We start from the raw sequence: 144,179 nt of genomic DNA, 5'->3' as shown, positions 1-144,179 counted from the left end.
TATAGTTTTGATGTTCTGAATAGTTTTTGTTTCATGTTCTCTTTCCTCTCTTACTGCAGTTCTAATTATACACTCAAAACATACAATTTCTTTTGCTGTGATCCAGCTGTTTGACACCTTTATGTACTTTTCTCCATGTTAATGCATCATTTTTTGTTTTCTTCTGACCTGCATTTGAATTTACTAATTCACTCTTCATATTTGTCTAATCCTATGTTAAGCCCATGTGTTGAATTCTTAATTATACTTATTTTATATTTCAATTTTATAATTTCTTTGTAGTTTTTAATATAGCTTTTAGTTCCCTGCCAGAATTCTCTGTCTTGTCATTTAATTCTTGAACTTCTTTAAGTTAAAGTTTGTATCAGCCTTAATTTCTAGACCTCCTGTGGCTCTCTTTGTCTTGTCTGTTTTTTTCTCTTATGTTTTGGTAAAATCTTTTCTTATACACTTTTTTTTGTTTTTGTTTTTGTTTTTTAAAGAGAGCACAAGCAGGGGGAACAACAGGCAGAGGGAGAAGCAGGCTCCCCGCTGGGCAAGGAGCCCGATGCAGGACTTGATCCCAGGACCCTGGGATCACAGCCCGAGCCAAAGGCAGACTCTTAACCGACTAAGCCACCCAGGCACCCACACATGTTATTTTTGATTGCATGGTAGACTTTGCATATGAAGAATGTTACAGATAATTTGAGGACCTGAATGACTTTGTAATTCTTCTAGAGACGACTTTTCCTTCTGACAGGTAGTGGAACTATTGTCAGATCAGTTTGGTCCAGGCAAGAATGCACTGATTGGAAGCTGGGCTTCAGGTTTTGACAGGCTGATTCTTTTTCTGGTCACCTTATGTGTAGGGTATATTTGTAAGGGAGCCATACAGAACTCTAGGGTGTTTAACAGGGACTCTGTTCTTTATTGGGCCCAGAATTCCATTTTTTTTCCTTCCTGCTCTGTGACAGTGATGAAAACATTTCTCAACCTGTAAGTCTTTCACTTTCAGAATCAGTTATTGTTTGTATGAGAAAAGCAGTCCTAGCGCCAGACTCAAATCTTGATTTGTCTCCTCTTTTGAAACTTTGCCCTGCAAATTCTCACTGCTTTGGTAGCTCTTTTATCACCTTCACATTGATTTTTAAAAAGATCTTTTATCCAGCCTTTCCATTTGTCCCAATGGAAGATAGGTTCAAAAAACCTAATCAGCTCTTGCCAGAACAGAACTTTCATCTCTTTTAACCCATTAATTTGTCTTATTTTAATGTTATATTTGATATGTACAAAGGAATATATATTTAACATTTGTGTAACTTGTTTTATAATAATACAATGAACATTTATGAACTGTTAGCTCCTGGTTTATTACTCTCCAAACTTTTCTTTTTGTTTCTTCTCTGCCCAGGTAACTACTGTGTTGAATTGGGATTTATTATTCCCTAACTAGAACAGAACACCACTTTAGCACATATATGTCTCTGAGTAACATACTTGTTTTGTTTTGCTTATTCTTGAGGTTTATGAGTTACACCGTATGTATTCTTGGCTGACTTGCCTTTATCATTACACATTTGTTTCTTAGAATAACGCTCCCTTGTTATTGCATCTAGCTGTGTGCGATTCATTACTCTGTATTATATATCACGTGTGAAATTTCTTATATTTATTCTCTTAGTGGACATTTGGAATATTTCCATTTCTTTCCTCTTTAGAACAGTGCTCCTGAGAAGGTTCTTAGAGAGGCCTTATGATGCAAATGAGCAAGAATTTCTCTAGATTATATTTATACAAGGAAATCGATGAATAACAGTGTCTAGACACATTTAACTTTTCGTTTTATTCCTGAATTACTTGTCAAAATCATTGTTAAAACTTATTTTTTTTATTAGCAGTATATTGTACCCATAAGTGTCAGATCTTCTAATTTTTGCCCGTCTAAAAGTTGGAAAATAGTGTCTCATTATAGTCTTAATTTGCATTTCTGTGGTTACTGATTAAGTTTTTATGTCTAGTCACCATTCATGTTGCCTCTTCATGAAATTCCTTTTGAGGTCTTTTGCCTTTTTTCCCGAGCTTTTTGTCTTTTCTTCATAGGTAATCTTTACACACATTAATACTTTTTCAGGTATATGTTGCAATATCTTCATAAAAGATGCATAAAATCTCATTTATGGTGTGTCTTTTTACTCCTTTTATGGTGTCCTATGAACAAAAGTTATTAATTTTACCGTAGCTAAATTTATCGTTCCTTTCTTTTGTAGTTAGTGCTTTTTACATCCGTAAGAAATCCTTCCCTACTCTAGTGTCATAAAAATAGTCTCCCATATGTTCTAAAAGTTTTAAGATTTTCTTTTCACACTTAAAAAATTTAATCCATCTGGAATTGATTTGTTTGTTTGTATGCTGTAACTTAGGATTTCATTTCTTTTTACTTCCCATAGGACAACCAAATTTTCCATCAAAAGTTATTGAGTAACCTCTCTTTCTTTCAGTCCTCTGCATTGTTACCAGTCATAGGGTGTATAGCCTCTGTTCTTTACCATTGCTTTGTTTGCTCATCTACAAGATGTCTTTCATTAAAATTTTGTAATTTTCTTTGTAAAGAAAATTTAAAAATTTTTCTTGTACAACTTTGCTAGGTACTTCGATTTTTTAAATTACATTTTTATGTTTGTGGTTGATTTAGAGAATTATTTTATAGTTTTGATCTTCTATCCATCTTTCTTGCTAAACTTTTTTCTCCTTATTTTTAATTATTTCTGAAGAATGCCATTTTGGGGACGCCTGGGTGATGCAGTTGGTTGAGTTTCCAACTCTTGGTTTCAGCTCAGGTCATGATCTCTGAGTCGGGGTGTCGTGCCCCACATCGGGCTCTGCACTCAAAGCAGTAGCTGAGTTACCTGAGTTGCTATGCTGTGGTATCGAGCCCCGCATCGGGGAGTCTGCTTGAGACTCTCTCTCCATCTCTCTCTGCCCCTGCCCCCAACACATGCACACACGAGTTCTCTTTCTCTCTCTCTAAAATAAAATAGATCTTTTTAAAAAAAGAATGCCAGTTTTGATTATTTTCTAATCCTTGAATATTTTGTCTCTATATTAATTTCCTTATATTTCTATATGTGCTTCCTCTGCTTACCATTTTTTCATCTCAACTTCGTCTCTCAGTTTTTTTGGAAGTGGTATATTCAAGTCACTGTGGTACTGAAGTTTTCTATCTTTACTCTTTTTTTAATCATTTTTGTTTTGATTAATTTTGATACTCTTCTGCTGGTTGTCCAAATGCTCATGAATTTTATATCTTATTGTGGTGTAAGATTTAAAAAAATACTTCAATATCCTTTTAATTAAATCCATATTCCATTTCATGTTTTTTGTCTTGACTAGTATATTTTTTCATCCTATTATTTTTAGATTTTCTGTCATTGGTTTTGTTGCATCTATTTTGGTTTTATATTATTTTTTGAACCATCTGATAGTCTGTTGGTTTTATTTATAATAACTTTTTCTATTTTGTAATATATGCTGATGGAATTTTTTCTTATGAATTAAATATTTTAGTGGAGTATATCTGTGAATAATTCTTTCAAAATGGCTTATTAATTTGGAAACTTTCTCTCTGTCCTAGCTTGCTAAAAATATTTTTTTTCCTTATTCTTGAGTACTAGAATCCTGTGTTTCAGGGTACTTGGCTGCAGAAAATCCAGAACATTGTTTTTTGGCATCTAGTCTTACAGCTGAGAATCTGAAGTTGATCTGATTCCCGCTTCTTTTCCCCCATGGAATCTTTCAGGATCTTTTTAATATACTTAGTTCAGAAATTTCATCAGAATGTTACTAATGTGATTGCTTTTTCATTATTTCCACTTTTTACTTCGAAGGCATTTCTGAAAGGAAGTGCATCCTAAGTTATATGTGTTTCATGAGTTTGCCTTCCGGATGTTGGGGCTTTCTATCCTGTTGCCAGAGGGTTACCCGATCTGCTATTTGATTTGTTTCCTAGGCTGCCTCTGGAAATCACTCCTGTCAGCTGGCGGTACACTGGATCTTCAGTGTTCCAAGATTGGGTTCAGCTCTTTTGTCACCTTACTTTAATTTCCTGGCTGCCACTGTAAATGTACATCTTGAAATACCTGCACTCTATCATCTCAGGATTATTCTGTGATTGTGCTGAAAAAAAAAATCTAACTTTTTTGGAGGATGTTTCCTTTCTGTGCTTTTTATGGAGATATAAACCTAGCCCTGTTAATATGTTTGCTGTATATTTTGTGTTTTAAAAAATTTTCTAAAGATTCTGGTCTTCTTTTTGGACCTTTTTGTTTTCTAGCCTTCCTGTGTATGTGTGTGTGTATGTGTGTGTGTGTGTGTGTGTTGCCATTTTGGTGGGATTTCGGTAGGAAGATACTAATGCATCTTCTTTCTTACCTACAGTCAACTGCAAACCTTTCTCATTTTTCTTCTGCTCAAGATATTTTGTATATACCCTTTTCCTTGTTTAAGAACTACGCTTTTTGACTGTGTTGATTTTTATCCTACTCCTTGCCAGCCGCCTTAAATAATTGAATCATTATTTTCAAAGGCTAAGTTAGGAAGTATATATAAAGGGTTAAAGTCAGTCCTACCTCACACCTGAAAAGAACCAGCTGCTGATGGATGTGTAAGTGCTTTATGTGGGTGTTAGTGAAGATAAATCTTTGAACCTTTTTGAGAAATAGATGAGATATTTTAGTCATCTGTAATGACTGTCCCTGCAGAAGGTAAAGATTTCATTCATTCACTAAAAATTAATTAAAGATGAACATTCTTATTTATGTTTTAAAGTTCTTCATTTTTGTTTAGCTCCCAGGAAAAAAGACAACTAAGCTTTGGGTTCCAGATGAAGAAGTTTCTCCTGAGACAATGGTCAAAGTGAGTAATATGCATAGATCTATTTATTTTAATATACTCATTAGATTGTATTATCATTAAAGGTGTTAAAATTTCTATTCCTGTTGTAAAGATATGGCTATTAAAATCATCCAAGTTTTATATTTATTGTATGACATCATTCCATGTACTCTGAGAGTATAGGGCAATAATGAGAAACCTGGGGCCCTATGGGCAGTTGCACATAATCTGACTTGGGGAAAAAAAAAAAGTGTTTGAAATTGCCCCATGTTGTTGCTTCTTAGCTATCAACCTTTTAATGGCAAAAGACGTTTCTGATTTTCTTGTGTGCATCTCCTGTTCAGCAAAGATGGCCATCTAGGTTTTAAGACTATTCATCTTTTCCATGGGATTTGATAAAATTTTTTATTTTTATTTTTAAAAAGTTCAACCTGTTATTCCTTGAATTACAAGTAGTACATAAAAGACTGCTTATTGCTAGTGTAGAGAGTATTGATTTACTAAAATGATCTGTAGTCTCTGCCATAGACCTCATTTCAATCCACTGTCCAAGGTGTGTAGGCCAGGAACAAATATATTAAATACTGTTTTTCTAGTTGTAGTTTCATGTAAATCCATTCATATTGTGTATGTATGTGTATACTGGTTTATATTTCATATTAGGAACTACTTTGTCATGCTATTCCAGCTTCAGATTCTAATACTGTTTCTGTAGACCTATAGAGTAGCTGATGGAATGATGCTTGATGCTTCTGAGTTCCAGTATAAACCTGTTTTCTCAGCATTGGTATTAAGCAGCAGTTTTGTGTAGTCAAGCACTGGACTAGAAGGCAGGCTTCCTGCAGTTAAGCTCATGCTTAACAAATGGCCCAGAAAAGGGATCTGAAGAGTGTCTGCCACATGCCATTGTTCAAGACACACTTAGCTCCTTAGCCATAGATCTGTAAAAAGCTAAGATAATATGTGAAAAAGAGTTGTTGGAAATATGAGAGGCAATAACAGGGTTTGAAGTACTTCAGTACTTCGTAATTATGTAGCACAAAAAATGGGAATATAATTTGCAGTTGGGAAATTGTTTTCTGACTAGGGAAGTTAACATGATTTTACTGTGAATTTAAAGAATAGAGTTTATGATGGGGAAACATTAAAAAAACAAAAAGAACCAGTCTTTAGTTAAATCATTCATTTGTCATTTGCCTGGGTGGGAGGGTAAAACATCTTTAAGACATCCAGTTATCTTGATATATGCAGAAAAGAATGATTCTTTTTTCCTTTACTTTTCTTAAAAAGCATTCATTAAAACCATTTCATTTTTTTTAAGGTTGATAACGGAATTTCTTTAAAATGTAGTAATGTTGTATTTGTCAATTTGTCTTTTAAATAGATTCAGGCTATTAAAATGATGGTTCGATGGCTCCTTGGAATGAAAAATAATCACAGTAAATCAGGAACATCTACCTTAAGATTGTTAACTACAATATTGCATAGTGATGGAGACTTGACAGAACAGGGAAAAATTAGGTATGTAATTATTATTTCAGAATTCTTGCACACTATCTCAGTATCTGGTGGTATCTCAGTATCTGGTATAATTGGTATAATAATGGTGCAGTTTCTTTTTAAGAAAGTAGCTAGTTGAACACTACATCAGAAACTAATGATGTGCTATATGTTGGCTATAATTGACCATAATAAAAAAAGTAAAAAATTTAAAATACAAAAAAAGTAGTATTCCTATGTATGTGTGCATATATTTTTATTGTAATGTGCTTTTGTATAGTGGTCATTTCAAAATGGCAGTCATATGTCAGAGGCAGGGTATTGCTATATATTGTAAATATTTTTAAACAACAGTTGTTTACTTTTTTGAATATCTAATATGTGAAAATGGTTAGTAACTTATCAGTAACTAATGTTTTCCATTCTTGTTAATGTCTAAAGGAAAAAGAACACACTAGGTAGAAGACGACGTACTGAATCTATTTCCAGAAGTATAAATATATGCAAACTTAAAAATGTACTAGATGTAAATTATATAAATGCACGCACTTTGTTTTGTTTGAAAGATGTGGTTTAGTATGATGAATGAAAAAGTGGACCCTGGAGCCTGGATTCAAATCCTGACACCACCATTTACCAGCAAATTACTTTAACCTTATGTCTCAGTTTCTTCATTTATAAAATAGAGATAATGATTATACTTATCTTGTCTAGCTATTATAATTAAATTAGTCATTATTTGTGGGCTTATTTAGATCTCATCTCACCTGCTTTTATTCATGTTATTCTTTAATGAAATCAAATGTGTATTTGAATTCTGCAAACATATGTGAATTACATTAGTTCACTTTTAAAACAAGTCTTTATATAGAAATTCAGTCTTCAAAAATTTAGTTGTAAAATATTTAATTTAATTATTTATCTTTATACAAAATAAGCTCCAGTAAGAAAAACAGACTTTCCTTTAGAGGTGGTTGATATAATAGCCACTTGGAATATTGCTGTTGATGCACTGAATAGCACCTCTGGGACATGTAACTCCAGAACCTTATAAATGTTGGCATGCATTCAGTCAGTATTTTTACATGATCCTTAGAAAGTTAAGTGGGGGTTGGGGTGCCTGGGTGGCTCAGTCGTTAACCGTCTGCCTTCGGCTCAGGTCATGATCCCAGCATCCTGGGATCGAGCCCTGCATTGGGCTCCCTGCTCTGAGGGAAGCCTGCTTCTCCCTCTGCCACTCCCCCTGCTTGTGTTCCCTCTCTCGCTGTGTCTCTCTCTGTCAAATAAGTAAATAAAATCTTTAAAAAAAAAAAAAAAAGAAAGTTAGGGGAGGTTCTTAAATCAATTCAATCATTAGATTTTAGAAGACCAAGAGTGTGTCTTTTATGTCACTCTCAGTGCTTGCTGTATATACGGTAGACACATACTTGTTTTATGAATATTGAATCTTTTACTGTGGACGAACATAGGGGGTACTAGTTAAGAAGTTACAACTTTCCCTCCTTTTCAGTCTGAAATCCCTGTAATTTATCTAATATATCACTATATAAGGAAGGATTGTTTAGATGTGTTTTATTAGTTAAGAGTTTACTAATCTTTGAGGTGTGTCCCATTAAGCAGAAGTTTTCTTAAATTAAAAGGAGCTTCTTGGTAATATTTGAAAAGTTGAATTCTAACTAAAAGTTGTGATGTTTTCTACTACACCTGATTTCATTCTTCTTTTGTACTTAGCACATTAGTTTTAGTTGACTTGATTAACAAGTTAGGACATTTTTGTACCTAATCTGTAAGTAAACACATATCCATAAAAAATCCATGGTGGAAGACTTTAGACCCAGTAACTAAACATACAAATAGATTGTTCTAAGCTTGGCTAAAAGCTGTTTTGTGTAGGATGAGGGAATTAAATGACTTTAGTGTAGAGAAGAGTTTTGTAGTATTAGACATCATTTTCCAAGGTTAAGTAAACATAATAGGGTGTTCATTATCACTAAATTGTGTTCCATCCTTCTTTTGGCCACAGAAATTTTTACAAAATTAGGTATAGCAAATAGGAATGTTTTTGTGTAAACATTTAGAACTCTAACTTTCTTTTTTGCTTGCTTATTTTTTAGTAAACCAGATATGTCACGTCTGAGACTTGCTGCTGGGAGTGCTATTGTGAAGCTGGCACAAGAACCTTGTTATCATGAAATCATCACATTAGAACAGTATCAGCTCTGCGCATTAGCTATCAATGTAAGGAAGATGGCCAAATAGAGTATGACTTTATATGGTCTTTGACTTTTAGGAAGAAAAAAGTCCACCATGATGGTAGAGATAGGTCTTGAATTGTCTCCTTTTGGAAAATGTATTCATGAGAAATGTTTCAGAGTTCTAAAACTGTTCTTTGATTTTTGGGTTGCTAACATAGTACATTTGCTTCTTGTTATTTGTAGTAGTTCTGTTCTACAGAGTCACCCCAATCACTGAATTAGCAAATACTGAACCATTGCTTATAAGGAAAATATACGGGTGGTTTCGCCAAGCCTCTGGTCACATTTTTGTCAGCCTGTCAGTACATAATTTAAAGATAAATTATTTAATATATAGTCATGTCATTAACATTGAATTCATGACCAACAGAGCTGTAACTCATGCCTCAATGAAGCTTCACTAACGTATTTTCTTCCTAAGGCACATCACAACCTTCTTGCTTTTAGGAACACTAAACAGCACTATGACTGGGAACTATTTTAAACAACAAAATCACCAACAAATGTACAAAAACACAAAAAATGTGGAACTAAATAGACTCTCAAAAGGACATTTGTTTCTAAATATGAGAGCTGACATAACAGGCAAAGCATTGCTTTGTTCAGCTTCAGCTGGGACATGGGTCAGACAATTCAGATTGTTTGTTGCTCTGTTCATGTACTCACCAGTGACCCTGAAGATGCTTCAAGCTTTGATTTTGGGGTTACAAATAAATTTTAGTGAGTAGGTGAATTCACAGATTTGGAATGTTTGTAAATAATGAGGATTTGAATGTATTTAGTTTTTTTTTTTTTAATGTTATGTTAATCACCATACATTACATCATTAGTTTTTGATGTAGTGTTTCATGATTCATTGTTTGTGTATAACACCCAGTGCTCCATGCAGTATGTACCCTCTTTAATACCCATCACCAGGCTAACCCATCACCCCCCGCTTCTAGAACCCTCAGTTTGTTTCTCAGAGTCCATAGTCTCTCATGGTTCGTCTCCCCCTCTGATTTCCCTGCTTTCATTCTTCCCTTCCTGCTATCTTCTTCTTTTTTCTTTTTTAACATATAATGTATTATTTGTTTCAGAGGTACAGATCTGTGATTCAACAATCTTACACAATTCACAGAGCTCACCATAGCACATACCCTCCCCAGTGTCTATCACCCAACCACCCCATCCTTCCCACCCCCCACCACTCCAGCAACCCTCAGTTTGTTTCCTGAGATTAAGAATTCCTCATATCAGTGATACATGATATCATGTATCAAGACATGATACATGTCTTTCTCTGATTGACTTATTTCACTCAGCATAACACTCTCCAGTTCTATCCACGTCATTGCAAATGGCAAGATTTCATTCCTTTTGATGGCTGCATAATATTCCATTGTGTGCATATGTGTGTGTGTGCGTGTGCGTGTATAATATATATATATATATATATGCACACATACACATACATACCACATCTTCTTTGAGTTGTATATAAAGAGCCCAATGGACATCTTGGCTCTTTCCACAGTTTGACTATTGTGGACATTGCTGCTATAAACATTGGGGTGCATGTACCCCTTCGAATCCCTGCATTTGTATCTTTGGGGTAAATACCCAGTAGTGCAATTGCTGGATCGTATGGTAGCTCTATTTCAATTTTTTGAGGAACCTCCATACTGTTTTCCAGAGTGGCTGCACCAGCTTGCATTCCCACCAACAGTGTAGGAGGGTTCCCCTCTCTCCACATCTCCGCCAACATCTGTCTTTTCCTGACTTGTTAATTTTAGCCATTCTGATTGGTGTGAGGTGGTATTGAGGTTTTGATTTGGATTTCCCTGACGCCGAGCGATGTTGAGCACTTTTTCATGTGTCTGTTGGCCATTGGGATGTCTTCTTTGGAAAAATTTCTGTTCATGTCTTCCTCCCATTTCTTGATTGGATCATTTGTTCTTTGGGTGTTGAGTTTAAAAAGTTATTTATAGATTTTGGATACTAGCCCTCTATCTGATACGTCATTTGCAAATATCTTCTCCCATTCTGTCGGTTGTCTTTTGGTTTTGTGGACTGTTTCTTTTGCTGTGCAAAATCTTTTTCTCTTGATGAAGTCCCAGCAGTTCATTTTTGCCCTTACTTCCCTTGCCTTTGGCGATATTTCTAGGAAGAAGTTGCTGTGGCTGAGGTCGAAGAGGTTGCTGCCTGTGTTTTCCTTTAGGATTTTTATGGACTCCTGTCTCACATTTAGGTCTTTCATCCATTTGGAGTCTCTTTTTGTGTGTGGTGTAAGGAAATGGTCCAGTTTCATTCTTCTGCATGTGGCTGTCCAATTTTCCCAACACCATTTGTTGAAGAGACTGTCTTTTTTCCATTGGACATTCTTTCCTTTGTCGAAGATTAGTTGACCATAGAGTTGAGGGTCCATTTCTGGGCTCTCTATTCTGTTCCATTGATCTATGTGTCTGTTTTTGTGCCAGTACCATACTGTCTTGATGATGACAGCTTTGTAATAGAGCTGGAAGTCCGGAATTGTGATGCCACCGGCTTTGCTTTTCTTTTTCAACATTCCTCTGGCTATTCAGGGTCTTTTCTGGTTCCATACAAATTTTAGGATTATTTGCTCCATTTCTTTGAAAAAAGTGGATGGTATTTTGATAGGGATTGCATTAAATGTGTAGATTGCTCTAGGTAGCATTGACATCTTCACAATATTTGTTCTTCCAATCCATGGGCATGGAATGTTTTTCCCTTCTTTGTGTCTTCCTCAATTTCTTTCATGAGTATTTTATTGTTTTCTGAGTACAGATTCTTTGCCTCTTCGGTTAGATTTATTCCTAGGTATCGTATGGTTTTGGGCGCACTTGTAAATGGGATTGACTCCTTTATTTCTTCTTTTGTCTTGTTGTTGGTGTATAGAAATGCCACAGATTTCTGTGCATTGATTTTATATCCTGCCACTTTACTGAATTCCTATATGAGTTCTAGCAGTTTTGGGGTGGAGTCTTTTGTGTTTTCCACATAAAGTATCATATCATCTGCAAAGAGTGAGAGTTTGACTTCTTCTTTGCCAATTTGGATGCCTTTTATTTCTTTTTGTTGTCTGCTTGCTGTGGCTAGGACTTCTAATACTATGTTGAATAGCAGTGGTGATAGTGGACATCCCTGCTGCGTCCCTGACCTTAGGGGGAAAGCTCTCAGTTTTTCCTCATTGAGAATAATATTCACTGTGGGTTTTTCATAGATGGCTTTTATGATATTGAGGTATGTACCCTCTATGCCTGTACTCTGAAGAGTTTTGATCAAGAAAGGATGCTGTACTTTGTCAAATGCTTTTTCTACATCTATTGAGAGGATCATATGGTTCTTGTTTTTTCTTTTATTAATGTATCACACTGATTGATTTGCGGATATTGAACCAACCTTGCAGCCCAGGGATAAATCCCACTTAGTCGTGGTGAATAATCCTCTTAATGTACTGTTGTATCCTATTGGCTAGTATTTTGGTGAGAATTTTTGCATCCATGTTGATCAAGGATATCGGTCTGTCATTCTCCTTTTTGATGGGGTCTTTGTCTGGTTTGGGGATCAAGGTAATGGTGGCCTCATAAAACAAGTTTGGAAGTTTTCCTTCCATTTCTATTTTTTGGAAAAGTTTCAGAAGAATAGGTATTAATTCTTCTTTAAATGTTCGGTAGAATTTCCTTGGGAAGCCATCTGGCCCTGGGCTTTTGTTTGTTGGGAGATTTTTGATGACTGCTTCAATTTCCTAGGTGGTTATAGGTCTGTTCAGGTTTTCTATTTCTTCCTGGTTCAGTTTTGGTCGTTTATACATCTCTAGGAATACATCCATTTCTTCCAGATTATCTAATTTGCTGGCATATAGTTGCTCATAATATATTTTTATAATTGTTTGTATTTTTTTGGTGTTGGTTGTGAGCTCTCCTCTTTCATTCATGATTTTATTTATTTGGGTCATTTTTCTTTTTGAGAAGTCTTGCCAGAGGGTTATCAATCTTGTTAATTCTTTCAAAGAACCAGCTCCTAGTTTCATTGATCTGTTCTGTTCTTTGGGTCTGTTTCATTGATTTCTCCTCTGATCTTTATTATTTCTCTTTTCCTGCTGGGTTTAGGCTTTATTTGCTGTTCTTTCTCCAGCTCCTTTAGGTGTAGGGTTAGGTTGTGTATTTGAGACCTTTCTTGTTTCTTGAGAAAGGCTTGTATTGCTGTATACTTTCCTCTTAGGACCGCCTTTGCTGCATCCCAAAGATTTTGAACAGTTGTGTGTTCATCTTCATTTGTTTCCATGAATTTTTTAAATTCTTCTTTAATTTCCTGGTTGACCCATTCATTCTTTAGTAGGATGCTCTTTAACCTTCATGTATTTGAGTTCTTTTCGACTTTCTTGTGATTGAGTTCTAGTTTCAGAGCATTGTGATCCAAAAGTATGCAGGGAATGATCCCAGTCTTTTCGTACAAGTTGAGACCTGATTTGTGACCTAGGATGTGATCTATTCTGGAGAATGTTCCATGGGCACTAGAGAAGAATGTGTATTCCGTTGCTTTGGGATGGAATGTTCTGAATATATCTGTGAAGTCTATTTGGTCCAATGTGTCATTTAAAGTCTTTATTTCCTTGTTGATCTTTTGCTTAGATGATCTGTCCATTTCAGTGAGGGGGGTGTTGAAGTTCCCCCACTATTATTGTATTGTTGTCGATGTTTTTCTTTGCTTTTGTTATTAATTGGCTTCCATAATTGGCTGCTCCCATGTCAGGGGCATAGATATTTACAATTGTTAGATCTTCTTGTTGGATACATCCTTTAAGTATGATGTAGTGTCCTTCCTCATCTCTTATTATTGTCTTTGGTTTAAAATCTAATTTGTCTGTCATAAGGATTGCCTCCCCGGCTTTCTTTTGGTGTCCATTAGCGTGGTAAATGGTTTTCCACCCCCTCACTTTCAATGTGGGGGTGTCTTTGGGTCTAAAATGAGTCTCTTGCAGACAACATATCTGTAGGTCTTGTTTTTTTATCCAATCTGATTAGCTTGTATCTTTTGATTGGGGCATTTAGCCCATTTACATTCAGGGTAACTGTTGAAAGATAGGAATTTAGTGCCATTGTATTGTCTTTAAGGTGACTGTTAACTGTATATTGTCTGTGTTCCTTTCTGGTCTCTGTTACTTTTAGGCTCTCTCTTTGCTTAGAGGGCCCCTTTCAGTATTTCTTGTAGGGCTGGTTTTGTGTTTGCAAATTCCTTTAGTTTTTGTTTGTCCTGGAAGCTTTTTATCTCTCCTTCTATTTTCAATGACAGCCTAGCTGGATATAGTGTTCTTGGCTACATATTTTTCTCATTTAGTGCTCTGAATATATCATGCCAGTCCTTTCTGGTCTGCTGGGTCTCTGTGGATAGGTCTGTTGTCAGTCTAACGTTTCTACCATTGTAGGTTACAGATCTTTTCTCCTGAGCTGCTTTCAGGATTTTCTCTTTGTCTCTGAGACTCTGTAAGTTTTACTCTTGGATGTCGGGGTGTTGACCTATCTTTATTGATTTTAAGGGGGGTTTTCTGTGCCTCCTGGATTTCGATACCTGTTTCCTTCCCCAAATTAGGGAGGTTCTCTGCCATAATTTGCTCCAGTATACCTTCTGCCCCCCTCTCTCTTTCTTCTTCTGGGATCCCAATTATTCTAATATTGTTTGGTCTTACAGTATCACTTATCTCTCGAATTCTGCCTTTGTGATCCACTAGTAGTTTATCTTTTCCTCAGCTTCTTTATTTTCCATCATTTGGTCTTCTATATCACTAATTCTTTCTTCTGCCTCATTTATCCTAGCAGTTAGAGCCTCTATTTTTTATTGCATCTCATTAATAGCCTTTTTGATTTCAACTTGGTTAGATTTTAGTTCTTTTATCTCTCCAGAAAGGGCTTCTCTAGTATCTTCCATGCTTTTTTCAAGCCCAGCTAGTATCTTTTAAAATCGTCATTCTGAACTCTAGTTCCAACATCTTATTAATGTCCATATTGATTAGGTCCTTAGCAGTCAGTACTGCCTCTTGTTCTTTTTTTTTGAGGTGATTTTTTCTGTCTTGTCATTTCGTCCAGAGGAGAATAGGTGAATGAGAGAACAAAATGCTAACAGGGTAACAACGTCCCCAGAAAATTTACACTAAACAAATCAGAAGAGACTTGAAACCGGGGGAAAAGAAATGGAAAGAAAGAAAAAAAAAGAAAAAGAAAAAGATGAAAACAAACAAAAAAACAGAATATGATCAAATATAATCAGGCTGGTGCATAGATAAGTGCCACACACTAGATTTTGGGCGTATTTTGGTCTGTTAGAAGAAAGTGCCTCCCAAAATTTTAAAGAAAGAAAAACTTATATATGTACAAAAATAAGGGTTAATATGATGGAGGGGTGGAATATGATTGTAACGTTGAAAAGTATAAAAGATTTTATAAAAGGAATTGATAAGTTGGTTGAAAAAAAAAGAGGATTTAAAAAAAGAGAATGTGATCAGGCAGGAGACTAGAACAAAGCCATACACTAGAGATTTAGGGTATATTTTGGTCTGTTAGAAAAAAACTGTATCCCAATATTTTAAAGAGAGAAAACATATATATACCAAATATAAGGTTAACTACTATGAAGGGATAGAATATGACTATAAAAGTGAAAAATAAAAAAGATTTTTTATAAATGGGATTGATAAGGTGTTGGTGGAAATAGGGAAAAAAATTTGAAAAAAGTAAAAGAAAATGAAAGTTAAAAAATTGAAAGTCTAAAGAATGTGAAAAAAGCCATGAATTCTATGTGCAGTATTCCCCTAGTGCTGGAGTTCTGCCGTTCTCATTGATGGGTAAACTTGGTCTTGGCTGGCTGTTCTTGCTGATCTTCTGGGGGAGGGGCCTGTTGCCGTGGTTCTGAAATGTCTTTGCCGGAGGCGGAATTGCCCCGCCCTTGCCGGGTGGGGGCTAAATAATCTGCTCCGGTTTGCTCTCTGTAGCTTTTGTTCCCTGCAAGCTTTGGAGGACGAGAGTGAAAGTAGCGGCCTCCCAATCTCCGTCCCGGAGGAGCCGAGAACTCGGGGCCCCACTCCTCATTGCGCCCCCAGAGAAAAGCAGTCAATCACTCCTGTCTCCCCGGTCTCTGGCTGCACTCCGTGCTCACCCGGCCTGTGACTGACAGTTTCTGTCTCTGGTATCGGACCCTGTGTGGAGTCTCCAAACCCAGTAGTTCCCTGCGGTGCGCTCCCGCCCCGCTCCTTCCTGGGGAGGAAGGGGAGTCTCCCCGAATCTGCTGCTTGTTGGGTCCCTGCTGAAAGAGCAGTGTGCGGATCACGGTTTATGTCAACCCTGAGCTGAGAGCCCACTCCTCGGCTCCCTCTCTACAGTTGGCTTCCCTGCTCCCCATACCTGGGAGCTCTGCTGCACTCAGGCACCCCGGTCTTTGTTTGACCCGGAGGGTCCTGAGACCACACTGTCCCAGCGAGGGTTCCACCCCCCGCTTAGCCACTGGAGCGACGTCCTTCAGCGGAGCCGACTTCTAAAAGTTCTGATTTTGTGCTCTGTTGCTCTGTTACTTGCCGGTAGTGGCCTATGGAGGCCCCCTCCCCCGCCGTCAATCCTCTGAATATGGTCTCGGATTCACTTTGCACGTCCTACCTTCCAGAAAGTCGTCGCTTTTCTGCTCAGAGAGTTGCTGCTATTCTTTTCTTCCATCTCCTGTTGAATTCGTAGGTGTTCAGAATGGTTTGATCCCTGTCCGGCTGAATTCCTGAGGCCAGACGAAATTTAGGTCTCCCTACTCCTCCACCATCTTGCTTCTCCCCCCGAATGTATTTAGTTCTTAAATGGAAGAAAAAAATATGCAGAAATTTACAGTTTTATAAAGATACCATATAGATTAATTTTAGGTCAGAAGCGTTTTTTATTCAAGCCAGTTAAATTTTCAAATTATTAACAGTGATACTAATGGATTCATTAGTATGGTTTCATACTCCGGTCTTACATATTTCATATTAGAGTAACATAATATTTGAATTGTATCACTTTGGAAGTTTTTAGCGTCATTGAGAAAATTAAAAAGGACTTCCGTAATAGTAAATTTGATATATCAGTATGAGTTTTTAATTCATTATTTGGTCATTTTACACTGAATTTTCCTGTTCTTTTCAAGTAGTCTTATGTATAAGAATTAGGCATTTATTTCAGGGATAATTACAAATTTTCTCTCCACCCTTCCTTCTCTTTATTTAAAAATTAGTGCTTATGTGTATCCCCTAGACATAAACAATCATTTGTCTTTTAATTGTAATCATTTTGTAAGTTTTTGGTGCTTTAGTCTTTAAAATAGCTATTCCAAATCTTGTTTATAATTTGTTTTAGTTTTAGTGTTGTAATTCAGATATGAACACTGACCCATTTGAAAATGGGATTTTGGGGAGTCCATAATTTCCTGGTTTAGTTTTCCTCATTTAATTTTAGAGATAATTTTATTTTGCAAGAAAGTGACAGTTTAAAAAGTATATATTAAATTTCTTAGAAGAAAACCTTTGTAATTTTTTAATTTGTGATTCAACAATTTTTAATTTGTTGATTTATCATGTTCTTGGTCTGATATTTCTAAGGGTGTTGATGCTACCAGTATTGAAGTGCAAATTTTTACAGAAATATGGAAATATGTGAAAGAAATGGGCTTTGTTTGAAACTTACTGTGTATAAGAAGTATGTACAAATTGTAAAATGTCCTCTGTGAAAAGCATCCACACTTAAGAACTTCTAGAGATTTTCTCGAACACTATATGTTATATATTACTATCTTAGTCACCAAATTCCCAAGGTGGAAGTTCAAATTGCCTAAGTTTTAAGATGGTTTTTGAATTCTGTTGACTGTGGAACATATTTTAATTATTAAAAGTTATTTATTAGTATATTCTCACAACTTACAGACATGGAGTTACCCTCTTCTGAACAAAACCTTTCCCTAATTCTGGTGTTCTTGTAAACCACATGCCTAGCTCTTTTTTTTAAACCTCCAAACCTCAAAGAGTAATCCATATCTTTGTCTTACTCTTTTATCTCTCACTCCTCATTACTCATACTTTTGGCTTTTGCCTTCCTTCTTTTTCCAAAAATGCTTTGCTAAAGGCCTCAAATCCAATATCTTGGTCTTCATTATACATGCCCTTTCTGCATTATTTGACAGAGCTCGATGCATCTTTATTCTTGAAATTCTCCTCAGTTTCTATCCTGATTTTTGTCATACTTCTCTGACTACATTTTTTGTTGTTTTTTTTTCCCCCTTTAAATGTATGTTTTCTTTCTTTCTTCAAAGATTTTACTTGAGAGAGAGGGAGACCCAAGAGCATGATTGGGCGGGGGGAAAGGCGGAGGGAGAAGCAGGCTCCCCACTGAGCAGGGAATATCCTGATATGGGGCTTGATCCCAGGACCCCAAGAGCATGACCTGAGCCTGAGCCAAAGGCAGATACTCAGTCAACTGAGCCACCCTGGCACCCCTATAAATATATGTTTTCTATGTGGATGTGCCCATGACTAAATTTTCCACTTACACATTTCTTTTTTGGCCGTCTCATTGTCTATGTAGATGACTCCCGTACTAGCAACATTAGCTTTTTTCAAGTCAGAGTCTGGTCCCACTTCTAAGGTTAAACAGAAATTTCAAACTTTTGTGTTTTGTGAATATGAAGACTAAATTCATAATCTTTCCCAAATCTATTCTTTATTGAGATGTAGAGCCTCAGTAAGTGTTAAATAAATCCAAATGGCATTCTTAGATTGAAAAGCACGATTTATTTTTGACTATTTGGTTGTCCTTGCACCTTGTTGCAAAAGTGCAGATAATCTGTCGTATACGTATTATATCTTTCCATTCGTATCTTCTTAACTATTCTTTACCACCATGATCATCATTAGCTCTGACCTAGACTATTGTGAGACTTTTCTTCTCCACTGTGAGTTAAATTTCCCTATCACAGTTCCAATCATATTATTCCCCCACTCAAAAATATTTAGGACCTTGGGGCGCCTGGGTGACTCAGCCGTTAAGTGTCTGCCTTTGGCTCAGGTCATGATTCCAGGGTCCTGGGGACCCTGCTCAGTGGGAAGCCTGCTTTTCCCTCTCACACTCCCCTTCCTTGTGTTCCCTCTCTTGCTGTTTCTTTCTCTCTGTCAAATAAATAAAATCTTAAAAGAAAATATTTAGGACCTTATACTTGTAAAAAAGAAAAAATTGCATATATTTTACAGGTTGGCCATTCGAGCCCTTCTAATTTGTCGACCCAAATATACATTTTTAACCCACTACCCTTATCTAGCCTCATGTCAGGGAAGCTGAATATTTCTTTTCTTTTATGTGCCTGTAGTTTGCTGCCTCTGACTTTCTTCTCGCCCTCCCATTTCTACACATCCAAATCCGACCCTTTTTGCAAATCAAAGCTTAAACACCAACTTCTCCACAAAACTTGCTCAAATTCTTACAGCTGGTCTCATTTTTATTCCCCACAGATTTTATCTACAGTCCTCTGATACATACATGCCTTGTGCTTTCTTTCTTTATGTACCTGTGGTTTATTTCTCTTACTTGAGTTGAGCTCTTTAGAGGAGTATTGTATCTCAGAGGCCTTTGTTATATATCTGAATAGAAAGTAAACCTGGAGAAATAGAAATTCAATAATATGAATCTTGCTATTATTTAATAATTAGCTGAGTATTTGAGAATTTGAATGCAATTCATGAACTATGTACTGTACGTTGTTCTAGGTTCTGTAAATACAGAGGCCACTAAAAGTGAGTTTACGTAAGATGCAGACTAAAATTAATTTCACAGTAGTGAATAAAAGCTTTTAATTGGAACTCTGTCTTGGAGGAAAATGTTTTGTAGTATTAGACACTATCTTCTTTTTTCCTTATATTGAACCAAATATTGGTTATAACCATAACCATGAAAGTATGAAGTGTTCACTTTTCTGAGAGTATATTTTTTCTGATAAAAATTGTATTACTCTGTTCTGTACTTCACATTTAACTTTTATAACATAGTGAAAAGGGTAATCATCTTTGCAAAAAGCAAAATAAACATTTGAAGACTTCCTCAGTTCCTAGGAACTCATCTTTTAAATCTTTATTCAGATGATTCTATCTGATGTATCTGTTTGTCATCATTCTTGTCAATTTTCTCATCTTTTATTACTGTGTCGGTTGCTTTCAAATGATTTAACAGTTCTTCTCTAACTTCACTTTAATGACTTTTTGGAATCTTACTACCTTTGCCATATTAATTTGCATTGTTAGATCCTGAATGATTTGTGAGAAAGTGACAAACATGGTCTTGTTTGGGAATGTATCTGAATGTGGTGGGGGGAGGGATGTGTTGGGGAGATTAATTTTTTAATGGATGGTATGCTCATTTGTGAATATATTTGTGATATGTTCACTTATACAGTTTGTAATTGGGCATTTTCATGGTAAATAATCAGATAATGAAGATTCCTTTCCCACATGGGAATTTTAATACTGAGGAAGGGATGAGTTAACATTAATTTTATTTTGTTGAGTGTGAGGGTAGATAATAGATAATATTTCTGTGAAAGCTAGAATGCTTTCTAAAAGGTATTTGGTATAACAAACTGAAATTTATATTTTTTATATAATTTTTAAAAAAGATTTTATTTGAGAAGAGAGAGAGAGCACCAGCATAGGGGAGAATGAGAGGGTAGAAGCAGACTCCCTGCTGAGCAGAAAGTCTGACAGACAAGGGGCTTGATCCCAGGACCCCAAGATCATGACCTCAACTGAAGGCAGATGCTTAACTGACTGAACCATCCAGGTGCCCATTATTTTCTTTATATATATATGTATATTTATGTATGTTATATATAAATATAATTTTATGTATAAATATTTTATATATAAATTTACATATACATTCTTATATATAAATATATATATAAATTTTTAAAAAAATTTATTTGGGAGAGAATAAACTGAAGTTTAAATTAAATGAAAGAAGATATACAAAATAAAGATTTAAAAATAAGTGCAAGATGTTATGACTTAGGTTTTGAAGAAAAACAAAATGAACATTATAGATAGTAGAAATAGTATATATCACATTGCAATAATATGAAACATACCACACTTTGTGTTAATTGGTGGAGGGTAAGGTGTAATTATGAAGGTCTTTGTATGTCTGTAGAAGATCTTTGTATGTCTCATATATGACTTAAATATCGAACTTTGTCCTATCGTTTTTTCCACAGATAATCTGTATATCAGATATTGTGCTAAGTTTAGAGGCACAAAGGTAAATAAAGATATAGTTCTTGTCTTTAAGGAATGAGCGGTGATAGGTAAGACCTATAAACCAATATTTTAATACTGTATAGTAAATGCTATGCTGGAAATATACATAGAATGCTAAGAGGGCACAGAGCTGGTTGCCTGATAAAGACTCCACAGTGATTTCTGAAGCTAGAGGAGCCATTGTTAGAGATGAGGAGGAGTTGGTTAGGAGAATGGAGGTGGGTGGTTTAGGAGAGGGAGTAATAGGGAAGCAGGCACAGCGGTAATGAACAGTTGGTTCATTTATAGAACTGAAAGTAATTTGGTGTTTCTGAAATTGATTAGAGTTGTGCATTTTAATCTGAAAATGCAAAATGTATAAAAATCTAAAATATATAAATTGGGCAGAGTTTTATCTTGCTCAGTAACTGAAGTAGCCTAATATGAGATACCGTTTAAACTATTTTTAATACCTTAACTTAGGATGGATTTATATGTACTAGTTTTATCTGTTTTAAAAGTACATTCAGGGCACCTGGGTGACTCAGTCAGTTAAGCATCTGCCTTTGGCTCAGGTCATGATCCCAGGGTTCTGGGATCCAGCCCTACATGTGGCTTCCTGCTCATGGGGCATCTGCTTCTCCCTCTCCCTCTGCCCCTCCCCCTGCTCATGTTTGGGCTCTCCATCTCTTTCTTTTTCTCTCAAATAAGTAAGTAAAATCTTTTTTTAAAAAAGTACATTCATTGGGGTGCCTGGGTGGCTCAGATGGTTAAGTGTCTGCCTTCGGCTTAGGTCATGACCCTGGGGTCCTGGGATCAAGCCCCACATCAGGCTCCTGGCTTAGCAGGGAGCCTGCTTCTTCCTCTCCCTCTGCCTCTCCCCCTGTTCATGCTCTCTCTCTCTCTGTATCTCTGTGTCTCAAATGAATAAAACCTAAAAAAAAAAAAAAGTGCATTCATTATTTTCTAACACATGTAACTGGTAGTTATTAATTAGGGTCCAGGTGAACACTCCAGCCTTGAAATTAACATATCATAACATCTCAGTCTTACGAGCAGAAGCAATGGCTGTGAATACACTTACTCTCCTTTACCCTTCAAATTTTGTATTTGGGGTGTTACTTACTTTTGCTGCCATATGAGTAATCTGTGGAATAATTATGTCTTTACAGGATGAATGCTATCAAGTAAGACAAGTGTTTGCTCAGAAACTTCACAAAGGCCTTTCCCGATTACGGCTTCCACTTGAGTATATGGCAATCTGTGCACTTTGTGCAAAAGATCCTGTAAAAGAGAGAAGAGCTCATGCTAGGCAGTGTCTGGTAAAAAATATAAATGTGAGACGCGAGTATCTGAAGCAGCATGCAGCTGTTAGTGGTAAGCATATATGAAAATGAAAAGTATACTTTTCTATCCAGTTTCAGTTTTATAGAACACAAAATGATGTTATTTATTGTCTAATCGGCAGTCGTTAAATATAAGGTTGTTACTATTTTTCAGTAACTGCTTTCCTTTAAAAAAGGTCATTTTAAAAATATAAATGCATAGGTATGTAAATAGCAACCCATATCTCTTTATATAACTGACTAAATGGCTAAGGAAAATAAGCCCTGACACTGGATATACTTTAAATAAAACAGTAAAATACAGATAATACGTATAAAGATTGTCTTAAGTACTATCTTTTAGATTAAAAAAGTACAGGTCTTCCGTTTTTCATCATTCTCACCTGGAGCTGATGTTAGTATCAGGTGCTTGTGTGCCTGTTTTTAATCTCCTCACTTTATCCCATCTATGTTATTATCAAATAGTATCATTCATCCTGTATTTCTGCAGTATTAACATTGAAAGATGTATCATATTTTTGCTTAGCGGCTTAAGGGAGTCTTAAACATACAGTTGCTCATAATAAGAAAAATGGATCTTATGTTTCTTAATTTCTTAGTCTTGGATAGTTTGTTCTGGTCACTTTTTACCATGTGCATTTGAAAATGAAAATATGTGTCTTTATAGCCTCAACAAATGGTGCATTTAGTAGGCATTTCAATATTGGACGTGGTGGATGAGTAAATAAACTTGTTTTTGATGTTCCTCAACACTAGACATTTCAGTATATTTTTCTTCTAGCTATGTGGGTAAACTATTGGAATGCAGGAAATAGGGTATCAGAGTCAGACAGAAAGAGTAAGATTTGGTTTTCTAACAACCTGGATATTTTTGTTTTGTCTTGTTTCTTTCTTTTTCAGAAAAATTATTGTCTCTTCTACCAGAATATGTTGTTCCATATACAATTCACCTTTTGGCACATGACCCAGATTATGTCAAAGTACAGGATATTGAACAACTTAAAGATGTTAAAGAGTAAGACTTTTTTCATTCCATTTTCATGTTTTCTGAAGTTTTTTCTCTTTGCTACTGATAATGGAATCTCCATTATAATTAGTTTATTAGATTTATTTAATTTCTTAGGAGTTTAAGGTTCTTTCCCTTATTTGTTCTCTTGTTTTTCTTTTTTCATACCATCTCTTCATATTTCATTTCCTATGTGATTTCCCAAAACTGAATTTAGCACAATTACTGTACTACTGTTCTGTTTCTCTACCATTCTGGCATTTCTTTTCTAGGATGCAGTCCATTAAAAGCTTCTGTTCCAGTTCCTGTCTTTTCCTACTTTCTTCTGCAACTCTGGATTTTCATGTGGGCTTTATTCACATAGCACTTTTTCTTTGCAGTAACTGTCTTCTTCTGTAGGAAGAGAGAATGGTCTAATTTAATAATGGGCCAAGTTGGTAACCAGGGAACTATCACACTTACGACTTCATTGGTGATTCTCTATTTCAAATTTATGACACTTGTAATTCTTTCAAAGATTATTGTTGAGAAGCCAGAAAACCATCTATGCCTGTGTGTGGAATAGGAAAATATAATGGTGTTTAGAGAAGTCTTTTTTTTTTTAATTTTTTTTATTGTTATGTTAATCACCATATATTACATCATTAGTTTTTGATGCAGTGTTCCATGATTCATTGTTTGTTTAGAGAAGTCTTTTTAACACCAGCATAGTTCTTTAAGTTTGCAACCCTAGTTCTCTTTCTGCTATAATAAAGGATTACCATTGTGGTTTTGAATAAATGAATTTATTATGCCTTTAGCTTCCTGTTAAAATAACTGCTGGTTTCTTAGTTCATAGAAATATTTTATAGTTAAATATTTGAGGTGCCTTAAGAGAATAAAATCAAATTACTTATAACTTTCTCATGGCAAGGGAAAAGCCGCAGTTTCTGTTTTTTTAAAAACAAGCAATTCTCCCAAAATGAGTTCTGCGTTAGAGTGATTGTAACTAATGAAAACTTTTAACCACTCCACTTTCTCAGAGAACTTTGGTTTTTGAAATACATTTAATATTCTTCGGAACTTACTAAACATTTGGTTTATTTTTAAATTGCCCCAGTACAGCCATGAGTAATCTCCCTATTCTGTCAGAGAGCTACTCCAGGAGAACTTATCCTATACTGAGGTCCTTAAGGTTATTTTTCCCCTTCTAGAATGATACCTTGCTTCACACTTCTCTCTTCTTCCTTACTTTTCTCCTCTGTGCTAAAACCCTGTCCCATTCTGTCTGTAAAGTGATAAAGCACTTTTGGTTTGTTCTAGAATAGAGTTTTATGTAAATAACTTTAGCTAGTGAAACTTCCTTTTAATATTTCCCTCTTTAAGCAAAGACAGTATGTGTAGTTGTCAGCCATCACTTTTTCTTCTCTAACTTATTCATGGAGATTTTTTTTTAAAAAGATTTTATTTATTTATTTGAGAGAGAGAATGAGATAGAGCATGAGAGGGGGGAGGGTCCGAGGGAGAAGCTGACTCACTGCTGATCAGGGAGCCCGATGCGGGACTCAATCCCAGGACTCCAGGATCATGACCTGAGCCGAAGGCAGTCGTTTAACCAGCTGAACCACCCAGGCGCCCATTAATGGAGATTCTTAACTACTGAGTGGGGTAGTTCTATTTTCTTGAAAACTTCCAATCAGGATTGCAGTCAGTCTTGAGTATTTGAGGCTTCATTTTATCCATGGCCCAGTTACTACTTTAGGCAGGCTCTTCCCTCCCAGTCATTGCTAGGAGTTAGGATCACTTCATTCTCTCCACCATTTAAGTTCGTTTTTTACCTACCTCCTTGGGAACATTAGTGAATTTTTGGGAAGGGGTCTTAGGAATTCACACCTACATTGTTGGTAAGTTATGATATGTATGTGTGACGTACCTTTTTTTCTCTATTGATTGATAGCTGGTTTTCTCTTTTTAATTTTTTCCTTTTGTGGAGTTTATTGTATTTATATTTAGAATTATTTTTATCTATATTAAGCAACCAGTTTTTTCCACTTCATTTCTTTTTCTCCCCCCTCCTTTTTTTAGATGTCTTTGGTTCGTTCTAGAGATATTAATGGCTAAAAATGAAAATAACAGTCATGCATTTATCAGAAAGATGGTAGAAAATATTAAACAAACAAAAGATGCCCAAGGACCAGATGATGCAAAAATGAATGAAGTATGTAATTCTTTTTGAATAATTATGATTCCATGTTGATATAAGCATTCTAGTGTAGATATGCTACTTCTGTAGTATGTATAGACATTATCAAGTCTTTTTATTAGTATTTAATAATTAGTATTTCTATTAGTAGTTTGAATTACCGATGTAGAATTACCAATACGGAAGTTAGTAGTAACGCTGTTACAAGGAAATAATGAAAATAGTAGTTTAACATACAGTGTTGTACTGAAAACTGCATGTCGTTATAACCTTAATGTGCTTTGCCGATAATTGCATTGTTTTTACAAGTTGAAGGTTTGTGGCAACCCTGCACTGAGCAAGTCTCGTGGCACCATTTTCGAACAGCATTTGCTTATTTCATGTCTCTGTGTCACATTTTGGTAATTCCTGCAGTATTTCAAACTTTTTCATTGTTACTATTTATGCTATGGTAAACTGAGATCAGTGATCTTTGATGTCACCTATTGTAATTGTTTTGGGGTGCCACAAACTGTACCCACCTAAGATGGCAAACTTAATTGACAGATGTTGTGTGTGTTCTGACTGCTCTATCCAGCAGCCGTGCCCCCATCTTTCTCCCTGTTCTCAGGCTTCCCTGTTCCCTGAGACACAGCAATACTGAAATTAGTCAATTAATAACCCTACAGTGGCCTCTAAGTGTTCATGTGAAAGGAAAAGTCACACGTCTCTTACTTTAAATCAAAAGCTAGAAATGATGAAGTCAAAAGCTAGAAATGATGAAGTTTGGTGAGGAAGGCATGTAGAAACTGAGATAAGCTAAAAGCTAGGTCTGTTTTGCCAAATAGTTAGCCAACTTGTGCATGCAAAGGAAAAGTTTTTGAAGGAAATTAAAAGTGCTACTCCAGTGAAAACCACAAATGACAAGAAAGCAAAACAGCCTTATTACAGAGAAAGTTTGGCCTGAATAGGAGATCAAACCATTGATAACATTCCCTTAAGCCAAAGCCTAATCCAGAGCAAGGCCCTACTCTGTAATTCTGTGAGGGCTGAGAGGTGAGGAAGCTGCAGAAGAAAGCAGAAGCTAACAGAGGTTGGTTCATGAGGTTGAAGGAAAGAAGCCATCTCCATAACATAAAGTACAAGGTGAAGCAGCAGGTGCTGATAAAGAAGCTGCAGCAAGTTACCCAGAAGACCTAGCTAAGGTAATTAATGAAGGTGATTACTCTAAACAGTGGTTTTTCAATGTAGATAAAACAGCCTTCTTTTGGAAGAAGATGCCATTGAGGACTTTCATAGCTAGAGAGAAGTCCGTGCATGGCTTCAAAGGACAGGCTGACTCTCTTGTTAGGGGCTAATGCAGGTGGTGACCTGAAGCTGAAGCCAGTGCTCTTGTACCATTCTGAAAATCCTAGGGCCCTTCTGAATTATGCTAAATTTACTCTGTGCGCTCTGTAAAGAGAACAACAAAGCCTGGATAGCAGCACATCTGTTTACAACATGGTTTACTGAATATTTTAAGCCCATAGTTGAGATCTGCTAAGAAAGAAAGATTCCTTTCAAAATCTTACTTCTCGTTGATAATGCACTGGTTCATCCAAAAGCTCTGACAGAGATATACAGTGAGATTAATGCTGTTTTCATGCCTGCTAACACAGCATCCATTCTGCAACCCATGGATCAAGGAATAATTTCAACTTTTAAGTCTTACTATTTAAGAAGTACATTTTATAAGGGTATAGCTGCCATAGATTGTGGTTCTTCTGATAGGTTTGGGTAAAGTCGATTGAAAATCTGGAAAGGATTCTCCATTCTACATCCATTAAGAACATTTGTGATTCATGGGAAGGAGTCAGATTATCGACATGGAGTGGAGTTTGAAAGAAGTGTATTCCAGCCTTCGTGAATGACTGAGGGGTTCAAGACTTCCATGGCTGCAGTAACTACAGATGTGGTAGAAATAGCAAGAGAACTTAGCATTGGAGTCTAAAGATGTGACTAAATTGCTACAATTTCATGATAAAACCTTAATGAATTAGGAGTTGCCTATGATGGATTAGCAAAGAAAGTGGTTTCTTGAGATGGAAACTACTCCTGGTGAAGATGCTGTGAAGATTGTTGAAATGACAACAAAGGATTTAGTGTATTACACAAACTTAGTTGATAAAACAGGAGTAAGATTTGAGAGGATTGACTCTAATTTTGAACGTTCTGTGGGTAAAATGCTGTCAAACAGCATCACACTACAGAGAAATTGTTCATGAAGGGAAGAGTCAGTCAATGCAGCAAACTTCATTATTGTCTCGTTTTAAGAAATGACCACAGTTCAGCAATCACCACTCTGATCATCAGCAGCCATCAACATTGAGGCAAGACTCCCTACCAGCAAAAACATAGCAAGTCACTGAAAGTTCAGATGATGGTTAGCATTTTCAGCAATAAACTTGTCTAAAATTATTTATTTACCTATCTTTCTATCTGTCTGTCTTTCTATCTATCTATCTATCTATCTATCTAATCTGGGCTCCATGCCCACTATGGAGCTTGGTGTGGTGCTTGAACTCATGATCCTGAGATCAAGACCTGAGCTGAGATCAAGACCTGAGCTGAGATCAAGAGTCGGATACTAAGCTGACTGAGCCACCCAGGCACCCCTGCAATAAAATATTTTTTAATTACTTATACTATAATTACATTGTACATTGTTTTTTAGACATAATGCTATTGCACACTCAGTGGACTATAGTATAGTGTAAACATAACTTTTATATGCACTGGGAAGCCAAAAAATTCATTTGACTCACTTAATTACAACATTTGCTTTATTGTGGTGCTTTAGAGCTGAATCCACAGTATCTCTGAGGTATGCCTGTACTAACTGCATGTTCTAGAATTAATTCCTAATTCACAGAGTCGAGGATGCCACCTTAAGTATCTAATTTTTTTTTAATACCATTGCAGAAACTGTACACTGTGTGTGATGTTGCCATGAATATCATCATGTCAAAGAGCACCACATACAGTTTGGAATCTCCTAAAGACCCAGTACTACCAGCTCGTTTTTTCACCCAACCTGACAAGGTAGTTATTGTAGATTTTGTTTGTATAGATTGAAATAAAATGTATTCTCAGCCCTAGGTTATGGGAAGATTTCAGGATCAAGAGCGTTCTACTAATGTCATGGAAAAGTCACTATGAGTCTTAACCAATGTGGTTCAAGGCTAGAATATGGGCCAAACTAGAGGACACAAATAAGGTTCAGAGATTAATTAAGATAATCTAGAGTTTGCATTCAGAGTTTTATGCCAGTGTGTGAGTTCAGGCAAAAATGTGATCAAAGCATGTAGAGCTGTCGTTATTGGCCATTGATCCAAAATGGGAAGGAGAATGCTGATAGAGACACAGTCTGAAGTTATATAAGCCTTGATTGAGATTCATAACTGGTATGAAGAAACAAGCAGAGAACTGATACAGGAACAAGTTCAAGACCCAGGGAGCATTACAAAAATGTTCCTAAACCACTTTTACAAAACTTAAGATACAATAGGTGTTTTCCAGAATCGTTCTTAGAGATTCATAATGCACCTAAGCCTATTGACTGAGAGTATGGAAACTACCACTACTGTTTTTGTATTTATGTTTGTTTTTAAGTAAAATACTAATTAAAGTTTAACCAATGTATAGTGATTTACAACAGCCTTGTATGTAGGCTCACCCAGTAGCTAAAAGGGACTGTCTGCTTTTACCTTGTTGTGATTAAGATAACAGGAGTATATGTGGTCTCTTCTCTGGAGAGTATTGTTATAGAAGCATGGTTTTCTGATGTGCTTACAGAGCTCTAACATGTTAGAGTACAAATATGTTTTGTTAATATTGGAGTTGGTATGAAATTAGTTTAAACTTATTACAGTATTTATTTATTTATTTTTAGGGGAGGGGAGGGACAGAGGGAGAGGGAGAAAGAGAATCTTTAAGCAGGCTCGCATGACACGGGCTCAATCTCAAAACCCTGAGATCATGACCTGAACTGAAATCAAGAGTCAGATGCTTAACTAGCTGAGCCACCCAGGTGCCCCTTATTACAATATTTAAAATCAGTGACTGAAATTTTGTGTTTGATTATTTAAATATGTATTTGATTATGTACTGTGAAACAAAAGCTGTTGTATGCTTTGTTGGCTTCGAACCACCTCATGTATAGTGTTTCAGTATTCACTGACTGCAACTTTTTCCCTTGCTTGTAGAATTTCAGTAACACCAAAAATTATCTGCCTCCAGAAATGAAATCGTTTTTCACTCCTGGAAAAGTACGTTTTGAGAGTCATTCTAATTTTTATGTGGTAGTTTATTTTAGTATGATTATTGGCATAACTATGTTATTTTGTATTTCTTTAAAATTGATATATCTTAAGATAAAAAATATAATTATTAGGCATCTTCCATTTGCTAGTTAGAAATAATTAATTTTTCTGTATAGATGCAAGCTGAGATACATGAACTTATTTTGTAGCTTATAATAAAGCCCTGGAGACCTTGATCCTTCAATATCTTATCCTGTAATATCAAGAAAAAAGTTTTAAAGTTAAAAACATCTTCTTATGTCCTTCCAGAGCAAGAGTCTGATTATCTGTTTTTGTTGACTGCACATTTTATTTGTTCTCACTTTCTATGTAAGCCTTTTCCTCCAGATAGCTAAAAAACGTAACTGTTATGCCATCTGTATAGTTTTTCACTTGTACAAGTGATATTCAATTCATAATCCTTATTTTGTTTAAGGATAGGCATATTTGTGTGTGTGATTTGTATGTAAACACTTCGACAGATATTTTTTATGGCTCTTTACATGTAAATTTCTTTTGGCTTTAATCAAATAGAAAGAGATATGCATTTTTCATTTCAGCCTAAAACAACCAATGTTCTAGGAGCTGTTAATAAGCCACTTTCATCAGCTGGCAAGCAATCTCAGACAAAGTCATCACGAATGGAAACTGTAAGCAATGCAAGCAGCAGCTCAAATCCAAGCTCTCCTGGAAGAATAAAAGGGAGGTAAGAACCTAATATATTTTACATTTAAGGATTCCAACAAGGCAATGAGATTTAAAATAATGTAACCCAAAACATTTAATGTCAGTGAATGGAAATCAGTGCATACCTGAACATTCCCATTTAACACTGGTAGCCATTTACAAGTTCTTACTTATTTGCTCTCTTATTTTAGATAGGCACTCCATCTTAGCCTTTCATATTTTAGCTTGTTGGTATAGCCTGTGTTGGTAGACATAAGCTAAATGTCTTGCAGTTGTAAAACTGTTATATTATGGTACATCTGTACAATGGAATACATAATCATTAAAAATGAGGTATGAGCTAATATGAATTATTTCGACAATACATTATTGAGTAAAAAGGCAAAGAATAGAACAGTATTATAGTATTTTCAAGTTTTTAGAAAGGATTTGTATTCACATTGGCTTTTATATGCATAGAAAGTTTCTGGAAGACTACACAACGTCTCATGGTAATCTAGTGTAGGAGGGAGATCATTTTATATACGCTTTGGTTTGAATTTCTTTTTCCTGTGTACATGTATAAACTTTTTTGTTTAAAAAATTGTTTTAAAATTGTACTTTCAAATCACGCTCTACAGATTTTTCTTTTTAAGAAAGAAGAAAAGGGAAAATAATTCACATTTTCACTAGTTTTGGCATAGTGCTTTGTACACCGTTTGTTAGCAGCAGAACCTTGTACGGGGCTTAACTGCCACTGTGTATTGATTTTGTTTAGTTTTTAGCAAAGACTGTGCTGTCTTTTGTATTGTTTAGAACCAGTCAATAAAGAAAGGAGACATTCTGAAATTTCTTATCAATTTCCTTGTAATGAATAAATTGTCAAGTGATACATAATATAGTAGAAATTGAACAAAAATTACATTTATAGCTCTTGTTTTAGATTCCTGTATTAATACATATTAGTGGCTGATACATGAGTGTCCCTTCATTTATATCATTCGGACATTTTCTAGTGGATGGCCTCCTACTTAACATTACCAAAACATTTCCAGCAACTCATTTCCTAAATTACTGGTTTTTCTTGTCGAATTTGTGGTTATAATCAGAGATCTAATTCACCTAGTCATTTAGGCTAAGAGCCTCAGTATTGTCTTCGACTCTTCCCCCTACGCTAAGATATTGCTGTGGAGCCTAGTGATCTGATTTGTACTTTTATTAGATTGCCTTGATTGTGGAGAATAGAGGAACTAGAGTTGAGGTAGAAAAACCAGTTAGGAGTCAGCTAATAGTACTTCAGGGAAGGGATAAACTGGGAAGAAGATGGTAAATAGTCAAATTTAGGATTTATTTTGATGGTAGATCCAAATAGTCTTGCTGATGGGTTAGATGTGAATAGTTACAGAAAGGGAATATTTAAGGATGGTACGGGTACCTGGGTGGCTCGGTCAGTTAGGCGTCTGCCTTCCACTCAGGTCATGATCCCAGGGTCCTAGGTTTGATCCCCGCATCGGGCTCCCTGCTTGACAGAGAGCCTGATTCTCCTTCTGCCTCTCTGCCTGCTGCTCTGCCTACTTGTGCTCTCTCTCTCTCTCTGTCAAATAAGTAAATAAAACCTTTCAAAAAAAAAAAGGATGTATCCTAGGTGTTTTGCCTGAGTATTTATATAGGTGGTGGTGCCATTTACTGAGATGTAAAAGCCTTTGAGGAGGAATAGGCAGTGTGTGTGTGTGTGTGTGTGTGTGTGTGTGTGTGTGTGTGTGTGTGTGTATTTTCTGGGGAGATGTGGAAAAGAGGAGTGTCCAAATGACTGTTTTGGCTGTGTTAAAGTTGAGATGCCTATTAGAGATTCAAGTGAGTGGACAATTGGATATGTGAGTCTAGAGCTCAGGGTAGCTTCTGGGTCAGGGATTGAGATTTAGGATTTAACAATGTTTAAATGGTTTTTAAAGCCAGATTAAGGATGTGATCACCTAGGACAGAAGACAGCCTTTATACCAATAAATGAGAGCATGTGCTATTAATTCATTTAGTAAGTATTTATTGAATGCCTACTTTATGCGTGGCACTGGTATAAGTGCTTAGTATAAATTGCTAAGTACAGTTGACCAAAGATCCATGCTTACATTCTAGCAGGGGAAGATTAGTAGAGAATAAACATAATAACTTTATTGTGTTAGAGGGTGTTAAGAGTACAGAGAAGAAAAAGTGGAATGGGGATATGGGAGAGAGAGGGAACAGTGCAGATTGTAGTAATTTAGGCCAGTTCAACTTGCTAACAAGAAAAGTTTTAATTTACTTTATGTACCCACTCCAAAATAGAATTTAGTTTTTAAAAAGACTTAGGAAAAAAACTAAATTTGTGATTTTTAAAGTTTCCCTATTATGTTAAATTAAATGTGATTCATTGCTTGTTGGTTTGTTGCTAAATATGATAGAATAAAATGGATACTTTTTTGAAAAGAATGAAACTTCCTCATAAAGCTATAAGGCTACACTAGGGAACAGAAAAAGCTTTTAAGTTATTTCATTGTAATAATGATTATAAATGTCTATATTAAAAGGCTTGATAGCTCTGAAATGGATCACAGTGAAAATGAAGATTACACAATGTCTTCACCTTTGCCAGGAAAAAAAAGTGACAAGAGAGACGACTCTGATCTTGTAAGGGTGAGATATTTGGTTTGATTTTATAATAATTATAATAATAATGATAAAAATAATTTTACTGTATAAATAATTTTTACACCGAAACCAGTTCATTCTCAAATTCGACATTTGATTTTCTTTTAATGGTTTTAATCACCAATTTGGGTTTATAATTATCCTCTACCATGTAATTTAAACATATTGACTCTCTTGTGTTTCTTGTCATTCTAATAAATGATCTTTATTCTGTAGACCTTTGAAATCAAACATGCCAGTCCCATACTCAGAACTGCTTGGGTTTTTTTTGTTGTTGTTGTTGTTCTTGTTTTTAAAACACAGTAAGCTTAAACTTAGCATTGGAGGGGGGAGGTAGAATAAGGGTCCTTAAAGGTTCCTCCATTTTAGATGATTTCTTGAGCCTTTCATTACTAAATAAGCTTCTAGTAAAGAAATGCTACAGTCTTCATAAAGGCCGCCTTTAGTTTTTAGATTTTAATAACAATGATAACTTGTATGATAGAAACAATTTATAAATGTTATTTAAAGACAGATTTAAGTTTTAGTGCAGATATAAAATACAGTTATATATTCCAGCACCACCTGATAGCCTTAATAATTGGACACATTTTGGCTTTCTAGGTTAGCTTTAAACATTTCTTGAATAATCAGTGAGGCTGTCTGAATCAGTTTCTTTATCTCTAAAATGTGACTCCTTAGCTGGTAAGGTTTATCAGAATAAATGAATTAACCTAAGTTAATTGGTGTTGCTGGTGTTTTATTATTATAAAGATCAATATTTTTGATCAATAATTAAAGTAAAAGTTAATGCATTTGAAACTACTCTCTTAGTAGAGATGGAAGGTTATTAATAAAATACTTTTGCTTTTGCTGAAATATTACTGCCCTTCTTGTCTTCCACTGGTCCAACATTACATATCCCAAAAAGTTTAATAAATTATTTTCAGTTGTTTTCAATTTCTCCAGTAATTTGTTTTACCAGGTTGTTTTTCTTCCACTTAAAAAATTATCATTCTAAAATTCTTACTAAATCCTTACTATTTATACTGTAAATTCTGATTTTTATTGGCTGTTTAAAAATTTTGCCCAAGCAGAGTTAAAAATTGATCGCTTAGCCAGAAAGGAATCCTGTTATCTGGATTTATAGAAGAGAACCTTGATTGGAAAAGGTATTTATGTCTTCTAGTCCTACTTCTCATTTAATGCAGAAATTCCTTCATTAGCATTTATGAGAGTTGGTTAGCACATGCTTGAAAATGCCTTAGGTGGAGAGCTTATAATTTCTCCTGTTTCTTGGAAACACCAGCTAGGCCACCCATACCCACGTGCTGTCTTGCCCCCTTATCCCCACCCCCCCCCGAACTGGGAGACGTGGTTGTGATGAACGCTTAATGTTTTGTTATCCTATAAATTCTATATCTAGTTCTACCTTTTAGAGCAATGAAGAACAAAGTCTCTATATTTCATAGAAAAGTTTTGAAATTCTGAGTTTTTGAGATTGATTTGTATAATTATAATGGAGGCCTTTGGCTTCCTTTTGTGTAACATTGCATCCATTTTCAGAAATACTACAAGAACCTTATTAATAAATATCAACTGAAATATCCTCAAAGAGGTTAGCATTATGAGACAGAAGTTCAATTTAAAGACCAGTAGATTATAGTGAGAGAGTACTGTCTTTGCATATGCTACTACTTTGATGTTAAAATTTCACCACACAGGAATTATTCTCCATATACATTTATATTCAAATACTTAACTTTACAGATAATATATTTTCCGTTTCCTGCTTCAAACCTCAGTTTTATACTCCCTCTGTTCTTAAGACAATGCAGTGCAAAATGAAAAAGAAACTAGAGAAGGTAGTGCTTTAGCAAACTAGATTATTTTATAGTATTCTCAAGAAAGCAGACGTAGAATATCCTATTAACCACCAACCTTTTCCAGGGCATAAAAGAATTCAACTACCTTACACGTTTTTGGACATCAAAATGAATTGTAACATTTTAAATTGGAGGTGGTAATTTTAAATTTAGTTTTAGTTCAATATTTCCCTTATCTATGCATCTCTGAGTAACAACAATTAATTATTAATTTATGTACAAAACTCTAAATAAACATTAACAAATTAAAACCAGTCACAGGTCTATTTTTCCTGGGATGTAAGGATAATTTAATGCTAAGAAATCTTTTAATATAATATGGCAAATCAGTATACCAAATAAGAATATAACAAGATAATCTCAGGTCATGTCAAGAAGACAGAAATACAGTTTCAAATCCACTCTTGATATATATGAACTCTTAATAAACTAATACCAGCGGGATACTTCCTTAACACGCTAAATGTTTTACTGTTTAAATCAGTAGTTATTAATTCAGTTACTCTTAAGTTATTCTTCATAAAGGCAAAATGCTCGAAGCATTTTTATTGAAAATCAGCAAAACAAGCAACCTGTTGTCATCAATATTATTTAAGATTGTTCTAGAATGTTTGACAAATTCAGGAAGACATGAAATAGTCAAAGATATGACAGTGAAAAAGAGACATTCGTTTGAACTCTTAGAAAAATAAGCAATTGAAAAACTAAGAATTTAGCATGGTAGCCATATAAATAGATGTATGTATGTGCATAACTTTATTCTGTTAATTTTTCTTTATATCAAGTATACACTTGGGTGAAAGGTGATTTGCTTCACCACAATAACCACTACAACAACAAAAATATGTAGATAGGTAGACAGACAGACAGACAGACACATCCATCGATCTAAAACTTCCTTAAAAAAGAAGTTGGGGGAAACTATGTGGAGATGTCCAAATTGAGAGACATACAAGATTTGAAGAGAAAGAAGGCATACCATGTTCTGTAATGGGAAAAATGAATAAGAAAAGATAACCATTCTTTCTAAATGAATCTACATGTAATTATAAAATTCCAGTGTGATTTTAAGTCCATGTAGAAGGATAAATATAAAAAGGAGTAATAATAAGATCAGCCCAGCCAGACACAAATGTATTTATTTATAATTAGTAAAATATTATGCTGCTGTTACAATAGCTCAGAAACCTTATTAATTTTTAAAACATAATACAAAATAAAAGAAGCATTATAAGTCTGGTTTCTTTTTAAATGATTGGAATACTCTGGGGGGTAGATAGGAAAAAGAGTTTAAACCTTCATCTCAAATCCTATTAAGATACAATAATGTCTTAGTCTGCTCAGGCTGCCATAAAAAATACCATAGACTGGGTGACTTAAACAACAGAAATTAATTTTCTCACCATTTGGAAGGTTGGGAATTCCAAGTTCAAAGTGCTGGCCAATTTGCTTCTTGGTGAGAGCTCTCTTCCTGGTTTGCAGATGGCCACCTTCTCACTGTGGACCCACATGGTGGAGAGAGACAGAGAGATTTCTCTGGTGTCTCTTCCCATAAGGAACTAATTCTATAATGAGGGCCCCACCTACCCTCATGTCCTCATCTCAACTGAAGTATCTCCCCAAAGACCTTTTCTTCAAATACCATAACATTAGGGGTTATAGCTTCAACATGTGAATTTTGTGTGGGCACAATTCAGTCCATAACAAATAGAACTAAAATTTATATATACACAAGAATGTAGATTAAAATACTAAGATTCCAGTATGCAAATGGGCAAAGAACATAATACCAGCAGCATAATTAGGGAGTTTGTAGACAGGAAACAAAATGACTATTAAACTAATTTTTGTTGTTTTTCTACCACTGATTTTTAAGAATGTAAATTGGCGTAAACTTTTTGGAAATAAAATTTACATTTATTTATGGGTTTTATACATGTATGTGTATGGAGAAGCTATAAGGGTTCATGCCGTTCTTGATTTCTTTGGAGAATTTCCTCAGTTTGCATCTTCTGCTCAGTGCCTAAATTCTCTGAATGTAGACTAGGCTTTTAAATTTGAGTTACCAATTAAATAATTTAAATTGTTTTTTTTTTGTTTTTAATTAGTTGTTCATGAAAAGAAGCAGTATCAGGTTCAGAAGTGTTTTCAAAATTTTTAATAAGTGATGAATATGTTTAACTTTTTGTATCTTGCAACCTCTGTTTATAAAATAAAAGTTTTTTATGGTGTCTAAACGTGATATATAGCATAGTTGATATTTTATGTTGTAAACACTGTGTAGTAAAATTAGAATTACTTAAATTGACTATCAAAGGAGATCCATTATACTTTAGTATAGTTATCCATTGTTCATGCAAGGAATTTAGAAATTTTTTAAATGAAATAAATAGTAGCTCTTCATTAAAATGTATAATTTAATAAAATACTGATCTTGAAAGGTTTCCATTTGAGGCTCTCTAGCTTAAGTAAAAATAAAAATTTATCCTCTTACTCTGGATAATTTTTTTAGTTAAAATACAAGTAGTTATGGTTCTGATGGGCTTAAGAACTCTACACTTTATTTAAGCACATTTTTATGACAAAGTGGATAGCATATTTTTTGTTTTATTTTTCAAAATATGCACACTTACAATTTATGTTTGAAATTGTGGTTTTTATTCCTAGTCTGAATTGGACAAACCTAGAAGCCGGAAAAAAACACCTGTTACAGATTCAGAAGAAAAATTAGGTATGGATGACCTCACCAAGTTGGTACAGGAGCAGAAACCTAAAGGTAGTCAGCGTGGACGGAAGAGAGGCCATACGGCTTCAGAATCAGATGAACAGCAGTGGCCTGAAGAAAAGAGGCTCAAAGAAGATATATTAGAAAATGAAGATGAACAGAACAGTCCACCAAAGAAAGGTAAAAGAGGCCGACCGCCGAAACCTCTTGGTGGAGGTACAGCAAAGGAAGAGCCAACAATGAAAACGTCTAAAAAAGGAACCAAAAAAAAATCTGGACCTTCAGCACCAGAAGAAGAGGAAGAAGAAGAAAGACAAAGTGGAAATACAGAACAGAAGTCAAAGAGCAAACAACACCGAACATCAAGGAGAACACAACAGAGGTAAGTACGTGCAACTCTAAACTGCATATGTTTCGTAACTATGTCATAAATCATAATTTGATGCTATGCACATTTGGGTCTTCTCCAAAGCAGAGCAGAATCTCCTGAAACTAGTGCAGTTGAATCCATACAATCCACACCACAGAAAGGACGAGGAAGACCATCAAAAACGCCATCACCATCACAACCAAAAAAAAATGTGTAAGTTGTAAATAATATTAAATTTCAAACCAGTTTCAAATTATTTTGCAAAAGTTCAAAAATTTTTAAATATACATAGGGCTATATTTAAAATCTCATATATTTACTCCCATTACACTAGGTAAGATAAAATTTTTATAAACTTACCTAGGTGATTGATATCCCAATTAACTCTCTGATAATATTTGTACATTTCTTAACAGGTTTTAGGCAAATATTTTTAAATGAGTAACATATAGTTTATTATTTCCAATACCGACTTTATAGTACCTAAAGAGATGAGAAGGTATTTTTAAATAATCACATCTTACTGACCAGGTTGCCTTGTCATTGCACACTACAGTTTTTCTTGATGTCTTTCCTCAGCAACTTAAAAAAAAAAAAAAAAGTTTTTACATTTTTGCTTTTATTCTTTGAATTGTGTAGGAAAGTAACAGGCATTATTTTTCTTTAAATTATATCCACAGAAATTATCACATGTAGATCTGAAGTTTTTGATGTTTTGAATTTGTTTCTTTTCTAATCAAATTAACACATCCATATCTACATATAAATAGTTTTAGAAGTTCACACAAACATATGTTTATAAGAAGTTACAATAACAAATCTGTACCTAAGGTTATTAAAGTAGCAGGAACATCAGTACTGTAATTTGTATATTTTGCCCTTTTTTCTCAGTTATTTAAGTGGAACTAAAATAGCATGTCTTCCTTCCATTAGTCAGAAATTCTGCACTTTTCCTGAGAGTAATCCCATTACATAATTACATCAGTGCGTTGGCTTTTCAGACTTGCCAGCAGCGCGCCTTGGCCAAATACTTACCTTAGAAGTCTTTCCCGTTCCTGTGTATTCCACAGGAAGAGGAAAAGTTGCCTGAGTGTCTAGCTACTTCATGCCCTCTTCCATTTAACTTTTTCCTTGGGTAAAAAAGTAAAGGTAAGTATATTTTTGTGATAGCTTTGTAAATGTGTTTGGATTCAATTACGGAAAATAACTGTTTTTTAAACAAATTCTTAAGGAATATTAAATTTCCAGAATTAATTTTATAATGAGGAAATAACAAAAATATCTTTCAGGCTCATAACTGTAATTTGTTTATATTTGGGCATCAAAAAATTAAGGACTTAAATGATTATCATGTCATTTCCTCATACGAATGTTCTAAACCAAACAAGTATTTCTTTTAAAAATCAGTGCAAAAAAAAGATTCTATATTCTGTCTTAACGGTGTATCTTCCCTTCACGGGGAACCTCTTTTTTTAGAACTAGTAGAATAACATATGTTATGATCTGCCTGTTTTTCTTGTTCTGACCTCAGTGGAATTGAGAAAAACTGAATCAAGTAAAAAAAATTACTTGGTTTGAGTGTGGATTAAACAATACTTTGGATTACCTAAGAGAAGTGATAAACTGTATTCTTAATTTTTAAAAAAAGTTACCATACAGAGAATAAGGTGATGGTTGCCAGAAGGTAGTGGGGGTGGGAGTATGAGCAAAATGGGTGAAGGGGAATAGGGGAAATGGGCTTCTAGTTTGGGAATGAATGAGTCACGGGAATAAAAGAGCACGGTGTAGGGAATATGGTCAGTGATACTGTAGTAGCACTGCATGGTGATAGATGGTAGCTACACTTGTGAGCGTAGCATAATGTATAAATAAGTTGAATCACTACACCTGAAACTAAGGTAACGTGTGTCAACTGTACTCAAATAAAAAAAAGTTTTTAATGAAAGAATATATATGCAGATAGAAAATATCAAGAGGGAAACATTTGATTAAATGGTGGTATCTATTACATATATTTCATTGCCTCCTGTGTTTCAGAGAGTATGAGGTGCTGGGGGATATGGTGGCACAGAGTAGACCTGATTCTTGTCCTTATGGGATTTACCATCTAAATGGGCATGTAGTCATTGCATAATCACACTGAAATACGGAATTCTAAATTGTGATATGTGCCCTGATGAAAATTTAGGGTACTGTAAGAGAAAGTAATGGAAGGGCTAGGGAATTGGGAAGTTTTCTCTTTGGAAAGTGACAGTTGATTTCTTGAGAATAGTAGGAATTAGGCTGATGGAGAACAGGAAGAAGAACACAATTGGGGGGAATATTGGATTTGAAGGTTCCAAAGTAGGAAAAATCTTGGCCAATTCAGAGAGTTGAAGGAAGGCAAGAATTTGCCAGTGTAGTTGTGAGGAATTGGGGAGTAGAAAGGGAGGAGAATGGACAGGTACCCCAGGACTGTCTGCAGGGCCTTATATACTATATTAAGGAGATTTATGGAATTTCTCTCAGTATAGCAGGGAATTGTTGAGGGGGAATGAGTGACATCAGCTGTTTTTACATTTTTAGAGAGGAAGTAAAGAGATAAGAATTGGCTTGGGAATGTGTAGAAGCAATAGAGGTGGAGAGAAGTGAATAGGATTTGAGATTTCTTTGTAAGAATTATGGGACTAGATGAAGAGTGGTACAGTAGTAATGAAGAGTGGTACAGTAGTAAGAAGGACTCCAAATTTTCTGTTTTGAGAAGCTCAGGAGATACAGATGCCATTTACTGAGTTGGGAAAGATAAAAGGAAGAGCAGACTTTGGTTTATGTTTTAAAATCTTTTATGGTATTGGTCTCAGTCACACATGTTTTTGTTACTTGGTCAGTGTTTGTAGGTGAGATTCTAGGATTAAACACTGGTTTAGGGTTTAGAATAAGAAAAATATTTCTTGTTTTGTAAGGTAATGAAGGATAAAAATGATAAATGAGAATTTATGAAATATTTAAAGCATTTTACTACTTCAAGATCAGAATGTTCATTTTATTTTACATCTGTTTTACTCTAGCCGTGTAGGACGCTCCAAACAAGCAGCTACTAAAGAAAATGATTCAAGTGAAGAAGTAGATGTGTTTCAGGGTAGCTCTCCTGTCAATGATGATATTCCACAGGAAGAAACAGAGGAAGAGGAAGTTTCTACAGTAAATGTATGTGTTTATTAAAGTACCATGTGTGATAGTATAGAATATAGAATAGAGTTGGTAAATATTTGGTAAGATACATATACTTGCTCTTACATATAAGTCTAAGTGCTTTTCTTCATTAGTTTGTAGAGTTGTTTCATCTACCAGCTTGAATAATTAGAGAGCATCCGTTATGGAATACTGAGACTCTGAGAATAATAGCTGTAGCCTCGTGAAAATGTAAATATCAAGTTGAAAGCTGAATGTAGAGAAGAACAAGTAGCTGTCTGATATTGACACTTCAGGCATTTAAGTTGTACCTTGATTTTAGAGCACTGTTATATGTTAAATAGACTGTGGTTTATGTTTCTTGACTTTTTTCTTTGAGTTTCACAGTAGAAACTAGAAGTTAACCATATAGGATAAAATCACGTCTTTGAAATTTATAAAATTGGTAATAGACCTTTCTTTTACAAAAGTAGGAATGTGATTCTTCCTGAGATAATTTTTTTTTAAGAATGGCTTTGTCAGTTAACACATCTTGAGTATTTCTTGTTGGAGGAAGTATAGTTAACACATTTAAGTAAGATCTGTTCTCTTGATGATACACTGATGCTCAGTCTTTGAATCACTACAGCCAGCCATCTTTGTTTGAGAAACCTGTGTTATGAGATGTAGTCCCAGAGTTGACCCCCACCCCTCTGTGCTATTTAACATAATCAGCACTTATGTCTGGGCCCGGGTTGTGAAGGGGTTATGACCACAGAAAAATATCTGAACTGTGTGGTCTCAAACTTGTTGTTGGGCTTGTTTCTTAAAGTATTTGTTTATTGTTTTGAATATAAAAATAAGGCTGAAGAGTACATTGTGATTAGTGTCTTCATCAAAACAAAACAAAACAAAAACTGCACCATAAATTAATTTAATTAAAATCCTGTTCTGTTTATATTCCTCTTTATACTGGTCTTTTTTGAACTAAAGTGTTATTATGCTTTCATTAGTACTTGCCAGTAAATTATAATATGTCTGAATTTCAGATTATTTCTGTGTATTTAATGATTGTTATGATCCACATTCAATAACTGTTTTCCCAGAAAGACAACTGTAAGCCTAAGTTCATAATGATCAAATGTTTTCTTTTACCACAAAAACATAAGTGGAAAAATATTTGCAATTGTTTTTCTTGCTGTTGACACTTCTGTTCATTTCTGTTTAAAATTATTAAATAGAAAAGTGAAATAGTTTTTTCTTTCTCTGTTGTGGGAAAAGCTATCTGCTATGTCTAGTATTTTTATTAAGCATCTGGTAATTTTTCTTTTAAGGTACGGCGGCGAAGTTCTAAAAGAGAAAGGCGATGAACAAATGTAATTAATAACTTTCTATGTGAAAGCTTTGAGAAGAAGCATTTTTTTGTCAAGCTTGAGGCTAAGTAAAGCCTTTGAGATGCACAAAGCGGGACTGCCAGAGAGTGGACAGTTGGAACTTCCTTTGATGACCTCATGTGTTTTGTGGTCACAGCGCTTTAGCCATACGCGTGGTGATAACATTGACTATGGAGTCTTGTGGAAGTGTGATGTCCGATGGCTATGTAGACATAAACTAAAGAAGAAACTTGTAAATATATTTTTTCTCTTTTTACTTTCTCTTTCTTTGTTTTTCTTTGTTTCTTTGTTTCTTTCTCTCTCTCTTTCTTTTTTTCTTTCTTTCTTTTCTTTCTTTCTTTCTTTCTTTCTTTCTTTCTTTCTTTCTTTCTTTTTTCTTCTTTCTTTCTTTAATGTTTCTGACTTCTAAAGTGCTTGTATAGCTTTTATCTGCGGCTTTAAACTGACAGTACCCAACTGTTTATTGGATCTATTGATTTGGAAAGAGTTTGTTAGGATAGATCTTAAGCAGTAGTCTGTCAGTGTTAGTATTTGTATTCTCTGCAATTTTACTGTGAAAAATTTTTTTCAACAAATGGTGTCATTTTCTTGATGTCATTGTTTGTTGGAGAGTTAAATCGTCTCTTTCCCTTGTGTATCTTACCTAGTGTTTACTCCTAGGCACCCTTAATCTTCAGAGGTGCTATACTGTCTGCCATTACACCTGAATGGTGCCTCCGGTGGGAGGACACCATGCAAATTGTGAAATAATCCTGAAGTTTGATTATTTTACACCTCAGTATTGGTCTCAGAATTTTCTGGCCTTTCATGGCAATGAAAATTTTAAGAAAAGAGAGATTTAAAATATTTTAATTTTAAAGAGTGTGTTATAAAATAATGTACTGAATTCTTTATCCCATTTTATCATCATCCCTTTTCAGTTTTTATTAATCTACTGTATCAATAAAATTCTGTAATTTGAATTAGTTTTTAATAGTCTAGAATGTTATTGTGTATAGATATTTCCTCTTGAACATTATGTTCAGAAGATGCAAATTATTACACTATAATATAAAATCTGATATATACACATAGAAGAGTTCCAGTTCTCCATAACAGTGTAAAGTTAATCAGAAAGAAAAAATTTTATTGATGCAGTGTGTCTTTATAAAGCTGTTCTTGAAAGCAAGTGTTTTGTATTTTATAGTGAGTTGCATGTTTATGAAAAAGTGCTGAAAATGGGATGTGCTCTTTTCTGTAAATTCATATTTAGCCATAGTATATGATAGATTGCCCCATAACATAGTTTTTCATCAAGAGTTTATTATTGTACTTTATTTTGGAGCCAAAAACTTGTTCTTGGGCAGGGGGGACAGGGTGGGAGTGATATATCCAACTATCTGAGCTACTTACTGTAGGTATCACAATCTTATAAATTTTGAATGAAATTCCACTTCATCTAGATTGGGAAAAGTGGAAGTTTATTTGGATTTAGAGCAGTTCTTTTTTTTTTTCATCATCGTAATCTGCAAAATATAAAACAAATTACTTAAGTCAGTATCCTTTATACAGTTTTGGAAACTGTATTTTGAACCAAAACATAAAAGTTACTTAATGCTTGCCTAAATTCATTGTAGTATTTCAGGTGCTGTTCTTTTGTTTTTTCCACAGTTAACATCGGAAAAGAAAATCATATCCTAACTTATTAAATTTATCACATTGAATAATGGAGCATTTTCATATAATACACCATTATGTTTAAGGTATATTTCCAAGATTGGTTATAATAGATGGGGGATATAATAAAGAAACTATTTTGGAAAATGACATTTTACTATTTTCCAATGTATATCACAATTGATGTGATTATTTTTCTTTTAAATATTTCTTCATGTTTATGAAACGGCCTTTTATTTTTAAAAAAAGTGTTTTGAATTGTGTCTTAATCTCTCAATATTTAACTATTCTTCATTTCCAACAGTACTGACACCAGTGATTATGGGAGGCTGCTGTATACAAGGCAGCTAATGTTAGACCAAGATGCATTGGTTTTTAACTGTTCCATGAGCTCAGTTCTCCCAAACACGCTATTTGTATCTCAGCAGTACAAAGGCATGTTTTTAAATCTATAAAATAAAGAATAAGGGATAGCTTTGTATTTTTGTCGTTGACTAAATTGCACCGGAAATGTTTATGGAAGTATATCTTTAAGACCATTTTATAAAACATAATGAAAACATGATTGTGGAGGATTTTTATTTGCATGATCATAATTAACCAAATTTCATTGCACATTAATTCTGTACATCAGTTCACAAAAAAATGTTCATTGTAGATTTTGTTTAATGCCAATAAGTCTGTGATTTAACAACTTGTCTGTTCACTTTTTGGGAGGATTATGATGTAAATTTTCCATTTTTCTGTAGAAAAATAGGTGCAATAATGATCAAAGTTTTGATGTCCTGAGTCTTCATCGTAGGGGATTATTTTATTATGTTTAAACTTAACATTTCATATGCTAACATTTGGAGAGCCACATACTATATAACTAAAGTAAAATTAAGTATGTATACAACAGTAATTGCTAACAGTGGTTAGCAAAGTCTTCAGTGATAATGTTCGTTTTGAAAAATATGTACTGTATAAAATTAAGGAAATATTTAACTCACTGTAACAAGTTCCATTATGAAAATCTTATGAGTCTTCAGTGAGGTTATCTTGCTGCACTCTGTAGCAAGTTCATTTAATCTACATTATAATAAGATTTCTTGCTGCAGTGCAACAGGAAGCTTTTTTTCAGTGATCTCCACTGTATATGTAAATTACAAATGTGGCTGTAAAACTTGTTCCAGGTATTAAAGGTTACATTACTTTCTGTATCTTCGTACAACTTGTAAGTTTGATTTTTCAGATTTCCTTTTGCCCACTTGAAGATTGTCAGGAATTTAAGAATTTGTTTAACTTAGGTATATCTCCCCTACCACATAGTATTATGTCACCATAATGAACAATTGGTATTTAGATAGATAACCAATTTCAGACACATTTTTGGATTTTCTGTGAAGTTGAATAAACATGAAAGCTAATATGTAATTGTATTATTTTATTTATGTGAATTAATATATATATATTTAAATATGTTTACTAAATGAAGAAAGGCACGTTTTGATGATTTTTGATTTTGGAGCCTTTGTTGCATGAAAAGGAAATGTATTTCCCAGTAACATTTTTTCAAGCTTTTTGTTTAAACTTATGTAAAATTTTGGCTAACAGAGATTGCTAAGTACTATTTAAGTTAAAGGATTGCATAAACTGAAGAAAATAAATGTATCCTATAAACTTTAAAAGTAAGCACTGAGAATATAAGTTGCTAGTGGCACTTTTATTCATTTGTTCAGCAAATATTTATTGAGTGCTTACTATGTGTTAGGCTAGTTACAGAGAATAAAGTGTGATCGAGATAGGTAAGTCCCTGCCCTTGCAGAGCTTACGTTCTCCACAAGGGGGTGGGGGAATAAGGAAACAATAATTAAATATATAATATAAATGTCAGATTGTGAGAAGTGTGGTGAAAAGAAAAGGAAAAGCAAGATAGACAGTAGAAATGATTGGAGGAGAAACTATTTTGTATATTTTGGAGCTGTGTTACTTAGCACATAAACTATCAGGTTATTATCCTGTTATTATAAAAGTTACACTTTTATAATTATAAAACGTCACTTGATATCTGTACAAATACTTCATGCCTACTTTGTCTGATATTAATATAGGCATACTGGTTTTGTTTTGTTTGCATGACAAACCTTTTTCTGTCCTTTTATTTTCAACCTATTTATATATATCCTTATATTTTAAGTGTATGTTATGTTAACATTTTATACTTTCATCTTGCTCTTTTATCTAGTCTTAGAATCTTTGTTCTTTAGAGTGTTTAGACTGTTTACTTTTGGTATAATTACTGATGTAGTAGGTTTTAAATCTTGCTATCTTTTTTGCCAGTCTTTTCTTTATTCCTTTATTTCCTCCTTTTCCTACCTTCTTTTGACTCAGTCAGGTACTGTTGACCTTTGAACAATGTGGGGATTAAGGGTGCCAACCCCCACACAGTTGAAAATCCACATAGAACTTTTGAGTCCCCAAAAACTTAACTACTGATAGCGTACTGTTGACTGAGAGCCTTACCAATAACATAGTTGATTAACCCATATTTTGTATGTTGTATGTATTAGATACTGTATTCTTAAAGTAAGCTAGAGAAAAGAAAGTGTTATTAAGAAAATCATAGAAAAGAGTAAGTACTTTTACACCACTGTACTGTATCAAAAAAGAATCCAGCTCAAACTCCTGTTGTTCAAGGGTCATCTGTACTTACTATTATTCTATCTCTTCTATTCGCTTTTTAGTTGTGCTTGGTTGTATTATTTTTCTGTGGTTACCCTACAGATTATAGTATCTGTGTTTGGCTTATTATAGTCTGTGTTATATTAATGCTTTTACTACCTTCTGAACAGTTCAAGAACTTTAAATTGGTTCAACTCCATTTGTTGCCTCCCCACTCTTTGTGCTATAGTTTTCATATATTTCGTGGTTATAAATCCCACAATATCATTACCTTAAATAGTGTTCTTTCTTAGTTACATATACATTTTCTCTTCTCTTTGCTATTTTCTTTTTTTTTTGATAGTTTTGTGCTGTCATCTTAATTCCTTTTCTGTCAGCCCGAGGAACTTCTTTTAGTATTGCTTATAGTGCAGGTCTTGTGGCAGTTAACTCAGCATTTGTTTGAAAGGTCTTTATCACACCTTCATTTTTAAAGAGTATTTTCTTTGGATACAGAATTCTAGATTGGCATTTTTATTTATTTGGCAGTTTGAAACTTTTCATTCTGTTTTCTTCTAGTTTTCACGTTTTCTGTTTGCAAAACAGCTGAAAACCTTTGCTCCTTGTAGGTCCTGTGTCTTTTTCCTGGCTTTTAGGATTTCCTCTTTATCTTTGTTTTCAGCAGTTTGCTGTGGTGAGCCTGCTTATGGTTTTCGTTTTATTTATCTTGCTTGGGGTTAACTGAGCTCTGGAATCTGCAAGTTGATATATTCTATCAGTTTTAAAAAATTCTTGGTCATTATCCCTTCACATATTACTTCTACTCTATTATTGCTTCTTTCTTTCTGACACTCCAGTTATAAATATGTTGTACTGCTTGTGTCCCATGTGCTCTTTATTTTCTTCCCTTTCTTTCTACTCTTGTTTTCTCTCTGTGCTTCAGTTTGGGTATTTCCAATTGATGCATCTTCAGATTTGCCAATCTTGTGTTCTGCCTTGTGCAGTCTTCCATTTAGCCCATCCAATTAGTTAATTTTGAATAGTGAATTTTTTAGTTTTAGAATGTCCAGTTAATTGTATTTTATAGATTTCATTTCTCTATTGAAAGTCTCTTCACTCATTTCTTTTTTTTTTCTTCTTAACAGTGCTGGCAGAGATTTGAATTCTGTAACTAACTCCAACATCTAAATCATCTGTGGGTCATAATCTATTACCTGATTTTTCTTTCTTGATTATTAGTCACATTTTTCCTGATCATATTTCTTTCTCCCTGTATCTAGGGCTTGTAATTTTTTTCTTTTATGCAGGGCAGTGTGTATAAAAGAACTGAAGGGTTGAAGTTGATGTGATTCCCACCCCCCCAGAAGATTTACCTTCTTTTCTGTTACTCATTGTAGGGATTGATTACCTCAATCCATGGAGTTGGTCTTGGGGTACAGTTTTAGGTTGACTCAGTCCACTTGTTCCAAAAGTCTTGAGGGTAAGACTTGTATTATGTGCCACAGGCCTTTTCCTTTAGCGTACCAAGACTATAGAAGATTTCATTCTACCTTTCCAGGCCAACCTCTCAGCAGGAAGGCTATTTTATATAGGATAGTCAAAGAAGATTCTTTGAAAGGGTGACATCTGAGCATGGACTTCTCTTATATGAGGGATCAAGCACTATGAACACCTGGGGAAAAAGTATTAAAGGCCGAAGGAAGAGTAAGTGCAAAAGTCCTTAGGGAAGAATGAACTTCAAGTGTATCAGTAATTTCAAGAAGGCCAATGTTTTTGAAGTGAAAGTGACCATGGGATAAAGGGGTAGGAGGGAAAGTCAGGAGATTGCGAAGAGCCAGATCATAATTGTATGCCTGTCAGGAGTTGTGTTTAGAATTTGATGGAAATCCATTGTAGGACTTTGAGTAGAGGAGTGGCAAGAACTGGGGTTTCTGTTGCTGTTGTTGTTAATGTGAAGAAATACAGTTGAGAGGCACCTGGGTGGCTCAGGTCATGATCCCAGGATCCTGGGATCAAACCCCACATCAGGCTTCCTGCTCCTCGGGGAGCCTGCTCCTCCCTCTCCCCTGCTTGTGCTCTCTTGCACTCTCTCTTAAATAAGTAAAATCTTTTAAAAAAAAATACAAAAATACCATTGACCCATGAACAAGGCGAGGTTAGGGGCACTGAAACCCCTCCTTGCCCCCCCGAAGTTGAAAACTTGCGTATGACTTTTTAGTCCCCCCAAATTTAACTACTGATAGCCTATTGTTGACTGAAAGTGTCACTGATAATGGTCGATTAACACATATTTTGTATGTTATATGTATTATTATATACTGTATTCTTACAATAAAGTAGAAAAAAGAATGTTGTTAAATCATAAAGAAGAGAAAATACATTTATAGTACTGAATGTATAGGAAAAAAAATCCATGTATAAAGTGGACCTACACAGTTGAAACCTGTGTCGTTCAAGGGTCAGCTGTTCTTGCAACTCAACGTGTCCACAATACTGAATACGTAACCTTTCCTTCTCATATCTGGTCATCTTTGTATATCTGAAAATAGAACTAGCATTCAACTAGTAATACAAGTCAAATCTAAAAATTGCCCCTGACTTCTTTCACTTACACTGTTATCTAGTCCTGTTGAATTTATCTCCTGATTATCCCTAGAATTTTTCTACTTTTATTATTATTATTATTATTATTATTATTATTATTTTATTTAAGAAAGGGCATGTGGGAGGGACAGAGGGCGAGAAAGAGAATCTTAAGCAGGCTCCAGGCTCATTGTAGAGCCCAATGTGGCACTTGATCTCACAACTCTGAGATCATGACCTGTGCCAAAACCAAGACTCGGACACTCAACTGACTGAGCCACCCATTCCCACCAATGTAATCTCTTTTAAGTTCTTAATCATTTCTTTGTCTCCAAACTGGTATACTTATACTTACTCTTGCCTGACCTCAAATTCATTTTCACAATGTAGCCAAACCGTTGTGAAATACAGTGATCCCATCTACCCAGTAATGACAGCAACAATAATAATAAACAGTATAAATCCTACAACCCTTTAACAATTTGCTATTGCCTTTAAGATAATGTGCTCCACAAAGCTCTGCATCTTTGGTCACTAGGCAGTCTTTATCATCTTTGTTTCAGTCCCTTGCACTTAGTTGCCAGAGGTACAAGCTATTAGGGTATATATAAAGCTGTATAGACATTCAAAAGATGAAGCATAGTCTATTGTCTCTGCCCAGAGTACTCTTCCACCTCCTGCTATATCTATGTTTCATACTCACACTACAAGTGAGAATTTTCCCTAAGGCAGCTTTTCTCAATTTCTGTGATCAGGGCAAAGCCCACTACTATGTGCCCCCTTAGCTTACCTCTCCATAGCACTTAGCACAGTTGGCATGTGGATTATTTCATTTATGCCTGTCCTGCTGCCTCCAGAATGCTCACCTGTATGAAGACAGAGATGATACATGTTTTTGTTGACTAGTTTATCTCTAGTGCTCAGTATACTGTGTAGTGCACATAGTAAGTGCTCAAAAGATGTTTGTTGAATTAACTTTAGTAAAATTTAGATAAATTACGGGCATTAAAATGTAAGATCAAGGAACCTGATAATTTTTTGTGCTAGGTACCTTATTTAAATCTTCATAAATTATCATCTCACATAGTCCTCACTGTAGCTCTGTACGTTAGTTGACGGTGTGTATGCCCTTTAACATATGAGGGAACTGAGGATCAGAGATTGTGGTTTACCCAAGGTTTCTCATCTCTGAAGTGGTGACTGAAGATTCTATCACATCTGTTAAACTCCAAAGCCATGCTCTTTCTATACTACCTCAAATGTTAATCATCATATCAACATTGAATAAATATTAATACATTTTAAAGTAGTGATAACATAATTCTTCAGTTCTGTTGGGATTTCCTAGTCACAAGGATGAATGTCATATTGGACATGTTTTCCTGGATACTCTGCTACCTGTTTGCTTACATTATCTCCCATTAGGAGAAACATGTTCATTATCAACATTCTTTACAAATAAAGAAACCTAGACTTGTTCAAAGGTCACAGAACTATTCAGAATTGATGGTTTTAATTCTTAGACTTGATTTGGAGTAGAATTCATATAACTTACTTAAACCAAAATGGCTATTTATTGTAAGCATAGAAAATGCTTCAGGCTTCGATCTTAGAAAGTGATGGATAAAAATGTAAATTTCATTTATTGTACATAATTTACATTCTTATTTTAAGAGAGAGAGAGCATGAGCAGGGGTGGAGGGAGGGGCAGAGAGAATCTTAAGCAGGCTCCATGCCCAGCGCGGAGCCCAACGTGGGGCTCAATCTCAGGACCCTGAGATCATGATCTGAGCCAAAATCAAGAGGCTTAACCAACTGAGCCACCCAGGCACCCCCATAATTTACATTATTGAGCTAATGTGTTTTAACTCTGTTCACTATGTAATCTACATTATGACCCTTGGGTGCCTATAGTTTTGTATAAAAATCTTGGGTGAAAAATGACCAGAGAGAAGGTAATACAGTTAACACCTTGTAGATGTGTGAATGATTGGGGGTTGGGTGCACCAGATCTGTTCATTTGGGAACTGAGAGACCTATTTGACTGAGGTGGAGAAAAAGTTCTGTCGTGGTTGGGAAGTGGGAAGATACTTTGCACAAGTAGTTTGAGAGAATATTGGGTAGGGCTTTGAATTCTAAAACCAGCTAAGGGAGCTACTGATGACTTTTTAGAGCGAGAGAATAAAAATATGAAACTTAAGACATTTAACATGACAGCTTTAAAAGAGTGTGTAATACAGTTAAGGGACTATAAACAGAGGTCCAGTTAGTTAACTGTAATATAAGAAGATTAGCTTACTAGTTTGCTCTGAAGAAGCAATTACCTTGTCTACAAGATTCAAACCGTTCATAATGGGAAATTGTTAGAACTGAGTTCTATAGTTCCATTATTCAGATAGACAACATTCACATTAACAGTTAAACATTTTTGTTTCTATTTAAAAATTAACACAGGGACTTCTAAATACTTTCCTATAGGAAGGTAGAAACAACACAGACATTCAGAGCACAGTATGTTCACTAGATCAGGATTTTAGTCTGTCGTACTTTCTCACTCCTATATACGTAGTATCTTTTATTTTTATGTAAGCGGGATCATATACCTTTCTATAACTTTCTCCTTAATGTTCTTGTAAGGCTATCAGAACATAGGGGTTTATCTCACCCTTTTAACAACTGCCATGATTTACTTAACTATTCTATTGGGCATTTGGGTTATTTACATTTTTTACTGTTAGAAACAGTGCAGTAGATGATCATCTCTATATGTCTTTGTGCTAAGGTGCCAGGTTTCCTATAAGAAATAGATTCCTATGTAGAGAATTGTGATGTTCTTTAAATAATAAATTCTGCCCAATTGCTTTCTAAAAAGTGTACCAATTAATGCTTTTTAAATTTTTGTCAGTCCAGTGGTTACAGAATTACTTTGTTTTCATTTTCATTTCTCCAAGTACAAGTGAAATTGCATTGTTGCATAGGTTTTCATTTGGATTATTTCTGTCTGATGAATTACTTGTTCATATTCTTTGCCCATTTTTCTATTTAGTATTATTATTTTTTTAATCATTGTTGTCTCTAGGTAAAAAGGGAGGAGGTAGGGATGGCTTATGGACTCCAGCCACAATGTGTTACATTTCCTTACAAAAAGGTACTGCTGTTTTGAGCTAACCTACAGTAGTCCCTTCTTATCTGGGGTTTTACTTTCTGTAATTTCAGCTACCCACGGTCAACTGTGGTCCAGAAGCAGGTGATCCTCCTTCTGAAGTATTGTCAGATACTCAGGAGTAGCCTCGCGCTGTCACAGTGCCGGTATCATTCACCTCACTTCATCTCATCACATAAGCATTTTATCATCTCACATCAACCTAACAAGAAGAGTGAGCCCAGTACAATAAGATATTTTGAGAGAAACCACATTCACATAATTTTTATTACAATACATTATTATAATTGTTTTTTATCAGTAATTGTTAATCTCTTATAATGCCTAATTTATAAGTTAAACTATACCATAGGTATGTATGTATATGGAAAAAACATAGTGTATATCTAGGGTTCAGTCCTATCCACATCAGGCATCCTCTGGGGGTCTTAGACGGTACCCTGCTGTGGATATGGGGAGACTGCTGTGTGTGCTAGAAGTAGGCTTACCATCTTTCTTTACTTATTCTCGGATTATTCTCTTATTAAATATGTGGAGGTTACCTTCTTGTGAGTCACTTACCTTTAAGCTTTTTAAAATGGTATTTTCTGTCCTATAATACAGAAGTTTTTCCCCTTTGTGAGCTCAAATCTGCATTTTTCATTATGGGTTTTGTGCTAACTACAAGATTCTGAAAATATTTTCGTGTTTTCTTCTAATACTTAGGGTTTTTTTTAATATAATTTCATCCATCTGGGGACTATTTTTATATATTGTGTATGATTGTGATGTAACTTAATTTTCTCTTAAGTGTATAGTTAACTTTTCTTAACACAGTTTGTTGTATAGTTTCTCCTGGTTTGAGATGCCACAGGTATCATGAACCTAAGTCTCTTTATCTACCTGGATCTCTCTGTCCATGCCTATAACCAACATCTAATATAATTACTATACCTATGTAACATGTTTTTATATTTGGTCTGAAAAATTTTCCTAAGTTTTAATTTTAACATGTCTTCTTATTCCTGGCTATTCTTGTTTTCTCTTACTTAAAATACCAACATCTTTACAATAATACTAAGTGTGCTCACTGAGATAGGTTTTTTAAACAGCCTTCCCTTCAGTACAATTTTATTTTCTTCATTAAGACTAGGCTTTGCATCTTTCAAAAAATGTTTTATTATGCAGTTTAATATCATTCAAACATTGTTACTGTTATCGTTCTTTTATTTTCTAATTGGTTATGCCCGCTATGTTGTTTTCAGCTGCTGAATTTGTATTGGTTTAACAGTTTTTCAGTTAATTCTCTTGAATTTATTAGATAGATAAACTCTCTCCAAATAGTTTTGTCAGTATTATTTCATATCGTTCTGATACTTATATATCATGTTTTTCTGGTCTAATTGTGTTGGTTCGCACCACTAGAGTACTGTTAAATAGAAAGCATCCTGCCTTTTTCCAGTTTAAGAAAGTTTCTATTTCTGTTTAATCAGGGCTATTAAAAAAAATAAAATTTGGAGTATGTGTTGAATTCCATGTTTGCATAACAGTTTATGTTTTTTAAAAATATAATTATTAATGTAATTAATTATGTATACAATCATCCTTGCTTTGGTAGGATTAACCCAGCTTGGCTTGGTCGTGCTGCAGGTGTGCTAACATTTTACTTAATATCCTTATATTCCTGTTGAGCAGCAGGGTTGGTTTATAATTTCCTTTGTTATGTTATCCTTATCTGAGTACTGGATAAAGGGGTTTTGTTAGCCTTCTAGAATTAGTTGAAAAGCTCACTGTATTTTTTGATGAAACGATTTATATATTGTAGGAGCTATTTACTTCCTGAAATCTTTTTTTTTTACTTTTTTTAATTATGTTAATCACCATACGTTACATCATTAGGTTTTGATGTAGTGTTCCATGATTCATTGTTTGTGTATAACACCCAGTGCTCCATGCAGTACGTGCCCTCTTTAATACCCATCACCAGGCTAACCCATCCCCCGACCCCCTCCCCTCTAGAACCCTCAGTTTGTTTCTCAGAGTCCATAGTCTCTCATGGTTCGTCTCCCCAATTTCCCCCCCTTCATTTTCCCCTTCCTACTATCTTCTTTTTTTTTTAACATAAAATGTATTATTTGTTTCAACTTCCTGAAATCTTGATAAAGCTTACATTTAAATTGTACATGGTGCCTTTTTAAATTTTATTTTTAAAAATTCCAAGTTAAAAATATTTCAGACATCCAGGAAATAATACAGTAGACCATCATGATCTCATTCTCCCAAGTTTAAAAGATGTTAACACTTTACTGTATTTTTTTCAATTCTAACCCTCCCCCACCCCCAATACATACACATGTTTTCTCCTCTCCCTGTAAGTGAGCAGCAAAATATCAGGAATGTTTACCAATCGATGTTGCAGTGTTTCTTTATTGTGTCTTAAGAATAAACATTCCATAATTATGCCACAGATGCTGTGGAGTGTTTGAATTTACGTTTGTCCCTTCATGGGGAGGATACGCTCACTTTTAGTATATGTGCTATGCAAAAGCTACATCCTTCTTTTGTTTTTAATAAGAAATAAGATTAAAAGGTGTGGCTAAGGCTTATAACCTCTTTTGCCCTTTTTTACTAAGAGATAGCTACCCTGATATTAATGTGTGTCTTTCCCCTATTTTCATCCTCTTTTTACACATGTATATTTTTAAAAAAATACATAGGAGTATTTTATGTGTTTTTAAATATTATGGAAAAAAGCCCATTGGATCTATAATTTTGAAACCTGCAATTTTTCACCCAGTACTGCGTCTTTGAGATAATAGCCATGTCAATACCTGTTGATCTCTCCATTCCTGAAATTGGTATGCTTCTTCAATCAGTAATGTCTTAAAATTGGCAGCTTTTCTTTCTTAATGACAAAATAATGGTGTACCTTAAAATTGATGTCATCTAAGATTTGATTAAATCCTGTACTTAATTCCTCTTAATTCCTTTTGTAAAGCATTCTATTGTTTGAGTATACCACAGTTAATCCATTATAAAACACAGTTAATCATTTATCTTGTTGATGGATAATCAGATATTTTGCACTTTCACTCTTACAGACCAGTGCCAAAGTAAACAAGCACAAAAGAACCATTCTGAATGGAAATGTTGAATTTAATGAATATGGTTATGCTACTTTTAGATACTGCCAAATTGCATTCCAAATTAGTTGTATTACTTTATATTCCCACCAGGGATGCCTAAGAGCTTTTGTTTGCTTTTCATTTTTAGACTTGTGTCCATTTGAAATTAACTTTGTGTATGCTCTGAGTTAGGGGTCTTATTTTTTACAAATGCATAGCCATTCACCTCAGCAGTATTACTGAAGAGTTGGTTCTTTCTTTTATTTCAATGCCATATGTGTCATATACTAAGTGCCTTTATATAGTGACAATGTATTAAAAACTCTATAATGTTTCTAGGCTCTCTTTTGTGTTCCATTAGTTTATGCATGTACCTCTAACAACCAGTATATTTTCATATTATAGTTTTGTAGGAAGGCATCTCCCTTATTAGTACTCTTAAAAATTGTGTTGACTTTTGTCTTCTCACATGTCCACATGAATTTTAAAATCAGATTGGTAAATTCTGGGAAAAGTCCTTAGGATTTTTATTCAAATTGCATTGAATTAAAAAAAAATTTATTTTGGAGAGAATGACCATCTTGTTGATACTGAATCTTCCAATCCATGAATACAGTCAGGTGTTTGGTATCTGTCTTACATCTATCAGTAAAGTTGTACGTAACAGTCATGCAAATTGTATCTTTCCTTAAAATTGCTTTTTCTGATCGTTGCTGTTGGATAGGAAAACTAGTTTAATCTACGTTTACTCCTTTACCCTGAGTCCTCTGGGGCCTGGGCCAGAACTTTTTTTAGGAGCTGGAGCTCTTATTATCTTTTTAGCCTCTTTTATGGTTATTTAATACAAGTTTTTCACTTTTTCCTGAAGTGAAGTTGTGGTAGCCCATATTTTCCTTGGAAATTGTGATTGTCTGGATTTCAAAATTTGTTGGTAAAAGTTTTTAATAGGTTATTTTATTTTATAAATCTCCTCTGCAGCAGCTCCATGTATTTATTTTTTCTTGACTCAAAAATCTTTGGCATCTCTTGTTTTTCCCCGTTACTGGATTACATTGATGTTTTCTAAGAACCAGCTTTTGGTTTTATTGATTGTTTTTTTGTTGTTGCTTGTTATCTTTGTAATTTCTACAACGATCTTCATTTCTTCTTTCAACTGTACTTGAATTTATTCTTCTTTTCATCTCTTGGGTTGTATACTTTGCTCATGTACCTTTAGTCTCTTTTGTTTTCTAATATAGACATTTCTGAGTACTGCTTGATTACATTCCAAGGGATTTTTGTTTTGTTTTTGTTTTTTGTAGTGTTGCCCTTATTATTCCTTTCTAAACAGCTTATAATTTTAGTTTTGATGCTTAAGCTAGGTGATTTTTTATTTTCTCCCAGAGGACTTCTAAAAAAATTCTGAACACGTAGGTTGGGGGGGGTGTTTTTATTTTATTATCTTTTTGTGATTAATTTTTAATTTAAATGTGGGCCAAGAATGTCATTTGTGTGATTTGCTTCTTAGTATTGAGAGATTTTTTGTGTGTGTGTTTCCATATGTGTCTGAAAAGGAGGTTTGTCCACAGTATTTTAGGTACCAAATTCTGTATATGAATGTGTGTTTTAGATTGAGCTTTTTTATTGGATTATTTAAATTTTTATATCTTGTTTTTATTGTCTGGCAAACCTGTTGATTAAGAGATAGTTCTGTTGATTTCCCCCATAAATATTGTGAATATGTCATTTTTCTTTGTATCAGTTTTTACTTTATATATGTCAAAGTTGTGATTGAGGGTCTGTGACTGATATATATTCTTGATGGATTGTACCATTTCAACAGTATAAAATATGTTTTCCCTCTTTAATGCTTTGCTTGAATTCTGTTTGATTTTAATCTTGCTACACTTTTTGTTAGTATTTGATACCCCTTTTATCCAACTTTCCTGCATCATTTTGTTTTACATCTGATTTTGAAACAACATATAGCTGTCTTTATAATTTCTTTATTTTCCTCTGTTCTGTTTCTGGAATTCTTTTTAGATTTCTAGAGCTTTTCAAGTTGTCTTTCACATCTCAACTTTTTCCTTGCAGTACTTATCTCCAGCGTGTGTCTTGGGCTCTGGTTCTTCCTAAAGATTTGTCTTTTCTTTCTCGAATTTGCCAAAATATCTACATTTCTTTTTTTATTGTGGATTTATCTGCAGTGGTGTGTGTGTGTGTGTGTGTGTGTGTGTGTGTGTGTGTGTGTGTGTGTGCTTGTATTATCTGCTTTCATGAAATGATTGCATAAAGTAATTGCTAATACTCAATTTTCTGTCTGGATCCGGATAGTGGAATTCCTTGATTTCAGCACTTAGGTTGTATTCCTACTCATTTTTCTTTCTGTTTGTTTGGGGGGACTAAAGTTTCTTAAGCTTGTGCTTAATCCATCATCTTTGAGCCTTCTTGAGCTGCTTAAAAAACAAAAAACCTAGTTACCTTTAGCATTTCTGTGCCACCATTACTTATCCTATAGTTGGCATCACTTCAGTTTTTCAGAGCTTCTACTATCCAGCCCAATTCAGAGCAACTCATTTTATGAAATTGTTACTGGAGATCATCAATGACCAAATCCAACCCTTTCTTTTCAGTTCTCTTTTTCATAATTTCTACATATCACTTGGTTTCCGGCAGTGTTAGAGTAGGATTTTCTTCCTACCCTTCTGAGTGTCATTTTTACAGTGGTTTTTCTCCCTTCACCCACTCCTGAATTGGCATTGTAAGTTAATGTGAGAATTGTTAACATTTTGCCCTCTTTCTGAAGACAGAAAAATTTTACTGACTTCTGCACAGTAGAAATGATACTCATCATATTCCCTGATCAAGAAAATGTATACATATATGGCCACAACAGTTAAGTAGAGCCATATCATAAATATACTGATTTTAGAACCTATTCCCTTTGAAAGATATTCCACTCTCTCCTTTAATCCCTACAACAGCATGTGATATAGTAAGATTGAATAGGTATATAAAAGGCAAATATTTAAACAATGAAGTTAAATCTTGCAAAAAGCAAGATTCTCCATTCACCAGTGTTTTCATAGTTACCTTAAAGGCAAAATTGTTTGAATACCCTGACATCTAAATATACATCCCTTTGTGTTTTTCATGGGTTTGAGACATTGATTCTCAAATTTTAGTGTGCCCTACTTTGGGTTATGTATATACAACCATGGGAGATGTGAAGGATTCTTTTTTTTTTTTTTTTTTGAGATTTTACTTATTTATTTGACAGAGAGAGACACAGCGACAGAGGGAACACAGGCAGGGGGAGTGGGAGAGGGAGAAGCAGCCTTCCTGCCAAGCAGGGAGCCCGATGCGGGGCTGGATCCCAGGACCCTGGGATCATGACCTGAGCCGAAGGCAGATGCTTAACGACTGAGCCACCCAGGTGCCCCCTGTGAGGGATTTTCAAGGGTACTTTTGACTATACCTAAATTTATATGGCCACCTTAGATCTGCCCCACTCAATAAATTCTTCTTCTCCACATGCATTTGAATGATATTCCTACATATATGGAAAAGACATTTGTTGAAACTCTGTGTAAATGTAGATCCGTTCATTCCGTGTGTTAACTCCAGGTGTAAAGGAAAGTGTATACAAATAGCTAATAGAGCCTCATGCTGCTGGCTCTGTAGATGTAATAGATGTGCAATCTTAGGCAAGTCGTTGTACATGACTGTGCTGTAGTTCCCGCACCTGTAAAGTGGGAGTAAATGGCTTTTAAAAAAAAATCTCAAAGTATAAGTCAAATAAAATGCAGTGTGTAAAAAAAGAAAATCTGTAAATGATAAACCCCTTCGTTATCAAGAATTCAGTTATTGGGATAATTACCCACTTTTGGACAAGGGAGTAATAGTTGGTTCTTAAAATATGTTTAACTGAAAAAGCAAGCTACATGGGGAACTGAGAGTTAATGTGTGTGTGTGTGTGTGTATTCCGGTATATATATTCCATGTTTACTGCTTTAGGGCAGAGGTAGGGGATATCCAAACTATGTTACCATCTTCTTACAGTATCACCTGTGCTGGTTTCTTAAATCCCTGACCTCTGCTTATTGCCCAAATTATAGTTCATCTCGCCCACTGATCCTGTTGTGGCTTTTTCCAGGTTTTGTGTGTGTGTGTGTGTGTGTGTGTGTGTGTGTGTGTGTGTGTGTGCTAAAAGACACATCACAAAATTTGCCATCTTAACCATTTTTAAGTGCACAGTCCAGTGGTATTAAATACATTCATAGTGCACAACCATCACCTCCATCTATCTCCATAACTCTTCTTGCAAAAGTGAAGCTATACTTATGAAACAATAATTCCCCATTCTCCCCGCCCCCAGCCCTGGGAACTGCCATTCTCCTTTTTCTGTATGATTTGACTATCCTACGTACCTCATATAAGTGGAATCCTACAGTATCTGTCTTTTTGTGCCTGACTTATTTTACTTAGCATAATGTCCTCAAGATTTATCCATGTTGTAGCATGTGTCAGATTTCCTTTTTTCTTTCTTAAGGCTGAATGGTATTACACTGTGTGTATGTACATATGTCCCACATTTTGCTTGTCCATCTGTCAGTGGACACTTGGGTTGCTTTTGCATTTTAACTATTGTGAATAACGCTGCTGTGAACATGGGTGTTGCAAATATCTCTTTGGGACTCTGCTTTAAATTCTGGTGGGTATATACCCAGAACTGGAATTGCTGTATCGGGTAGTGCTGCTATTTTAAAATTTTTGAGGAACCTTCATATTGTTTTCCATAGTGGCTATGCCATTTTACATTCCCACCAGCAGTACACAAGGGTTCCAATTTCTCCACACCACTGATCTATTTTGATTCCTATTTATTATGTCTTGGTCTGTAATCCTATCCAAACCTGAATCTGAGACCAAGCCCTGTCTTTTCTTGCTTTACCTTCTGCTTATGACCTATTAAGCTTTAGCTTACCCTTTTAAGTGGTCCAACTTGATTACACTGTAGAAATGCCACTGCTTTTCTGAATCCTTAGGCTATGACCTTCATGGAATCTTATTTATCCCACCTTTTAAAACCAGGAGACTCTATTCTTTCTATGCCACTGCACCTGTTGAAAACTAAAGGATTGAAATAAAAAGAAAATTTCTTAGGTAAAGAAACAGCCATAGATCTACCACAGATTATCTGTCAAATATTTTTGGACTAAAGGTGAATTCCAAGCGCATCATGAAAGAAGGCTTCAAGAAAGAATTCTCTAAAATAGTCACCTCTCTGAAAGGTCCACCTAAAGATCTTCTGGTAGGAGTGGCAAAATGATCATGGGGCATGGTTAGACCCATGACAAGTGCTGGAAATGAGAAATTTCATGCAATCACTACCCTTTCTGCATTTCAGCCTCCAGATGGATAGAGAATTGATCTGAAAGTGAGAAATGGCCAAGGGGAAACACAGCTGCACAACCCCCTTGCAGCCGAGAGAAACACCAGCTGGATCTCCAGAAAATCTATGACAAAGGCTTTATTTACTGTGAGCCATACTGACCTCTTGCCCTGCAGGAGGGACAGCAAAAACTGAGTGTGGATGCACTCCCTCCCCCACCTGCCCAAATTAAAGCTGTCAGCTGCTTCAGATAACCAATTTCCCTTACCATGTCCTGGATATTGTAAATAGAAGGCCTGGGTAGAATTGCCATCATCAGAAGATGACTAATGGGCAGAAAGGAACCAGCAGAACTGGATAGTCAACACAACCCAACTGTACCCTTCCTGCCCTAATAGCCACCCCCTCCAAGGGAACAGAATAAGCAAAAGGCAGTGAAGAATATCTGTCAAAAGAATATCCCAGGAAAGCAGATGTCAGACATTCTCCATACTCTCAGTGAAATGCAAGAACTCAGAAAAAGAGCCCAAAAAGTGATGAGATTGAGGACATGAAAACTAGCCTGCAAATAGTTACAGATAAAAGTATATCAGGGATCAAAGTAAGGTAGGTCTAATAGATACTTGTTAAATCATCGGTCCTTGAAGTAGAATATACCTTTTCAAGCAACCCTGGATCATTTACAGAAATTGGCTGTCATGCCGCAAAGAATCTCAAATGCCAAAATTAAAGATTAAAACCAAAGAAAAATCTAATTGGTTTTTGGTTTTTTTTTTTTTTAATACCCTCAGGTCAGTGGAAACACAGGTGAATATCTAGAAAGTAATAAAATCAAAGACCACAAATCAAAGACAATTTACATAGACCATATGGTTGAGAATGCAAACTCCACAGCCAGAACCTGATCAGGTTTGTTCCCACTTGTACTGCACGTTAGATGTGCAACCTTGAGCACGTTGTATAATCTCTCAAGTTCTCCATTTCAATGGATCAAAGGAATGTAAGGAAGAACCTGACACATGGTAAGTGCTCGAAAATTATTAGCTATTGGTACCATTTTTTAGGTGGCCAGTGGGGCTAGTATGGAGTAAAGAAGGGAGAGCCGTGTGCTAGGTGAAGTCAGAAATGCAGGGAGCACAGATAACAGGGCCTTTAGGTTGACGTAAGGATCATGTCTTTTATGCTTGAGTGTGATGGGAAGCCATTTTTGAACAGAGGCTTCTGTTCAGAGTTATACTCTGACTTCCATTTTAAAAGGATCCTCTAGCTAAGATGATGACAGACAGACAGGAAGGCTAGTTAAGGAGACTATTGCATTAATCTGGGTAATATATGACTGGAAAGGCCATGATGGACTGCAATGGTAGTTTATGGATGCAGTGAAAAGTGGTTATATAATGAAGGTAGAGCCAACAGAATTTGCCGATATATTCGAAATGAACCTGGCCCAAATGCTGGAGAGATGGAGTTGCCATTAACTGAGGAATGTCTATTATTTCTAAAGAACAAAGCTAAACAATAATGAGAGAATAAATATCCTTTTCTAAATATGGGATTGGACTCTGAATTCTCCAAGGAATTATGAGCTTTGCTGATTCATAGCTGAACTTTAGGGGAAGGAGCCTGCCCCCAGATCCCAGTTCTGGAGCCTAAGCTGACACTTGGGGGCCTACATTCACCTTGTTCACGAACTAGAGCCCTTCTCCTTCAGGAGCCTGTGGTGACTGGACAGATAAGAGTGACAAACATCTGGTGGAAGGTGCTGGAAGGAACCAAGATGTGGCATTTTCTCTCGTGGTTAAGGTGTGGGATGAGAAATCCCTCTTGTGAGATACCCACACAAATTTGGAGGCCACTGAGCCTCCAGACTGGGAGTCAGTTGGCCCCAGGCTTTAAAAGAGGGACTCAGAGCTATCCTTGGTGAGTATAGAGAGGAACAAACTGAGAAACAGAAAATGTGTGAAGGAGAAATTTATCAAATGAAATTATGTTTACTGCGTGATCTCACCTTATTACTGGCTCATTAAAATTTACAGTTCATTGGTAAGATTGGATTTGTTTGGGTATACTGTGAAGAAACAGGGTTATCTGCATTAACACAAGGCAGAGTCAGAGCCACAGAGACACTGGGTTACTGTTTTTGGGTTTGGTAACTTGGAATGTCACAAGTGCCTTTTCATAGGGCACTGTCAGGACACCATGGGGGTGGAGGGGAGGGAGGCTGAAGCCAGACTGGGTTGAGGAGATGGGAAGTTGGGAAATGGTGACAGGGGAGACTGATTTGGGGACGTTTGGATGATAAGCCAAGAGGAGAGGGCTCTTTTTTTTTTTTTAAAGAATAGATTAAGCTTGAACATCTTTTCTCCATTAGATGTACATATTTTGGGGTTTCTGCCCACAGCCTTTTTAAGGACACTGCCCTGGCCCACAGCCCCTGCTGAATCGCATGAGACTGTTTTTCCTCTGACTCTACGTGACCGTGAAGGGGTAGCTGATTCGCAAGTGACCTATGCATTGTGTGATCTGTCTCAGAATATAAGCCATGTCCATTTGAGTTTTCCTCTAGGAATCTGAATTAAAAGACACAGTTTCCAGTGAGCTGTGGATAGTAAATACAAAACCCCTGGGCCACTCTAGGCCACATGCAAGAGGAAGTGAAACCCTCAGAGAGATGTGGAAGAGAGAGAGGCTGGTCTCCAGAACTGAATCGGTTTCTGCTCTATGGCCCTACCAGAACCCTCTCTCCATTTCCTCTTGCTCATATTGGTTTGAAGGGATTTCAGCTTCTCTCAGATGAAAGGACCCTGATTGGAGCAATCTTCCTTGGGTCTCCTTGTTCTCAGCCCCTCCCTGCTCTGATGTGTTGTACAGGTAAATAGCAGGGTGAGTATCTGCGTGCTGTCTTCACCATGTTATTGACCACATCCTGCACAATAAAGTGTCAACTCAGTGAGCCCTTCACAGCCTGCCAGGATGTGGCCGCCTCCTGCCTTTCCAAACATCCCCCTGCCATTTTCTAATGTGAACTCCTCCAGCCAAACTGGATAGGAACACCTATCCCCCCAACACCCCCTATGTCAGCACTCTTGTGCCTAGATCACCGCATCCTATTTGCTTGTGATCTGTGCCCCTTCTATTCAGAGTGTGGCCTCACTGCAGCACGGGTGGGGCATCACCCAGGCCCCTCTCCAGACATCCTGACTCAACCTGACATCCCAGGGTGATTGGAAGCCACATGCAAATTTGAGAAGCCTGGTCTATGCTGGCTGTGTAAATCTCTCTCCTGCTTTAGGGCCCAGCCTCGGGGCTAACTGCCCCACTCTATTTTCCTGACCCTATAGTGATTGTTCACTTCAACCTGAACACCTGTAGCATGGTCTGAAACCAACAACAGCTTTCCTGAGTGCTTGCTGTGAACTGGTCACTAGAGGAGGCACTTGTATGTATGTGCCACCTAATTTATCCCTCAGGAAAATTCTATGAGGCATTGTTACCCCCATCTTACAGATAAAGGAACCGACTTGGACTAACTCACTATGTTCAAACAGCTAGTGTCAGAAACAGCATTCGAACTTAGATCTTTCTGATTCTGAGCCCACAAAACCTATCATGTATCCTTATAGTAATAAGACTGACTAAAACCAGACATACTAGTGCATACAAATCCACATGAATACTTCAGAGTATTAACTATGATGACCTGTCATTACCATTTTGCAAAGTACAGCTATGAAATTACCTATAGAGGAAATTAACAATTTCAATTACGCTGATTTCTTTACAGACAAACCATGCATAGCCTGTGCTACTTCTCTGATACTTGATGTTTTCACCTTTTGAAGACTGAACATCTCATCCATGTAATTTTTGTAAGGCTTCTATAAAGCAGAAACTCTTTAAATTTTAAAATATCTACTACTTAAAAATGCCTCAGTGCTTTACACACACTAAAGACACAATAAATATGTATTGCACTCGTTTGATTCTCACAACAATTGTGTCCTCGTCATCCCTAACTGATCCCTGATAGCATCTCCCAAACTGAATTCCTGATCTTTCCACCTGCTCCAGCCTCAGCTCTCCCTCTGTTGGTACCAATTTTATCCTTCCAAGGCCCAAGCCCTAAAGTCACCTTTGACTCTCTGATTCTCTCGCACCCCTCCCAATCTGCCAGGGAGTCCTGTTGACTTAAAATATATGCTTCTGCTGCTGATGCATGGTCCCAGCCACAATTACTTCGTACCTGGTGTATTAGTGTTCCAGGGCTGCTGTGACAAAGCCGATTAACCCCAGAAATTTACTGTCACACTTCTGAAGGCTAGAAGTCTAGTCCCAGCAGGTTTGCTTCCTCCTGAGAGCTGTGAAGGAAGGGTGTGTCCCAGGCCTTGCTCTCTGGCTTGCCCACAGCCATCTCTTCCCTGTGTGTTTCCACGCCCACTAAGTTCCATTTATTAAGGTGCCCGTCATATTGGATCAAGGCCCACCCTAAAAACCTCACCATAATTGAGGTACCTGTAAAGACCCTATCTCCAGAGTCACATTCTGAGGTACTGGGGATTATGACTTCAGCATATTGGGGTGGGGAACACAATTCAACATGTAACACCTGGATTCCTGTGGAAACTCCTTCCCTGGTCTCTCTACTTCTCTTGTGCCCTAGAGCCCATTCTCCACACAGTAGCCAGAGTTACCTTTTCTTTAAATGGAAGTGAGATCCTATTTCTCTTTTTGCTTAAGATCCCTCACACACTGTGCTTCAGCCTGGGCAGGGGCTTGATCACAGTCCTTGTCATGCCAGACAAGGGTCCATCTTGTACTGTTTGTATATAGTATTTCCTCTGTCTGGAATATTTGTCTCTCAGATATTGGCATGTCTTGTCCTCATCTCCTTCAAGTGTTCAAATGTTTCTGACTCAATGAGGCCTTCCCTGAATTCCTTATATGAAATTGCATCTCCCACCCGAGCATTCCTTATGGCCCTCTTATGCTTTATTGTTCTCCACAAGAGTTGTCACTTTCTGGTATCCTACGTTATATAGTACACTTTCATATTTTGTTTGTTGTCCTCCTCCATTTGAATGTGGCTCACTCAGTGAGGTTTGTTCTCTGTTGCATCCCCAGCGTCTAAAACAATGTCTCCTTGCTGGCAGTCAATACACATGTATAGTATGCATAAAAGAATTACCATTTTATAAGTGTTAAAACTAGAGAACAGAGAAGTTACGCACCTTTCAAGGTTACACAGTGAGTTGGTAGAGCTTGGATTAAAACCCAGGCAGCCTCCTGGTTCAAAGCTCTTTGTACCATAACCAGACCATAAATATTTTCTTTGCCATAATGACATCAATATATATGCTAAATGAAGCTTAAAATATAGATTTAATTTTCATTTTAAAGCCTATCTCCTGCTCAGCAGGGTTATTTCTATCTTAATAGCCAAGTTAGATCATCGCATTGTCAATCTAATTGGTCCAACCCTAACCTGTAGAGCAGGTACCAAACACAAACTCTCTCAATTGACTCAGTGGCTGCATCTGGACCATTGATGATACCAATATTATTTTATACTAAGATAATTTTAATTTTTATCAGGTAATTTATAGATATGGTTGGAAAAATCAACTATTGTGGAAAGGCTTGCCACACAATGTCCCAAACTCAGGATAGTATATCTCTTGAATGCCATCCACCTCCACTTCCCTGCACTCTCCCTCCAAGCTTTGTGTCTTTCTCTGTGGTACTCATTCTCTGACTTTTCCTTCTCTTGGGTGAAATCTGTTTCCTAGCTCTCATGTCTTCTTCTTAGATTATTTCCTTATTTTGCCAGAACTCATCTGCCCGTAAATTCTTAAGAAAGGGTTATGGAAAGTAAACTTTGTGAGCACTTGCATTTCTGAAAATATATTTATTCTACATTCACACTTGGTTGTTATTTGCCCACAACACAGACCCCCACGTCAATTTTAAGACAAGCAGGGGAAAGGGATATGTATTGGTGTGGTGTTCTGGAAAATTCCATCTGCCATAGTGAGTGAGTTAGCGACAGGTGTATTTGCCTCTTTTTTTTTCTGGCTCCTCCTTCCTTGCCCGGTCCCTGATCCCTAGCTCCATTTTTCCTGTGAGCTCCTCTATAGCCTTTAGAAATGTTGACCTTTCTGACCCCTGACCCCAGGCTCCATCCCACGCCAGCGTCAGCTTTCTTCCCCTTGACTTTCGTTTTGTACCTCACTGCTACCCTCAGCTCACGTGTCATTGACACTTTGATTGATTTGTCCGCAGGCTTTACGAAGGAGAAATCCGTGCATGCAATTACAGTAATCTAATCTAAAAGACAAGTACAACAGAGGCCATTAATCCCTCTTTGCTTGTAAAGCTTTGTGTTTCCCCTTTCCCCTCCTCCAGTCTACAGTTGTTCCTGCTGCCAAAAAACCTAAAGCGAGAGCATTCAAACACAGAAACCAAATAATTTAAAAGAAAAACGGTTTGTTTTTTGGCAGAGGATTATTTCAAATATGGAGCTTCCTTTGCAGATTGATGTGTTTAGAGACCAGTGAATAAGGGGCAGAGCTGTTTAGAGCTCAGGGATGTGAAGCCACAACCAGTAAAAGACTGAATGAAAAGACCACCCAAACATGGTATTCCTGTGAGTGGGAGTGTGCAGCTTGAGCATAGGTTAGGAAAGATATAAGGGGCCTTATATACAAGGGAAGATACAAAATAGCTGAATGTGAGAGGGAAAGGGGATTTCTTGGGCAAAAAGCTGTGTCATGACCATGTGACCACCCGACACTTCCCCACCACAGCCCCACCTCCAAACACACAAATAGTCCTGGGCTTGCTGGGCCGCCAGAACTGGTGTTGGCCTGGAAGCCCACGGCAGCAGGAGGGAGGCTGTACCCAGCATGCCTGAGAAGTGATGCCTCCTCTCTGTGGGCTGGGCTGCTCCACAGCACACGAGCCTGGGCACCAGATGCGGAACCTGGGTAAGGGAATGACTTGGAGTCATCTAAAAGAGCTCTGGTCCAAGAAAGTGGACTGCTGGAGTCAGGAATGCTCAGCAGTAAGAGTTGTGGGAATTTCCAAGAGCCGATGTTGAGGAGGGGAGTCCAGCATGGGTGGATGAAGGAGTGGCGCCCCGAAGCAGGGAAGCTCAGCAAGGGAGACTGACAAACCAACTCAAGTTCCCATGAAGGAAAGAATCTGCTAGAAGCATCTGTCAAGTCCGGAGACTTTGCCTGCCACATGTCATGAGTAAGAGCCTCCTTTCCCTGGTCTCTGTGTGCTCCTTACCCCTTCAGCATTCACCATGGAGCCACCAGAAACAGTCTGCAGGTAGCTGGAGGCAGTAGGAAGGAAAGAAGAAACTGAGCACACGCCCTCCTTAAAACTGGGCCCTCACCTGTGACCAGCCTTAGCTTAGTGGGGAGGGGGTGGGAGGTGATTAAAATGTTAATTGATATATTGGACCAAGCATTCCAGGTTGGAATGTGAGATGTATGACTTAAAGTAACCATAACATTTTGTGTATTTAGCAATGGTCACAAAGGCCATGGGCTTGCCCTCAGTTTTATCCAGAGGCAAGGGCAGTACTCTCCCCATTGTCTGAGTCATAAGGTAGAATAGGAGACAAAACAATAATATAAAGTTGCATCTTGAAAGCACCTCACTAATGACAGATCGATGTGCCACTAGTAAGTGCTTTGGGAAGATTATTCTATGCCTATACCCAGAGTACTCAACTTTTCCCTCCACCATGGTTCTTAGTAAAGATATAATGAAGCGGGAAAGAAGCAGACAGAAGGGCCAATCCAATGGTCCGTGTAGTGGCAGCTAGCCAGAGAGGGGAGAGGGGCTCAGAGATGTCAGACACGTCAGAGGTTGCGTGGGTTACAAAGAAAACGTTTGTCAGAGTTTGTGGGAAAGTTGATGATGCATAAACTATTATCACATTAGTTTATTTTAAATTTAATTAATAGATCTTAAATGGCTTATATTCTAGTTAGAAACCAATAGAAAATAATGAAAAATTTAAAACAGCCTAAATAAAACAAGGAGCAGAACTGAGTAAATCAGAGTTTATTCATACGATAGAATAACATGCAATCATTAAAAATCATGTTTTCAAAGAATATTTGATAACACGAAAAGAGTCCCTAATCCAGGGGTGCCTAGGTGGCTTGGTTGGTTAAGGGTCTAACTCTTGGTTTCAGCTCAGGTTGATCTCAGGGTCATGATCTCAGGGTTGTGAGATCGAGCCCCAAGTTGGGCTCTGCACTGGATGTGGAGCCTGCTTGAGATTCTCTCTCTGCCTCTCCCTCTGCGCCCCCCCACCGCTGCACTTGCACACTCTCTCTCCAAGAAAAAAAAAAAAAAAAAACCCCCATATAATATGTTAAAAAACTAAAAAAAGCTTTTTTTGTGAAAAAAAAAAAAAAAAAAAAGATTGATATTAGTAATTTCATATGGTTTAATCTAGGAACAAATGGGAAAAAATTGCAGAATACAAGTTGTTTATACAGTATGATCCCGATTTTGTGGGAAAAAAGCTGAATAGAAATACTGAGAGCTTTCTGGTTGCTTCGTACTTTATCATGCTGTCTTAGAATCCTCCTAGAAACCCTATGGGATCACTCTCGTTATTGTCTGCATTTTACAGGCTCAGAGGTTCTGTGTAACAAATATGACAGGTTTATAGCCTGGTTCTGACAAACCCCCGTGTTGGCGTCCCGGGATGTGGGGGCCCCAGCCAGAGAAGAAGGTAACCTGACACCCTAGGTTCCAGTCTTCACTCCTTGCCCTCAAGGGCCATTTGGGTGGTGACCAAGCACAGGCTCCTCACCTTCAGAACCCAGTGTCTGGGCGCCTCCAACTTCAGGACACTGACAAGTTACATCATGGTCCCCCTGACTTCCCCTCTTCCTTCTCTCCACTTGGCTTGCAGAGCAGAGTGGAAGGCAGTGTCCCCTTCCTGACCAGCCAGGAGTGGGCACAGGAATGCCGGCTTCATGATCTCCATGTATCCTGAGAGGGTGCCTTTTGCTGTCGCTTAGCACAGGTACCATAAAATGTTATATTCTGCCATGGAACCTTAGACAAAACTCCAGGGCACATGCATTTAACAACCCATTAATATTGTAAGAGCTAGGAGAAAATGAGGCTGGATCTAAATTCAGGTCTGCCTGGTTCCCTAATCAAAACCACGAGGAGATACCAGTTCACACCCAGTAGGATGGCTGCAATCATAAAGGCAGTAGTAAGTGTTGATGAGCATGTGGAAAAATTGGATCCCTCAGACATTGCTGGTGGGAATGTAAAATGGTACAGCCCCTTTGAGAACAGCCTGGTAGTTTCTTAAGTGGTTAAACACAGAGTTACCATATGATCCAGCAATTCCAACTTTTAGGTGTATACTCAAGGGAAATAAAAACATTTGTCCACGCAAAAACTTGCACATGAATGATCATAGCAGCATTATTTGTAATATCCAAAAAGTAGAAACAAGCCAAATGTCCATCAACTGATGAATGGATAAATAAAATGTGTTGTATCCATACAAAGGAATATTAACTGACAAATAAAAAAGTACTGATACGTGTTAAAACATGGATGAACCTTGAAAACAATTATGCTAAACAAAAAAAGATGGTCACAAAGAAACCACATATGATTCCACTTATATGAAATGTCCAGAATAGACAAATTCATAGAGACATTTATAAGCTATGTAAGAAATACGCCATATTAATGGGTAGAAAGAATCAACATAATAGAAAGGTCAGTTGTCACCAAATTCAAAACAATTATAATCCTAATCTCATTTGTTTTTTTCAGGGAACTTGACAAATCAATTCTAAGACTTAAGCAAAAGAACAGATACTCTTGAAGAAGATTAAGATGGGAAAATTTGCTTTAGATAGCAAGACTTACGAAGCTATGATAATATAAATCCCTGACGCTAAGAGCTTAAAAACTTTTAGAAAACAATGCAGGATGATATCTTTATGACCCTGGGATAGATAAGAGTTTCTTAATCAAGAGATTGTACGCCCTAACCATAAAGGAAAAGTTTGTTTGACTACGTTAATGTTAAGAACTTCTGTTAATTAAAGGACATCATGAAGGAAGTGAGGAGTCAAGCCATGGTCTAGGATATGGTAACTGCATGCATATAACTGGCAAAAGATTAACGTCTGCAATGTAGGAAGAACTCCTGTTTATTAGTAAGAAAACGACAACCCAGGGCACCTGGGTGGCTCAGTCGGTTAAACGTCTGCTTTTGGCTCAGGTCATGATCTCAGAGCCCTGGGTTTGAGTCCTGCATCCTTGGAGGTGGCCCTCATGCCTCCTCCACAAAGTAGTACTCCTTGGACATGTCAGGTGCCGGTGGAGGCTCGAAGCCCAGGGAACACTGTCTGAGAGTAGATCGATGTGTCCACTAGAACAAGTAAGAGACCCTTGGAAATGCCTTGGTGACCTCATCTGTATCCAAAACCCAGAGGATATTTATTTCTCTTTAAGAGAATGGGATTTATAAAATGCTATTTTTGTTTGTTGGTTTATTGGCACATTCTATCAGCATTAGTCATCTCTCTCTGTCTCCCTCCCTCTCTTTCTGTCTCTGCTTCCTGTCTCCCCCAATGCTGATAGGAATATTGTGCTATAGCCCTAAACATAGATCCCTATTTTTTTTTATTTTCTCTTATAGGGGTTCCTAAACATTTTTCCAGAAATAAAGGGTACAGTTTCCCAGGAAAAGTGCAAATGTGCATGGCCTTGGTTTGAACGTGACCTCTGTACCCTGTGGCTCCGTCACTCCCCCTTGGTCTGCGGAATCCACATGATTCACTTCTGTGCCTTATGCTCTTTTGTTTCCAGAGCAGTGATATGAATAAGAGGACGTTAGTGTTTTAATTGTGCCCTTTCTCTGGCATTGTGCTTCTTAACTCCAAACCCTCTAAACAAATCTCTTAAGAATCTTTACATAATTATCAGTGTTTTATATGTAAATGCCAAGGTTGACAAACTGCTCTGAGAAATTTAATTAAAAACTGAGTAAGCTTATTTGGAAATTGAGAAACAGCATTTTATTTCCTCCTAAATATATTTACCCATAAAGAGAATATAATATGATGCCACAACCCAAGAGATACAAGCACATATTAAGTGATTCTTATGGCAAAAGCTTAAGTGTATCATTCCATTCAAATTGTGCCAATCCAATCTCATTCAACAATGCAAATCTCTGTATAGCTAACAGTTGTCAAGTCCTAACAACAGTTGCTTCTGTCAAGTGATAGACTAAATATGAAGCTTTTAAAACATTTCTGAGATTGTTGCAGGTGGGTTGTCCTATACTATAAGGATTCACAGTAGTGAATCTCCAATACGCAACATAGCTTTTCGGTTAATTTTTCATAGATCAACTTGAAATGAGAGTGCCAGATCAATTCATTAAAACATTGAAGTCTCAGTGTCACCATTCAAACAATTACAGCAGGGTGTATAAACCTTGCTTTTGTAAGGTTGGATTTTTATCACAGGAAGTCTGTAGACATCCTCAGACTTTAGCAGAAAGCAATGGCTTCGTTAATTACATGAGCTCTTTTGGGCTACTTAGAATATGATTAGGTTCGTGTCTACATTATATGAACATTGATTGCTATCTAATCTCTGTGGATCTAGTGAACTAATGCTCTCATCATAAATAATACATGTGTGGTAAGAACAACTCTGATGTTAATAAGCATAATTGCTGTGGATATTTCTAATATTGAAACGTTTTGAAACTTCATCGATGATGCTGGCGATATGAGAGGATAACAAGGAGAATATACATTTCATTATACTTATACCTTTTGTTAGAGATAGCTTTTTCTTGTGGTTATTCGTCAGGGTTTTTAGTCTTTGCTCCACTACTGAACCAAAAAAGAAAAAAAAAGAATCCTGAAGAAACCAAGTGAGTTCCCAGTGGGTTGGAAGCAGAATTGTAGCCATGTTGGAATATAAAATTCAAATTCCAAAATAATATTGACAAGATGAATAGTTGGTAGGATAAGTACAATTACGTTTATTGGGAACAAGAGCATATTTTGGGTGAGCGAAAAGATCTAGGTTCTAGTGTCAGCTTGAGAGCCTTAAAAATTTACAAGGCCTTTCTCAGCCTCGGTTTCCTTACGTGAGAAGTGGTTGATTAGACCTAATAGTCTTTAATATATCTTTCCATAGGAAACATTATTTCTCTGAAATAAAAATGAAGAAGGGTTTGTTATAGACACACACAGAAGAATTGCTGTTCCTGATGGTACATGAAGTGACCACGTCTTATAAAACAAGATTGTGTGTTGAGACGTAAGCCCTAGGGCAGCCCCCTTAACGAGATGCCCATTCTTGTCCTACATTGCTCACTGCCCTTGAATCTAATGGATGAAAAATGATGTGTGTGAATGTCTCCAAGCATTGGTCTACACTTCTAGAATTCGCATTCTTGCCATTGGGCACCCAATGTGCAGTCAGCCATCTTAAGGGGTACAACTATTTTTATACTATGCAGGAACCTCAGGCTTTAGATTTTATGATGGTGGGTTACAGAGGTGCATTTTCATGTCACTCATAACCTTGGCACAGGTTAAAGCACTATATATTTCTGAAGATGCCTCTCTGTATCACGACTTCTCATCAGAACTTTTCCTCCAACCATAACTCTTGGAATCATTTATTCGTTCACCTCACCTCTGCTACCTGGGGATGTTGGGATCTTTTCTATCTGGATCCAACAGCAACCTCTTGGCCCCCACTCTTTAAATGCCATATCTGTGTCCTGCAACACTTCTTCTGTTTATATACATATTCCCTATTGTAAAATCTCCACAAGCAAATATAAAGTTCTGGATACTTTATATTGTTGGTACTGTTTATCTGGTTTGACTACTCTGAGCACCAAAATCTTGATGGTAATAGGAGAGTTAACATAAATCTGGTTTGGACTGTAAGAAAAAAAAATACCCAACTTAACTGACTTAAATAAAAAAGAAGATGTATCATGTAAAGCAAGAAGTCTGGCTCAAGAACCCAAGTCAGGGTAAAGGATGGACTCAGGTTTATATTGCTCAGCATCCTGGCTTGTCCTTATGTTTGCAAAATGGTTGCAGCGATTCCAGTCATCACAACCAGCTGCGATAATGTCAGCCGCAGAAAAAGAGGGATTTTCTGTGTGTCTCTTTTTGTTTTCCATACTTTTCCATACTGCCTCCCCCCCACCTGCCATATTTTTGCTAGTACGTCATTGGCCAGAGTGTATCAATGTCCATACCTTCACCAAGTACTTGGTAAGAAGAATAAAACTATCATGACTCTTACTTGATATGTTGTTTTATTTGACCAGTTTATCTATAGAGACACAACGCCTGGGTGGCTCAGTCATTAAGTGTCTGCCTTCGGCTCAGGTCGTGATCCCAGGGTCCTGGGATCGAGCCCCGCATCGGGCTCTCTGCTCAGCAGGAAGCCTGCTTCTCTCTCTGCCACTCCCCTTGCTTGTGTTCCCTCTCTCGCTATCTCTCTGTCAAATAAATAAAAAAATCTTTTTTTTTTTTTAAAAAAAGAGATGTTGAATAATACATAAAAACCTTTTTGTATGTAACAAAGTTAGAACCACATGATATTAAAGCTTTAGCATTAAGTTCTGTCTGGAGGCTTTGTAAACCCTCTTGAGTTATAAATTACTTTTATGAGTGAGAGGATTTTTACCATTGCTATCAGCATTATTTTCTTTAAGATTAATTCTTTACTATCTGTGAAGCTGGAATGTCATAAGTCATAGAGCAAACAGGTTTTCCTAGGAGGACTTTGTAGATGTTATTTCCATGTGTAAAATGTACTCCTTGTTTCCAAATGATGGGCTTATTACATCTAGTTGAATAGGAATTTTTGGCATAGGCAATATCCAGTTATATTCTGATAAGAAATGGACACGATCATAAGTAGTAATTCCTTCCAGAGGTGGCTAAACTAAATCAATTTGATTAAATTAAAAAATTATAAAATAGGAAATTTGGTCACAAAAAATAAGGAACTTAGTAAAGTTCCTTTCCATATTATTTAATCTTTGTTATCACTGTTTTGTAGACAAGGTCAATCAATACAAGTTGCTATAATCCAAAAGAATGTTATTTTAAAATTGTTTTGATAGAGACACCTGGGTGGCTCGGTTGGTTGAGTGTCTGCCTTTGGCTCGGGTCACAATCCCAAGGTCCTGGGATCGAGTCCTGCGTCTGGCTCCTTACTCAGTGGGGAGCTGCTTCTCCCTCTGCCTGCCACTCCCCCTGCTTGTACTCTCTCTCTCTCTTTCTCTCCCTCTCACACACAAATAAATAGATAAAAAAATCTTAAAAAAATTGTTTTGGTATATTAGCTTGTAATTTATATCTTATGAGACAAGATCTTACAAGAGGATTTTTTTTCTCTTTTGAATTTGACAGTTCATTTGTGACAAAATGCCATGTTAGGAGTGCTTCATTCCAATGTATGAGTAGATATAACTCGTTAAATTGAGGGTGAGATATTATATTAAATATTTTTTCTAATGTAGATTTAAATAAAATATTAGTCGTGATGAAATTGATACTCACAAACTTTTCAGGAACATATATCTACCTTCATTATAATTCACCTTTCCATTTTGGAAAATATTGAGTTATTCAATCTATTTATTAAATAAAAGTAAAAGTTGTTTGCAATGTGTGTTTGTGTGAATGTGTGCTCACTGAGGGAGGCGGCAATGTATTTAATGGTACCTTCTGCATCTAGAGCGGACAAAATTTGCTGCTGCTGGTCTTGATTTTCTTTTATACTCCTAGATACATTCCCAGCAGGACCTTAATGTAGTTAAATGAGCTTCTAATGGCTAAAGGGAGAAAACGGCCTCCTAGATAGCACATTATAATGCCCCTTCTGAGAAAAGAATTACAGCAAAACTTGAACCTAATTGTAAAAACATTAAACTTATAAAAGCATGAAATTGCGTCTTAGGGGGTACATGAATTAATATTCTCAACATACTGGAGATTTTCCCATATATATCAGACTCAATAACACACAGGTTTTTGCACCAGTGAGGATTCCATTGCAAAGCTGTACTGTCTGCTGAAGAAAAAAAAAAAAAAGGAAAAGAAATGAAATACCCAGAATAGTTTGGGCTGGTCCATTTTTGAAGCATGTTTTAAAGATTGCCTTTCTGTGGGATTCCACCCCTGTGTTCTGCCCCAAGTGGTAGCAGAGCCATTTCCTGTGGACTGACGACCCCCCTACCCTGTGAACTTGTGAGGCTTGCCTATCTTGGTGTCCTGGTCCCGTGTGAAGCCCAGGCTCCTACATCCAGAGGATTAGGGCCATGCCAGATGGCCCAATGCCATGTGCACAACCATGTCCCTGCCACCTCTACCCGGCTGCAATGTCAGTAAGTTTGCAAAGAGACAATCTGGTGCTGCATGTCAGTGTTGCTCTGTGAAGCAGAGCAAACCATCTCTGAACCTGAGAGAGAGCACTTCTGAGACCTGCGGATTCTGAGCAAGTTGTGCTGATGATGTGAAACAGCAGAGGGAAAAAGAACTAGCTCCTGCCTATGTAGCCGTTTTTTACTCTTTTGATTTTAAATAGGAATAATATTTGTTCTGGCCAGTAGTTTGAAAATGACACTCAGTAGAAAATGGTTCTCTGGCATATGTCTACGTGGACGGTCATATATTTACTTTGGGATGATCTGTAAGGAGCTCCATTTTTTGGTTTGTTTAAAGATTTTCTTTATTTGAGAGAGAACACGCATGAGCAGGGGGGAGGGGCAGAGGGAGAAGGAGAAGCAGGCTCCCCACTGAGCAGGGAGCCTGATGCAGGATTCAATCCCAGGACCCCGGGGTCACTACCTGAGCCGAAGGCAGACACTTAACCGACTGAGCCACCCAGGCACACCCTGGAGCTCCATCTTCCGAAGCAGATAGAAAGGGCAGGTTCTAATCTCAGCTCTGTGCTCTTGAGCATTATTCACACAGTAGTTCTGTTTTATAAAATCCCTGCGAACCCTGAATCAGTGAATACTGAAAATGCACGGTTAGGTGAGCATTTTTGTCAGCCAATCAATACATACCCTTGTTTTATGTGTGTTTTTGTTTAAAGGCGCTTTATTTAATACGTATTGTTGATTCATTAAGATCGAAATCCCAGCAAACAGCACTGTAAGTCAGAGCTTATCTAACACGTGTTTTCTCTGTAAAGTGTATTCTAGGCTTCTGGTACGTAGGAGCACTAGACAGCACCTCGGCACTACATTTGAGGGCCTTTTTAAACAGTGAAATTGCCAACAAAAAGCACAAAAATGCAAAAAACATGGCACTAAATAGACAGCAGAAAGGACACCGAGCCATTATGGAAGCTGGAACAATAAGGCAGAGCATTGTCTTGTTGGACCTCAGCTGGAACGAGCGTGCCGGGCAACTCAAATTTTTCGTTGCTCTGCACATGTCCAAAAGCGACCATGCAAAGTGCTACAGGCTTTGATTTTGGGGGCACAAATAAATGTTTGCAAGTAGGTGAATTCCCCAATGTGGAATCCATAAGGAACAAGGACCAGCCGTACTTAAAAGTCCATGTACTTTAGATTTCTCATCCGTGTATTAGAGATCACACAGATTATTCTAGAAGATTGCTGGGAAGGTTACATGGTTTCCATAGCACCTGGCACACTGACGCCCTACTGTGCCTGGGCTCCTTCTTCCCCTCTTCCATCTCTTCCCCTGCGTCCTCTCCAGCCTTGTCTTAAGGCCCAGCCTGCTCTCACTCCCCCAGTCCTGTCCAGCAGCCAAAGCCTCCAGCCTCCAGGGGTCTCCTCACCAGTGTCCTGCTAATCCAGGTCTGCCTCATCGTTTGAGACTGGGTCAAGACTCAGCTTCGCCAAGAAGGTTTTCAGATAATCTTAGGCCGGTGCAGTTTGTACCACGCCTGTAGGGTGATAACGCTCTGCTTGAATCTGGGATTTGGGTCTTGTCTCCTTCTCCCTCACATACTTGTGTAGGCAGGGAAGATGCCTTCAGTCTTGCCTTGTTCCTCACGGCCTAGGCACCAAAGCTGGGGGCTTTGAGGGTACTCTGTCATTAACATGTTTGAGGAAATAAATGCGTGGAGGGAAGGAAAGGGAAGAAAGGAAGAAACCTGGGATTTTCATACTGTGTATGTCTGCCTGCTCCATGGAGTCCAGGCTGAGAGGTCCTCGTGACTGACTTGGGGCACTCGATCTGCAGCCGTGTGGTGTGGGTTCAGGGCCGTACACCGTGGCTCTTCACAGGGCCATCTGCTCCTCAGGGAGCAGATTCATCTCCACAGGGAAACTGCCAAGGACGAGGAGCTGCCACACAGAGGGTTCGGTGCTGCCATTCCCCTCACCACCGCCAAACGCCTGATGATGGAAGGTATTTTGAATTGAATCTTACAGATGCTCTCCTCCCAGATCCAGGTCGCCATCTGGCCAGTTTCCCTTCTCTCTCCTTCATGTACCTGTGTAAACAGCTTGTTTGACATGACCTTAATGGTCTTTGATGGCTTTCTGGCTACCAGACCCGGAATCAGTCATTTCCTCAAGAAGCCCTGGCTTCTTGTAGAGAGAAAGGGTAATTTCAGGACCACAAGAGGGATGATGGGCATTTTGTGTCTAGTCCTCTTAACAAGGCTAAAGGAAAAAAAAAAACCATATATAACAAAACACCTCATGATTTCATATTGATAACTCCAATTAAAATGTGAAACTATAAAGCTTTTACTTTGCTGGTTCTCAAGGACACAAGGAATGAAAAACTTAGTATAAACCATAATTACTTAACATACCACAGTCTCAGAGTAAAACTGCTAAAACCAGGGGTGCCTGGGTGGTACAGTCGGTTAAGGGTCCAAACTCTTGGTTTCAGCTCAGGTTGTGATCTCAGGGTCATGAGATTGAGCCCCAAGGTGGGCTCTGTGTTCAGTGGGGAGTCTGCTGAAGTTTCTCTCTCTCTCCCTCTTCCTTTGCTCCTCCCCCCTGCACTCTCTCTCTCTCAAATAAATAAATAAATAAATCTTTAAAAAAATACTAAAACCAATGTGACTGCTGAAAAAAACTTTTGCATATGCTTTCTCTATTCTTTCCCCCATGAAAAAAAAAAAAACCCAAACAGTTTTGCTAAGTCTGTACTGTCAGTGCATATAGCCATCACGTACTGTAGATACCCTCTTGTTCTGAACCCTCGTTGGGTCTTAACTCCACAGGTTACTATATTTATTGCTCACCTCCATCTTCTGTCTCTCTGGTTATTTTGGTTATCTGAAGCTCATTCTCTAGTGGATTTCCCAGGAAGGGCTCATGGAAATAATATTCCCTGACTTCTTGCATATTGATAACAGTGTGTCTGTGTCTTTTATACTTGAAAGTCAGTTTTGCTTGTTACAAAACCAATGACTTACACACTTTCTTTCCTTAAGGATCTTAAATATGCCATTCCATTTTCTTTTGGCATAAGTATTCTCTTTGAAAAGTTTGATGATAATCTAACTTTCTTTTCTTATGAGTTATGTGTTCTTTTTTCTAGATGCCAAACATTTTCCTTCCTTCCTTCCTTCCTCCCTCCCTCCATCCCTTCCCCTTCCTCCCTCTCTCCTGCCTTCCTCTTTTTCTGTCTTTCTCTCTCTCTCTCTCTCATCATTCTTTCCTACTTTCCCTCCAGTAATTGTACTAGACTACCTTTTGGTCATTCTACATTGATATTCTCAGGTACTGTGTTGTGCTCTTTCCATAGGTGGTTTCAACTCTTTTTATTTTAGGAAAGTTTTCCTGAATTATAGTTTTCACTATTCATTCTGTTCTCCTGATTTTGCTTTTTTCCTCAGAGACTTGGATTATCTTCATTTTAAATCTTCAGTATGTGTGGGATGCCTGGGTGGCTCAGTCGTTAAGTGTCTTCCTTCAGCTCCGGTCATGATCCCAGGGTCCTGGGATCGAGTCCTGCATGAGGCTCCTTGCTCCGTGGGGAGCCTGCTTCTCCTTCTGCCTCAGCCACTCCCCCTGCTTGTGCCCTCTCTCTTTCTCTGTCAAATAAATAAATAAAATCTTAAAAAAAAAACAAAAAATCTTCAGTATTTGTTACTTGCTCTCAAATCCTTTTTATCTCTTTTTTCATTTTTTTGTTGATTTTTTTTTCCAATTTTCCTCTTTTTATCTCTTATGTCTCTTAAGGCGTTATTTCTTGTCTCTGTTCATCCTTGTGTTTCTTCTGATTTGGTCTTTAATTCTGAAATAATATTTTTTAAAAAATGATACTTTCCTGAGTTCTGCAACCTCATTTCTGAGTTTTTCTAATTTTGATTTATGTTTTCTTTCATGTGTTATATACTTTTTAAAAACATCTCCTGTCATTTTGAAGTAGGAAATTATAGTTTTGATCTGCTTTGTGGGCATGTCTTTCTACTGTGCTCTACTTGGAGGGGTGTTATTCTGCTCTTTATTTCTTTTTTCCTTATGATAAGTTTGTATAGGTTTTGACCTTGAGAATTTTCTGGTTGTCAGCTTTTATGTGGACTCAGTTTTCCAGAAACCTTAGAATGAGATAGAGTTCAGAAATGTTTCTCTAACTCAAAGAGTGCCCACTTCTGTCATTTTTGCAGAGTTTACAAAATTTGGTGACTTGCTTTCGGAGAATTTCCTGGATCAGTTTCCTCCCTGCTTTGACCTGGGCCTTTTCTTTAAAAGTATGAAATGATTTATGAATTCGCCTATCACTTCTGCACCGGGGCCATGCTGATCTCTGTATTGTTCCCGTTTTAGTTTATGTGCTGCCAAAGCAAGCCCGACCATAGCCTTTTAACAGGTTTCGCTGCTCTAATAATTATTTCCACAGAAACGAATATTTAAAAAAAATGCAAATCTGATTATGTCACTTCCATCCGCACCCTTATTCCTCAGTGGCTTCCCACTGCACTTGGAATAAAACCCAAACTCCTGCCGTAGCCCCACAGCTCTGCACGAAGTGGCCCTTCCCTTCTGCTCAGGTCTCATTTTCTACCTCTCTGCCCTAGTGCCCTAGCTCTAGTCAGACTCCTCTGTGTTCTAGAACGACCAAGCTTGTTCTGCCCCAGTCCATTCTCGTTTCTTGGAGCTCTCTCCCCCTGGGGCTCCAGCTCTCCTGTGCCTGGCTCTTTCCCATCCTTCAAATATCAGCTCAGAAGTAACCTTGACCAAGGTGATTCTGTTTAAGGTGGCCCTGCACCCCCCCAGTCACAGTCACTGTCTGTCACATCTTTCTGTAATTTCCATCCTAGCCTCTTGTCACAGTCAGGAATTCTTTGAGCTTTTTCTTTCCCTGTTTACTGTATGCTCAAGAGGCCAAGGATTTCCCCTGTCTTCTTTGCTACTATATGTCCACTGCCTCACACGGTCCTGACACACAGTTGGGCCTCAATAAATATTTATTGAAAAGAGTAAATAAGTTCGGTTCAGCTGTCATCCATATTCTTTGAAGAGTCTTCACTGACTCGCTGCCCCGCCTACACATTTGCACTACCAGTCACTTCCTAGCCCATGGCGGCACCTTGCTGACGGCTTGTATCCGTTTACTCTGTTACTCATCCATCCATTCATGGTTGTGTCTGCTTCATTCTCTCGACCGTGGGCTCCTTGCGGACAGAGAGTTAATGCTCTTTGTCTTATGTTCCGAGCACATTGTGAGGAGGCAACAAATCTTTCTTGAATGAGTGAACAGATGTTTTCTCTGGAGAGCAGAGATGAGAGGACAGTTGGGAAGATACCCAGAGAGTAAATTGGGAGATTAGGAGAGAAAAATATTCTCAAAACCTACTCTTCTGCTCTGTGGCATTAAATGTGCTTTCTTCTGTAGTCCTTTATTTGATCCTCACAGACCCCTTCAAGCTGGAGCATGTATGACTATTCCCACTTAGAAATGAAGACACAGAAGTCTTGTGAGTTTAAATCTGAATTTACAAAGTCAGGAGGGAGTGGATCGAAGACAAAAAGCCATTTGATTCCAAGCCCAGTGCTTTTTGCATTAAACCGGGGTGAGTGTGTCTCTAGGACAACATGACGAGACAAGTGTTCTTTTGTGGATGATAGATGATTGAAGGTAAATCCACAGAGGGGAGTTAGCATTGCGTTAAGCCAATGCAGCATCATTGGAACAAAGGTATAATCTTGAAAGGGCTGTGATGGATAGGACCCATCTGGGCGTACAAAGCCTGGTGTGGATTTTTAAAAAATAAGAGTCTATCATTCTTGTTTAGAAGAGGAGCCAAGAAATGAATGAAGGTGGGCTTATGATGGGTCAAGATGAGGTGGGAGGTAGGAAAGGGTTGGTAAAGAGGGCCATGCTGGCTCAAGTGAGGGCACCCGCGGTGTGGCGCCTGTGGGGTTATAGATGGCAGCCAGCTGTGTGGGATTTGAAGGGGTAATGGGCAGTTGGTGGCATGGGGTGGCCAGGAGTGCCTCTGCCAAGGTGGAGAATGAAGTGAATGCCCCAAGTCAATGCCAAATCTTGTCAAAGTCCTTTTGGTGTCCTGACCACGGGAACCCTCTGAGTGCGCCTTCAGTGCATGGCTTGTGTGCGTTTCCTATGAGCTTCTTTATTTTCTTTCTTGCTTCAAACTTTCTCTTTGAACAAGCTGAAAATTGGATTCTGGGAGAAAAAATGGCATGACGTTGCCACCTTCATTCTTCACTTGTTCATTCTTTCAGTAGGGGCTCCTGCTGTCTTCTCTGGGGGTCCTCAGGCATGGTGGATGCAGGCCACTGAGAACCCAAGACTAACTCTCCCTGGAGCTGCCGAGGGTGTCCTGGACAGAGGCAGGCTGCCCTCTCCCATTCTCAAGCAGCAATCTCCCTGCCCCACACCCTCAGCCTCTATGTGGGTTACGGATGCTCAGCATTTGTGGCATTTGCTGAGCCCTGGTTGCTCTCCTGGATGGAAAAGGCATTTGGAAGGTGGTATGAGACCCTCTAAGCCCCATCCGTCCCTGCCCAGCATCTCTGTCGCCCCCTTGTCCCACCTGTCCGCTTTGTCTCTCCATCCCTGGCCACAGATGGCTTGGACTCTGCCTCTCCATCAGGTTGGTCAGATCAAGGCAGGGATGTGCTCTGGTGAAAGGACCCTGCTCTGGGAGATCACCTCACCCCAAATATTTGCCCCATTGCTTGCTAAAATTTCACTTACTTCCTCCAGCAACCCTCAAAGGTACCCCCTTTCAGAGTCCCAGAGTCAATCCTAACCCCTCCTCCCCTTTCCCTCCCTCTGCCTCACTCACGCTTGTGGGAATCACACCACTAGTACCCACTACCACACCTGGAAGCAGTGATTCTCAAACCTTTCATTTATTTAATTTATAAAATCTAAATACCAAATTTTGGGTGAAAGCAGACACTATCTCATGCTAGTCTCTAGTGTATGGACTAGAGGTAGAGAGATAGTAGCAAAATAGGAAAAGTATGTCAGGGGAAATTATAAATTAAGGAAATTTCATCCATGAACATGGTTCCCCTCCTCCAAATGAGGACCCAGGGTTTAGGAGGTTCCAGCGGCAGAGCCCCTCTGTGCTGTGGGGATGAGGCAGCATTTGAAGGAGGGAGTGACAGGAAGGCAATCAGGTGCACTGCACACCTGCTGTGGATCAATGCTGGGGGCTTTCCACATCATTGCAGGTGGGCCCAGAGGCCTGGAGAGGGTTAAAAATAGCCAAGGGGTCCCCAGGAAGCCCCATGACAGCATTTTTACCCTGGAGGAAAGCTGTAAAGAGGTTGGGGATGATAATAATAGCCAACACTTATAATAATGTCCACACCATGCCCAGCACTGTTGTTTATTTTTAAACCACTTTATTGAGATATGATTGATGCACCAAAAGCTGTACGTAATTAACATATACAACTTGACTAGTTTGGAGATAGGTATACACTCATGCGGGGAGTTTGGGTGGCTCAGTCGGTTAGGGGTCTGCCTTTGGCTCAGGTCATGATCCCAGGATCCTGGGATCGAGCCCTGCTTTGGGTTCCCTGCTCAGTGAGAAGCCTGCTTCTCCCTCTCCTGCTCCTCCCCCCTGCTTGTGCTCTCTCTCTGTCAAATAAATAAAATCTTTTTTAAAAAGTATACACCCATCAAACAATTACTACAATCAATGCCATAAACATATCCATCACCTCCAAAAGTGTCCTCCTGCCTTATTTGTTCATTCATTCATTCATTCATTCATTCATTCATTCCTGCACTGTTTTAAGTGCTTTACATATATTAATTTATGGAATCCTTACAACATCCTTATGAGGTAAGTGTGCTTGTATTATCACCATTTTACAGATGGGAAAACTGAGGCACAGAGAGTTAGAGAGTTAATTGCCCAAAGTTAGTTAGTAGAGGTGGGCTTTGCAGAGTCTGTGTTTTTAACTATTGCCTTACCCAGTCTTGCTGAGAACCCGCCCTGCAGCATTCACTGCTCCCCACCAACATTTAGCCTCACCAAGTGTCTGTGTGTGTGTGAGAGAGAGAGAGAGAGGAGGGGAGAGAGGGAAAGAGAGAGAGAGAGAAGGTGAGAGAGACAGAGGGTAACGGGGGGAGGGAAAGAGGGAGAGAGAACATGTCAGCCCAGAACAGCCCAGAACAGATCCCAGGGGTCAGCGCTGAGCTCCCGCAGCACTGAGCCTCTTTTCCTCAGTCCTGTGTGTGTCCTTCCTACCCACACAGCACTCAGGAAATGTTTGTTGATTCAATGAAGGAATAAACTTAGATTTATCTGAGTATAGGGCTCCTGTAGCTCTTTTGTTAGCAGTTATTTTGTGGCGTTCATTATGACCCAGTTTTCTTTTTTTCATTTGGATGAAAAATGATTTTGGCATTTAAACAGCATGACTTCATTGTTGATTTTTAAAATCTACCCCCACCATCAAATTCCCCTTTTGGTATTTTGCCTCTCCCGATATATTTAGAAACATCAGTCTTTGTAGTCTTTTTCTTCTTCCTTTTGAATCTATGATGCATTTTAACAGGGGATAGTCTACATATGCAAAATAGCTGTATTTTCATTTGAGTTTATTTCCTTCACTCCATGATAGAGGTTAAGAATATAGCCTTTCGATAATAAAGAACTTTCTTACTATCTTTTCGATTGACGGAACAAGCAAAGAAAACACCATAATTGTGTGAAATGGTCTGATTTAGAAACCAATTATAAGGAACATAATTATCTACTAATAAAATATGCATGTAAGTCCTTCGTTTGCTGCTTCTGATGCACTGTAGACAAATGTGTAGCTAGCAGAAACTTGCATAAAGTAAATTGAAAGCCAACCATTTCTAGATTATGTCTGAAAGTCTTGTGACGGCCAGTATCTCGGGATCAAAAATAATATCTATTTTTTTCTCCTGCAAGTGTCTCAGCCTCTCCCCGTGCGAGCGTGTGTGTACATGTGAGTACATATGTGTGAGTGTGTGAGTGCGTGCCTGTGTTGAAGTGACGGGGTGGCTCGGGAGGGACATTTTCTCATCTGAAATTAAGGTCCACAGCTCCCCTTTTCTGTCTACGGATGATTATCAAATATCTCTGGGCTTCAAAGCTGGAACTCTAAGGTTCTTTTTTATCATAAGGATGCAAATGAGTAAAAAGCTCCCCTGGTTCCCTTAGGAAGCATATCATTAAAAAACATCCCTTTGCCCACCTCAATTTCCATAAGCTGTGGCCAGTGGAACAAGGGAGCTGAACACCCCACAAGAAAAGAGAAAATGGTAGGCGATGCTTCCTCGGAGCCCTCTCTCCCTCCTCTGCAGGGGTGTTTGTGAGTCGCCTGCCAGCCTAGGACAGGGGGGCCCGAGGAGGGGTCAAGCGCACAGTCAGCCATTTTGCCTGAGATATTCAGAACCTCGCTCAAGCCCAGATGTAACATCAGAGTAAAGTCCTGTCCTAAGGCCATCCCACTTGTGTCGTTGACATTATGCTTTGTGCTTCCTTCATCCAACTGCTCTGCTTCCATCTCCTCACTTACTGCTCTCTCTTATCGATTCTAAAGACATGTTTTGGGGGGAGAGGGTGTATTTTAGCATCTTTGAAATCAGGATGCATCTCACAACCAGCAGTTGTCGTTGGCTGCACGGGGACAGAGAGCGGCTGTGCGTCTTGCAATCCACGCTGCCTTAGGGCCGATGAGCTCTCAGTCATGGCAAGTCTGCGGGCTTGGCGAAATGGTCTCCCTTCCCGGCCTTGTCATCTGCCAGCATTTCACACCAACTGCGTCCGGAAGGACGTGCTGGCAACAATTTGGGGCCCCAAACGCATGCTGTGCTTCCTGGCCAGGCCATCTTTGCTCCTGGTGTGTCTTTGGCCTTTGATGCTTGGTCCGGCTCTGCCTGTGGAAATCTGTCCAGCTCACAGACTCGGGTGTGATGCGGAGACTTCCCCGATGATTCCCATCCAGAAATTATCCCTTTCTTCCCTAAAATCTCCATAGAGAGCTATTCATGCTTCCCCATGGTCTTTAGAGCCTTTCTGAAAACTGCTAGCCAGATTATTTTTCTTTCTTAATAAATTCTTATTCTTATTTTGCTTGGTATATGGAAGCAAAAGATACATTTAAATCCTCAAACATTTGCTTTCCCAGGGGCAACTTGGTAAGGGATGTTTGGCGGAACTCTAATTCAGATGCAGTATCTGCTATTAATTTCATGCGAAAATTTTCTATGTAAGGATCAAAGAAAGGACATGAAAATATGAGTAAGAATCCTTTACTCTATAAAAAAGAATGCTTTACTCTAAATGTTTTATTGTTTATTCTAAAAATTTCATATTTTTTCAAATTTAAAAACTCCAAGACAAATAGAAAAATAGAAATATTTCTGAATTTTTCATCTCGCCTCTCCCTTCTCTAGGCCTTTCACCTTTACGATCCTTGGTAGGTAATGAGCCCAAATTATGGCAGGAGGGGAGAGGTGTTTGTCTTAAAAGCCACGGTGGAAACATAGATTTAACTCTGCTTGACTAGGAGGAGCTCTTTCAGAGAGTTCTGAAATGAGGGATGCGGTAAACAATTTTTCCTGTCCCAGCTTAAGGAGAACTGGGACACTGTGGTCTCTCAAAGTGGGAAGAAGGGCATGGCCCTGAGGGCGCCCAGCATCCCCAGCTCGCACCTACAAAGCTTCTACTGTGTGCCGGGCAGTGGGTGAACATCAACGGCTTACGGAAGATGGGTGCCTGGCCCTGGAGTTTCCCTAATGCGTGCTCAAACGAGCCAGGCGTTTTCCATTCTCCAGGTTAAAGCAGCGAGAAGCAACAAAGGTTTGAGTCTGAAGGAGTGGAAGGAAAGGACTGTAGTAAAAGTAGTAAGATAAGATAGAAGAGTTTCAGAGAGTAAATGGTAAGTTCAGTTAGGTCCCCAAAGAAGTCTGCACTGGCATACCATTAGTTGAAGAAACCGTCTAAGCTATTATCAGTTTCAGTAGTGTTGGATCATTGCATTGATCTGTCTTTTCATCGTTCGTTTTGTGTCTTTTAAGTGAGAATGGGATCCATGGCATAACTGCAAATCTTAAGATTGTTTTTCAGAGCACAGCATGGAAATGGTAGCATACAGACACTGTTGGCAAAAGGCCTTGTGGTCTTCCACCAAAGGGTTGATTGGCAATGTAGTTTCTTACTTCAACTCCAAAGCAATTAAACATTTATTGAGCATCTGCTGTGGACTAAGAGTTATGCTAGGCACAGGAGATGCAAAGATGCAAAGTGAGAAACTATCCTCACCCTTGGGTTTCGTTCATTCATTTATTCAACAAAACCCTATTCTAGACACTGGTGATACGACAGTGAAGAAAAAAGAAAAGGTTCCTGCCATCATGGAGGTCACATTACGGCAGGGGCAGGAAAATAATATAAGAGCAGACTGAGGAAGAAAGAGAAAGCAGGTAACCACAGAGAGGACGTGTGTCTATTTAGGATGAGTGGTCAGAAAGACCTCTCCGAAGAGATGGCATTTGGTAAGAATTCTGAATAAATCAGGGAGTGAGCATGTGTTAGCTTTTGGGAAGAAGATGCTGGACAGAGAAGAGCAGGTGCAGAGGCCCTGAGGTGGGAGCTTGTCTTGTGTGTCTGAGCAACGCCAGAAGGCAGGGGCTGGGCTTGGTGAGCAAGGGGGGAGCTGCAGGAGGTGAAGGAAGGCCAAAGAACCTGGTGAGACCGTGCAAGGCTTGGAGGACACTTTTGGACTTAAATTTTATGCTGTTTTATTTTGATTTTTGCAGTTTGACTTTTTTTTTTTTTTAGCATATGGGATTGTAAAAAAGGAAAACTATTAACTGAAGCATAACAAACACACGGAAACATACACAAATCCCAAGTGTACAGACTGAATATACCTGTGTAACCGGCACTCAAGGTTAAGAAACAGAATTTGAGCAGCACCCCGTCCTCGTGCTGTTTCCCAGCCACCCCTCCCTCCACCTTCTGGTTTCTAGAATCACTGATTTTGAACTTCATATAAGTGAAGTCACGCAGTATATACTCTTTTATGTCTGGTTTCATTCCTTCAATATTGTGGGATATTGTGGGATTCTTCCATGTTGGGTGTGGTAATTGTTTGCTTATTCTCGTTGCTGTATCATATTCTACTGTATGAAAGTTCTACCGTTTCTTTATCCATTTGGGTGGTTTCCAGCTTTTGGCTATTTCAAATACAGCTGTTATTAGCATTCATGTGTCTTTTGGTGTTTATGTATGTATTTCTATTGGAATAAGTCTAGAGATGAAATTGCCAGCTCATGGGATAAATGTATGTTTAACTTCAGTTGATAGTGTCAATTTTCCAAAGTGTCTGCGTCATGTTTTACTCCCACCAGCATTTGATGAGGGTTCCAGTTGCTTCATATTCTTGCCAATGCTTGGGATAGCTTGTCTTTTTGCTTGTTTGTTTTAGCCATGCTGTTGTGTATATAGTGGTGTGCCATTGTAATTTTAATTTGCATTTTCCTGATAACTCCTGACCTTAAGCACATTTTCATTTTCATATATTTGTGGGCCATTAGGATATCTTATTTTGAGAGGTAACTATTCAAATCTTTTGCCCATTTTTTTCTGTTAATTGACTGTCTTTTTTAACATTTTTATGTTTATTTTTTATTTATTTTTATTTTTTAAGATTTTGTTTATTTATTTGAGAGAGAGAGAATGAGAGATATAGAGCACAAGAGGGAAGAGGGTCAGAGGGAGAAGCAGACTCCCCGCTGAGCAGGGAGCCCGATGTGGGACTCGATCCCGGGACTCCAGGATCATGACCTGAGCCGAAGGCAGTCGCTTAACCAACTGAGCCACCCAGGCGCCCTTGACTGTCTTTTTTAAAATTTTGTCATTCTTTATATATTCTGGACACAAATCCTTGGTTGGATATTTATAGAGCAAATACCTTCTCTCACTCTGTGGTTTGCCTTTTTATCCTCTTAATGGTGTCTTTTAGGGGGGAAAAGTTCTTAATTTTAATGTAGCTCTTTTATCATTTGTGTTTTTTTGTGTTTTGTTTAAGAAATCTTTTCCTATTCAAAGCAAATAAAGATCTTCTGTTATGCTTTTGTTTTGCAACTTTATTATTTTATCTTTCACATTTAGGTCTACAGTCCACCTGGACTTCATTTCCTTGTATGATGTGAGGTAGGGATCGAGCTTCAATTTTACACATATGGGTAGCCATTTGACCCAGCACCATTTATTGGAAAGGCCATCCATTCTTCACTAAATTTAATTTTGAGTGCAGTGAGAAGCTGTTCGAGCCTGTTCCAGAAGGGATTAGCATGATCATATCCATTTTGAGAGGATCAGTCTGGCTATGCTGTGAAGAGTATACAGTGAGAGGCAGGAGTGAAAGCAGGGAGCTTGGAATAGAGGCTGTTGTAACAGGCCAGATGAGAGATGGTGGATGCATGGAGTAGGGGGGTGGCAGTGAAGATGAAGAGATATATTTTGAAGATCTTGCTTCACAGGGCAAGATTATGCAGGGCATGAGTAAAAAGACAGAAGTTAAAAATGTGGCTCTAAATTTTTGGCCTGAGTAATTAATCAAATGGTGGAGAACCACTGGAGGGTATCTGGGCTCTCCAATAGCCATGAAAATAATTCTTGCTGTCAGACCTGTATTCAAATTTGTTTTAAAGTTTTATTTGTAAATGTGTGGAAGAAAAATAGGTTGATTAATTCAAGACTAATTTGTCCTCTTCTCCTTTGTCTTTCATCTATCATTGAAGCTGGAAAATGAAAATAATTCCCAGCCTCCCTTGCAGCTAGCAATGGCCACATAACATAGTCCTTGTCAACAACCACTATCAGAAGTTTCCTGGAGCCCAGAGGGGTGCCTGGCACCTGGTAGGTGTTATAATATTTGTTGAGTGAAAGAATGAAAAGTATGAATGATATGATTAAAGATACAAGATGTAGAGGAGAGAGTTCTGGAATGACTTCAATGAAAAAGCAGAAAGAAAGTGATTGAGAGGAAAGGATGAGCAGCCGGTTTTGGCAAAATAGGAGGACAAGTTTTCTCTGAGAGCAGGTCACAGTTGTCCTGATGATCACCAAGTCGAAGGAACTCTTTTATTACTGACTTTGACTCTGGCGAGTTAATGTTGATTACCCTCTCTGAATTTTATACTTTTATCCTCTCTTCTAGTTCTCTCATTTCTCTGGTCACTATTTTTTTGGAATAGCTTTACTGAGATATAATTCACATCCCATACAATCCACCCATTTGATGGGCACAATACAATGACTTCTAGCCTATTCACAGATATGTACAAACTTTGCTTAAAAAAGAAACCTGACCTCTTAGCTATCACCTTTCTATCCCCAGCCCCAGCCCTAAGTAACCACTCATCAAGTGCTTTTGTTTTTCCTTACCTACCTGGATCTTCTTTTCTGTCTTGCTTGCCTAATTGCTCTGGCCAGAATCACCCATATAATGTTGAATAGAAAGGGTGAGAGACAAAAATGAATGTCTTTGTCTTATTCTTGATCTTAGGTGGAAATTATCCGGTCTTTTACCATTAAGCACAATGTTATCTGTAGGGTTTTTGTAGATGCTTTTAAATTGGGTTGAGGAAGTTCCTAATTCTTCCTATTCCTAATTTGTTGACTATTTTTATCATGAAAGCATGTTGGATTTTGTCAAATGCATTTATTGAGATGATCATCTAGCATTTGCTTTTTATTCTATTAATTTGGTCTAGTATATTAATTGATTTTTAGATAGTAAATCAATCTTCATTCCTGGGACAAATCCCACTTGGTTAAGAGTGTATAACTAAATTTACATGTTGCTAAATTTGGTTTGTTGATATTTCATTGAGGATTTTGTGTCCATATTCATAAGAGAGAATAGTCTATATAGTTTTCTTTGGTTTTGGTATATGGGTAATACTGGCTACACATGTGAGTTTGGAAGTGTTCTCTCCCCTTCTGTTTTCTGGAAGAGTTGTAAAGAATCGGTATAAAATCTTTAAATGCTTGGTAAGAGTTCAATGGTGATGCCATCTAAGCCTGTTGTGGGTAGTTCAGTGATTACTAATTCAACCTCTTCACTTATTTTAAGGTCTATTCAGAATTTCTATTTTTTTTGAGTCAATTTCAGTAGTTTGTGTCTTTCTAGGAATTTGTCCATCCCATCTAAGTTATCTAACTTATGGGCACACAACTGTTCATAATATTCTTTTACATTCTTTTTTATTTTTGTAAGGTTAGCATTGGAATCCCTTCTTATACTTCTGACTCTAGCAATATTTTCTTGGTTGCCTGGCTAAATATTTGTTGATCTTTCCAAAGAACCAGGTTTTGATTCCACTGATTTTGTTTATTATTTTTCTATCCTCTAGTTCATTAATTTCTGCTCTGATCTTTATTATTTCTTTCCTTTTGCTTGCTTTCAGTTTAGTTTGTCCTTTTTCCAGTTTTTAAGGTGGAAGTTTAGGTTATGGATTTGAGATTTTTCTTCTTTCTTAATATAGTTATACATCTACAGTATGAAATATAATACCTTAGAGAAGCTAACTGGGAAGGGAGCTGCCTGAGAATCTGATCCTATTAAAAGACTGTAATTTGTGCTGCCCAAATCTGGAGTCCTTTCCTGGATGGCTCTTGGTTAGCAGTCAACGGAATGAGCTTTCATATTCATAAGGAAAGATCTGGAGAGAGACATAGGCAGGGAAAGAACTCCTCATGATAAAGTGGGAGAATCAAGTGTTTCTGCCAGACACAGAGGGGAAGCCAGGCAGAGGGACTCTGGGGAGTGACACAGGCAAGGTGGCAACTAGGGTGGGGCAGAGGATGCAGACAAAGCCCAGTTCATATGCGCGACAGGACCAGGTGGAGTGATGGGAGAGAATTCAGCAGGTGTTGAAATTTAGAGCCAAAGAAGAGTAGTAGAAGGGGACCACGGCCATTTTTATTTAAATATTACAAAGTAAATGTGACTTACCAATATTGGTGACATCATGGACACCTAGGCAGTCTGGCTTTCTTCCCAGATGAGAAGTGAGTCCCTTGGCTCATCTGAGGACATCACATCCCACACAGTATGGGGCTTGGTTGTTGAATTAATCAATAAGTGAGACTTGAATAAGGATGGGAGAGACTGGGGAGAGAGTGAAGAGGTTGGGAGTGCTGGAGCAGGCCAGAGAGGGTTGAGTGATCAAGAAAGAGGATTAGCTAAGACCCAACAAGAAGAAATTCAGCTGCACTTGGATTTCCAGCAGCCATGTTCCCTGAGAGGAGAAGGGGGCCCAAGCACCACAGGTCCAACGGCTTGGGGTCAGTATCGCTGGGTGCTTTTCCTAAAGCCAGCCGCTTTACCGTTATAAGAAGTGTTGCTTGAGTGACTTTGCTCTTTTTGGATAATACTAAGTAAAGCGATGATTTCTGGGCAACTATTAGGAGTAGCCGTAAAACCCAGCCCTGGGCTAGCGAGATAATATTGCTATATTCTCTGGAAGATCTACTCTTCAGAGTTTATTACCCTTCTCATGGCTGTAGCCGAATAAAGTTATGTTTGCTTAAACCGCACGTGCTTATCTGAGCTGTCTTCCTTTTAAGAAAAAAGAATGGTTATGGTGACATAAATCTGCCCAGTGAGCACCCTGGGGATCAGACTGATGGGGCCACGTGCCGCCCCAGGGAGGGAGTGGAGGATGCCCCCGGGGTGGGGGGTCGGGGGATGGGCACACTGGGAGAAAAAGTGAAAGCAAACAGTCACGTTTGTGCAGCACAAGTCTTGCAAGTGGATTTGGATTCCTTTCACACACCGTTCCAGGGGGCCCTAGTGGCTGAGACCCTTCCGTGTTTGCTTATTTTGTTTAGCAAAGAGAAATGTCCCCTCTTCCCTGCCCTCCCCCGCCCCCCAGTCTAGCAGACTTCATGAACTGTTTGCCTGGAGGGGATCACAGTCAGTGAGCCAACCTGGAAGGCAGGGATAAGACTCTCCCAGCAGACTATTTGTTTCCAAAGGGTTTTTTTTTTTTTTTTTTTTTAAAACAGCTAAGTAATGTTCCATCTGATGACACCAACCATATTTTTGGGACTTTCTCTGTTTTGGTCCTCCTGTCTTCAGTGTCACATGGTAGGCACTCAGTAAATATCGCTTTGCTACGTTGGGTTTGTTCCCAGGTTTTGTCTTTATGAGCACAGCCGCGGTACCTGAACACGGGCACCTGCCAGCCCTGTGAGGCTCATCACGTCCCCGGCATAAAGTCTGAGGAATGAACTTACTAGTTTAGAGCAGTGCTTCTCAAGGTGCATGCGCATCATCTGGGGGTCTTGCTAGAAGGCAGGATCTGATTCTACAGGTCTGGGGTGGGACCTGAGAGACTGCATATTTAGTAAGCTTCCGGTCATGCTGATGCTGCTGGTCTGGAAACCACACTTGGAGATCCGAGGCCCTAGCCAAACCGGTGGGGCCGCTCCCCTCCAGGGGCAGGTTTGAGTGGACCAGGCCCTGTGTGTTAGGAGAAAAGAGAAAACTGAGCCTTGGTCTCTGAAGTCAGTCCCCAGACTGTCCGGGTGAATTTGTGCTCTCCCCTCTAGAAATATCAGAAAGATTAAAGAACTATCAGTGGTGAGTTTTGGGCTCTGTTTGGAATCAAACTGATATGCTGAGAGCCCAGAGACAACAGTAATGAGCTGTTAAATAGGCTGCTGGCAACACGCCCATTCTTCGGAGCCTCCATCCAGGCCCCCACGCAGGGGCAGGTGACAAGAGAGGTGAGCTTGGGCTGCCTTTGCTGGGGACAGTCATGCTGCAGTCGGCCTGGGGCTGAGAGCAAACTGCTCCCTCCCTCCTGTCTCCCTTGTGGGGTCTGGAGGGACACTTGCCTCAACTCAGCCGTGGGTCAGCAGGAGCCCTTTTCTCTGAAGAAACTTGTCCCAAGCTGCCTATTTCCCTTCTGTCCAGGTTCACGACTTCTTATGTTTGTTTCCAGGACTGGTCTCTTCAAAGTAGCACTCAGGGGGCCAGCCAGAGAGGGGGTGGGGTGGGGGGTGGGGTGGGGGGGTTAGTGTGAGTCCCCAAGAACTTCCGTTGCAGATTTACAAGTGGACTTGGAGCTTCGGCTTGTGATGTGCTTGACCTCCAGAGGTAGTCTTGAAAAGCTGCTGTGGTGTTATCAGTTCTTATTAATGGTTTCATTTGGAGAGATTTGCCCCTGAGGTGATTTTGTGAGATGCAATCTAAAACCGAAATAAAGAAATGATTCACCGAAAGCATCATTTGGCCTGCTGGGGGAAGAAATCATTCCTTTCATAAAGGCCTTTGTCTGCTAAGAACCAAACAATGGGAAAATCCTGAAAACATATTTCAAATACTGCAGTTATTCTCAGGTGATCTGCTATGTCTTATGTTTCTGCTAGTTTGATTACATAGGAGAGAAAATTTTGTTTTCAGCAAGCAGTTCCAGAGAACCGACCAGTGCCGGACACCCCTGGGCCCCAAAGGAGTGTAGGAGAGGTCTAGCAAACGTGGGAGCTGCTTTTACTTGGCTACAGCACCCAGCTAAGGGGACAAACCAAAGGCACACAGAATGTGCCGGGCCCCAAGACATGAAGGAGCACATGACAAGGCTGGGCAGACGCAGACTAGCCTGATGCATGCAGAAGTCTGATTTCCCAGGGGAGCAGCCTCTCCCACTCTGCATTTCTGGGATTTGTGTCCCTTGTGTGGACCACTCGCATGCCTCTGTCACTTATGATCTTCCAAAAAAGTTATTTGTGAATTTGTCTTCACTCCCTAACTCGTAAGCTTCTTGGAGAACGTTAGATCTGGCTTGACCTGGTAGCCGTTGTGCATCATAGATGCTCGGTCTCTTACGAGCCAGTGGCTAGTGGAGGATCAGGTAGAGACAAATCAACAGACGAGGGCTTCCTGGAGGAGATGACTTTCCTTTTAGCTTTGGAAGAAAGTGATGGTCTTGGATTTGATGAAATTATCCCCTTGATTTTCCTTTTCTCTGTTTCATAGGTTTCTCTATATCCTGTTTTTATTTTATTTATTTGATTTTATTTTAGCCTGCTCTTATTTTCAATATGACTAATCCTCCAGGCCCTGCCATGTGTGTCTGTCTGCATCTAGCATCTCTATCTGTATCTCTCCTCTCCCCTTTTATCATCTTCACCCTCATCTTCATTGACATGACACCTCCCTTCCTGCCAAACTTCCATCAGACCTCCCGGTGCAGCAGGGTTAGTCCTGTTCACGTAACTCTGCTTGTTGACAAACATGCCTGCAGGTTCCTCCCATTTTCCTTTGTCACTTGAAATCTCAGGAAAGGGTTTTACTGGCAACCTGACTCTTTCTGTAATTCCTTTGCGGAACTGTTGATTCACGGTTGCAACCGTTTCCTGGACATAGAACTCCAATCACCTGTGACTTTGACCAATGACAGGAAGTCACAGCTCGGGGGCATAGATGCTGTGGCATCAAAGCCGGCAGACCGTGTCCATCTGCCCTTGTTTGTGAGAACATTTCCGACCCAAATTGAAGTGCTGTCACCTTTGCCTGGGTCTGACTCATGAGCTAATTAGTCATGTTTGCGGCTGATGAAGGGCTATGGGAATGACTTGATTTATCTTCTCTTTCAAGAATTTTTGGAGCCGACTGTGTACAGAGCAAGAGTTCTGCTCCTCTATCAGCAGCTTGCTGAAATATTTATGAGGACTTACCACAGACAGAGGACTAGGAGGGCTAAGAATTACAAGGAAGGGAAGAGGGGCAGGGGCTTTAAACTTACTTCCCGGACCTGACAGGCTGGTCTCTGGGAAGCAGGGGACACCTGTTAACATCTGATCCCAGGACGGGGCCAGCTCAGCCCTGCTCTCTTCTATGCTCCTGGCTGGTTACGGGCAGGCTAGAGCTGACTGGGGTCTCTGGGGGCAGAGCCAAAGGTAGGAGCAGAAGTTGAAGCCTTCCAGGGGCACCTGGGTGGCTCAGATGGTTAAACGTCTGCCTTCGGCTCAAGCCATGATCCCGGGGTCCCGGGATCAAGCCCCGCATCGGGCTTCCCTGCTCAGTGGGGAGTGTGCTTCTCCCTCTGCTGCTCCCCCTGCTTGTGCTCTCTCTCTGTCTCTCAAATAAATAAAAATAAAATCTTTAAAAAAAGTCTAAGCCTTCTAGACAATCCTGATAATGGAACTGGTGGGGAAACAGAAGAATGTCAGACTATATGTTGTATTTATTTTTTAAAAATTTTTTGTGGTTGTATTTAGTGCACATTTTATTGCACAAATAAGAGTGTGACCATTAGGTGAGGGCAGCGGTCAAGGATCAGCCTGGTACTTAACACTGCCCAGTAGTACAAGAGAGGAACACCAGGCACTAAGCAAAAAGCACTCAGGGTCCCACAGTCCCAACTCAATAGCCAGATGAGGCTTTAATTAAAGACTATTCCTCCCAGTAAGGGAACAACCTTCTTCCTTCTTTCCCCTCTGCCTCTTGTCTTCCCCACAAAGCCTTTTTCAATGCCGGGGCTCACTGGTGCCAGGGCAGCAACACAGGATGTGTCCTTGTGCAATGTGTGCACAGTGTAATCATTGCCTAACTTCAAGGGCTCGCTTGACAAATGATTTGCTTCTCAACAGTGCCTCTTATACCTCTTTAAAAAAAAAGTTTCTGGAAATATAAATAAGAGCAGAGACCTTTGAAAGATCCCTTGTCATTACTCTCTTCCAGTGAAGAGAGTAGTCGTGTGTGTGTGTGTGTGTGTGTGTACATGCGAGGAGGAGATGAACACTGACTCGGTCTTTTGGGATGTTTACAACTTGATTATCACCAAAACTAATGGTAAAGTTAAGCGCCACAAAAGTGGCCTCTTTCTTTGCAAACCAAAACTAGAGCAAGGGTTTATCATGTTTCCTCCCCGTCTCCACCTCCCACCCACTGCCCCCACCATCTCTCTCCCTCTCTCTCTCTCTCTCTCTCTCTCAGCAATGCCCAACAACAGCAGAGGATAAGAGGATACTGATGAAGGAGGCATTCCCTGGCAAGAATTAGAACACAACTGAAATGGCTGTACCAGCTTCTCTTCCTATCTGTGAACATCTCTTCAACAACGGGTTTCTAATTCATTGTGCTCTTTAAAAACTGCCACATAACTGCAGGATTTTGCTGTGAGCAGAATTCTGGAGTCTCAGGGGGCCCCTGGGTGGCTCAGTCGGTTAAGCGTCTGCCTTCTGTTCAGGTCATGATCTCAGTGTCCTGGGATAGAGCCCCGTGTTCAGCAGGCAGTCTGCTTCTCCCTCTCCCTCTGCCCCTCCCCCCACTCATGCTCTCTCTCTCTCTCTCTCTCTCTCTCTCAAATAAATAAATACATCTTTAAAAAAAATAAAAAAAAGAATCCTGGAGCCTCTAACTACTAGTATCTAAAGAGTGAGTAGCAGTGGACTAGAGAGCCCAGGGCAGTTGGGTTTTCAGATACCCCTGGAGGCTGGCTGGGACTGGGAAAGTGTCTGCAGCAGGGCTGAGCACCCTGACGCCAGGGCTGAGCTGCCTGCTCTCAGGGTTCAGAAAGAACTGACAGGAGAGTGGAAAAGCTAAGCCTATAGTGTCATCCTTCAAATTAGCCCAGATACTAACATTTGTAGGTAGGTGTAGCAGAAAAACAGTAGCAATTCCTTCCTGGATATGCTTCTAATCAATAAAGCAGTTAAATCTAAGTCCTATAAATATGCACCTCCCACCAATAGAGGAAAAATACAGCTCTTAAGTATTCCAGTTTTCCTTGAGTGAGCCCTTATGCAAAGCAGTTGCTGTCCTCTGCAGTGAGAGCCCATTCACCCCAGAGTTCGCTTTCCAATGAACCTTCCAGAGACCCTAGATTTGAATTTCAAAGAGCTTTCTGAAGGGTCTAGAGCTGTATCTTTAAGTGTAGAAACATTCAGAACAGGAGAGAGCCTGAGGATAATTATTTTTCTCATCATCTGGACAAATAATTCCTTTTTTCAGCTTTATGGAGACATAATTGACAAATAGAAATTGTATATATTTAAGGTGTGCAGTGTGATGTTTTGATATTCGCATACTTGTGAAGTGTTTACCACAATCAAACTAACACATCCATCACTTCACGTAGTTACCTTTTTTTTGGTGAGAGCAATTAAGATCTACTCTCTTAGTAAATGTCAAGCACATAATATAGTATTGTTAACTGTGCAATAATTTCTAAAACCTCCTGTGGGTCAGGGTCACCGCCAAGGTTGGACAGAGAATGAGCAGGAATGAGGGCTTAGATTACCTCATAGGAGCGCCATGCTCATTAAGCTCCTGTTTTCAGAGTCTAACGAGGAAGGTGTGGGGATGGGGAGGCAGCCTGGGATTCAGGAGAAAGGGAGAGAGAAGGACGGTGACTCAGGCATTCACCTCCATCTTCATGGTCAGACCTTACTACTGAGCAGCTTGAATGTGCCAGGTGAGGTGTTGGGCTCCGTGAGGTTTGAAGGTGCCACTGACTCAGTCCTTCCCACCTGGATCTCAGAGTCTGGCTGGGGAGCAGAGTGAGGACACCAACTCTTGGAACACACGAAATGCTATCTTATAATGGAAGTTTCTGAAAGTGCTCTGGGAGACGAGAGGAGGGAGAGAGTAACGGTATCTGGGGCCAGCCGGAAGGCTTCACGGAGGAAGAGAAGGAGCAGCAGAGGAAGAGGCATGGCGGTGGGGGGGGGGGGGAGGGAGGGAAGCAAGTTCTTGCAGAAGGTGGTCACTCAAGCCTGCTCTCTCCTCCGAGACAGTGAAGTCAGAGGAGGCCGAGAGGAACAGAACTCTCTTGGAACACACCAGGGGCCCAAAATAAACTCAGGATACTACTGGCATTTGGAGACTGCCATAAACTATAAATAGAGAGTAGAAAAGATATTCAGAATATTTCCTGAATGTGGAGGAAATTCGTAAACGTTCCCAGCCCTGAGACATGTTCCGTTAGAGCTGGGGCAGGGTGGGATCCAGTGAATGATGGCTTTCCTTTCACGGGGAGGCTAAGGGAGCCCAGGAGGGCTTTCTCAGAGCTAAGTGCTCAGTGCTCAGTGCCACCTGGCCACACTGTGAGGACAGAAGCCGCTCTGGAATGTCAGTCACTCAGCGGAGTTCCCTGGCTTCTCCACAGCCCAAAAATATTTGACAGTGCTTCATTATGATTTCTACTCTTTGTATAGGAAAAGCCAAAGAAAACAATTTCGGGGGGTGGGGGCTTTCTGCATTTTCCAGAAAAGGAAATCTTAGGGTGGAAGAAACAGATGAAGTTTCTGACCCTACTTTCTCTCTGGCCTCAGTTTCTTCATCCTTAGCCGGAGGAGGTGGGGCCTGGGGAGCACAGAGTTCCTTCCCTTCCTGCAGAGACATTTTCTTAGTCGGAGCCTTCCACAGACCAGCAGCTGTTTGCAATTCCTCAGCCCGCCAGTCCGAGGTTGCGCTCTCCCCACCATGTTTCTGCATCTGCCAAGCTGAATTCTTTTTTGGGCAACATCTGTTCTTATTTCCCATGTGATGTTGTCTCAGTTGACCACAGAAATAATTACACACTTATTCTGAAGTAATCAGTTCATTGAAATCCTTTTCCACAAGATAGCAGATTTCACTGGGAAAAGTGACATCTCAGGAGCAGAGTTCCTCCAGGGGACCACAAATCAGGGAGCTTCCCGGTGCCCTTGTCTTTGGGGGTGGTGGGGAGAGGCAGAGATGACTGCCATTTCGAGTCATGCTAGACCTAAAATATCAGCCTCTTTTCCCTCCCTTGGAGCTGAGCTGTGGGAGGGCTGCTCACAGACTGGGAGCCAACTCTTATATAAAGTTCACGGTAATGTAGGCAAGGAGCAGAGGACTTTTTATTACAGCCGAGAGGAACACAGTTACATCTATTCCGTTTCCTTTGTTATCTACCTAAAAGGCATAAAGTAAGCCAGTAGTAAAAAACAAAAACAAAAACAAACCAGCTCATCTCTTTTTGAGCCCTTGAACTTAGCATGACGAGGGTGTTTGGGTCAAGGGGTGATAATACAATAATAAGAAATTAATAATCATTTTAGGGAAATGAGAGCAGAAAATAACACCGGGAAGGCAGACTAGGTGTCAGATTTTCGATGACCTTGAATGACAGGTTGAGCCTTTGAACTACATTTTATGGCAAGGCATTGGAAGGATCTGAACATTTGGTTTAATTGGATTTCACATCTTTCTTATCTCAGGTTGACCCCGCTGAGGGGAGGGAGCACAGTGTACCGTCTATCCCAGGCATATATTGTTCTGAGTTCTACATACACCCCTTTTCTTCCTCAAATGATAGTCTTGCATAAATGTTTTCCAGGAAACTGGAAGTTTTCTGGATTTGGGGGGGCGGACAGCTAAACCTTTTAAAGGCAATAATTATGGAACTTGTCTGTGTTCATTTACTCAGTTAAGTAATATATCAAACACCTGCTATGTGTCAGATGCTATGCTAGGTGCGGGGGATACAATGAGTAAATCACAGCCCCAGAGCTCAAGAGTCTTAACTGAGGAGGGAGATGCTAAAACATATGTTTATTATAATGTAGTAAGTGAGATGGAAATAAGCACCAGGATCTATGGAATTATAGAGGTTCAAAGGCAAGGCTTCTTAGAGAAGACAAAATAGGCCTTGTGGGTTAATGGATAGCTAAGAGTTAAGTAAACAGGTCAAGGCGGGGTACAGGGGCATTTCAGGTAGAGAGATTAGTTTGGTGTGCACATTTTGGTGTTATTAGAACAGAACACTCCAGAGAAAGGGGAGCAAAAGCCAAACCGTTAAAGCTGGGAACTAAGGAACCAGAAAAAGTGGAGGCAGGGAGGGAACAAGCTTGTTTTAATAACCATTCTGGTTCTAGAAATATGCAAAACAGGATCATCTCAAATCCTTCAGCAAATACCCAGAAATTCTGGACAAATTATAGCAAAGATTCTTCCGAATGGCTGAGTAGCTTTGAGAAAGAGAGGAAATCCCCAGGTTCCAGACACAGAAGGAACTGAAACCAGAATGATAAGCTCTTGTTTATTCCTTGGGCTAGGGGAGAGAGCACAGACCAGGTGGCCAGTCTCCATAGTCCTAGAGCTTGGATTTTAATGTGCACATGACAACAAGACATTTGACCCTAAGCTGATGAAAAAGACAGAACTGCAACCAAACCAAACCCCTCCTCAATCCACATGCTCAAATGGCTATCCTCCCCCAGTGAAAGGGGACTGGGAAAATTTGTGCACTGGCATAGAAAGATAACAGAAAGCTTGTCTGTCTTTGATTGAAAAAAAGAGACCCCTCTTCCCTCTTCTTCCAAATTCATAATTGCAGGGTTAGATTTTATCTGCGTTTTGGGTAGTAAATTTATACTACCCATATGGTCCAGCAGCAGCCAAACCAAACATTGTTTTAAATTAATTAATTACTTACTTAATTTTTTAATTAATTAATGATTCATTGTTTGCATATAACACCCAGTGCTCCATGCAATACGTGCCCTCTTTAAAACCCATCCCCCCACCCCTGTCCCCTCTAAAACCCTCAGTTTGTTTCTCAGAGTTCATAGTCTCTCATGGTTCATCTCCTGCTCCAATTTCCCCCCCTTCATTAGAGCTCACCATAGCACATACCCTCCCCAATGTCCATCACCCAGCCACCCCATCCCTCCCACCCCCGACCACTCCAGCAACCCTCAGTTTGTTTCCTGAGATTAAGAATTCCTCATATCAGTGAGATGGTATGATAGTCTTTCTCTGATTGACTTGCTTCACTTAGCATAATACCCTGTAGTTCCATCCACGTGGTTGCAAATGGGAAGATTTCTGGGTTTTTTTGATGGCTGCATAATATTCCATTGTGTGTGTGTGTGTGTGTGTGTGTGTGTGTGTGTGTGTGTACCACCTCTTCTTTATCCATTCAGCTGTTGATGGACATCCTGGCTCTTTCCATAGTTTGGCTATTGTGGACATTGCTGCTATAAACATTGGGGTGCACGTACCCCTTCGGATCACTGCATTTGTATCTTTGGGGTAAATACCCAGTAGTGCAATTGCTGGGTCATAGGGTAGCTCTATTTTCAACTTTTTGAGGAACCTCCATACTGTTTTCCAGAGTGGCTGCCCCAGCTTGCATTCCCACCAACAGTGTAGGAGGGTTTCCCTTTCTCCCATCCTCGCCAACATCTGTCGTTTCCTGACTTGTTAATTTTAGCCATTCTGACTGATGTGAGGTGGTATCTCATTGAGGTTTTGATTTGGATTTCCCTGATGCCGAGTGATGTTGAGCACTTTTTCATGTGTCTGTTGGCCATTTGGATGTCTTCTTTGGAAAAATGTCTGTTCATGTCTTCTGCCCATTTCTTGATTGTATTATTCGTTCTTTGGGTGTTGAGTTTGATAAGTTCTTTATAGATTTTGTACTAGCCCTTTATCTGATAAGTCATTTGCAAATATCTTCTCCCATTCTGTCGGTTGTCTTGGTTTTGTTGACTGTTTCCTTTGCTGTGCAAAACCTTTTTCTCCTGAAGTCCCAATAGTTCATTTTTACCCTTGCTTCCCTTGCTTTTGACGATGTTTCTAAGAAGAAGTTGCTGCGGCTGAGGTCAAAGAGGTTGCTACCTGTGTTCTCCTCTAGGATTTTGATGGATTCTTGTCTCACATTTAGGTCTTTCAACCATTTTGAGTCTATTTTTGTGTGTGGTGTAAGGACATGGTCCAGTTTCATTCTTCTGCATGTGGCTGTCCAATTATCCCAACACCATTTGTTGAAGAGACTGTCTTTTTTCCATTGGACATTCTTTCCTGCTTTGTCAAAGATGAGTTGACCATAGAGTTGAGGGTCCATTTCTGGGCTCTCTATTCTGTTCCATTGATCTATGTGTCTGTTTTTGTGCCAGTACCATACTGTCTTGATGATGACAGCTTTGTGATAGAGCTTGAAGTCCGAATTGTGATGCCACCAGCTTTGTTTTTCTTTTTCAAGATTCCTCTGGCTATTCGTGGTCTCTTCTGATTCCATACAAATTTTAGGATTATTTGTTCCATTTCTTTGAAAAAGGTTGATGGTATTTTGATAAGGATTGCATTAAATGTGTAGATTGCTCTAGGTAACATTGACATTTTCATAATATTTGTTCTTCCAATCCATGAGCATGGAACGTTTTTCCATTTCTCTGTGGCTTCCTCAATTTCTTTCATGAGTATTCTATAGTTTTCTGAGTACAGATTCTTTGCCTCTTTGGTTAGATTTATTCCTAGGTATCTTATGGTTTGGGGTGCAATTGTAAATGGGATTGACTCCTTAATTTCTCATTCTTCTGTCCTGTTGTTGGTGTATAAAAATGCCACTGATTTCTGTGCATTGATTTTATATCCTGCCACTTTACTGAATTCCTGTATGAGTTCTAGCAGTTTTGGGGTGGAGTCTTTTGGGTTTTGCACATAAAGTATCATATCATCTGCAAAGAGTGAGAGTTTGACTTCTTCTTTGCTGATTTGGATGCTTTTTATTTCTTTTTGTTGTCTGATTGCTGTGGCTAGGACTTCTAGTACCATGTTGAATAGCAGTGGTGATAGTGGACATCCCTGCCACGTTCCTGACCTTAGGGAAGAAGCTCTCAGTTTTTCCCCTTTGAGAATGATATTCGCTGTAGATTTTTCATAGATGGCTTTTATGATATTGATTATGTACCGTCTATCCCTACACTCTGAAGAGTTTTAATCAAGGAAGGATGCTGTACTTTGTCAAATGTTTTTTCTGCATCTATTGAGAGGATAATATAATTCTTGTTCTTTCTTTTATTAATGTATTGTATCACATTGATTGATTTGCAGATGTTGAACTAACCTTGCAGCCCAGGAATAAATCCCACTTGGTTATGGTGAATAATCCTTTTACTGTACTGTTGGAGCCTATTGTCTAGTATTTTGGTGAGAATTTTTGCATCCATGTTCATCAGGGATATTGTTATATAAAAGAAATTCTTCTTTTTGATGGGGTCCAAACCAAACATTTTTCATAAAAATTGTCCCCAGATTAAGGAATACAGTTAGGACTCTTTGCAAGAATGAATGCAAAGATGTTCTGAAAGGGAGATGTACTCCCACACAGGACATAAAATTTGCATAGCAGAGACAACAAAGATCAGGTTAGACCCTTAAGAACTTTAGATAATTGAATGACAATATATTAAGGATAATACGAAATAAAAATATTTAAGTGATTAAATACAAAAAGAAGGATTTAAAGTCATAAAACAAGACAATATTAGAACACATTTGGCAGATTTGAAAACTCACATAGAACTTTTAGAAAAAAACATCATTGGAAAAAATTTAGTGGGTGATTTAAACAGCAGAATAGACACCATTGAATAGAGAAATAGTCAAGTGGAAGATACTCCTGAAGAGATTTCCAAGAATGCAGCACAGTGAGAGATAAAGAGAAAGATATGTAAGTGATGTTATGAAACATGGAGGATAGAATGAGAACATACGAGTTATGTCTATCAAGAGTTGTCACTGGAGATATTGAGTAAAAGGATAAGCAATATTGGAAGAGCTAACAACTTTGAAGTTCCTTGAACTGACAAAAGATATCGAAGCTTAGTTTTAAGAAGCACAATCATTCCTGAAGGAGAATACAAATACTGCCACTTTGGAACAAATCTTTTTGAAGATTCAGGATTTCAAGACAAGAAAAGATATTTAAAGAAACCAGAGAAATAAGACAGAATATCTAAAGAGGAATAAAAATCAGAATTCATGACAATAATATAAGCCAGAAGATAATGGGAGGATATTTTCAAATTCTGAGAGTATCAACCTAGAATTCTCTTTCTAATTGAATTCTCTTCTAAGAGTGAGGATGAAATAAAGACATTTTTAAGTTCAAAAGTTGGAAGATTTACTACTTTTAGAGGATGAAATGCTGAAGGATGTACTTCAAGAAGAAGGCAATGCAACCTGGAAGAAAGCAGTAAAATCATGAAGTAAGGGTGAGCTCAGAACCTGGTATCATGTGGGTAAATCTAAACAAATATTGATGGATAATAGTGACCAATTCAGGTGCTTAAAAAAACACACACACAATAATATCAGCATGGAAGATGAGAACAGAGTAATTAGAGTTAAAGTGTTAAGGTATTTGTATTTTGGGGAGAAAGAAAGAGAAGTTTGCTATTTTGAACTTTGTTAGGTCAGGTATATGTATTAAAAATTTAAGAGTTAATAATGAAAGAACATAAATAGAATGTTTAAACTTCAAACTATAGAGAGAAAGAAAAACAATATAGAGAAAAAATAATCAAATAGAAGGCAGGAAAGAAGAAGAAATAAGCCATGAAAAAGCAGGATATGTAGAAAATATAAAATAAGGTGATAGAAATAAATCAAATATATATGATCTGAATTATTGTACAAGAATTAAAAAGCATAGATTATTAGGGGAGTGAGGGGGTAAAGTCCAGCTATAACCTAATTCTGTGACACACATCTAAAACACAACTACACAGAGCAAAAATGAAGAGATGGGAACTGAATGTGAAGCAAATACAAACTACAAAGAGAAAATAATATATGGCCATAAAAAAGATGAAACCAAGTTAAAGGCAAAAATCTCATGGTTAGTAACAAATATGTCACAGTATAATGCTAAAGGAACAATTCAGTGGGAAGATATAGAAATTCTGAAGTGGGTGCAAAAAGATGGTGTCAGAAGATACCATTTACACAAGCATTTAGTAATATGGCCTCAAAATATAGAAGGCAAAAATGGACAGAATTACAAGGAGAAATCCACAACCATGGTGAAATATATCATAATAAACTTTTCTTGGTAACTTATCAGATAGACCCCAGATTTAAATGTGATGCAGTATTTTGGGGCAACTTGGTTGCTCGGTCGGTTAAGCCTCTGACTCTTGGTTTTGGCTCAGGTCATGATCTTGGGTTGTGAGATTGAGCCCCCCATGGGGCTCTGAGCTCAGCACAGAGTCTGCTTGAGATTCTTTCCCTCTCCCTCTCCTTCTGCCCCTCCCCCTGACTCAGGCTCACTCTCTCTAAAATAAATAAATAAATAAAATCATAAAAAAATGTGATGCAATATTTTAACAACATAATTAGCAAGATTGATATAACATACATGTATGGAACTCTGTGCACTCAACATTAAAGAGCCTATGAAAACTCAGCTTCACCCATTCTGGAGAGAACAAAGCCCCAGAGTATGGGAACCGACAGACCTGAGTGACTGTGTAGGAAGGACAGCCCTTCTCTCAGTCTGGCCCCATACCTCAGGACTGCCATGTGAGGGAAGACTGCTTTATTCTTTAAGCCACTGTATTGTTTGGGCTGTCTGTTAGAACAGTTTAGCATTCTACCCTAATAAACCAAACCAAAGTTCTACCAAATGCTCTTTTTAAATTTTAAAATGATTTTAGATTTACAGAGAAGCTAAATAACACCACCAAGTTTCCACATGCCCTTCACTCAGGTTCCCTTAATAATAACAATTTTACATATCTGTAATACAATTATGGAAACTAGGAAATTAACATTGATACAATACTATTAACTAATCTGTAGACCTTATAAGAAATTCTCCCATTTTCCCATTAATATTTTTTGCTTCATATTCAATCTGAGATTGCATTTAGATGTCTTTTCCTATTTTTAAAAAATTTTAATTCCAGTATAGTCAACATACAGTGTTATATTGGTTTCAGGGGTACACTATAATGTTTCAACACTCTACGTTACTGGGCACTCATCATGATAAGTGTATTCTTAATCCCATTGACCCACATTCCCAACCCATTCTTTACTTCTTTCTCCTTGTTTTAGGTATACGGTGTCATACTTTACATCCTTTTATTTGGTGAATCCCTTCACCACTGAGTTTCAGTTTTACTGCTTTTGTGCTTCCTACTTTTCTTACTCCTACTTATGGTCTTTCCTGTCCACTCAGAGTCCCCTTAAGCATTTCTTGTAGGGCTGATTTAGTGGTCATGAATTCCTTTAATTTTTGTTTGTCTGGGAAACTCTATCTCTCCTCCCATTCTGAATGACAGCCCTGCTGAATAGAGTATTATTGGTTGCAGGTTTTTTTCTTTCAGCCCTTGGAATATATCATGCCACTCCCTGCTGGCCTGCAAAGTTTTTGCTGAAAAACCAGCTGATAGCCTTATGGGGGTTTCCCTTGTATGTAACTATTTTCTTTTCTCTTGCTACTTTTTAAAATTCTCTCTTTATCACTACTTTTTGCCATTTTAATTACTATGTGTCTTGGTGTGGACCTCCTTGGGTTTATGTTTTTGGGGCTCTCTGTGCCTCCTGGGTCTGGATTTCTGTTCCCTTCCCCAGATTTGGGAAGTTTTCAGCTATTATTTCTTCAGAGAAATTTTCTGTCCCCTTTTCTGTCTTTCCTCTTTCTGGGATCCCTATAATGTGAGTGTTATTCTGCTTGATGGTGTCACTGAGTTCCCTAAGTCTATGTTCTTTTTCTTTTGTCTCTCCTGCTCGGCTTGATTGCTTTCCCTACTCTGTCCTCCAGGTCACTGATCTGTTCTTCTGCTTCCTCTAGTCTACTATTTATTCCATCTAGTGTATTTTTAATTTCAGTTATTCCATCTAGTGTATTTTTAATTTCAGTTAATTTCTTCATCTCTGATTGGTTTTTGGTTCTTTTTTCATGTTTTTTGTCTCTTTGTTGAGGGTCTCACTGAGGTCCCCCACTCTTCTAAAGTCCAGTGAATACCTTTATGATCATTACTTTAAATTCTCTATCTTTACTTTAAGTTCTTATCTCTGTTTTGTTCAGCTCTCTTACTGTAGTTTTGTCCTGTTCTTTCATTTGGGACATGATCCTCTGTCTCCTCATTTTGTCTAATTCTCTGTGTCTGTTTCTATGTATTAGGAAAGTCAGCTACATCTCCTGCTCTTGAAAGCAGTGGCCTTATGAAGAAGAGGTCCTGTAGTGCCTGCAATGCAATATCCCCTGTTCACCAGAACCTGGCGCTTCATGGGTGTCTCCTATGTGTGTTGTGTGTGCTCTGCTGTTGTGGCTGAGCTGCTTTTGCCTTCAGTCCAGTCATCTACAATGGTTCTCTTTGCCTCTTATGGCAGGGTTATCCCTATGTTGTTAGTGGACCAGTCTGGGACCACCTTGGGCTTGTGGTGAGTCAGACCAGGCATTTGCCAGAGATGCCATAGCATCAAACTACAGGGTGCTTCCCCTGTATTATCCCCTGAGAAGGTTTTGTGTTGGGCAGGGCCTACAGTCAGATTAGATGTCTGCCCCAACCCACTGCTGGGGCTGCAGTCCTACTGGTATGTGTGGTTATCTTCCCTTCTTCCCGGGGAGTCACTTTGAAGTGGTGCTGGCCTCTCTTGGGGCTTCTTACACACTGTCAGGTTTGTGGCATCACTTTGGATGGGCTCTGGAGGATGCAGGTGCCAGCAAGGTTTGCACAGGTCCTGCAGCTGCCTGGGAAAACTGCCAAGGCCAGCTAGGTTGGAGGGGGATGATCCACAGAAGTGCGTGATGGTGGGGCTGCAGTATAAGCAAGTTATGGAGGGTGTTGATGTTGGTTTCCACAGGTGTCTGTGTGTCTAGGCTTGGGGATGATGTGGGAAATGGCACCCACCCGCTTCTTTGTTTTTGGAGAAGTTTCCCAACAATCCCTGCACCTCCAGCACATGTTCTGAGATTAGTAAACAAATCTCCCTTTCTAATACCCCAGATGTCTTTCAAGCTGCTGCTTCTATGCTGTATCTCAGTGGAGCTGTTTGTTGTGCTATCTCTTTAAGGTTGGGGACTCAGTTTACTCTTGCCCACTAACTCTCCCAGAGCTGAGCCTGCTGGTTTTTAAAGTTCCAAGTGTTATGTCCTGCTGATTTGTAAGAACTCATGAGGTTAGGCTCTGGTTTTCAAAGCCAAATGTTATTCGTTTCCCTTGTGTTGGGTTTCCCAAACCTAAGGTGCCTGCTCCTCCCCACTCTCCATACCTGCCAATGTCTCTTCTTGCCATGGGCAGTCCTGTGGGTCTATTTAGCTCCCAACCATGAATCCACCCCTCTTAACCTCCTCGATGTGGCCTCCTCTCTACATTAAGCTGTGGAGAGTTAGTCTTCAGATCATTTTCTGGGTTATTTACACTGATGTGGGTGTTATCTAGTTGTATTCGTGGGATGAGGGGTGTTTAGGGTTCTCCTACTTTTCCATCTTCCCTGGAAGTCTCTTGTATTCTATTTTTGACAATTTCTCAGCCTTCCTTTGTCTTTCATGATGTTGACTCTTTTGAAGAGTACTGGCCAATTATTTTTTAGAATGTCCTTGAATTTGAAATTTTCATATCTTTTCTCATGATTAGATTGAGGTTATGAATTCTTGACAAGAATACTACAGAAATGATATTGTGACCTTCTTAATCACCATATTAGGAGGTACACGTTGACATGTCCTTTTTAAAAAAGGATATTTTATTTATTTGAGAGAGAGAGAGACTGTGTGTGTGTGTGCACAAGCTGGGAGGAGGGGTGGAGGGAGAGGGAGAAGCAGACTCCCTGCTGAGCAGGAGCCCAATTAGAGCTTGATCCCAAGACCCTGAGATCATGACCCGAGCCAAAGGCAGATGCTTAACTGACTGAGCCACCCAGGCGCCCCTGTTGACGTGTCCTTTTACTGGTGATGTTAACTTGGTCACTTGTTTAAGGTGGTGTCTGCCAAGTTTCCCCACGATCAGGTTACTTTTTTCCCCTTGTGATTAATAAACATCTTATGGGGAGATACATTTAGACTATATAAATACACTGTTTGTCATCATACTTTTATCCAGAAATTTTAGCATCTATAGATCATTTTTGTTTTTGTGGGAGGGAGTCTTCCCTGACATCTTGCCTGACATTTACACAGGGTGTACCTGCTCTCCCCAGCCAAGGGTTAAGGGAACTAGCTGCTCCTCCTGGTGGGCTGGGCGAGTGGCCAATGCAGGCAGCACAACCTGTCAGACTTGTGGTGCCATGGTCTGGGCAGACCCCATGGTCTGGGTAGCCAAAACACGAGGGGAGATGTGACCAGTGAAGAGTTATAAGCTGCCTGAGGACCAAGTCCATCCCCTTCGCGGTTGTAACCCAGGCTTAGCCCCATGGCTAGACATGGTAATGCTTCTTATGGGCTGGGCTGTATCCTCCCTCCAAATTCAAATGTTGAAGTCTTAATCTCCAGTACCTCAGAATGTGACTGTATTTGGAGGTAGGGACTTTAAAGAGGTGATTAGGTGAAAATGGGGCCATTAGTATGGGCCCGAATCTAATATGACTGATATCCTTATGAGAAGAGGGAATTAGGACACACAGAGAGACATCAGGGCCTACACACATAGAGGAAAGACCACATGGGAACACAGCAAGAAGATGGCCATCTGGAAGCCGATGACAAACCAAACCTGCTGACACCTTGATCTTGGACTTCTGGCCTCCAGAACTGTGAGGAAAGAACTTTTTGTTGTTTGAGACACCGTGGCTGTGGTATTTTGTTATGGCAGCTCTAGCAAACAAATACAGTGCTACATAAGTATCTTTCAGGTAAGTAAAGGAATGTAATGGCTATTGACTAGAGGTCAAGAGCAAGTTTGCTAAAGTGGTGCTTCTGCTACTATGAGCATGTGCCCGTCACCTGGGCCTCTTGTTAGAATGCAGATTCTGACTCTTAAGTTCTGGGATGGGGCCTGGCAGTCTGCACATTTGACAAGCTCCCAACAGAAGGAGCAGGTCCAAGGACCACGCCGAGGAGCAAAGCTTCGGACTGCCTTAGAGTCCTAGAATCCTGAGGCTTGCCTTTGAATGGAATGATCTTTGGTGATTTTAGAGGAAGATGGGGAAACTTATTAGAGTTCACTTCAGCAACTACTGTGGGCACTTTCTAGATGCAAACCCCATGCTAGCTTGTGGAGAGCCCCAGGTGGGCCCACCAGCCACAGCTCCTCCAGGAGGAGGGGAAACCACGTAAGGCAGCCTGTCCAAACTGCCAGGCCCTTCAGTCTGGGGAAAGCCAGTTTTAGTCCACTGGAGGTATTAAAGAATGAGGCTCGGCCGTCAGTCATGCAGGGTTGCTAGGAAGACAGCTTTTTCATCAAAGCTTAAGGAAAACTAGATTAGTTTTTGAAAAGAGTGGGAGGCAGCTGAACGTTATTTGTTGATGTCAGTGGCCTTGGAAATTCTAAATGAGATTCTCTTTCATTTTGCTGCCCTTGCCTCCTTCTGTGGAGGCATCGTTCTCCTCCTGCATCTGTCTGTGAAGACGCCTGGCTCAGGCTCACTAGGGGTGGTCAAAGTCAAGTGTGCCTCCTCAGTACCCCCAACCCCGTGTCATTTTAATATACCTTTCCCTCCACCAGCAATCACGACTCCTTCAGGAGCTGGGGTAAGGAACAGTTTCTAGTGCTCACATAAATAAGTAATCTAGTCTTCACATGGCTCTTTGTCCAAAGCTCCAGGAAAACAGTTTGTGATGGAAATTTGGGTACAAGCCATTGCTGAGAATTACAAATGGTGGGATTTTTATTATTTATTAATCAACCTATAAATAACCTCAAAAAAAGAATCCAAGTGACTCCGCCTGAGACGGATGAAACTGGGGGTCATTTGATTTCTTCAGTGAAACCCACCCCAGATCAGGAGGCTGGAATAGTTGCAGGTGAAACCTGGGAGAGGGGCCTGCTGGACATTCTGGGGGCCAAGGGCTCTGTGGGAGCTGGTGTGAGCGGAAGCTAGGATTTCTGTAAGGAATTATTTACAGAGGGTATTGGGCCCGTGAGTTTTTCTTTGCTTCTTTTGATAGAAAGGACACACACACGGGTGACTTTCACCCTTCTGTTTTTTCTGATGGTGGGATGCCATTTTCACAGGAGTAGAGCAAGTGGGAGGCTGGTTTCTCATCTCACTCATGCCAGAAGCCCCCCCACAGGGCTTCTAGCACTGGAAATCTGAGTCTTTACCATCCTCCTCTGCCCCATGGCTTTTTAAAGGAGCAGCTTGGGAGCAGAGTCAGCTGGCCCTGGGTGTGTGCCAGGCTCCTCTCCCTGGAACCCGAGGGCCTCTGGGTGGGCACATCTGGCCCCACAGGGCAGGGAGCAGAAAAGCTTTTGTTGCTTCTGCTCTATTTTATTTTCCAGCTTTATTGCAATATAATTGGCATGGAACATTATGTAAGTTTAAGGTGTACAATGCGTTGATTTGATATGCTTATATATTATTACAAAATGATTAATTACCACCCGAGCATTAGCTAACACCTCCATCACTTCACATAACTACCTTTTCTTTTTTGTGGTGAGAACATTTAAAATCTACTCTTTTAGCAAGTTCAAGTATATAATACAGTATTATTAGCTATAATCCCCATGTTGTCCTTTAGATCCCTAGAACTTGTTAATCTTGTAACTGAAAGTCTGTACCCTTTGACTAATATCTCCCAATTTCCTCCATCCTCCAGCCCCTGGCAACCACCATTCTACTCTGTTTCTCTGGGTTTGTCTTTCTTTGATTCCATACACATAGGTGATATCATATAGTATTTGTCTTTCTCTGTCTGACTTGCTTCATTTGGCATAATGTCCTCTGGTTCATCCAAGTTGTCACAAATGGCAGGGTTTCCTTCTTTGTCAGGGCTGAATAATATTGCTCTCTCTATATTTTGGAATATTAGTCAGCCATGAGAAAGAAGGAAACCTTGCCATTCGTGACAGCTTGGATGAACCAGAGGGCATTATATAAATAGTGTATATAGAGAGAGAATTTTCTTTATCCACTCATCTACTGAGGATTAATGGTTGTTTCCATACCTTGGCTGTTGTGAATATTGCTGCAATGAACATGAGGGTGCAGATATTTCTTTAAGATCCTGTTTTCATTTCCTTTGGATGTATACCCAAAAGTGGGATTGTTGGATCATATGGTAGTTCTATCTTTAACTTTTTGAGGAACCTTCATATTGTGTTCCATAGTGGCTGCACCTGATTACATTCCCATCACAGTGCACAAGGATTCCCCTTTCTCTACATCTTCCTCAATACTTACCAACTCTTATCCTTTTGATGGTAGCCGTTCTAATAGGAGTGAGGTGGTATCTCATTGTGGTTTTGATTTGCATTTCCTTGATGATGAATGATGTAGAGTATCTTTTCATGTGTCTGTTGGCTATCTGGGTGTCTTCTTTAGAAAAATGTCTGTTCAGGTCCTCTGCCCAGTTTTTAATTGGATTGTTTATTTTTTAGTGTTAAGTTGTAGGAGTTCTTTATATATTTTGGATATTTAACCCCTACCAGATATATCATCTGCAAAATCTGCTCCCATTCAATAGGTGGCCTTTTTGTTTTGTTGATAGTTCCCTTGTTGTGCAAAAGCTTTTTGGTTTGATGTAGCCCCTAATTTAAATTACAATGTATACATGCTTTCAAGTCTAATTTTTGGAAAATTATAAACCTTTTCTCTTTAGACAAATATACCAAACAATTCAACAAATTAAATTGATAATGATGAAGGGAGACTAACTATAATTTATAGTTATAAATCAAGAATAGTAGCAACTGGAAACTCTAACCAACTGAAGACAACACTTACCATGCACCAACAGCAGAGAGTGCTTTCAGAAAATTGTGGAAATTACAAATCTTCACCTATATACTTTTGTTGCCAAACACTGTGTGACTGCCAGACTTGTTAGGAGAACATTGAATGAGTGGCCTCAGGAAATTCCAGTCACGTGTTAATTTTGGTTTATGAATTCCATATTTTGGTTTCTATACATTACTCATTTTGTAGATTACTACTGAGGAGCCCTAATCCGTGGTTGAGTGACAGTGTGAGGGATAACCTACAAGTGTGGAGGATAGGATTTTCATGTTTGGGTCCCTTTAAGACTCATCAGATGGTCCATAAGGGGACTCATTGGAAAAAAAAAATATTGCTCTGGGGAAAGACATGGGATGAGGTGGGAGAGATGCCATATCAGAAGATCCAGGGGGCATGTGTAGTTTGGAAACAAAGGTGTGTTTTGTCTCATTGCTTTGATTTGCTTTTCGTCATGATATTTGTTCTTGCTTTAAAATAATATAGTAAAGTAAGGCATGAGATTATGTTTATCCAAACGGGAAATGTATTAAAAAGCTGTCAAAGCACTGAGCATGTAAAAATCGGTGTAAGTGGAGTGATGAATTCTTCCCCAAATGTATTTATTAATAGAATCTGTTTGAATGGCAGTAGATGCCCTTACTCAAGTCTCTTGCCTCAGGTCCATTGCCAGAGACTACCAGGCCCCATCCTTCCCCCGCCCTCCAGTGACCCCTCTGAGTGTCTCTCCTACCTCTGCTTGTTACCCTCTCCCCTCCAGCCATACTGGCATTATTATTGCTTTTCAGTCACCAAGACATGCTCCTGCCACAGGGCCTTTGCAATGGCTGCTCTCTGGAATGCTCTTCCCTCAGATACCTTCATTGCTCTCTCCCTGACTTAACCATTAGTCCTTTTTCCAAAATCATTTTCACAATGAGGTCTCTCATGACCATCCTATTTAATCTGCAAACTACCCTCCCTGCACTCCTTTCCTCTAACTCCTGAAATGCCCTTATCTTGTTCTATTCTTTTTGTTTTTTCTTTCTTCTAACACACTATGTAACTTGTGTAATTACTGGTTTGTGACATTTATTGAGACACGAGTCTCTTGAGTGAGATTTTGAAACCCAGATCTCTAATAATTTTTGGAAGGTCTATTTCCTCTTTGTTTTGTAATGCAAAGAAGACAATTTTGAACATTGCAGACATTTCTGATTTGGCACAAGTAACATGCCCTCATATTGAATTTGAACTGCTTAAAAAACATCGGTTAAATAACACTTTTCAAGACTTCCTCCATTAACATTGTTTATCATCAGTTCTAATCCAGTTGGCTTTTGGGCTTGCACACTTGCTTACTCTTATCACTTATCCTGGGCTGTAGAGGGTGTTGTGTGTGCCACCCACATGCCCCCTTCAGGGTCGAGACACCCATTCCACCAGCTTCTGGGAGTGTGAGCTGCTAATGGTTCTCTGGGACTTGCCTTCAGTGTAAAGGAGGTAGCTCACTCAAAGTTAGACCTCTCTCTGGGCACCCCACATCCACTGACTGCTTGAGGTGGGGTACAAAGGCCTAGCCTCCCTGACTCATTTAAAGACAGCTCTGAAGGGCCAGAGCTGAGGCTTTCATTCCAGCTGCATCATAGTGTTTAATCCAACTTTCCTTACCTGACTTGCCCTTTCAGTTGTTCCTAAAACATTCTCCACTAAACTTCCTGCACAAAAACGTTCATCTTAGAGTCTGTTTACCAACCAACTCAACCCAAGACAACTAGAACTAGAAATGGGACTTTAGAGCTGGATTACCCACCAGGTGGCTGGCAGTGAGGAGCCCATCACTGGAAGATAAAGGGTTTGGAGAGCTCCTGGAAGGCTGTAGCAAGATAATTGTTGAAACTTTCACTTGTGGTGAGCTAGGATGGGATACTGAAATGCTGATAGAAGGGAATGCACCGGTGGGAGCAACGTCTCATGCAGCGGAGTGGTCCTGGCGAAGTAGAGACTCTAAGGACAATGGACTTGGATAACTTTCATTGGGTGCTATCAATTAAAGAGAGGCAATCAAAGGCTGAAGGTAACTAACCACTAATTTAAGGTGATGTGGGCTTTCTTACAGCATATAAAGACACTCTTATCTCCTGCAGCTGGAGGGTAGAAAAAGCTGTGGTTCAGGTCCACGCATTAATTATAGGGGTTTTTGAATTTCATATAAAGTTGAACTTGGAATCTGGCAGCTCTGGCACATCAGGGTCAAGGTCCAGGTCAGAGACAGGTGGGACCCTCAAATTTGGAATGAAGACATCTGAGTTGATGCACTTGAGATTCTTCAATCCCTAGATGTCTTCGAACCTACTGGGTCGACAGAAGTAGCCCACTCTATAGACTATTAAAGACTATCATCCCACCCCCAGTTTTACTTAAAAATAATGAAAAGGCCTCTGCCTTACAATACAACACGTATCCCCCTCAGGATCTGTTCCTACCTCCACCCCCCAACCCCCGGGTCAAATAATCAGTTCAAGTTGCATCCTAACCTGGCTGCACAACTATTAGTTCTGTTTAGGGAGGAAAGGTACTGATGGAAGGAGCTGCAGGTATCAGTCAACATTCACTGGCGGGAGAGAAGGGAGTTTATCTGGGACTAGATCCTGATGGCAATGGATCAAGGGTGGCATTTGGAAATGGAAAATTTGTTGGTTGGTAACATTCTGATTTTCTGAGAATTTATTGATATGGTAGGATACAAGACTTAATATACTATCGTGCTGCTCTCAGAAGCTTGAAGAAAGTGATGGCCCACACACAGTGAAGTAGAAATGCCAGAATTGCCACTGCAGACAGTAAACTTCTCCTCTCTAAGACCAAAAGGCTTAGAATAGCGGGCATGAAGAAGCTGGAACACCATGCAAGGGCAGAAAGCCCACCAGCCTACTGGAGTCCACAGGAAGGCTCAGAGGACACTATGCTTCCTGAACAGGTAAGGAACAAATTGGTGAGGGCCGCCAGCCAAGCTGATGGGTCAGTCTGTTAAAAAACTGGGATCCTTGATAGCAATGGGGATGATAAAATCCTGAATAATAGACTCCAGGTGGTGCAATGTTCTCTAAGAGCAACAGAGTAGAATAGCTGCCTTGGGGGTGTGGTATATAGAGAGCCATGGAAATGAGTAATGGAACGTGGTGTCTGGCAACAAGAGAGATGGGTTACCAGCAAGAGTATGGTTCAGTTGAAGCAAGTAAGAGAAATCAAGGATAGCTTATCAGGAGACCGAAGGCACCTGCCTCAATAAAAAATCGTAATTCCCAGGGCGCCTGAGTAGCCCAGTCGGTTAAGTGTCTGCCTTCGGCTCAGGTCATGATCCCGGGGTCCTGGGACTGAGTCCTGCATCGGAGTCCTTGCTCAGCGGGGAGCCTGCTCCTCCCTCTCCCTCTGCCCCCTTCTCATGCTCTGTCTCTATCTCAAATAAGTAAATAAAGTCTTTTTAAAAAAAGTCATAATTCCTTGTTCCATTTTCTCATCGGAACCAGTTTTCAGGACCAGAACCCACTGACTGAATTAAAGACAGATCCTGGGGAGGAAATGTATATGGTAATGAGTTTCCCAGTCTTTCCCCAAAGGAACCTCTGGCATTTACTTGGGTAAATTGTACATTGGGGAAGGGGGAATAACCAGACATTTCAAGGACTGGTAGACACAGGCTCCCAGTAATTGTAATACAGTAATCTAGCAACAGAAGTATCATCATGGCCACCCTGTTAGAGCAGGGATATAGAGCAGGGTTATATGGAGGCCCTCACATGCCCATCAAGTTCACCAGTTTTCCTCCTATAAAACCAGATGGATCCTAGGAGTGGATTCCTACCAGTTCAGCTAAGGAGAAGGTCTAATTGCAGCTGCCTTGCTGGTATCATTACTGGAGTGGATTAATCTCTGGCTCATGGTATAAGGCCATTCATCTGGCAAGTATGTTGTCTTCTATTCTTATTAGGAAAGAGTGCTAGAAGCAGTCTGCATTCATGTGGGGCAAACAACAGTATGCATTTACAGTCTTTCTCTAGCTTTTATGTTAACTCAAGCCCTCTGTCATATTAAAGTCTGAAGGGCCCCAGACCATCTGGAAATTCTGTAAAACATTATATTGGTCTACTATACTGATGACATTATGTTAACTGAACTGATGAGCAAGAAGTGGCAAGTATGTTGGAGGCCTTGGTGAGACATGCATGCCAGTTGGTGAAAGATAAACCCAGTCAGAAGACTACCTTCTCAATGTTGCTTTAGGGGCCCCATGGTCTGAGGCAAGTTGGGCTCTCTTTCCAAAATAAAGAAAAAGATGATTTCTTCTCATTCCTTCCCCTAGTAAGAATGCACTACGATACTGGGTTGGCCTTTTGGGTTTATGGAGACAGCATATTCTATTCTTAGACATAATGCTCAGGCCCATTTGCTGAAGGACATGGAAAGCTACAAGCTTTGAGTGGGGTCCAGAGCAGAGAGGGCTCTATGGCAGGTCCAAGCTGGGCACAGACTTCACAGACCTTGCCCAATTTTAATAGTAAATGAATAAAGGCAGCTTCCATTGCCTGAGAAGCCTTGGTGATCAGGGACTCAGACAGGTTCTGGTTAATTCCATGAGGTAAGTCACTCGAACAACGAAGGTTCTAGTCTACAGTAAGGGAAATGTAGCATGGTTGGTAGAGGAAAGAAATGATGAGTATAGGTTAGGGCCTGAGATCAGCTGCAGGAGCTGGGGCTACAGTTTGTCCTATTACATTCAGACTCCTGAAGAAGCTATTCCTGGAGGGGTAAACCTACTATACAAATCAAATGGATCCAAGTAGTGCAAGGGTTGGACTATAGTGGATGCCATAGTGTGTGCCCTAGAATCTCTTTCAGAACTGAAGAAGGGGTCATCTACTTAGCTGCTGGGTGTGTTGGCCACTGATGGCTAACAGCTGAGCCCCTCCTTGGCAGAAGCTCACATTTAATGACTGGTCAAAGCGCTGGGTCAAAAGCTAGGCAACCTGGCCTTAATGTGATACATCTATGAAAAGCTATCCCAGCTTCAGAGCCCTCCACAGCATCAGATGGGGTCCCTTGCAACTGCATCACCGTTCAACTGTTCCTCTGCCCAAGTCTGTGTCCTCGTTCCCTCACAGGTGCTGTCTCCAAAATCACTCCCTGATACACTTCCTATACACACATATCTATCTCAGATTCTGTTTTCTGGGCAATATGACTCACAACACCAGGAGATTCATGTAATATGTCATTATATTAGATGTTAGATTTGAGGCATTTGGAGATCTGGTGGTAAATGGAATCCTGGTCCAAGTCCATGTCCCATTTGGTCTAGAGTCCACTGCCCCAACCGTGGTCATTCTCTGGTTCCCTAAATGGTTATATGAGCAAACAAAACCTTCCGATTGACTCCCTTACCTGTGGTTCTCTGACCCATAGGAAAGGCCAAGTGCAGTCCTCTGGGATTGCCACCCCTTCCCAATTCACCCATCTCCAGCTCAGATAATCACTCAAAAGCAAAATCTCATCCTGGCCACCTGGCAGAAACTAGTGCCAACCTCAGAGAAGTGTAGGGCTGCTTGGCCAGACCATCTCTTTATTTAATCCATCTCTCGTTGACAATGGACTGCAGTAAATTTAATCAAGGGATAGCTCCAATTATAGCTATTGTGTATATATTGCATCTTTACTTGAAAAAAACCAGTGCAGCCTCTGGCACTCTGTATGCAGCTACTGATAGGGAAAATGCATGTATTTCAGTTCACACCAAGAAGGAGAGGGGTGCCTGAGGGGCTCAGTTGGTTAAAGACGCTGACTCTTGGTTTCAGCTCAGGTCATGATCTTAGGGTCCTGGGATCAAGCCCTGCGTCAGGCTCTGCGCTCAGCGGGGAGTTTACATGAGGATTCTCTCTCTCTCTCCCTCTGCCCCTACTCCCACTTGTGCATGCTCTCTCTTTCTCTCGCTCTAAAATAAATAAATAAATCTTAAAAAAAAGAGGAGATGCTGAAGCAGTTTGCATTTACTTGGAATTCCTGGTCATGCCTCAGACCTGTGTTCTCTCATATTCTTTGTTACAATATAATCCAAAGGTGCCTTGCTTACCTAAACATTCTTCAGAACATCAGGTCTGTCCACTATTTTGTCAATATCATGTTGATTTAGATCTGGAAAAGCAGATGGCAAATACTTTAGATGCTCTGTTAGGACACATGTGCATCAGAAGATGGGAAATAAACCTCAAAAAATCCAAGATCCTGGAATGCTGGTAAAATTTGTGAATTCCAGTCATCTGGAGATATATAAGATGCTTCATAGTGTTGCTATGGTAGACCAGAATGTTCTACAGTGTTTCTGGCAAGCTCTGATAGGAGAATTGAAGAACAGAATCCTTGGGTCCTAAAGCGAGGCCATGCCATCTGCAGCAGAGAACTATTCCTTATTGGAGAAGCAGCCCTTGATATGCTACTGAGCCTTGGTAGAGACTGAGCATTTGACATGGGAAAGCAAATGACCGGAGATTCCCATGATGTCCTGGGTATTTTCACACTCACCAAACCAGGCAGGTGCAGCAGCCATCCATCATACCTGGGAATGTTACATTTGGGACCTGAGTACATCTGGAAAACACAAATAAGTTATATAAGGATGGATGGTCCGTATTCTTGTGCACTTAAAGTCTCTCTTGCCTTTCCTATGGCCTCCTTGATGCTTTCCTGTGACCAGCTGATCAACAGAGCAAAATCTTGGGTCTTGTTCATAAATGGGTTAGCTCCGAAATCTTGCCATTTGTAATGACGTGGATGGAACTAGAGGGTATTATGCTAAACAAAATAAGTCAATCAGAGAAAGACAAGTATCATATGATCTCACCAATATGAGGAATTCTTAATCTCAGGAAACAAACTGAGGGTTGTTGGAGTGGTGGGGGTTGGGAGGGATGGGTGATAGACACTGGGGAGGGTATGTGCTATGGTGAGCGCTGTGAATTGTGTAAGACTGATGAATCACAGACCTGTACCTCTAAAACAATACATTATATGTTAAAAAAAAAAAGAAGATAGTAGGAAGGGAAAAATGAAGGGGGGAAATCGGAGGGGGAGATGAACCATGAGAGACTATGGACTCTGAGAAACAAACTAAGGGTTTTAGCGGGGAGGGGGGTGGAGCGATGGGTTAGCCCGGTGATGGATATTAAGGAGGGCACATATTGAATGGAGCACTGGGTGTTATACGCAAACAACGAATCATAGAACACTACATCAAAAACAAATGATGTAATGTATGATGACTAACATAACATAATAAAATAAAATAAAAAAAATAAAATAAAACTGGTTCTTTGCAAAAAAATAAATAAAAATAAATGGGTTAGCTCTATAAGTTGTACATTTGATATGCTGCTGCATTACATTTCCCCTCAGAGATGCCTCTGAAAGACAGTGGTAAGGGAATGGGGGGATCTTCCCTATGAGCAGAGCTTAGAACAGCATACCTGACATTCAACTCTGCGTGGGGGCTGAAGTAGTTTGAGGCAAGGACATACTCAGATTAATGAGTAGTGGTGAATGATTTAGCTATTTGGTCAGGGGCTTAGGATGGGGAGAGATTGGAATCTCAGGGAGACAAGGAGATCAAGAGAAGAATTGTGGGTACATCCAGGGGGCCATGAGGATCTTTGTGTTCACCTCAATGACCAATTCATTGGAAGGTGGAAGAGGCACCTTCCACACTGGAAGCCCAGAACAATCAAGTGTATAGGATGATTATCCAGTGGAAATAAGCCAGCCCCCCTCCTTGGTCACCTCTGTTCTCGCATTATGGAGCTATGACTATAGTAGTCATGGAGTTGGAGACTGAGGCTGTGCATAGGCCCAAGGACATGGACATCATCATAAGGTTGATCCACCTACTGTCACTGCTGAATGTCAGAGCTGTCAGCAGCTGAGACTGATATCACCTACAAGGAGATCAACCAGCCAACTGCGGGTTGATTGCATTAGAACCCTTCCATCCTGGAAAGAATACTGAGTCATCCCTACTGGAATGATTATGTATTCCAGGTATGTGTTTTCCTTTCCTTTTATTTTTAATTAATTAATTTATTTATTTGATGGAGAGAGACACAGCGAGAGAGGGAACACAAGCAGGGAGAGTGGGAGAGGGAGAAGCAGGCTTCCCGCTGAGCAGGGAGCCCAATGTGGGGCCCGATCCCAGGATCCTGGGATCATGACCCGAGCTGAAGGCAGACGCTTAATGACTGAGCCACCCGGGTGCCCCTCCTTTCCTGTCTTTAGTGCTTCTGCCAGCACCACTCTCTGAAGGTTATCAGTTTTTCTGGTTTATTGTTGTGGGATCTTTGTTACATCACTTTGGACCAAGAGGCCGACTTTACAGGGAAGGAAAGTAAAAATGGGCATAAGACCTTGAGATCCACTGGTTCTTTTGTGCTGCACATCATTCAGAAGTGGCTGGCCTAACAGAACACTGGGATGGTCTCTTAAAGGTGCAGATCAGTTGCTAGCTTACAGATGACACCAGAGAGGTTGATACACTGTCCTTCAAGATAGAGTAAAACCATTAAGCCAATGACTATTATACAGTGACATTTTTCTCAGAGGTAGACTGTATGAGTCTAGGAACCAAGCAGTTGAAGTAGGAATGGCCCTTTTTACCATTACTTTCAGTAACCCACTTGGGGGAACTTGTGCTTCCAGCCCCCGTAACTCTAGGCTCAGCTGGATTCAGTGTCCTGGTCCGAGGGGAGAGACGTTCTGCCAAGGGATGCAATAAGGGTTCCACTGAATCTAAGGTTATGGCTGCTACTTGTTCACCTTGGGTTCCTCATGTGAGCAGACCAGTAGGTAAAGAAAGAAGTTGCCATACTGACAGGGGTAGGTGGCCCTGGTTATCTTGAGGTTGGTTCCTGTGCCATAACACGGGCAGGAAATGTATGTCTGGAATTTCCTGGGATGTTTCTTGGTGCTTCCATTACCAAAACATAACTATAAATGGAAAATTGAAACAGCCGTAGCCTGACAAGAGCATGACCAGGGACTTGGACATACTAGAGAGGAAGGTCTGGGTTTCCTGTTAGGGAAACAACCTAACTGGGCACACTGGCTGGGCAAGCAACGTGGACCAGTTGCCTGAAGGTGAGGAGAATCTAGAATGGATTCTAGACATGGAGATGATAAATATCAGTTGACGACTTGCAACCGACCGTAGCAGAAGGGGCTATTGCTTCCTGTTGTACGTTGTTTCTTTAGGAAGTTGTGACCAGTCACCACCTTGAAGTAACACTGACCAGACAGAGTGAACTTAAAACACAGTATAGGTGGATCTCTGTGGTGCAAGGCCAATGACAAAGCAGACTGTCAGAGCCTTGCTCACATACCTGGGACCTGACCATCTCTGTGTGTTCTGGAATGACTTTTAACTCCCAGTGTCTCTGTTATGCACCAGAGAGCTTTCTTTTTTCTTTTTCTTTTTCTTCCTTCCTTCCTTCTTCTTCTTCTTTTTTTTTTTTTTTTTTGCAAATGCAGGCTGCCTGCTTGCCCAGCAAACCAGAAGAGACCTGGAGAATTAACAGTCCCGCTGGGAGCTGCCCTAAGCAATGACAGATCTTTCTTTACCTACTGGTCTGCTCACATGAGGAACCCAAGGTGAACAAGTAGCAGCCATAACCTTAGATTCAGTGGAACCCTTATTGCATCCCTTGGCAGAACGTCTCTCCCCTCGGACCAGGACACTGAATCCAGCTGAGCCTAGAGTTACGGGGGCTGGAAGCACAAATTCCCCCAAGTGGGTTACTGAAAGTAATGGTAAAAAGGGCCCCTCCTACTTCAACTGCTTGGTTCCTAGACTCATGCAGTCTACCTCTGAGAAAAATGTCACTGTATAATAGTCATTGGCTTAATGGTTTTTTTACTCTACTCAGAAGTCGGTGTACAAATCCTCCAGCTCCCTCATCTGGTGGGTTGGACAAATCGGGGTCATGTATGTTGCACAGTTTCTTAGCCTTTTTGTGCGGGACTGGCTGGCTGCCTGCTGTTTCAGGTGGTTTAATATGCACACTTTATTAGCTGCTTTCTCTGTCTCATTCCCCTACTTCTCTGCAACGGCTGCTTGTGACTTCCATATAAATGACTTCGGCTCAAATCCTATGGCAGGATCTGTCTCTGGGTGAATCCAAGCTAAGATGGCTTCATTTACTGTTCCTACCTTCATCTTCCTTTCACATGACCTCTCACTTATACTTCTCATTTGGGCCCCTATGTCTCCGTTTGGACTATGTTTCTAGGGGCAGCACATCTGCAGTTCCTTCTTCCCTAAAAGGCAATCCAGTCCGCATCACCTTTAGGCTCCAGGGAAAGTGGGCAAACATCATCTGGGGATAACTAAGAGAACAGACCTCAAGGAACTAAGGCAGCTTAACCAAAGCCATGTGGTATTAGCAGTAGAACTGGGAATAGAATGGTTTGCTAAATAAGTTGTGTCTTATCACAGACAAGAGGGTTGGTGTAAGTCTCACCAGCCTGGGAGCACATATGTTAATCTTAGGCCTTCATCTTGCCAGCAGGAACTTAACGTCCTTTAAAGAGTGTGCCAATTATCTCTGAGTGCTTCAAGCTGGCATTCCGGAACTTTCTCAGAAATCATCTCTCAGGGTCCTTTCTCCCTCTGGGGCTCCTGAGGTCAATGTCCACAGCCCTGGAAATGGCCAATGTGTTCCTGACGAGAGTGCCATTGTCTTTGCCAAGGGGCTTGTCTCCCAATGCTCTGGTTTCCCTGGTCAATGAATACAGCCCAGGAATCTTCCATGACTCTTGGCCAGCCATCATGATGATGTCCCTGGTGAGAACATCCATGTTCTCCCCAAGGGGCTGTCTCAGAGGCTCTCTGAGCTGCCACTCCCAGGAGACAGGAATAGGCAACCCAAAATACTGAGTATGGAGCCTCTTCCAGGTCTCTGGGGCTGCTTTGTTTGTACCTGGGCTCTCATCTTCCTCTCTCTTGAGAGGATCTCCTCCAGTTTCTGACCCTTTTGCCCAAATTCCCCAGTAGCCCTGATCCAACAAAAATGTACACGTCCTCTTAAGAACGAACAGCAGTTTTCCTGCACAGTGATGCCTCCGTTCATTTTTAAAGGTAAAATGAAATAAAATCTCTCCAAAGGCAACTAAATACGTGGAGTAGAAAGTGTACTTGACCTATGGATATTTTTCATGATCACACAGAGCATTTCAGTCCCAAGAACCACAGCGGTATCTCAAAAGCTCTTTCTTCTCTAATTAGGGTCTCAGCCACATATTTACATACTCAAATGGCCCCTTGAGTGGCTTTCCGGGAACAAAGTTTCTTCTGAAGGTATCTCCAAGTCTTCCTCTCCTTGTACCCCAAATTCCTTTGAAATGACAGCACTTTTTCTACAGCACCTGCCCCAGCCCACATGGACTTTCTTCATTCCTGTCACGTTTTCAGAGACCTTAGGACCAACTTTCAAGGCATCAGTGGTATGGGCAAGCGGCCGGAGAATGGAATGTCTCCCCTTTAGTGGCGACCATGGAAAGTTCTTCCACATGCAGGAGCGTGAATACTGACTGAGCAGAGCCATGGAGCCCTTTTCATCACACTCATGCCACCTCCTAGTCCGTTTTTAAGCTCAGTTTCACGTTAGCCTCCTGGTGTGGGCTAAGGACAAATGGTCTTTCTCGCTGCAAGTGCGAGACGGTTGCCTGATGCCCCTTAGGAAGGAGGGTGAGATTTTGAGGGTGGTAGAGCCACTCCTCAGAGGGGCCCCCCCTGGAGGCTGGCTCTGGGCAGCTCTCACCAACCACCCCACGGGAAAGTGACCCTCACAAATTCTCCTTCTGCCAGATGTGTTGCTCACTAGACAGTGGCCAGACCACGTGAGGACAACCCGGTGAAAGTCTCCACTTTCCATGTGAGGTTGAAAGCCTTGCCAGAGTCCCTCTCCCAATCCAGACCTCTCTAATAGAAGGGAGCCTTGGGAAAGCTGACTCATCCTGCTTTGCTCAACTTTGCTCTGCCTCCTACTCAGTCATAAATTGCTGCACAGACTGTGCCGGATAAATTGACATTAAGAGTTATTAAAGGAACGAGTCGACAGTTTAGAAAATGTGCATTCACGGCAAGCGTCGGCGGTCCTCTGGAAGAGCCAGGGCAGGGCAGAGTGACTTGGTGAGTCACTGAGCCAGGGCTTGACAGTTCCAAGGGTAGGAAGAAATCCCAGGGCTCAGGGAGGCCCAGCGTGGCCCCTTAAGGAGGCAGCCATAAAGGAACCTGGTGGTGAATCCAGGGAGCCTTGTCTGTGACACTGCGTTTTACGGTCTGGGGGTTAATGTCATGACTTGGGTTTCACACAGGGATTTGTGTATTGAAGGCTTCTTTTAAAACCATTGTTTTTATTTTTGGCAGCGCAGTGGTAATGAAACGTGTTAGGAGTGGTGGTGGGGGAGGTGGGGGGGTGGGGTGGGAGGTGGGGGGATCGTCCCTCCTATCTGTACATGCGCAGCCGGAGTTTCCGGTCTGTTGCGTTTCCCCGGATTTCCGCCCTGCGGGAAGGGGCTGGTTCGTAGGATCACACTCAGCCTGGTGCTTCCCTTGCACACACTTCTCAAACTTGTGCTGTAGGTGCTCCGTAACAATTGTTGGCACGAGAGACTGGGGAGCCGCTTTAAGGGCTGGCCGCTGGCGTCAGGAGGAAGACAGTTACCTGTGACTTGCCATTTACCGTCCAGGGGCGCTGATATATTTGTTAGGGTTTAGTGTAAAATCAGCTGAGACTTGTTTGTGACTTAAGCGGCCAGGATGTAGGGCCCAGGTTTTGGAGAAGGCTTACTTGGGTGTTTTTCCAGATAACTGTGGTTGCCAGTTGAGTGACCTCTGGATAGCAACAGTTAACGTTTAATTACATGTTTGCTGTATGCCAGAGAATGTTCTACAGGCTGTATGTCCATTAACTCATTTAATCTCCAGAGCAACTATTTGAGCTAAGGTCTCTTATGCCTGTGAAACAGACGAGGAAACTGAGGCACATAATAGGCATTAAATACCTTGCCGAGGATCACACAGCTAGCAAGTTATGGAGCTGGCTTCAGAGACTGTGCTTTTAGGCAAGACCCTACAGTGCTGTGTGGCAAATTTTGAACACACACCGCCACACCCCACAACCCCCACCCCCGCCCAGCCACCCACACATACACCCACACAACCACTCACTCATCCATCAAAAATTTAAGTCCCCTTTGGAATAAACATTATATATAATGACTATGTTTTTAAGAAATCTGTTCAATCTACTTTGCCCCTATTCCCGAGCCCCTTCTTGGCTGTCAGACATGGGTAGAGGACACCCACAGTGAATAAAACCTCCGTCTAGGATTTTGAAAGCCATAACGAACGCTAGAAATGATGACAGTAATTTATTCTGCAGAAATCAAGATAGGGACCGACTGGAAATTACATGATTTGCGATATCTTAAAAAAAAAAAAAAAAGACAACACTGAAGTTTGCCCCATGAGAAACTCTCAGAGTGACTTTGTTATGTGGCATTCATACTGGGTAATGTTCATTATGTTCTAAAATTTAATTCATATCTTTATATTCTATTCCTCCAAAAGCTCTGAGAGATGTTTATTGTTCATTAGGGTTTAAGAAGGTATCTGCCAGTCCTACTGAGAAGCTGCCTGAAGCTGCCTGATTTGCATACATGCCTCTGATCTAATTGTATCATCACTGGCTGACCGACCTAGGAAAAGGGACGGCCTGGGTCCAGATCTGGTAACACTGGGTAACTACTGACCTCTTTGGGGCTGTTGCCTCATCTGTACAGGGAAGGGAATGAGTGAGAGGACCTCCAAGGTCTGTCTCAGTTCTAAGAGTCCATGATTCTGATTAGTTTTAGCCACATTTCTGGAAGGCTAACCTTTATACACATTTTTCTTACATGTGTAACAAAACTTTTCATTCTTGGCACTGGGTTTTTGGCATAACAGCATCTTCAGACAAGCCTTCTTATCTTGGAAGATAATATTCAGAAAAAGGGGCGATTTACTTTTTTTTACTTTAGACAAGTTAAAAAATGCTTTCCTCTAGTCTTCCAAATCATTATCTCTTTATACAATTCCTAACTAGTGAGTAGGCAGGGTATCTGGTAGTCAAATAACCTTTAAACATAGAGGACCAACCGATGGCTTCTTCCAGAGGCCGCTCACAGCAATCACTTTGTAGATTAGCAGGTCTTTTAATAGGGATGAAGCGCCGGGGCTGCCTGCTGGTCTCTTGGCACCTGTCCTGGAATTCACTAATGTTGTATTCATATTCTGGATTTGGGTCTTTTGTCCCCCATTACCTCAACACCTCTTTGCTATTAAAAAAAGAATCAATGTCAACAAAAGACAAAAACAACCGGGTGTCAAAACAGTAACAGATTAGTGACTTGGGGTAACAATACAGGCATGCCTCCGAGACACGCAGGTCCTATTCCAGACTACTGCATTGAAGTAAATATCACAATAAGGGGAGTCAAATGAATTTTTTAGTTTCCCAGTTCATACAAAAATTATGTTTGCACTGTGCTGTCATCTGTTAAGTGTGCCATAGTATTGTGTCTAAAAAAAACCAATATACATACAGTAATTAAAAAAATACTTTATTTCTGGGGCACCTGATGTGGCTCAGTCAGTTGAGTGTCCAACTCTTGATTTCAGCTCAGATCATGATCTCAGGGCCCTGATCTCAAGGGCCCAAGATCTCACGGAGCGTGGAGCCTGCTTGTCCCTCTCCCTCTGCTTCTCTCTCTGCTCACGCTCTCTCTCTCTCTCAATCTCTCAAAAAAATAAATAAAATATTTTTAAAAATACTTTATTGCTAAGATAAATGCTAACCATCATCTGAGTATTCAGTGAGTCATAATCTTTCTGCCAGGGAAGGGTCTTGCCTCGATGTTGATCTGCTGACTGATCAGAGTGGTGAAGCCTGTGGTGGCTGTGGCAGTTTCTTAAAATAAGACAACACTGAGGGGTGCCTGGGTGGCTCAGTCAGTTGGGCGTCTTCCTTCAGCTCAGGTCATGATCCTGGGGTCCCTGGATCAAGCCCCACATTGGGCTCCCTGCTCAGCGAGGAGTCTGCTTCTCCCTCTGCTCCTCCCTCCAGCTTGTGTTCTCTTTCTCTCCCTCTCTCTCTCAAATAAATAAATAAAAATCTTAAAAAAAAATAAAACAACACTGAAGTTTACCCTATCAATCAACACTTTCTTTCACCTGAATGCTTAGAGGCCATTGTAGGGTTATTAATTGGCCTCATTTCAATATTGTTGTGTTTCAGGGTATAAGGAGGCCCAAGGAGAGGGAGAGAGATGGGGGAATGGCTTGTTGGTGGAGTAGTCAGAACACACACAACATTTATCGATTACATTTGCCATCTTAGGTGGCCTTAGGTTACAGTGCCCCAAAGCAATAACAGTAATAACATCGAAGATCACTGATCACAAATCACCATAACAAATGTAGTAATAGTGAAAGAGTTTGAAATATTACAAGAATTACCAAAATGGGACAGAGACATGAATACAGAGCATAATAAAACAAGGTATGCCTATAATATGTGCCAACATCTCTTGGAGACTTAGGGTTCATCAGGCACAGTTTTAAATGCTTTGTATATGTTGACTCATCTGGTTTTCTTTGAGGTAAGCTTTATTTTACAGTTCCTCTGTAACTTGACCAAGATCACACAGCTAGTAGTTTTCAGAATTTTGGCTTTTAATACTGGGTGTGGGATAGGGGGAGGGAAGGATCCTGCTAAAGGATAAAGTGCATCTCAACAGATTGGGAAGACTTTATTTGGAGGGAGATTTGCCAACTGGATTCTAATAATTATACATTAACATTTACTGGGGAGAAATGTATGGAAAATATTTCTAAATCCGGGATGTTTCAGAATGGAAGGCATATATGATACTTTCATTTGTTCATTTGCTATGAAAATATTCGTGTAGTATTGCTCTGTACCAGGAGACTTCTGGGTGCTTTAGAAGAAAGAAGCCTGAAGACAGAGGAGATGCCTGTGCTTCCAGATATAGAAAAAAAGAGCCAAGTGATTAGGAAACATTTCTGGCCTTAGCTGATTTCATATAAATGCATAGAGTATGAAAAATAACAAGACCTTAAAGATTAGGAAACAACTAGACAACTATGGTCTTACCTATGTGACCAAGATGGGGTGGGCTAAGACAGGCAAGTGGGATAGTGGCTTCCGAAGAAAGAGATCTGGTAGGAGGCAGGTGATGTTATCAGAATATTGAGAGAGGTGACCATACTGGTTTTGTCGGTTATGGTAGTTCGCTGTCAGGAAACCGTCTTTTATGCACCCGGAAAAAAAAACACAACAGAATGTGTAATGGGATCCCATGGCCCAGAGATGATAAAGGAAAGAATTAAAGATGTAGAGACTTCTCCAACAAACTTAAGCAATTAGACGCTGCCATTCCATGAAAAAGAGTTTGGTAGGCAGGTAAAGAAACTGTGGAGTCATACAGGGAGATCAGTTTCTCTCCAGTGATCTTGGCCACGTTTTATAAGGGATGAGGTGGATGATATAAACTAATCTGAATATCAAAAAGCAAAAGTCCAGAATGATCTCCATGGAAATGGATAGCAATATATATATACATATATATATTAGATTTTATTTATTTATTTGAGAGAGAGAGACAGAGATAGTGAGAGAGAGCGCAAGTGGGGAGGAGAGGGAGAAGCAAGCTCCCCGCAGAGCAGGGAGCCCAATGCAGGGCTCGATCCCAGGACCCCAGGATCACGACCTGAGCTGAAGGCAGGCGCTTAACCGACTGAGCCACCCAGGCACCCACAAAAAATATATTTTAATTATAACTGTAGTAAGAAGAAAATGAGGGACATGTGGTCTCCACGGCGTTCTGTAGGCAATAAAACGGAAGCAACACGATCAGTTAGGTAGAATCCTAGCTCTTTGATTAACCATACTCAGGCAGCATGGATTAAAAGATTGAAAAGTAGAGCAAGGGCTTAAAACGTATCCCTCCCCTCATGGCCCCGTTCTTGGCCCTGCCTTATTCAACATTTCAAATTGAAATTTTAAATACAAAATGTAAAATATGCATTAGAGAGGAAAGAACAGTATAAGTCTCCATTTATCCAACACCCAGATTCTAGACATTCTGAAGCTACACTGGCTTCATTTACCTTCCATTTTTCTCTGCTGAAGTCTTCTACAGCAAATTTCAGAAAGCATATTATGTTATCCCTGTGCAATTCACTGGGAATTTCTAAAGACTGAACCTTTTCTTTCATAACATAATAACACTATCACAGAGAAGGTAACAATTATCCCTTGGTACCTTCTAATATCTCGATTGTCTCAAAATGGTTTTTTATTGTTGGTTTTTCAAACAGGGATCAAAACAAGGTCCTGACATCACATTTGGCTATTATGTCTCTTAGGTCTCTTTTACTCAAGAGCAGCTCCCCCTGCCACCCCTGCCCCCTTTTTTAGTCAGTTGCTTGTTAAAGAAACTAGGTTAGTTGTCCTGTGGAAGGCCCAGATTCTAGATCTGGCTGTTTTCTTTCTTGCGGTGTCATTTAGCTTATTCATCACATTCCCTGGAACTTCCAGTTACCTTGATTAGACTCAGGTTAATTTTATGTTTTTAGGAACAATACTTCATAGGTGGGAGGGTGTACATCATACGGCATCACACAGGGGCCTGTTCACCTCCCTCACTTTAGTGTTCCTAACTTAGGTAGACAGATTCAGATGGTGACAGCCAGTCCTTTCAATATGAAGTTCCCCATTGATAGGGTGATGATAGCAGTTTTCCTGGATTAATCCCAGATTATGACCGTTCTGCTGGCGTTCTGACCAGTTTATCATTTGTTCTTGATTTTTCATTTTTAAACAAACTGTTGTTATCAAGACTTGCATTAAAATAAGCCAAGATGGATTTGGTAGACCTCTACTTCGCAGTTCAGCTCCTGCTATACTTTCATCTAGAAGTTCGTGGTACATGCATGGGGTAAACACAATTTTCCCTTTAACAAGTGGTTAATCTGAAAGGTGATGAGCAATAACCATTTCCTGATGTAATCTAACTAGCTGCTCTCTTTCAAGGACAGCACACGGGGTGTTTGTTGATAAAACAAAGTTTGCTCAGATACAATTGACCAGGGACAGCTAACTCTGTCCAGTTTCAGTTGGAGGCGGGACATTTATTCAATGTTGCTGCCCTCATCGGGCACTTGGTGTACTAGACACTTGTCACTGCAAGACTCATGAAGCCACCAGACTGTCAGTGTGGGCGTTGGGAAATGTAGGAAATTATGGGATAGGTATACAAAATTGTACGTGGGAAGAAGAGGTTGAGCTGTCCTGCCATGGGGGTGCACAGGAAGTAGGCTGAATGCTCTTGCATTATCATTTACTCTACGGTTACATGGCTACAGTTACTTATTTGTTTCTGATAAACATTCTTGCTAGCAAAAATCTAAAAAAGATAGTAGTCTATGTTTAGTGGAAAGTTAAGTAATAAAATTCTGCTTCTTAAGTAAGTCGATGGTGAATGTGTAACTTTGCTCCAAAATGTTTATCAGTATTTACCACCCACCACAGGGTGCATAGTGACATTACTGACCACATGAGAACCAGAAGATACAAACCTCATGAAGAAGCTTCACAGATTAGTAGTTATTTTAAGAAGACCATGCCTCACGATGACGACTTAATGTATCTGCAGTGGCAGAAGGTGCTTCTACCCATCAATCAATGATGACTTTTCATTTAGATCAAAACACAATTATTTTAGGTTAATTTTGCTCATTTTCAATCCCCACCCCTTTTTTTTTGTTTATCTATGAAAAGTGAAATACTAGCTATTAAGGTCTTCATGCCATTACCAGAAGAACTTCATAAATAGCAAAGCCTGATTCATATTAATGTCATGAGAGCCTTCAAACAGAAGTCACTTAATTCCCATGATGTTTGTGTTGTTTCATCTGCTTTGTGGAATAAAAATGAAGTTTCTAGAAGTTCATTCTGTTGAAGGGAACATTATTGTGACTGCTATTATAAATTCAGATATAAAGTTAACAGAGATAAAATTATTATTATTTTTTTTTTAATTTTTTTTTGAGATAAAATTATTTTTATGGTGATAATGACAAATATAAGTTTTGATGGGGCCAAGTATTGTAAAAACTGTTTTTACTAAATTAAGAAAGTTAAAGAGTATAAATACACTTGTGATTCATTGTGATGCACACATAATTTATGGTTTCATCCAACCACGCTGCAATAGTTTACTAATCAAAACAGAGGCTGTAATTGTCAAAATTTACAAATATTTACACATTTATCACAGTTCTTATAATTGAGTGATAAAATTTTTGTGATGAAGTAATTTTTGTATTTATCAAAACATAATGAATATTTGTTTCATTCAAAACAATTATTTTAAATGGTAGAACATGTTTCCTCTCTTTGCTGCCAACTATGAGCTATAGTCTAGGTATGCACATGCCTTTGAAGAATGACTTTGTAAACCAACATATGGCATTGAACTTTCTATAAAAGATTCTGATAAATTTTGATTGTATTTTGTTCAAAATCAGTTGGGATTTTTTAAATTAGAATATTGAAAGGATGAAACCTCAAAGACTTCAGATTTGAAGCTTTTGGTGAATTTTCATGATTGAGAAAAGAGCTTGTGAAGAGCAAGGCATTAAAAATTATTTCTATAAAAATCAAGGGAAAAGCAGAACAAATTAAACAATAGTAGAACAAACTACATTTAAAATTTAATTTTGAATTTTTATAATTGCACCTTAGAATACATTAAACTGTGGGAAGAATTCCTTGATGGAACTTTTACTTTAATTAAAAACTTATGTTCTGTATTGGAATCGAATGAGTTCAGAAGGTTCTGATGTTGCAGCACCATTTGGTGAAGGCTTGGAAATAATAATAGAGGCAATGCATTAAATGAGTTTTGTCTTATAGAAATATTTGTTAAAAAATAGAGGCAAAGGCAATTCTTTTATTTTTATTTTTTAATTTATTTTTTAAATTCAGGTTGTTAACATATAGTGTATTACTAGTTTCAGGGGTAGAATTTAGTGGTTCATCAGTCGCATAAAAGGCAATCCTCTTAAAAATATTTGGGCTACAATATTTATACATTTCGAGATAAAGAACATTAGAGAATGGATGAAGTGCTCTGCATGTCTAAAACTGGGTGCTAGCAGAAGGGGAGGCACATCCATGCCCTTAATCCGTGTCTCTTCATGTAAGGACACGTTATCTCTGCATGGCATGGACTGGTTACTCCAGGTGATGAGTCCATATTGGAGGCTCAGTGTTGGCCTCTGTTTGGGGCAGGTTAGGGACTCAGGGGTTGTGGTAGCCAGGTAAGACTTGTTGAAAGGAACACTGTGTTAGGAAGCCTCTATGGAGCAAGCTCTGGGGCGGCTGACTGACACGCAGAGAAGGGGCTATCTTTTCCACCTGATTAATGAGAACTTCCCCTGCCACGGATGTCTCTGGCAGACATGTGCATGGGACATAAACATCTTCATGCTCTATAATCGCTCTGAAAGATCCACCCACACATCTCTACCCCAGACTTGTCACCAATTTTCCAGGTCTCTGAGCAAGCAGCCAAACCATTAGCCATTGCTTATAAATCATTATAGATTTGTTTCCCAGGCCATTTCTCCTTCTGCGGGAAGTGGATGACCAGATGTACCATTTGAAATTCTGCCCACCGGGGTAATTTCCTTCATCACTGCCTTTCAGAACCATCCCTGAGTGTGATGTAGTGGTGTAGGCATCCACTTCTGGCTGGTGCCAACATATCATGCTGATTCATCTGTAGACAAGGTCTGTGCTTTTCTGATTACTGGACGTAATAAACTCACTCAGAGGCCATGGGTGTGGGTTAAGGGGGAGGTGGTAAAGCGGTAGGAACAGGAGCCTTGGGAACTGGAGCCTGAACTTTCCAGACCTGTTTGGTCTTGCTCTCATACATGCCACTTCCAATTTATAATGGAATGTTGCCGTGCATGTCCAGTTTGGTAGTTTGGTGGATTTCATTCATGATGGATACTCAATACAATGGACAGTTGGGTTGCCCAGTCAACTTGGTGAGGTGTGAAGTCTCTACCAGGGGCTATGAGCCAGCTTTTAAGAATGGAGAATAGTTGTCAGCAGAGGAAGGCATTGGGCTTTGCCAATCACGCTGACGAGCTCCATTGACACTTTCATACCGTTGGGTCTGTTGATAATGAAAGTTTAGTGGCAGAGCACCTTGCACAACAGCCCAAACATGTTGAAGAACTCTGTTTTGTTTTCGGCTTGACCAAAAACTGGCAGCCTATGGGTTCCTTGGTAAATGAACTATAGCAGCACCTACCTGTATATGGTATATATTGCTTCCAAAACCAAAAGAGGGCCACCAGATGTCATGTTTCTTTCTTTGTGGTATATGGTTCAAGGGGAAGTGACTTGGTTCTTACTTTAGAGGGAAATCCCCACACAGTCCACTCGACTCCATTGTACCCCTGGAAGCTTCGATATTGCAGGCCTACATAATCTTTCATGGGGACTATCTCCAACCGCTGACATGTGGATGTCTTATTTAGACTTCAAGGGGGCTTGATACGACCTGCTCACAAGACCAATTAGTTAATTGTCATCAGTGTAAAGGACCAGCATGATGTTTTATGAGCTATTGAGAAGATTATAACCCCTCTAAACTATATATATACACATGCATATTAGATAGATAGACAGATGATAGATAGATGAGTCCTGGGGGTAAGGAGTAGGGTAAATGTAAGTATTGGCCCTGCCAGCAAGGTAAGAAATAGAACTACAGCTGTGCTTGTCATTACCACATCTGATTAAGTTTGCCATAATGCATAGTAATTCTTCATGACCCATTTGACCTTTGCTGTAGCCGAAAGTATGAGTCCTTAGGGATGTGATAGGAATCACCACCCCTTTGTCTCTCGTATCTTTGATGGTAGCACCATTGGTCTTTGTCATCCTCTGGAAATGTCTTGCTTCTGCTTTGCTCTCTTGACTGAGAATGAGTTTTAGGGAGGAGAGGATAGTTCCTGGGATTTCCACTTGGCTCTTCCTACCTAAACAGCCTTCACTTCACAGATTAGGAAGCTAGTGGAGAGCTTTTGCTAGTTGCTCTGTGTATCTATTTCCACTGTACATCAGGAACTAGGGATAGAGCTACCAAGTGGGTCCACAGTTCTACTGGCCCTACTGTTGGGTGGACACAACCCCTTCTAACCCTGACCTCCGTAAGACCCTATTTAATTGGTGGCCCACAGTAGAATTTTGGGTTTCTGTACGGTCAGTGGATGCGTAACTGGGAAATCTGAATGAGGCTTATGGATTGCACTAATACCAGTTTCTTGACTTTGTTATTGTACTGAAATTGTAGAAGATGTTAACAGTGGGCAAGGGGGAAGGTGTTTGGAACTTCTGTGTGTATTTCTCTGTAACCTCTTGTGAATCTACAATTATTTCAAAACAAACAAACATTTAAAAAATATAGTTGTAGGGCACTTGGGTGGCTCAGTTGGTTAAGCGTCTGCCTTTGGCTCAGGTCATGATCCCCGGGTCCTGGGATCGAGTCCCACGCCCGGCTCCTGGCTCAGCGGGAAGCCTGCTTCTCCCTCTGCCTCCCTCTCTCTATCTCTCTGTCTCTCATGAATAAATAAAGACAACCTAAATAAATAAATAAAATATAGTTGTAAAACTGCTTCCTTTGCTAGGTTGTTGAGAGGATCAGAGAAAAATGAATCGAGTACAATGTATGGGGTAGTTTTTTTAATCAATTATAGCCACACAAACACAAACATATATACCCACCTGCATTTATGACATTCCTAGTCCCCTACCAGTGAGACATGAGCTTAGAGCAACTAAAGTTGCTCTTGTTGCCATTACCTTATTCATTATAGTTATTTTCTGGTTGGTTTTATGGATCTTGTAAAACTAGTTTTGAATGAAATATGTATCCTTACTTTTTCCATCTTAATTTTTAAGAGCGCATATATCCTTCAGTTGCTAAGTAACACGCCTATAATGTGTTCTCACAGTGGTTCCATCTGAATAACTTCTGTAATCACTTAGGAGATTGCTTTAATAGTGTATCATCTTAAATGGTAAGAAATGACTAATTCTAGGCTGTTTGGAGAAAACTGACTGAAGTATTTCCTCAAAGGCAGGAGGTTCAGCAGCCAAGGAACATTAGGACGAAGCACGTGATCTACGCCTCGCTTGCCGCAGGTCTCCTTCACAAGTGCATCACTGTCTTTCGTGCCTCCAGATGGAACACACACTCACCAGGAACTTTTTAAAGTTCCAAAGAGCCAACAGATCCAGACGGGGAGATTTTTAAAAAGGAGTATTTTGCTCTAGTGAATTGAAAAATTGCATTGATCCCCGCCATAAATGCAGCATGATGCAGAAGTTAGGCAGTATTGCTCTCGTTCTATCAGGGCAGAAACACCAGCAGAGTGGAAACAGGGAAATAGCACGGCTGTCCTGATTGAGGGGGAACACCTGACAAGACACCCAGCAGTTTGGTTGCAGGAGCCCCTCTGTGATATCACCTTCTTCTGCTTTTTTACACAAGGGTCCTGGAACAGGTGGCCAGGTGCTCAGAAACATGCTCATTTGAGCTGGGGACCCAGAGCATGGAACCTCTGATTTTGAACCCCAAAGCATGGGCCAGGTTTGTGTGGCTCCCATGGGTAGATTTTACCTCAGTCCTGAGCATCTTATCGAAGCCATGGTCCAGGGCGGTGTGTATAAGCAGCACAGCACACATCCATGTCCCTCCTACTCTGAAGAGAGTGGGTCCCTTAACTTTCCTTCCCTTCTGTTGACTGATTTCCTTCCTCTATCACCAGACTTTTAGAAAGACCAGTGCTGCTTGCAATGTCTACCCTTCCTGGCCCCACATTTTCTCTTCATCTCATTGTAGTCTGGATCCTTACCCTCCTCCCCAAGTAATCGCTAAACTGCTCTTCCTGAGGTCAGCTGTGACATCCTAAATGCCAGATCCCTGTCCCATTTTCAGCCCTCCACCTGAAGGACGTCCCTGCTATGTTTGACATGAGACATGGTCTCCTCCTTGCAGCTTGCTTCTCCAAAGGCTTTGGCTCTTCTCTCTTGGTCTGTCGGTCAGCCTCCTCTCCTAATTCTCCTGTTCCTCTCCCTGTTTCTTCTTGGTCCCCTTCGCCGATCCTCTTCTTTCCACCTCTGTAATGTTGGTGTCCTAGAGGATTAATTTTTTAGTTCTTCCTTCTTTTACCTCTGTTCTGCCATCCCTTCCCCTTCCCCCAAGTCCAGAGTCATCTTACCCACCTTACTTGGTGCTGCACACTATGCTAGTGCTGGAAATACAGAGATGAATACTTTGTACCATGGTGTAAATTTGGACAATGAGTGGGGTGGGGGGATTCAATTCCACGCGATGGGAAGGAACAGAGAGTACAACACACTGGAGTATTTACCATGTTGCATAATCCTTAGAAGTGAGGGTCTGTCGGGCCTAAGCCATGGCCTTCCAGAAGAAAGGGTGTGTGTGTGTGTGTGTGTGTGTGTGTGTGTGTGTGTGTGTGTGATGTAACATGCATGTGTGCCCAGAAGCCTTGCACAGCCGAGGAGCTGTTCCACTCTAAGAAGGGGACCTTATCTTGCTCAGGCAGTGCTTTAAAGTTACCAGAAGATTCGTTGGGGAAGCTGGCTTTGCCCCAGCTTGCAGATGAGTCACCGATTCTTCAAATTCCCCCTTTGAACTCTACACTCAGGGTCCCAAAGTATTTTTGTGTCTCCAAGGGCGATTTCAAAAATATTTAACAAAGACATCAACACAGCTCAATCAGAATGAATGATTGAGCAAGATTCCTGAGGTGCCCTTCTGTGCCATAAGGTGAATCCTTTAGAGACTTTAGATCATAGGGAAGTGTGTGTGTGCACACGCGTGTGTGTATGCGTGCACATGTAGGGTGTCCTGAAGGAGAGGCTGAGCAGCTGAGGCAGAAAGGAGGGGATTTGAGGAGGTCTTGGGACAGTGCAATTTCCCAACTCTATGAAGGTATTTTAATATATTAACGTCCTGTATGGCCATAGAGAGGCAATCCTACCTTCCTCCTGAGACTGTAAATTCTCTGAGAGCAGACTTACTTTTAAGGTCAGCTGATGAGCACCCTTAATTTCCCCTTTGCCATGTAACCCAACATATTTACACATTCTGGTAATAAGATGTGGACATTTTTTGGGGGTGGGTGTGTGCGTTATTTTGCCTAATATATGCACCCATGAGACAAAAGACAAGACCAAACCCATAAGTCTCCTAACAATGTGAATGGCTAAAGCTTAGGATACATTTCCTGTGAAATACTGTAAAGTGTCATATAGCAAGCGACACACACAATCAGTAAATATTATCCACTTGGAAAATTCCCTTGCATGACTCAAAAGTAATCTGGTAGATCCTAACCCTGATGATCAAGACATGAAAAAATTGGTAAAGTTGTTCTATAAATAAGAGATAGGAAAAAGCAGTTTCTTTAAAAGTATGTGTATAAGTAATGCATTAAATATTTTGACTGCATCCTTAAGGGTTCTGTGTTTGAGTTGGCCTAAACACTTTTTAAAGATATTTTTTGTTGGAAAGCAGGATTCTCTGATAGTGTGGTCACCCTGTATTTGGGCATATATGATAAATATTTCTTTATTTAATATTTAATATATACTCAAAATAAAAATTTAAATGGTTAGGAGAGTAAATGGTAAAAAAATAAAGGGTTGTGTGTGTGTCCTGATCCACCCCAGTCCTACCCTCCAGAATTAACTACTATTAATAGTTTCTTGTGTATCTTTCCAGAAATGTTCTGCCTATAGGCTTACATGATCTGGCTCCTGTTTACTTCTTGTAATACTCTTCACTTGCTCTCTGCTCCAGCCACTCTGCCTGCTTTTTGTTTTGCGAAAACATCTGGATCATTCCTGAAGTCCCAGGACCTTTGCACTTTCCATTTCTCTTCCTGGAATGTCTTCTTTCAGATCTCTGCATGACTAGCTCTGTCTCCTCTTCCAGGGACCAGCTCAAAATCCCTTCCTCAGTGAAGCTTATCCTGCCCCCTTAAACCCTGCTATCACATAATCCTGTTTGTGTTTGTCAGCTTGGGTGGCCATAACTAAAATACTATAGGCTGGTTGACTTAAATGGCAGGAATTTATTTTGTCACCCTTCTGGAGGCTGGAAAGTCCAAGATCAAGGTGCTGGCCAATTCAGTTCCCCAGTAAAGGCTCTTCTCCTGCCTTATAGACCTTCTCACTCTGTCCTCACCTGGCCAGGGGATGGGGGTGGTGGGATGGTTGGGGGGTTGTGGGGAGAAGGAGGAAAAGCAAAGCAAGCACTCTGGGGTCTCTTCTTATAAGGGCACTAATCAGCTCACGAGGGTTCCACCCTCATGACCTCATTTAAACCTATAACTTTTCAAAGTCTCCACCTCCAAATACCATCCACTGGGGCAGGGGGAGGGCTTCATTGTAAAAATCTTGGGGGGACTCAATTCAGCTCATAGCACCATATTAGTCTTCAGAGAACACAGAACATTTCTAGTGGAAATTAGCATCTAGTGTTTTGCTGTTCGTAGCACAAGCCCATCTAAAGAACACAGACCTCACCAGGAGGACCCTGTCAGTCTTTCTCAATGCTTCCCTCTTTGAGCCTCCATGAGATGTTCCAGAATAGTGCCAGCCCTTAGAAGAAACTAGTGACTGGTTTTACTGACAGGTTTGCCAACAAGATTATCTCAGAATCTCTTGACTACTTGTAGGCTTTGTCTCGCTTTCTCCACAAAAGATTAAAAGGAATTATAGTAAGTACAAGTAGGAGTTGAGCGCTCCTGATACTGGAAGCACTCAAGCACAGCATTGCTCTTCAGAGCTGTGTCAAAGTTCATAAAGTAAAGGCGTTTGCACGGTTGACATCCCAAGACACTGCTCGCCTGGCTGACCACATGAAAAATGAGTGCTGAGGATTTTTAACTTGGTGGCAAATTCACATGATGATGAAGACACAGAGGCTCAGAGAGTGTAAGTGACAAACTCAAGGTCTCCCAGAGTGTTACAGAGGAGCTGGGCTTAGAATCCAGGGCTGGTCTCGATGGAGAGCTTCTTTAGGACAGACCCGTGGTCTCTTCCCCTTTCAGTCAAATAGCTGTCAAATAGCCGGTCAGCCACCACTCAGATGCAGTCCCAGGCAATTGGCATCACAGACCACTCCTTGCCACCCAGAGGAAGTGGGACAGAAAAGTGGGACCACCCAGGAAGTGGGACCCCAGATGGGTCCCCAGGGTATGCGTCCACTCGTTGCTGAGTTGCTGGGTAGAGGCAGGCCTGAGTTCTGGGTTTGTGATCAGAGCCCAGAGGACCTTATTCCCTTGGGTAGCTATGAACATGAGGTTATGGCAGGAAAATCTGAACATAATGAAGAGCAAAGGAGTGAATTGAACCAGGATGGTCAATCCAGCAGATTGGTAGGGCCCACTAGAAATTCATGAGGCCCTCTCTCAGGGTCTGCCTCAGTGAATTTTCACCACCTCTGTGAAAACACAGACATACATTAGAGAATAACCTTTTTAAAATTTGCAAGTAACTAGCAAATGGAGAGCAGGTTGCATTCTGTACCGATTTGTTTTTAGGAGAGTAAAACCTACAAACCAAGCAAAAGATACCTTTCTCAAGAGCATTCTCCTCAGCTGAAATGCACAATGAGAAAGGAATGAAGTGTGAATTTAATCCAAAGCTTTGGGAAAGCCTCTCAGCCTTGGGAGAGCAGCCTAAGTGTCTTAAGATAAACAAGGACTAGGTTTTGAAAAGCCTCCTGGGGCTTTTTGCAGTCAGGTACAGTCACATGAAATTCCTGAGACCTCTGACAGGCTCTATTGTGTGGACACCCGAAAAACTGGGGCACTTCCAGACCTAGAAGGAACTGAGCATTGAAGCGACCGTTGTCCTCCTCAGGCTTCCCTGCACGTCTAAGGTGGCGGAGCCCTACCGCGGGGCAATAGTAAATAAAGCTCCTGGCTTCTGGGGCCTCTGATGCGTGTCTGATATGACACCCTGCTTACTGCTGATGGTACCCCACACCCACCAAAGTGCTTTCCTTTGCTTTCCACCAAGGATTTTCACGCTCACCCCATTATGAACACAGAAAAGGGAAAACATGACAACAGAGGGGGTGGGAGGGCGTGTTAGTCCATTTGGACTGCTCTAACAGATTATCACAGACTGGGGGGCCTATACACAACATTTATTTCTCACCATTCCGGAAGCTGGGAAGTCCAAGTTCACGGAGTTGGCAGACACAGTGTCTGGCGAGAGCCCACTTCCTGTGTCTGTCTCCTGGCTGTGTCCTCACAGTGTGGAGTCTTTTTATAAAGGCACTAGTCCCATTCCTGAGCGGCTCCACCTCATGACCTCCCAAAGGCCCCACCTCCAAATACTATCACACTGGGGATTGGGTTTCAACATAGGAATTTGGCGGGGGGGAACCACACATGGAATCTACTGCAGAAGGGGGTACAGAAGGAAGTGTAAGGGAAGTGAATGAGTTTGAGGGAGGAGAGCGAATGAACAGGGATTTGGCACACAGTGTGGGTTGCTTGGCAAGTTAGGTTGCATAATTGGCCCCAGGTCTTCGCTTTCTCTTGGACCTCCCCACACTGTGCCAGGTGACTTTGCAGCTCCTCCTACTAGTGTATTTCATCATCTCTGACTTTGGGGTTGGCCGTATGACTAGCTTTGGATAATAGAATGGGACAGAAAGTGACAGTGTTCCTGTCCCAAGCCTAGAGCTTAGGAGGCTCTGTGACTCGGCTTGTGTTCTTGTGCCTCAGTCCTTGCCATGAGAAGAACATTCCTGAGGGGTCCGCTGGTCCTACGGAGGGGAGGCATGTGGAGCCCAGTCCAGATCAGTCCAGACATCCCAGTGATCCACAGTTACGTGAGCAAATTCAGCTGAGATCATCAGAACCACTCAATTGAGCCCAGCTGGGTCAGCAGACTTCCAAACACCTGAGAAATACCGAAAGATTGCCGTTTTAAGCCACTGAGTTTTAGAGGAGGTTTGTTACACATTAATAGTTAACTGGCGTACCTACCTAGCAGCCACAATTGCCTTCTGCCGTGTCATAGAATCCTGATTTTGTTAATGATGACAATGTGCCATTACTGGCCTAACCCAATCATGTCACTTCTGTTACTGTTTGCTAGATACTTTCCTTCCCAGACTTCTTTGCAGCTGGTGGTGACCATGTGACCCACTTCTGGCCAAAGAGACATAAAGGGAAATCTTATTTCTGGGAACGATTTTCCTCTTGATGAAGACAAAGCCCTGGGATGTCTGGGTGGCTCAGTCATTAAGCGTCTGCCTTCAGCTCAGGTCATGATCCCAGGGTTCTGGGATCGAGCCCCACATCGGGCTCTCTGCTCAGTGGGAAGCATGCTTCCTCTTTCTCCCACTCCCCCTGCTTGTGTTCCCTCTCTTGCCGTGTCTCTCTCTGTCAAATAAATAAATAAATAATCTTAAAAAAAGAAAGAAAGAAAACAAAGCCCTGTTCTGTCCATCCCTTTCTTTCCTCTTTGGGGCCTGGTCTAACTGTGTGATGCTGGAACCGTGGAAGCCATCTTGTCACCATGAGGTCACCCATCCGAGGATGAGAAGTCCATATACTGCAGATGCTCAAACAGGATGAGGAAAGCCTGGGTTTTTCACTGCATT

At 39.6% G+C, this 144,179-nt stretch overlaps 1 protein-coding gene, 2 long non-coding RNA genes and 1 pseudogene across 13 annotated transcripts in view; 3 read left to right on the top strand and 1 right to left on the bottom strand.

The window, feature by feature from the left end:
- The window catches only part of PDS5B (PDS5 cohesin associated factor B), a 203,986-nt gene extending 158,300 nt beyond the window's left edge, over positions 1–45,686 (top strand). For 4 of the 9 annotated variants that reach the window (XM_025875064.2, XM_073894710.1, XM_073894711.1 and 1 more), the window contains 14 exons: positions 4,825–4,893; positions 6,257–6,393; positions 8,487–8,610; positions 22,086–22,290; positions 23,160–23,274; positions 25,330–25,462; positions 28,388–28,507; positions 29,671–29,733; positions 30,327–30,472; positions 32,997–33,102; positions 37,650–38,089; positions 38,180–38,290; positions 41,125–41,263; positions 42,562–45,686. In XM_025875064.2, the coding sequence (XP_025730849.1) occupies positions 4,825–4,893; positions 6,257–6,393; positions 8,487–8,610; positions 22,086–22,290; positions 23,160–23,274; positions 25,330–25,462; positions 28,388–28,507; positions 29,671–29,733; positions 30,327–30,472; positions 32,997–33,102; positions 37,650–38,089; positions 38,180–38,290; positions 41,125–41,263; positions 42,562–42,597 (1,944 nt within the window). In that variant the 3' untranslated portion in view covers positions 42,598–45,686. Of the gene's footprint in view, positions 1–4,824; positions 4,894–6,256; positions 6,394–8,486; positions 8,611–22,085; positions 22,291–23,159; positions 23,275–25,329; positions 25,463–28,387; positions 28,508–29,670; positions 29,734–30,326; positions 30,473–32,996; positions 33,103–37,649; positions 38,090–38,179; positions 38,295–41,124; positions 41,264–42,561 lie in introns of those variants that run through there. The other 5 variants (XM_025875062.2, XM_025875061.2, XM_025875060.2 and 2 more) reach the window with 5 other exon arrangements.
- A 22,277-nt stretch (positions 45,687–67,963) lies between these two features.
- On the top strand, positions 67,964–138,995 carry LOC112826885 (uncharacterized). Of its 3 annotated transcripts, XR_012378824.1 has the most exons (4): positions 67,964–68,395; positions 90,424–90,541; positions 127,975–128,117; positions 137,601–138,995. It is a non-coding gene; the product is annotated as an uncharacterized lncRNA (long non-coding RNA). The 3 variants fall into 3 exon arrangements; XR_003209075.2 differs by lacking the exons at positions 127,975–128,117; positions 137,601–138,995 and adding an exon at positions 117,021–117,252; XR_012378825.1 differs by lacking the exons at positions 67,964–68,395; positions 90,424–90,541 and adding an exon at positions 126,399–126,504.
- Positions 80,899–80,998, bottom strand: LOC112826963 (U6 spliceosomal RNA; annotated as a pseudogene).
- Positions 97,393–97,989, top strand: LOC141373125 (uncharacterized). Its single transcript, XR_012378823.1, has 2 exons — positions 97,393–97,490; positions 97,635–97,989. It is a non-coding gene; the product is annotated as an uncharacterized lncRNA (long non-coding RNA).
- Positions 138,996–144,179: the final 5,184 nt, after the last annotated feature.

The sequence above is a fragment of the Callorhinus ursinus genome, unplaced genomic scaffold, assembly GCF_003265705.2.
Source record: "Callorhinus ursinus isolate GAN/ISIS: 27379988/994484 unplaced genomic scaffold, GSC_fseal_2.0 scaffold7, whole genome shotgun sequence".
NCBI lineage: Eukaryota > Metazoa > Chordata > Mammalia > Carnivora > Otariidae > Callorhinus > Callorhinus ursinus.
This window is presented reverse-complemented; position numbering and strand designations above follow the sequence as displayed.